The sequence below is a fragment of the Heptranchias perlo genome, chromosome 13 (assembly GCF_035084215.1).
Source record: "Heptranchias perlo isolate sHepPer1 chromosome 13, sHepPer1.hap1, whole genome shotgun sequence".
Taxonomy (NCBI): Eukaryota; Metazoa; Chordata; class Chondrichthyes; order Hexanchiformes; family Hexanchidae; genus Heptranchias; species Heptranchias perlo.
Genome location: NC_090337.1, coordinates 58136565 through 58266820, shown reverse-complemented (window position 1 = coordinate 58266820; position 130256 = coordinate 58136565). Strand labels below are relative to the sequence as shown.

The 130256-nt window shown below is 45.5% G+C and overlaps 1 protein-coding gene across 2 annotated transcripts; it reads left to right on the top strand.

Moving 5' to 3' along the window:
* The first annotated feature begins 11053 nt into the window (after positions 1-11053).
* LOC137331177 (complement C1q and tumor necrosis factor-related protein 9-like) lies at positions 11054-115249 on the top strand. 2 transcript variants are annotated; one of them, XM_067994773.1, is made up of 6 exons: positions 11054-11418; positions 100672-100814; positions 106745-107005; positions 111469-111549; positions 112754-112834; positions 113611-115249. In XM_067994773.1, exons 3-6 carry the CDS (start codon positions 106759-106761, stop codon positions 114636-114638), a joined length of 1437 nt encoding a protein of 478 aa, XP_067850874.1. In that variant the 5' UTR covers positions 11054-11418; positions 100672-100814; positions 106745-106758; the 3' UTR covers positions 114639-115249. The 2 variants fall into 2 exon arrangements, with proteins under 2 accessions (XP_067850874.1, XP_067850875.1); XM_067994774.1 differs by lacking the exon at positions 11054-11418 and adding an exon at positions 31599-31931.
* Positions 115250-130256: the final 15007 nt, after the last annotated feature.

Sequence of the window (130256 nt, the reverse complement as noted above, 5' to 3'; positions counted from 1 at the left end):
GAGTGGGTATGAGGGGTGATGTGACAGAGTAGTGTTGGCAGTGCCGAAGGAGATGTGGGGTGGGGGCAGTGATGTGGCAGACGGAGTGTAGGGGAAAGACTACGTGTACTCACTGTGGCTGACCTACTGAGGTCATTGGACCGCCTCCTGCACTGTGTGCAGGTGGGCGATATGTTGGTGGCGCAGGTGACCCCCTCTGCCACCTCGAGCCAGGCCTTCCTGGTGCCGGGTGGAAGATCTCTGTCCTCCCCCTCCTCCTCACCCCATGTATTGATACCTGGAGTGAGGCATCATTAAACTGGGAGCAGCCTTCCCCCTGGGCTGCTCCATGCAGTCATCTTTGCTATTGGTTGCAGCATCTGTCAGTGGAGGACTGCCCCTTTAAATAGAGCTCCTCCAGCTGACAGATCTTACTGTGCCTGTGCAGGCCGCCCGAAGCGCAGATCAGCAGCGGGGAACCCGGAGGAGCAGGTAAGTGGATCCAATTAGTGGTTTGCCTGCTACGATCGCGCGGGAAACCCACTAATTTCACCGGGCGCTTTACCCACGCGCCCTCTAGCCCATCCGCCGAGAACCCGCAGCCCTGCTAAAATCGGGCCCTGTATCAGGGTTTTCGTAACTCCAGCTGTTGCCACACTGGGCTGAGTGTTTTAGGTTTTATACAACCTAGGTTAGAGAAAACATGCAACACATGAACAAGAATTTACACTCTGTAAGCCCTTAATTGTTCACCTAGACTGTCAGAATTCATAGATTTAATTAATCAGAATATCTTCCAACTGAGGAAAGAGATAATTAAATGCCAGTTGAAAAGTGATCTTCCATAAAAGGAGAGATAAAAGGAAACAAGGAAGTGTGGGATGGAGTGATCTGTGACCCTCCCCCATTAGAGGAAAAGCAGGACCCAAATCTTAAGTCAGAGAATTGCAAAAGAAGTCTGCCATGGATAGCTACATCCAACCTATCACTAACCACAGGTGAATGAGCTTAGATTGCCATGAACTGCCGTGGTAGCCAAAAACACTGTACCACCTCCTACTTTAACTCTGCTCAAAACTGTGGAAATTCTTCCCTCCCTCAGCATCTTCTTCCTCCTACAATCTACAGGCTTTGTAAACCTGAGTTTGGTGTCACCTAAATACCACTTCTTAACTTACATCCTCCTCTCTTCTGCTCTTGGTGGTGTCCTATGTTTTGGACCTTAATCTTTCACGGGTGTCCTGCATTCTGGGTCTTGGCCATGGGCCTGGCATCCTGCTCTAAAGACCTCAGCCCTTCACACTGATGTACTGTGCAATTGGTATTAGCCCCTTGACCTGGTGTACTATAATATGGACCATGATACTGCACTTTGAGCTATGGCCTTCACCCGGTGTGGGTCATATGGGCCTATGGCTCGATGTCCTACTTTATGGGCCTTGAACTTTCTCAAGCATTACAAACTCGTCACAGTGAAGTAGCCCCTCCTGGATTTGCAGACAGTGAAGTGTGGGTTCCACTGGGTAGGCGGTGGAGGCCACCTTTGGTGCCTGTTAAGCATGGCATCACTGCGGCGGTCATCTTGATCCTCCTCATAGCAGAGGAACAGGGGGGAGGCCTAAAGGAGATCTCAATTGCTCTTGCGACCCAGTCTGCAATATTAAACTTAAACAAAAAAAGTTTAAAGATACTTAAAAAAAACTTTCATAATATTTTAAGAGATTTGGCAGTAGGCCTTCCTTTGATTTATGCACTAGGATTGCATGAAAACAGGCAGATTCCTGGAGGAAAATCTAGGTTGTTTGTGACTGTCTAATCAACTAGTATTATCCCTGAGTCCAGTGAGATTTGGAAGATTAGACTTGATATATCCCCAGTTACTTCACCTATTTCTTCTAATCCCCTGAATGGAAACTGTTTAGGCTGGAGACTTGCCAGGTTTTAACCCCATTATTTACTCTGTACAATGTTTCATCTTTGTTAAAAGATTTTCCACAATCAAAATCTAATTTGTGGGAATTCGCCAAAACAAAATTTTAATTTCCAAGAAAGTAACATTCCTGAAAGCTAAATGGCACTGAGTGGGGCTGCCCTGTCTGTCTCTTGGGTGGACACTGTTTTTTGAGCACCTCCTTTTTATTCTTGATGTAAATGGGGCAGAAAAGGTCTGGATTTTAATTTTTTTTTGTGCTGACACATTTTGAGAGACCGATTTGAACTGTTCCTATGTTTGCAAAACCACCAGAGCACCTGAATGTTGAGGTAACACAACACTAAATATTTACCTCCATATAATTTTCAAAAAATATAATCCCCAAGTCACAACTTTGTAACCAGCTCGAGCCCCACCTTGTGTCTGTGTTGCAAGTGAAAGTCCCCGTATCCGGAGACAGTGGAACAGAAAGACACGAGGTGCAATATAGTTAGTGTCATTTAAAGGACCATCCCCAGCCAAAATGGATAAATATCACATTCCTCAATGTTTATTAATTTTTCATTGGGAAATTCCCAATTTATTCCTGATCAGTTTTTACTGATTTTTACCCAAATATTGACAGACTTGCTAATTCCATTATTCCCTGCAATCTCCCAGTTTCTGTTCCCCTTGGTGCAAGTGTCTCTTTCAGTGGTAAAAATCGGTCATTTTGTGAGAGGGAGTGTGGTAGGTTTCGTTCAGTCTCTCACGTCTTCCCCCCAGCTCATCATCAAAAGATATTAAAATATGTGTAATCTAAAACATAAACCCAGTAAAAACACCAAGGGGTGAAATTCTCCTCAATCAGAAATTCAATGAAAAGGTGGATGAGTATAAAATGGGAAATCCTGTTTTGGATTTTTCTGGTAGACTTAACAGAATGAATTTCAGTTTGTGTGTGAATCATGGTACAAAATGACCGATTTTTACCACGGAAGTGTAACCCTTCTGTTTTATCATCTGAATTTAATTTTTAAAAAAATATATAAAACCTGAAAAAACAATGCACAGAAAATTAAAAACAAGTTACAGCAATAGCCGCAAATCGAAGGAGAGAAGAATGACCCTATGAGGGCATAGCAATTGTCTGCTGGTAATAATGGGAAGCTGATAGAATCACTCATGGGTCCTAATTATCTCATGAATATCATGAACCACAGTGAGTGTGCAGTTTTGGGTAATTCATTATAGAAAGGACATTAAAGGCACAGAGAACATACAGCGTAGTTTTTTTTAAGTATCTTTAAACTTTTTTTGTTTAAGTTTAATATTGCAGACTGGGTCGCAAGAACAAGAGCAATTGAGATCTCCTTTAGGCCTCCCCCCTGTTCCTCTGCTATGAGGAGGATCAAGATGACCGCCGCAGGGATGATATCAGGAATGGGGAACTATAGTTATGAGGAGACTTGAGATACTGGGACTATTTTCACTGGAGCAGAGAAGCATAAGAAGAGATTTAAAGAGATTTTTAGATTTGAGAGAATAAGGAAAGACTATTTCCTTTGGTTGGGGAGTCAGCGACAAGGGATGGTCAATTTAAAATGATCACAAAGAGAGACAAGGAGAGAGGTTAGGAAAACTTTCTTTATACACATAGTTGCCAGAGCATGGAATGCTTTGCCAGAGGGAACGGTCGATAAGGTGAACAGTGTACACATAGTAAAAATGAGTGAGACCGCACGCTTCAGAGTAAATCACCTTTGTTATGACACAGGAAGATAAGAATAAATACCATTTAAAAAACAGGCCCCATGGACTGATATTTACGGAGAGATTGTACTTACATTGGCTATAGATGGTGAGCACTTCAGACAGATACAGTTGGTACGGAGAAATGATTTGCTTTAGCAGGTATCAGAATCTGAAATAAAACGTTGGAATTCACACCTCTGTCTGGGTTGCGTTCTCACAGTTCCAGTACGTGCGCTGAAATTACTGTCATAAACTTTCATTTCTCTTTATGTTTTGCACAATAAACCAATTCACTCAGATGTAGCAGGTGCTATGTACTGAAAACGCCTACACCCCCACGTAATGTATTCTTAACATCAAAGTAACATTCAATATATTGAGACTTCTCAGTACCACAGATTTTAGTCAGCAATCAAAATGGGAAACTTGAGTCACTGTGTGACGTTTTTCCTTCCCTACCACCGCTGGTCTCTCTCATGGTTACATGAAATGACCTATATAACATACATCTATTGTGCTGGCAACTCTTGAGCCTACATTGAACCTTAATTTATTAATAGATGTGCATCCTTCCTATAACCCTACATGATTTCCTGAACATATTTTCTCCTATTTTTTGCTCTTCCTCTCCTGAAGATGCAGGAGTAAATTTTCCCATTAGTAATGCTCAATTTTTGGGTATAAATTTTTTTTACTGATTACAAAATATGTTATGCCAGATCACACACCTGCTGATACCCCTGCACCAGAATCTACTTACCTCCATTTGTCAAAGAAGCAGAACCTTCAATAACTTTGTCAGAAGCGCAATGGCATTTGTTTTGGACTTTGACTATCAAGTGAATTTATTTAACAATAGACGACAAGCAAATAAATGCAGTAATATATAACATGTATATATTTATGGCATCAATTATAATATCTAGCCCCTCAAACAAAAATCGACAAATGGCACTGAGTATCGCATTACTGATCCTCTTGCCTTGAAGCTGAATGATGCACCCTTCTCTAATGCTGCTAAATTGGTAGGTAGAGAACGTGCATCCTTGAACATCCATCCATCAAACTCCTTGGTGTATGTTGAAACCCGCACTGTCCCAGATTTCTTCTGAGCAACCACAAGGGGAAGAAGCCCATTTGTTGCTGAATTTCCGAATGATTCCCTTCTCTTCCATTTCATTTAAGGCTTGTCTATTTTGTTGGTTAATAGCTGGTTGTCAGTAAGTGCGACTCTGGTGTAGCAGCCTGAACAGTCTGTTACCCTTCACACAAAGCTTTTGGCATGTTCACAATTCAACTTATCCTTGGAAAATAAGTCTCAGTATCTAAACATCCAAATCTCCCAGATCTGCACATGGGCTCACATCAGCAATTTTCTTATTGCAAAAAAAACCCCATATATATAACACCTTTAACATAGGAACATGTCTCAAGGCAGTTTACAGAGGTGTGATCAGACGAAAATTGATGCCGAGACAAAGAAGGAGATATTAAGAGGGGTGACTTAAAGCTTGGTCAAAGAGGGGTTTTAAGGAGGGTCTTAAAATACAAGAGAGAGATGGAGAGATGGAGGGGCTCAGGGAGTGAATTACTAAGCGTGGTGCCTAGAAAGCTGAAGACATATCCACCAGTGGTGGGTAAAGGGAAGGGGGCTGCACAAGAGGCCAGAACTGGAGGAATGGAGAATTCTGGGGGAGGTTTGTAGGGCTGGAGGAGGTTACAGAGATAGGAAAGGGCAAGGTCACAAAGGGATTTAAACATTAGCATTTTAAATTGGAGGCGTTGGGGGACCAGGAGTCAATGTAGGAGTGTAGGTCAGCAAGGACAGGGGTGATGGATGAGCAGGACTTGGTGCTGGATAGGGAACAGGTGGCAGAAGTTTGGATGAGCCGAAGATAATGGAGAGCATTGGAATAGTTGAGCCTGGTGGAGACAAAGGCATGCATGTAGGGTATCAGTAGCAGATGGGCTGAGGAAGGTGAGGAGGCAGGCAATGTTACGGAGGTGGATGGAGGAGATATGGGGCAGCATTTTAGCACCCGCCAGCGGGTGCGTTCCTGGCGGGGGGGCCCCAAAAATCGTGAAATCCCGGAGCGGAGCCCGCCTCGAACCCGCGCACTTCCGAGTTCCCCGCTGACGCGCTGGCGTGCGTGCGCAGACCCCGCTGGTGGGATTCCCGCAGGCAATTAAAGCCAGCGGGATGCCAATTGAAACTATTTATTTAGGTATTTCAGGTCATTAACTGACCTGATCAAGGGATTATGTGAGGAGGGGTGGGATTTTAGAGCAAACTGGGACTGTTTCCCACACTGGGGGAAACACTCCCAGTTCAAATGGACCTGTTGCAGCTGTCAGCCTGTGGCAGCTGCAAAGGTCCATTTGACGGGTGGGGGGGGGAGACCCTCACTCATTGCAGGAGGCCACTCTGTCACTTGGGACAAAGATTGGCCTCCACCACCCTCCTCCTGACAATCAAAGTCACCAACTTGCACACTTACCCCGGTGTCCAGACATATGTACCTACCTTGCGGACCCCCTCAGATGTACATCTTCCGGATGGGGGCTGCCGTAGCTGCAGTCATGACCTCCTCGGAGGGCGAACAGCATCACCAGCCTCGCCATCCACGCCGTCCACCTCTGACACGTGGAGCTCCACAACAGAGTGCTGTGACACATCCACCTGCACAGCAAGAGGGAGGGCTACCGCAGAGAGAGATGCGTCGCAGAGGGCACTACCCTCGCCACAGGGTCCACAGACCGAGGCTCAGCTTCCTGGACCTCTCTGAGCAGCAGTGCACATGGAGGCTCAGAGTCACTCGACATGTAGTCGTGGACATCTGCAGCCTCCTTCATGCCAAGCTGCTCCCGGCTGGCCCGAGCACCATCTTCTTACCTGTCGCTGTCAAAGTCACCACTGCCCTCAACAACCTCTCCTCCGCATCCTTCCAGGGTGCAACCGGGGACATCGCCGACGTCTCTCAGCCGTCTGCACAAAAGAGCCCTGCAAATACACCTACACCCACTCTGCAGTGACACAATTGGGTGGCATCAGTTGTGGGTCTTCATAGTGATCCTCAGGAAAGGGCATTATTGCACAGACCAGACAAGATTCGCGAAGACTTGGCAGTAGTGGTGCCAGTATAATATGTGATGTGAGTTGGTCAGAAATTCAATAGAAGTAAAAACCATGAAAAACCCTCAAACACCCTTGTGCATCCCCTTCATGCTCACGACACGTTTGCCTTACGCTGCCTACTGCACATATGTGATGCATGCCCTGTGGCTGCAGCACAGGTAGTGGCAGGTTGAGTGAGGCTGGCCGTGAAAGAGATGCATGAGAGGGTGAGTACAAGATAGAGCCATGAGATTGTATGAGGATTGGGTTGAGTGGTAGTGGCGGGATGAGTACTGGCGAGGTGAGTAGGTGCAGGTACGATGAGGATGAGGTTTGAGTGGGTATGAGGGGTGATGTGACAGAGTAGTGTTGGCAGTGCAGAAGGAGATGTGGGTTGGGGGCGGTGATGTGGCAGACGGAGTGTAGGGGACAGAGTAAGTGTACTCACTTTGGCTGACCTACTGAGGTCATTGGAGCGCCTCCTGCACTGTATGCAGGTGGGCGATATGTTGGTGGTGCTGGTGACCTCCTCTGCCACCTCGAGCCAGGCCTTCCTGGTGGCAGAGGCAGGCCGCTTCCTCCCGCCCGCCGGGAGGAAGATCTCTGTCCTCCCCCTCCTCCTCACCCTATGTATTGATACCTGGAGTGAGGCATCATTAAACTGGGAGCAGCCTTCCCCCTGGGCTGCTCCATGCTGTAATTTTTTCTGACTGTTGCAGCATCTGTCAGTGGCTGACTGCCCCTTTAAATAGAGCTCCTCCAGCTGACAGATCTTACTGCGCATGCGCAGATCAGCAGTGGGGAACCCGGAGGAGCAGGTAAGTGGATCCATTTAGTGGATTGTATGCTACAATCGCGCGGGGAGCTGACTAATTTCACTGGGCGCGATAGCCCCCCTGCCAAGAACCCGCAGCTCTGCTAACATCGGGCCCATGGGGTCAGAAGCTCAGCTTGCGGTCGAACAGGATGTCAAGATTTAAAACAGTCTGCTTCAAACAGTGACGGTGGCCTGGGAGGGGAATGGAACCCGTGGCAAGGGTACAGAGTTTGTGGTGGGGACCGAAGACAATGGCTTTGGTCTTTCCAATGTTTAACTGGAGGAAATATCAGCTTATCCAAGACTGGATGATCTGACATCACAGAAGCGGTTAAGGGGTCAAATCAGGTGGTGGAGAGGTAAAGCTGGGTGTAGTTAGCATACATGTGGCAGCTGACCCCATGTTTTTTGATGTTGTCGCCAAGAATCAGCATGTCGATGAGGGAGAGAAATGGGACAAGGATAGATCCCTGGGAACTCCTTAAGTAATGGTGAGGGACAGGAAGAGAAGCTATTGCTGGAGATATTCTGGCTACAATTAGATGGGAAAGAGTGGAATCAATCGCAGGCAGTCTCACTAGGCAGGACAATGGAGGAGAGGCTTTGGAGGAGGATGGCATGGTCGACTGTGTCAAAGGCTGCAGAGAGGTCGAGGAGGACAAGGAGCGATGGTGCACTATGGTGACGGTCACAGTCTGAGAGGATGTAATTTTTTACTTTGATTAGGGCTGTTTCAATGATGTGGCGGGGTGGAAGAGATTCAAACGGGTGGAGTTGCAGGAAAAATGGGCATGGATTTGGGAGGTGACAAAGCATTCAAGAACTTTGGAGGGGAAAGCTAGGCTGGAAATGGGGTGCTAGTGCAGTGCAAGATTAATGTTTTTTCTAATAAGTTGACCAACCTCACTGGGACCCACTAGTCACTGCACAAAGAAGCCACTGCTCTTCCTACAATAATATTCCCATTGACAGTCCCGGATGTGGTTGCCTTAGCCCCATACTAAATGCTCTCTTCAGTGTCACAATGTTACTGTTTGCTGGGGTTTTACAGCTCCGATTCTCTCTGGGCTTTCCTTATCCCTTCATCTGGTTAGGTTTGTCAGACCCAGGCACTCTAAGATGCTGGCTGTGGGCTTGCACTGGGACTGCCCTCCGATTGAAGGGTCTAAGAGAGTCTGGCAAAAAGGTAAAGGTGACCCTTAAGTTTGGTTAAAACCATTTTTCAAGTGCATCACTGGATCTTTGGGGGCTTGGGGCCCTTTAGCTACTGCTCGCCAACAGCTGCCAGAAGGCCCCAAAGCTGGCGGCCAGACTTGCAGCTATGGTCCATGTTTCCCAGCACAAAACCATGCCAGGAGTGGGTCTGCACCATAGGTGCAACCAGGTCATGTTAACAGCCCTTCCCCCCCAGATTTAGGCACAGCTTGGCCTGAACGGAACAAGAGGACTAGGAAAATTGGACCTATAGTTTTTACCCAGAAGCATACTGTTCCTCAAATTTGAAAAGTCAATGGCGCCGATATTTCCCTGCAGGTGGGGAGGGAGATTGGGGGTGGGGGGCGGGGGAGGTGTAGAAGCTGGGGAAGAACCTCAATTAAATTTTTTGAATCTATTTCCTGGCCAACAGCCAGCCAGATTGAGAGGCTGGCCTTGCTGTTGGGCGGGAAGGCCTGCGGCACCAGGCCGCCACGAGGGAGCAGAGAGGAAGGAAGGAGAGAGAACATGGGTCGGGGGGGGACATCGGAGGGGGGAGGCCTGGGAAGAAGATCATGGGTCGGGGAGGACATCGGATCGCGGTGAGGGGGTTTCGATCACGGGGGGCGGGAGGCGGCAGATCGCGGGGAGAGAAGCAGGTTTGCTTAAGGGGCTGGGGGGAAACACTCCAGCTCCTCCTGGCACACAAGCAGTGCTGGAAAGGCACTTACCTGCTGGATCTGGCCATTCTCGCCTCCCTTCAGCTGCCGGGTTTCCCGAGCCCTGAGAAAGCCGGCCCCCAGCCATTAAATTCAAAACTGTGCTAAAATTTGAGGCACGCAGTCGCATTAAAATATTTAAATGATGGACCCACCTCTGGAGAGCAGGTTAGTCGTCCGCCTCCCCAACCCAGCACTGTTAAAACCTGAAGTGGGGCGGGTTGGAGTCGGGTTTCCCATTTTTGAATTTTTAACCCTTGCCCGTCCTGGGGGGGTTAAAATCCCCCCCAATATATCTGTCCACTTTAGTTGCCATAGGACTTCAAATCCTCCACAAGAATGCAATTTCCTGTCTTCTAACGGGCTCGTGCTCGCAATGAAATATCTGGAGCTCATCCACATTAAAATTAGCATTACCATGGAAATGTGTATGGGACCTCCAAAGATAATCTGGTCCGCTGTAGCCCTGGGCTCTCCAGCCTTTGCTGTCTCAACACCACCGGACTTACCTTGTTGACAGCCAGGCAGCCTCTGGGCTGCCCGCTATTTTTGCTCCAGCCCAAAACTGGCGAGCTGCATCGGGATGTCTCTTTGGGGCAATGAATTCGTTGGTTCTATTTAAATGAGGTCCGGGCCTCGAAATGACTCCAAGCTCTTAGTACAAGCATGGGCGGGTGGCGAGCATGCTCCGCCTGGTCAGCTGCCCGAGAATTAAAATCTAGCCCAATATACCCCTTTGGAAACTTTAAACCAGAGGAGGAAGGGAAGATCGGTTGTGAAGTTGCAGAATCAGGCGAAGTCGCTTGCTTCAAATCTCTCCGTATGCTGTTAATCGCTTCCTGTGCACGACCAGGGTTTCGAGTCACAAAATTTGAAGAAATTCAGAGAAAACTCGGAAACCCTGAGAGTGAAATTCAACTTAGGTTGGGGTGCAAAATCGGCGGTAGCTGATTGGCTGTCCATTTGCATTCAAGTAAGTCGGCAGGGGTGGGGGGGGGGTGGTTTCAGCAGGGTCTCGCAGGCAGGGACAACTGGGGGGCAGCAGAGGCTAGACCTTCCTTGTGGAGACCAGAGGAGCAATCCTGCTCCTCCTGGCTCCACTAAGGAAAGTTTAACACTTACCTTACAGGAGCAGGTTTCACTAAGCAGGTGGCCATAGTGTGTGCCCCTCCTCAGTTGGCGGTTAAAATGCCATCAGGGTCCGAATGACATCATAGGTCACTGATATGCAAGTATGAAATGAGGCTGCTGCTCAATCAGATGGGCGCCTCAAAGAAGGCTCAGTTAGGTAGACAGGGATCAAACAGGAATGGGGTGGTAAGTTTTTGGAGGTGATTTAAACTGCGTGGCTACCCCATTCCCGCCGGCTGGGGTTGGTTAAATTCACCCCTTCAGTGTTAAATACAGCAGGTTGACATCTGTTGAATAAGCCACTATTTTCTGAGCTGACAGGTTCTGGGCTCTGTTATTACCCATTGTTTCTGCTGTTTGCTCGATCTCCACCAGCTGACTTCCTGTTGCTGTGGTTTACGGGCCATACAGCTTGTGCGTTTCCGTGATCAATTTCCCACTTGAAGCTTTATTGTCACACGATAGTTTACAGAGAGGAATTTGGTTTTAATTCTCTTTTTCTCCAGGGCCTTAGTGTGTGCCAACACATAGGCTTCGATATTGACCACCCCCACAATGAGCGGGGATTAAAAATAAAAACATGGGGAACACGTCCCCAACCTGCTGTTTACGTTTTTACAGAGGCAGGTTTCGAGGTGTCCCGCCATGGAGAGGCAGGACACTTTATTAACATATTTCAATCAGGCTCCCACAGTGCAAATGGGATTCGGTTTAAATTTTACAGCTGCTGTGCGGATTTTCCAGGGGTTGAGAAACCCGGCAGTGAAAGGGAGTTGGGAGTTCCCGGTTCCACAAGGTGAGTGCTTTTTACAGTGCCCCTCTCTCTCCCCCAACCTCTCCAAGCCCCAATGGCTGTCTCTCCCAGCCATGATCGCAGCTGATCTGACCACCCCAAAAAAAGCCCCAAATGCTGCCCTTCCCCCCTCCTGACAGCCGGGGATCGTCCCTAAATGTTCCCGGCGTGGCCTCCTGCCACTGGTTTTCCCACCAGGCAGCCAGCCAGGCTGTAAATTTGGCCAACAGCCGGGCAGGAAACGGAAGAAAAAAATGTTAATGTGGTTCTGCTGTTAAATTTGACAGGACCTCCGCGTCCCCGGCCTTGTCAGGCTCTTAGGCCGTTTTCAGCCTCCTCCGCACCCTCCCCGTCTCCCCGTAAATATCGGGGCCACAGAGTTGCAGCCAAAATAAGAGGGGTGAATAATCGGGGTGCAATGCAACTTCGGCAGGGGTGTATAATGGTTGGTAGCAGAGCCGCCGACCATTATACGCGCTGTCCTATTTTCCTTTTCATTGATCTGCTACCGCCCATTTTGCGCCCTTGCTGGAGTTGAATTTCACCCCCAGTAATTCTGGAGGGGTGGAGGAGGAGAAGGAGAGGGAGTGCTGACATGTCTGTCTCTCTTGTCTTCTTTGAGGGAGGGTGAAGAACTGAACTCTCTTTGCTTGACAGTGAGTTCAGATAGCTGTGATTTCATTATTTTGTTGCTTTGCTGTCAACACACAGGACTGAGGTGATGGCAACGTTAAACAAATATTTTGTTTCTGTCTTCACAGTAGAAGACACAAAAAACATACCAGAAACAGTCGGGTCTAATGAGAGTGAGGAATTTAAAGTAGTTAATATTAGTAAAGAAAAAGTACTGGAGAAATCAATGGGACTAAAAGCAGACAAATCCCCTGGACCTGATGGCCTACATCCTAGGGTTCTAAAAGAAGTGGCTGCAGCGATAGTGGATGCATTGGTTGTGATCTTCCAAAATTCCTTAGATTCTAGAATGGTCCCAGTGGATTGGAAGGTAGCAAATGTAACACTGTTATTCAAGGAAGGAGGAAGAGAGAAAACAGGGAACGACAGGCCAGTTAGCCTGACATCAGTAGTCAGGAAAATGCTGGAATCTATTATTAAGGATGTGGTAACAGGGCACTTAGGAAATCATAATATGATGAGACACAGTCAACGTGGTTTTATGAAAGGGAAATCATGTTTGACAAATCTAGTGGAGTGTTTTTGAGGATGTAACTAGCAGGGTAGATAAAGGGGAACCAGTGAATGTAGTATATTTGGATTTTCAAGTCATTCGATAAGATGTTACACAAAAGGTTGTTGCACAAGATAAGGGCTCATGGGGTTGGGGGTAATATACTAGCATGGATAGAGGATTGATTAACAGACAGAAAACAGAGAGTAGGAATAAACGGGTCATTTTCAGGTTGGCAGGTTGTAACTAGTGGGGTGCCACAAGGATCAGTGTTTGGGCCTCAGCTATTTACAATCTATATTGATGACTTAGATGAAGGGACCGAGTGTAATGTATCCAAGTTTGCTGACGATACAAAGCTAGGCTGGAAAGTAAGCTGTGAGGAGGATACGAAAAGTTTGCAAAAGGATATAGACAGGTTAAGTGAGTGGGCAAGAAGGTGGCACATGGAGTTTAATGTGGGGAAATGTGAGGTTAGCCACTTTGAACATAAGAAATAGAAGCAGGAGTGGGCCATATGGCCTCTCGAGCCTGCTCCGCCATTCAATAAGATCATAGCTGATGTTCTAACTCAACTCCACTTTCCTGCCTGATCCCCATATCCCTTGACTCCCCTAGAGTCCAAAAATCCATCGATCCCAGTCTTGAATATACTCAACAAATGAGCATCCACAGCCCTCTGGGGTACAGAATTCCAAATATTCACAACCGTCTGAGTGAAGAAATTTCTTCTCATCTCAGTCCTAAATGTCCGACCCCCTATCCTGAGACTATGTCCCCTAGTTCCAGACTCTCCAGCCAGGGGAAACATTACCTTATCAAGCCTTCTTAGCATCTTTTATGTTTCATTGGGATCACCTCTCATTCTTCTAAACTCCAGAGACTATAGGCCCATGCTACTCAATCTTTCCTGATAGGACAACCCTCTCATCCCAGGAATCAATCTAGTGAACCTTCGTTGCACCGCCTCTAAGGCAAGTATATCTTTCCTTAGGTAAGGAGACCAAAACTGTACACAGTACTCCAGGTGTGGTCTCACCAAAGCCCTATACAATTGCAGCAATACTTCCTTATTCTTGTACTCCAACCCCCTTACAATAAAGGCCAACAGACCATTTGCCTTCCTAATTGGAAGGAAGAATAGAAAAACAGAGTATTTTTTAAAATGGTGAGAAACTATTAAATGTTTGTGTTCAGAAGGATTTGGGTGTCCTTGTACATGAAACACAGAAAGTTGACATGCAGGTACAGCAACCAATAGGAAGGCAAATGGTATGTTGGCCTTTATTACAAAGGGGTTGGAGTACAAGAGTAAGGAAGTCTTGCTGCAGTTGTACAGGGCTTTGGTGCAACCACATCCGGAGTACTGTGTAGTTTTGGTCTCCTTACCTAAGGAAGGATATACTTGCTTTAGATGCGGTGCAACAAAAGTTCACTAGATTGATTCCTGGGATGAGAGGGTTGTCCTATGAGGAGAGATTGAGTGGAATGGACCTATAGTCTCTGGAGTTTAGAAGAATGGGGTGATCTCATTGAAACATACAAGATTCTGAGAGGGCTCGACAGGGTAGATGCTGAGAGGCTGTTCCCCCTGGCTGGATAGTCTAGAACTAGGGGGTATAGTCTCAGGATAAGGGGTCAGACATTGAGGACTGAGATGAGGAGGAATTTCTTCACTTAGAGGGTTGTGAATCTTTGGAATTCTCAACCCCAGATGGCTGTGGATGCTCAGTCATTGAGTATATTCAAGAATGAGATTGATAGATTTTTGTATACTAAGGGAATCAAGGAACAAGGGGATCTGGCAGGAAAATGGAGTTAAGGTCAAAGAACAGCCACAATCTTATTGAATGGTGGAGCAGTCTCGCAGGACCGTATGGCCTACTCCTGCTCCTATTTCTTGTGTTCTTATATTCTTAACACCTCTGTGATTTATTACCTAGCCATCTAGGACAAACAATGCTGCCGTTACAGGGGCTGAAGGACATGGCATCCTTATTTTGGAGTGGTTATGCCAACTATTACCTGGGTTTTATGGCTCATGGTATATTTCAAAAGGAGAGCTGGGGGAGCATTTGCTTTTGTTGAATCTGCCATGGCTCGAGATCAGAGCTGCTCTTGGTACCTGATTTAAACAAGTGAAAGGGAAAAGCGTAGAGCAGCGGAAAGAAAGTGTACTTTAGGCACGACAGATAAAATAAAAACTAGAAGGCATAAGGCGATTAACCCATAAGAACAAAAGAACATAAGAAATAGGAGCAGGAGTAGGCCAATCGGCCCCTCGAGCCTGCTCCGCCATTCAATAAGATCATGGCTGATCTGATCCTAACCTCAAATCTAAATTCATGTCCAATTTCCTGCCCGCACCCCGTAACCCCTAATTCCCTTTACTTCTAGGAAACTGTCTATTTCTGTTTTAAATTTATTTAATGATGTAGCTTCCACAGCTTCCTGGGGCAGCAAATTCCACAGACCTACTACCCTCTGAGTGAAGAAGTTTCTCCTCATCTCAGTTTTGAAAGAGCAGCCCCTTATTCTAAGATTATGCCCCCTAGTTCTAGTTTCACCCATCCTTGGGAACATCCTTACCGCATCCACCCGATCAAGCCCCTTCACAATCTTATATGTTTCAATAAGATCGCCTCTCATTCTTCTGAACTCCAATGAGTAGAGTCCCAATCCACTCAACCTCTCCTCATATGTCCGCCCCCTCATCCCCAGGATTAACCGAGTCAACATTCTTTGTACTGCCTCGAGAGCAAGTATGTCTTTTCTTAAGTATGGACACCAAAACTGTAAGCAGTATTCCAGGTGCGCTCTCACCAATACCTTATATAACTGCAGCAATACCTCCCTGTTTTTATATTCTACCCCCGAGCAATAAAAGCCAACATTCCGTTGGCCTTCTTGATCACCTGCTGCACCTGCATACTAACTTTTTGATTTTCTTGCACTAGGACCCCCAGATCCCTTTGTACTGCAGTACTTTCCAGTTTCTCGCCATTAAGATAATAACTTGCTCTCTGATTTTTCCTGCCAAAGTGCATAACCTCACATTTTCCAATATTGTATTGCATCTGCCAAATCTCCGCCCACTCACCCAGCCTGTCTATATCCCCTTGTAGGTTTTTTATGTTCTCCTCACTCTCTACTTTCCCTCCCATCTTTGTATCATCTGCAAACTTTGAAATGCTACAATCGGTCCCCTCCTCCAAATCGTTAATATAGATTGTAAAGAGTTGGGGACCCAGCGCTGACCCCTGCGGAACACCACTGGCTACTGGTTGCCAGTCCGAGAATGAACCATTTATCCCAACTCTCTGCTTCCTGTTAGATAACCAATCCTCCACCCATGCCAGAATATTACCCCCAATCCAGTGATTCTTTATCTTGAGCAATAATCTTTTATGTGGCACCTTGTCGAATGCCTTCTGGAAGTCTAAATACACTACGTCCACTGGTTCCCCTTTATCCACCCTGTACGTTATGTCCTCAAAGCACTCAAGCAAATTTGTCAGACATGACTTCCCCTTCGTAAAGCCATGCTGACTTTGTCCTATTAAATTATGTTTATCCAAATGTTCCGCTTCTGTCTCCTTAATAATAGACTCCAAAATTTTACCCACCACAGATGTTAGGCTAACTGGTCTATAATTTCCAGCCTTCTGCCTACTACCCTTTTTAAACAAGGGTGTTACATTAGCAGTTTTCCAATCTGCCAGGACCTTTGCCGAGTCCAGAGAATTTTGGAAAATTATTACCAAAGCATCCACAATCCCTACTGCCACTTCCCTCAAGACCCTAGGACGTAAGCCATCAGGTCCAGGGGATTTATCCGCCTTAAGTCCCATTAATTTACTGAGTACCAATTCCTCAGTGATTTTAATCGTATTTAGCTCCTCCCCCCCTAGAGCCCCCTCTTTGTCGAGTGTTGGGATATTCTTAGTGTCCTCTACCGTAAAGACTGAAACAAAATATTTGTTCAGCATTTTTGCCATCTCCATGTTTCCCACCATTAATTTCCCGGTCTCATCCTCTAAGGGACCTACGTTTGCCTTAGCCACCCTTTTTCTTTATATATAACTATAGAAACTCTTGCTATCTGTTTTTATATTTTTTGCTAATTTATTTTCATAATCTATCTTCCCTTTCTTAATCCATCCTTTAGTTACTTTTTGCTGTCTTTTGAAGACTTCCCAATCTTCTATCCTCCCACTAAGTTTGGCTACCATATATGTCCTTGTTTTTAGTCGGAGACTACCCTTAATTTCTTTACTTAGCCACGGATGGCTGTCATTTCTTTTACACCCTTTTTTCCTCAGTGGAATATATTTTTTTGAAAGTTGTAAAATAACTCGTTAAATAAACACCACTGTTCATGTACCGTCTTACCCTTTAATCTATTTTCCCAGTCCACTTTAATCAATTCCGCTCTCATACCATCATAGTCTCCTTTATTCAAGCTCAGCACACTTGTTTGAGAACCAACCTTCTCACCCTCTAATTGGTTGTGGAATGTAACCATGTTATGGTCACTCATTCCAAGGGGATCCTTAACTAGGACATTATTAATTAATCCTGGCTCATTACACAGGACCAAGTCCAAGGTTGCTTGCCTCTTTGTAGGATCAGTTACATACTGCTCAAGAAATCCATCCCTAATACACTCAATAAACTCTTCCTCAAGGCTGCCCTGCCCAATTTGATTTGTCCAGTTAATATGAAGTTAAAATCCCCCATAATTATAGCTGTTCCCTTATTACATGCCCCGACTATTTCATGATTAATACTTCTTCCAGCAGAGTTGCAACTATTAGGAGGCCTATATACTACGCCCACTAGTGTTTTTCCCCTTATTATTCCTTATCTCTACCCAAACTGTTTCATTATCCTGATCCTTTGTCCCAATATCATTTCTCAGTATTACAGTGATTCCTTCCTTTATTAACATAGCCACCCCACCTCCCCTTCCTTCCTGCCTGTCCTTCCTAATTGTTAAATACCCTGGCATATTTAATTCCCAGTCGTTGTCACCCTGCAGCCATGTTTCTGTAATGGCCACAAGATCATACCCATACGTAGTTATTTGTGCCGTTAACTCGTCCATTTTGTTACGAATGCTACGTGCGTTCAGATAAAGAACTTTCAAATATGTTTTGTGACACTTAGTTCCTGCTTTTTCCTTTTTTAACACTTTACCTTTTACTCCATACCTTCTGTCCCTTCCTGACGCACTTTCCTCTGTCTCCCTGCTCAGGTTCCTAACCCCCTGCCACAGCTTTGGTGCTGGGTTAATCGCCTTACGCCTTCTGGTTTTTATTTTATCTGTCGTGCCTAAAGTACACTTTCTTTCCGCTGCTCTATGATTTTCCCTTTCACTTGTTCTTGAACAACTGTTTGTACTATTTGTATTGTAGATTTCCCCTGGGTTTTCCCCTCTCTTGCTGCTCTCAACTTTATTCCCTTCTGACTACCCGCTCAGTTTCCCATCCCCCTGCCACTCTAGTTTAAATCTTCCCCAACAGCACTAGCAAACACCCCCGCGAGGACATTGGTCCCGGTCCTGCTCGGGTGTAACCCGTCACGCTTGTACAGGTCCCACCTTCCCCAGAACCGGTCCCAATGTACCAGCAATCTAAATTCCTCCCTCCTACACCATCCCTGCAGCCACGCATTCATCCTGTCTATTCTCCTGTTCCAATACTCACTAGCACGTGGCACCGGTAGTAATCCTGAAATCACTACCTTTGAAGTCCTGCTTTTTAATTTATCTCCTAACTCCTTAAATTCACCTTGCAGGACCCCATCCCTTTATTTACCTATGTCGTTGGTACCAACATGGACCACGACTACTGGCTGTTCACCCTCCCCCTCCAGAATGCCCTGCAGCCGCTCCGTGACATCCTTGACCCTAGCACCAGGGAGGCAACATACCATCCTGGAGTCATGTTTGCAGCCGCAGAAACGCCTATCTGTTCCCCTTACAATTGAATCCCCTATCACTATAGTCCTGCCACTCTTCTTCCTCCCCTCCTGTGCAGCAGAGCCACCCGTGGTGCCCTGAACCTAGTTCTTGCTGCTTTCCCCTGATAAGCCATCTCCCCCAACAGTATCTAAAGCAGAATATCTGTTTGAGAGGGGGATGGCCCCAGGGGACTCCTGCTCTACCTGCCTAGTCCTTTTACTCTGCCTGGCGGTCACCCATTTCCTTTCTGCCTGCGTACTCTTTACGTGCGGTGTGACCACCTCACTGAACATGCTATCCACGATAGTCTCAGCATCGCAGTTGCTCCACAGTGAATCCACCCGCAGCTCCAGCTCCGAAATGCGGTTCGCCAGTAGCTGCAGCTGGACACACTTCCTGCACACATGGTCGCCAGAGACACTGGTAGTGTCCATGACTTCCCACATAGTGCAGGAGGAGCATATCACGTGTGCGAGCTGTGCTGCCATGACTTGCCTTAGACTCTCAGACTCTCCTCCCGCTCTAGGTCTCTCCTTTTATACTGTGCTCACCTCTCGGACTCTCCTGCCTCACCTGTGACGTCGCACAGTAGTTGTCTCTTGTTGCAGGTCTGCTGCTGCTTTTATTCCCTAATCTCAGTCTTCAACTCTCAGGTCCACTGCCGCTCTGCGGAAAAAGTTCGGAAAAGCAAGGCAAAGCAGCACCTCCTTCCCCCACTTCACCGAACTCCCACACTTAACAAACTCTCCGTTCACACTGTGTTGTCTGCGCACCGTGCTGTCGCAGCATCAAAGCTGTGGCAGGGGGTTGGGAACCTGAGCAGGGAGACAGAGGAAAGCGTGTCAGGAAGGGACAGAAGGTATGGAGTAAAAGGTAAAGTGTTAAAAAAGGAAAAAGCAGGAACTAAGTGTCACAAAACATATTTGAAAGTTCTTTATCTGAACGCACGTAGCATTCGTAACAAAATGGACGAGTTAACGGCACAAATAACTACGTATGGGTATGATCTTGTGGCCATTACAGAAACATGGCTGCAGGGTGACAACGACTGGGAATTAAATATGCCAGGGTATTTAACAATCAGGAAGGACAGGCAGGAAGGAAGGGGAGGTGGGGTGGCTATGTTAATAAAGGAAGGAATCACTGTAATACTGAGAAATTATATTGGGACAAAGGATCAGGACAATGAAACAGTTTGGGTAGAGATAAGGAATAATAAGGGGAAAAACACTAGTGGGCGTAGTATATAGGCCTCCTAATAGTTGCAACTCTGCTGGAAGAAGTATTAATCATGAAATAGTCGGGGCATGTAATAAGGGAACAGCTATAATTATGGGGGATTTTAACTTCATATTAACTGGACAAATCAAATTGGGCAGGGCAGCCTTGAGGAAGAGTTTATTGAGTGTATTAGGGATGGATTTCTTGAGCAGTATGTAACTGATCCTACAAGGGGGCAGGCAACCTTGGACTTGGTCCTGTGTAATGAGCCAGGATTAATTAATTATGTCCTAGTTAAGGATCCCCTTGGAATGAGTGACCATAACATGGTTACATTCCATATCCAATTAGAGGGTGAGAAGGTTGGTTCTCAAACAAGCGAGCTGAGCTTGAATAAAGGAGACTATGATGGTATGAGAGCGGAATTGATTAAAGTGGACTGGGAAAATAGATTAAAGGGTAAGACAGTACATGAACAGTGGTGTTTATTTGACGAGTTATTTTACAACTTTCAAAAAAAATATATTCCACTGAGGAAAAAAGGGTGTAAAAGAAATGACAGCCATCCGTGGCTAAGTAAAGAAATTAAGGGTAGTCTCCGACTAAAAACAAGGACATATATGGTAGCCAAACTTAGTGGGAGGATAGAAGATTGGGAAGTCTTCAAAAGACAGCAAAAAGTAACTAAAGGATGGATTAAGAAAGGGAAGATAGATTATGAAAATAAATTAGCAAAAAATATAAAAACAGATAGCAAGAGTTTCTATAGTTATATAAAAAGAAAAAGGGTGGCTAAGGCAAACGTAGGTCCCTTAGAGGATGAGACCGGGAAATTAATGGTGGGAAACATGGAGATGGCAAAAATGCTGAACAAACATTTTGTTTCAGTCTTTACGGTAGGGGACACTAAGAATATCCCAACACTGGACAAACAGGGAGCTCTAGGGGGGAGGAGCTAAATACGATTAAAATCACTGAGGAATTGGTAATCAGTAAATTAATGGGACTCAAGGTGGATAAATCCCCTGGACCTGATGGCTTACATCCTAGGGTCTTGAGGGAAGTGGCAGTAGGTATTGTGGATGCTTTGATAATAATTTTCCAAAATTCTCTGGACTCATCAAAGGTCCCAGCAGATTGGAAAACTGCTAATGTAACACCCTTATTTAAAAAGGGTAGTAGGCAGAAGGCTGGAAATTATAGACCAGTTAGCCTAACATCTGTGGTGGATAAAATTTTGGAGTCTATTATTAAGGAGACAGTAGCGGAACATTTGGATAAACATAATTTAATAGGACAAAGTCAGCATGGCTTTATGAAGAGGAAGTCATGTCTGACAAATTTGCTTGAGTTCTTTGAGGACATAACGTACAGGGTGGATAAAGGGGAACCAGTGGAAGTAGTGTATTCAGACTTCCAGAAGGCATTCGACAAGGTGCCACATAAAAGATTATTGCTCAAGATAAAGAATCACTGGATTGGGGGTAATATTCTGGCATGGGTGGAGGATTGGTTATCTAACAGGAAGCAGAGAGTTGGGATAAATGGTTCAGTCTCGGACTGGCAACCAGTAGCCAGTGGTGTTCCGCAGGGGTCAGCGCTGGGTCCCCAACTCTTTACAATCTATATTAACGATTTGGAGGAGGGGACAGAGTGAAACATATCAAAGTTTGCAGATGATACAAAGATGAGAGGGAAAGTAGAGAGTGAGGAGGACATAAAAAACCTACAAGGGGATATAGACAGGCTGGGTGAGTGGGCGGAGATTTGGCAGATGCAATACAATATTGGAAAATGTGAGGTTATGCACTTTGGCATGAAAAATCAGAGAGCAAGTTATTATCTTAATGGCGAGAAACTGGAAAGTATTGCAGTACAAAGGGATCTGGGGTTCCTCGTGCAAGAAAATCAAAAAGTTAGTATGCAGGTGAAGCAGGTGATCAAGAAGGCCAATGGAATGTTGGCTTTTATTGCTAGGGGGATAGAATATAAAAACAGGGAGGTATTGCTGCAGTTATATAAGGTATTGGTGAGAGCGCACCTGGAATACTGCTTACAGTTTTGGTGTCCATACTTAAGAAAAGACATACTTGCTCTCGAGGCAGTACAAAGAAGGTTGACTCGGTTAATCCCGGGGATGAGGAGGCGGACATATGAGGAGAGGTTGAGTAGATTGGGACTCTACTCATTGGAGTTCAGAAGAATGAGAGGCGATCTTATTGAAACATATAAGATTGTGAAGGGGCTTGATCGGGTGGATGCGGTAAGGATGTTCCCAAGGATGGGTGAAACTAGAACTAGGGGGCATAATCTTAGAATAAGGGGCTGCTCTTTCAAAACTGAGATGAGGAGAAACTTCTTCACTCAGAGGGTAGTAGGTCTGTGGAATTTGCTGCCCCAGGAAGCTGTGGAAGCTACATCATTAAATAAATTTAAAACAGAAATAGACAGTTTCCTAGAAGTAAAGGGAATTAGGGGTTACGGGGAGCGGGCAGGAAATTGGACATGAATTTAGATTTGAGGTTAGGATCAGATCAGCCATGATCTTATTGAATGGCGGAGCAGGCTCGAGGGGCCAATTGGCCTACTCCTGCTCCTATTTCTTATGTTCTTATGTTCTTAATGCTGCCACTCAAACTTACATCCTCCAATCTCAAGGGATGGGTGGGGTCCTTCTATAGAGGTCTCGCTTGTAGAACATGGAGCATACCGAACTCTGCAAACACTGTATGGCCTGCTTCATTCTCCTCCCACTTTTCCTCCTTCAAACTTGGGAAGGTGTGTTAAACTGGAATTCATAAAACTTCCTATTCACAGTGCAGAGTATCAAAGATGCCAAGTGCTAATCTCAGCCCACACATCTGGCAAACTGGACAAGGACATCTGGGTTCGTGCAGCTCGTATGGGCAATCTGGCATGCCTAGGCAATGATTTGCTGTTTCTTCCATATTTTGTTGGGCATTGGATTATTTGACAGAACCTTGACATTATGGCCATTTGAGACAAAGGTGACCAATATGTCGCCCAGATGTTGAAATTGAGTGCTGTCTGGTTTAACAAATCACCTGCTGTGTGATGTGCCCATTTTTGTTTGTGTCTCTTCAACATTTCCTTTAGGCCACTAAATTTGTTAAAGAAACTCTGAAACCTGAATCTAACTGTAATCTCTCTCTGAATCAACTACGGGATAACAAAGCAGCTCCCAATGACTGTATAACAAAGCCAGATGGACCAGTAGGCCCCAGGCTCCGTCCCCAGACTGTGCAGATGTATTGCTCCCAGATGGGGTGGCAGTAGGATTACTACAATTGGGCTCAATGCCCCAGGAGCATCACATCTCCAGTACTCAGACCCTGGCTCACCTGCAATACTTATTCCTCACATCAGCTGCAATATTCAGGGCCTGCCTTGCCTTAAGTACTCAGGCCCTGACTCGGTTCCAGTCCTCAGGGTCTAACAGTTTGAAGAATGGACATAGGAACGTCAATTGATGCGGTGATGTGTTATGTAAATGTACTCATGTATTCAGTAGACGTAGATAGGGCGTGCTGATGTGCATCACGTTAGGGAGGCGTAATTAACCCTATAAAGATGTGGCGCAACAGAGCTTAGGCTAGCATGAGCAGTCAAGACGAAATGCTTACGACAACCGATGAGGTGCACGTGAGTTACTTTCGGTACCAGTTTCATGAGCACTGCATGTAATGGGTTATATTAATGATTTGAAGAATGAAAGATATTAATTAGACGTCTCAGTATTTCCTTATCTTCAAACTTGTATTTTTTTTTCATTCATTCATGGGATGTGGGCGATGCTGGCAAGGCCAGCATTTATTGCCCATCCCTCATTGCCCTTGAGAAGGTGATAGTGAACCGCCTTCTTGAACCACTGCAGTTCGTGTGGTGAAGGTTCTCGCACAGTGCTGTTAGGTAGGGAGTTCCAGGATTTTGACCCAGCGATGATGAAGGAATGGCGATATATTTACAAGTCAGGATGGTGTGTGACTTGGAGGGGAACGTGCAGATGGTGTTGTTCCCATGCACCTGCTGCCCTTGTCCTTCTAGGTGGTAGAGGTCGTGGGATTGGGAGGTGCTGTCAAAGAAGCCTTGGCAAGTTGCTGCAGTGCATCCTGTAGATGGTGCACACTGCAGCCACAGTGCGCTGATGATGGAGGGAGTGAATATTTAAGGTAGTGGATTGAGTGCCAATCAAGTAGGCTGCTTTGTCCTGGATGGTGTCTAGCTTCTTGAGTGTTGTTGGAGCTGTATTCCATCACACTCCTGACTTATGCCTTGTAGATGGTGGAAAGGCTTTGGGGAGTCAGGAGGTGAGTCACTCGCCACAGAATACCCAGCCTCTGACCTGCTCTTGTAGCCACAGTATTTATGCGGCTAGTCCAGTTAAGTTTCTGGTCAATGGTGACCCTCGGGATGTTGTTGATGGGGGATATGGCGATGGTAATGCCGTTGAATGTCAAGGGGAGGTGGTTAGACTCTCTCTTGTTGGAGATAACAATTGTAAACAATTTTACAACACTAAGTTATAGTCCAACGATTTTATTTGAAATTTACAAGCTTTCGGAGGCTTCCTCCTTCCTCAGGTAAATGTCAGGAACTCCTCGAAGCCTACGCATTTATAAATCACAGAACAATACATGGTGATGACAGATAGTCTTTGCAACTGCCCGTTGCCAAGGCAATCACAGTGTTCAGACAGAGAGGTGTTACCTACAGAGCCCCTGAATATACAGTGAACAAAAAAAAACAAACAGAGAAAAAAAGAGAGAGAGAGGCAGAAACATCCGGAAGGCAGAGAAAGCCAGCAAATGACCCGTTATATTAAAAACAGATAGCTTTTGTTCGCTGGTGGGGTTACGTGTAGCGTGACATGAACCCAAGATCCCGGTTGAGGCCGTCCTCATGGGTGCGGAACTTGGCTATCAATTTCTGCTCGACGATTTTGCGTTGTCGTGTGTCTCGAAGGCCGCCTTGGAGTGCGCTTACCCAAAGGTCGGTGGCTGAATGTCCCTGACTGCTGAAGTGTTCCCCGACTGGGAGGGAACCCTCCTGTCTGGCGATTGTTGCACGGTGTCCGTTCATCCGTTGTCGCAGCGTCTGCATGGTCTCGCCAATGTACCATGCTCTGGGGCATCCTTTCCTGCAACGTATGAGGGAGACAACGTTGGCCGAGTCACAGGAGTATGAACCATGTACCTGGTGAGTGGTGTCCTCTCGTGTGATGGTGGTATCTGTGTCGATGATCTGGCATGTCTTGCAGAGGTTACCGTGGCAGGGTTGTATGGTGTCGTGGACGCTGTTCTCCTGAAAGCTGGGTAATTTGCTGCGAACAATAGTCTGTTTGAGGTTGGGTGGCTGTTTAAAGGCGAGTAGTGGAGGGTGTGGGGATGGCCATAGCGAGGTGTTCGTCGTCACTGATGACATGTTGAAGGCTGCGGAGAACATGGCGTAGTTTCTCCGCTCCGGGGAAGTACTGGACGACGAAGGGTACTCTGTTGGTTGCGTCCCGTGTTAGTCTTCTGAGGAGGTCTATGCGATTTTTTTGCTGTGGCCCGTCGGAACTGTCGATCGATGAGTCGAGCGTCATATCCCGTTCTTACTAGGGCGTCTTTCAGCGTCTGTAGGTGTCCATCGCGTTCCTCCTCGTCTGAGCAGACCCTGTGTATTCGCAGGGCCTGGCCATAGGGGATGGCCTCTTTGACGTGGTTAGGGTGGAAGCTGGAAAAGTGGAGCATCGTGAGGTTGTCCGTGGGTTTGCGGTAGAGTGAGGTGCCCGTCTTTGATGGAGATTCGTGTGTCCAAGAAAGAAACTGATTCTGAGGAGTAGTCCATGGTGAGCTTAGAGAGTCATAGAGTCATACAGCACGGATAGAGGCCCTTCGGCTCATCGTGTCCGCGCCGGCCATCAGCCCTGTCTACTCTAATCCCATATTCCAGCATTTGGTCCGTAGCCTTGTATGCTATGGCATTTCAAGTGCTCATCCAAATGCTTCTTGAATGTTGTGAGGGTTCCTGCCTCCACAACCCTTTCAGGCAGTGAGTTCCAGACTCCAGCCACCCTCTGGGTGAAAAAGTTCTTTCTCAAATCCCCTCTAAACCTCCCGCCTTTTACCTTGAATCTATGTCCCCTTGTTATAGAACCCTCAACGAAGGGAAAAAGCTCCTTAGTATCCATCCTATCTGTGCCCCTCATAATTTTGTACACCTCAATCATGTCCCCCCTCAGCCTCCTCTGCTCCAAGGAAAACAAACCCAATCTTCCCAGTCTCTCTTCATAGCTGAAGCGCTCCAGCCCTGGTAACATCCTGGTGAATCTCCTCTGCACCCTCTCCAAAGCGATCACATCCTTCCTGTAGTGTGGCGACCAGAACTGCACACAGTACTCCAGCTGTGGCCTACTCCTCAGAATCAGTTTCTTTCTTGGACACACGAATACCCAGCTTTCAGGAGAACAGCGTCCACGACACCACACAACCCTGCCACGGTAACCTCTGCAAGACATGCCAGATCATCGACACAGATACCACCATCACACGAGAGGACACCACCCGCCAGGTGCATGGTTCATACTCCTGTGACTCGGCCAACGTTGTCTCCCTCATACGTTGCAGGAAAGGATGCCCCAGAGCATGGTACATTGGCGAGACCATGAAGACGCTGCGACAACGGATGAACGGACACCGCGCAACAATCGCCAGACAGGAGGGTTCCCTCCCAGTCGGGGAACACTTCAGCAGTCAGGGACATTCAGCCACCGACCTTTGGGTAAGCGTACTCCAAGGCGGCCTTCGAGACACACGACAACGCAAAATCGTCGAGCAGAAATTGATAGCCAAGTTCCGCACTCATGAGGACGGCCTCAACTGGGGTCTTGGGTTCATGTCACGCTACACGTAACCCCACCAGCGAACAAAAGCTATCTGTTTTTAATATAACGGGTCATTTGCTGACTTTCTCTGCCTTCCGGATGTTTCTGCCTCTCTTTTTTTTTCTGTTTGTTTTTTTTTGTTGACTGTATATTCGGGGGCTCTGTAGGTAACACCTCTCTGTCTGAACACTGTGATTGCCTCAACGGGCAGTTGCAAAGACTATCTGTAATCACCATGTATTGTTCTGTGATTTATAAATGCATAGGCTTCGAGGAGTTCCTTACATTTACCTGAGGAAGGAGGAAGCCTCCGAAAGCTTGTAAATTTCAAATAAAATCGTTGGACTGTAACTTGGTGTTGTAAAATTGTTTACAATTGTCAACCCCAGTCCATCACCGGCATCTCCACAACATTGTTGGAGATGGTCATTGCCTGGTACTAGTCTGGCGCAAATGTTACTCAGGGTGAGGATTGAGGGTTAATTGTTATGAAGGGTAAGGATAAATGACTATCCCATAAATCCAACAAGGGCCTGACTCAGTTCTAATACTCCATCTGTTTCTTTACAGTTGGATGCTGCAATGAGGGCAATGTTGGGATCTGACTGGATGCATGAATCAAGCTGGGGTGAATGGCCTTCCTCCGTAATTGTCTAGTGATATGTATATGCACATTAAATACAGTGGAATACATACGGTAGCATAGTGGTTATGTTACTGGGCTAGTAATCCAGAGGCCTGGACTAAAATCCAGAGTCATGAGTTCAAATCCCGCCACGGCAGCTGGCGAATTTAAATTCAGTTAATTAATTAAATTCAATTAATTAAATAAAAAAATCTGGAATTAAAATACTAGTATCAGTAATGATGGCCATGAAACTACCGGATTGTCGTAAAAACCCATCTGGTTCACTAATGTCCTTTAGGGAAGGAAGCCTGCCGCCCTTACCCGGTCTGGCCTATATATGACTCCAGATCCACAGCAATGTGGTTGATTCTTAATTGCCCTCTGAAATGGCCTAGCAAGCCACTCAGTTGTAAAATCTCGCTACGAAAAGTCATAATAAGAATAAAACCGGACGGACCACCCAGCATCGGACCACTAGGCACCGGACACGACAACGGCAAAACACCAAGCCCAGTCGACCCTGCAAGGTCCTCCTTACTAACATCTGGGGACTTGTGCCAAAATTGGGAGAGCTGTCCCACAGACTAGTCAAGCAACAGCCTGACATAGCCATACTCACAGAATCATATCTTTCAGCCAACGTCCCAGACTCTTCCATCACCGTCCCTGGGTATGTCCTGTCCCACCGGCAGGACAGACCCACCAGAGGTGGCGGTACAGTGATATACAGTCAGGAGGGAGTGGCCCTGGGAGTCCTCAACATTGACTCTGGACCCCATGAAATCTCATGGCATCAGGTCAAACATGGGCAAGGAAACCTCCTGCTGATTACCACCGACCGTCCTCCCTCAGCTGATGAATCAGTCCTCCTCCATGTTGAACACCACTTGGAGGAAGCACTGAGGGTAGCAAGGGCACAAAATGTACTCTGGGTGGGGGACTTCAATGTCCATCACCAAGAGTGGCTCGGTAGCACCACTACTGACCGAGCTGGCCGAGTCCTGAAGGACATAGCTGCTAGACTGGGCCTGCGGCAGGTGGTGAGCGAACCAACACGAGGGAAAAACTCACTTGACCTCGTCCTCACCAATCTACCTGTCGCAAATGCATCTGTCCATGACAGTATTGGTAGGAGTGACCACCACACAGTCCTCGTGGAGATGAAATCCCGTCTTCGCACTGAGGACACCATCCAACGTGTTGTGTGGCACTACCACCGTGCTAAATGGGATAGATTCAGAACAGATCTAGCAGCTCAAAACTGGGCATCCATGAGGCGCTGTGGGCCATTAGCAGCAGCAGAATTGTATTCCAGCACAATCTGTAACCTCATGGCCCGGCATATTCCTCACTCTACCATTACCAACAAGCCAGGGGATCAACCCTGGTTCAATGAGGAGTGTAGAAGAGCATGCCAGGAGCAGCACCAGGCGTACCTAAAAATGAGGTGCCAACCTGGTGAAGCTACAACTCAGGACTACATGCATGCTAAACAGCGGAAGCAACATGCTATAGACAGAGCTAAGCGATTCCACAACCAACGGATCAGATCAAAGCTCTGCAGTCCTGCCACATCCAGTCGTGAATGGTGGTGGACAATTAAACAACTAACGGGAGGAGGAGGCTCTGCAAACATCCCCATTCTCAATGATGGCGGAGTCCAGCACGTGAGTGCAAAAGACAAGGCTGAAGCGTTTGCAACCATCTTCAGCCAGAAGTGCCGAGTGGATAATCCATCTCAGCCTCCTCCCGATATACCCACCATCACGGAAGCCAGTCTTCGGCCAATTCGATTCACTCCACGTGATATCAAGAAACGGCTGAGTGCACTGGATACAGCAAAGGCTATGGGCCCTGACAACATCCCAGCTGTAGTGCTGAAGACTTGTGCTCCAGAACTAGCTGCGCCTCTAGCCAAGCTGTTCCAGTACAGCTACAACACTGGCATCCACCCGACAATGTGGAAAATTGCCCAGGTATGTCCTGTCCACAAAAAGCAGGACAAATCCAATCTGGCCAATTACCGCCCCATCAGTCTACTCTCAATCATCAGCAAAGTGATGGAAGGTGTCGTCGACAGTGCTATCAAGCGGCACTTACTCACCAATAACCTGCTCACCGATGCTCAGTTTGGGTTCCGCCAGGACCACTCGGCTCCAGACCTCATTACAGCCTTGGTCCAAACATGGACAAAAGAGCTGAATTCCAGAGGTGAGGTGAGAGTGACTGCCCTTGACATCAAGGCAGCATTTGACCGAGTGTGGCACCAAGGAGCCCTAGTAAAATTGAAGTCAATGGGAATCAGGGGGAAAACTCTCCAGTGGCTGGAGTCATACCTAGCACAAAGGAAGATGGTAGTGGTTGTTGGAGGCCAATCATCTCAGCCCCAGGGCATTGCTGCAGGAGTTCCTCAGGGCAGTGTCCTAGGCCCAACCATCTTCAGCTGCTTCATCAATGACCTTCCCTCCATCATAAGGTCAGAAATGGGGATGTTCGCTGATGACTGCACAGTGTTCAGTTCCATTCGCAACCCCTCAGATAATGAAGCAGTCCGAGCCCGCATGCAGCAAGACCTGGACAACATCCAGGCTTGGGCTGATAAGTGGCAAGTAACATTCGCGCCAGATAAGTGCCAGGCAATGACCATCTCCAACAAGAGAGAGTCTAACCACCTCCCCTTGACATTCAACGGCATTACCATCGCCGAATCCCCCACCATCAACATCCTGGGGGTCACCATTGACCAGAAACTTAACTGGACCAGCCATATAAATACTGTGGCTACAAGAGCAGCTCAGAGGCTGGGTATTCTGCGGCGAGTGACTCACCTCCTGACTCCCCAAAGCCTTTCCACCATCTACAAGGCACAAGTCAGGAGTGTGATGGAATACTCTCCACTTGCCTGGATGAGTGCAGCTCCAACAACACTCAAGAAGCTCGACACCATCCAAGATAAAGCAGCCCGCTTGATTGGCACCCCATCCACCACCCTAAACATTCACTCCCTTCACCACCGGCGCACTGTGGCTGCAGTGTGCACCATCCACAGGATGCACTGCAGCAACTCGCCAAGGCTTCTTCGACAGCACCTCCCAAACCCGCGACCTCTACCACCTAGAAGGACAAGGGCAGCAGGCGCATGGGAACAACACCACCTGCACGTTCCCCTCCAAGTCACACACCATCCCGACTTGGAAATATATCGCCGTTCCTTCATCGCCGCTGGGTCAAAATCCTGGAACTCGCTTCCTAACAGCACTGTGGGAGAACCGTCACCACACGGACTGCAGCGGTTCAAGAAGGCGGCTCATCACCACCTTCTCGAGGGCAATTAGGGATGGGCAATAAATGCCGGCCTTGCCAGCGACGCCCACATCCCGTGAACGGATAAAAAAAAAATACAGGACAAGTTGAGTGCCCCAAGTGCAAAGTACATGGGCGATTATTGTAGAACGGAAATCCTTAGTCTGACTCAGACTTTCTTAAAATGATTTCTTCTTTCTCCTCATTTCTGTGTCGAAGTTGGTCAAGCAGCAACATGAGCTGTGAAGTGTCAGTCAGGCACAGAATATGACACCTTTATCTTTGTCCTGGTCGGTGACCGTATATCGGAACTCCTGTCCTATGCTGTCTATCTGCAGACTGAGCGGAAACTCACAGCTCTATAGATTCAAAAAAAAAACACCACAGCGGTCATTTTCAGTCTTTGCACTCTTACCTCGCTCACCCCACCTGCTGCGAGCACGTACCGGAAATATGGTCCCATGCGGCGGCGGCGGCGGCGCGCGATTTTCTGGCCGTTTAAATTAACTGTCGGTCAGAATCGCGCGCGCGACACAGGTGTCGGAATTTCGGACGAGCGCTCGCGCCGGGGGAGACTCCTTTTTTTTTTGGGGTAAATTGTAGTTTTATTGGAAAAAAATATACAACTTGGAATGGATTTCAGGCATGTTTGTGCCAAAGCAGATTTGGGAAAGAACTAAGTGGCTAAACAAAATTTTGAAAGAGCACAGTAAGAAAACAAGAATGCTTCTTGTATGGAACAGCAAATACAAAAAGGTTTAGTGTACGAGTACCTGGATGATACACCAGTTTTGCTATGGTGCAATGCTGAGAAATTTTAAGCTTTCTGTCTTTACTCAATGCAGAGTGATAACTCTGCATTTAAACAGCAATGCAATACATGCTGATACTGTCAGCCATTTCCTCACAGCAGCATACCCAGTTGATCCCTCGTCAAACCACAAGTCCTTATGTAGCTTTGAATGTGTAGAAGAGCTTGGATGCACTTCAAGATAAAGCCACATGCAACTTTTATTACATCAATAGTCTTCTCAAATGCAAAAGAAAACACAATGACAAGAAGACCGGGGGAGACTCCCCATCGGGAATGTGAAGCCAGAATTAGGCACTGGGAGAGACTGTCAAGAATGTAAAAGAAAGCATAAAGGGCATACGGTGCCAAGCGCCAGCGTTTCGCGGGTTCCGACCCTGTTATCAGTGCTGGCTGACGACAACTAGCGCTTCTCTCCCGAGGTCGCCCCCCGCCCCGAGAAGTCCACATTATGCTTGCAGATATGTGTGGAGTTGGACTCTTGTGCCCTGTAAGGAGTTTGTGTGCAGCAGACTGGTAAGTGAAAAATTCTTCCCACTGTGTGCGTTAATTTGGTCTATATTGCTCTGCAAATCACAAAAAAGGGAAGTGAGTAATCTTTGAACCTAGCGAGTAACCTTTGACCCTGATGGGGCTATATTAAATTTGATTGCAATGTAAAGATATTGGGTGCAATTTTCAACATTCACCCATGTGGGGACGGTGGGTGGAGTGATTGCACTGACCACGTGATACCAATAGCATGAGGCCTGAACCGTTTCCAAGTTCAGGCTCATTTGGGCTCAATGAGGGCTAGTGGGTTGACCCTGGGGAGGGATTCTGGTGGCTCTATAATGGAACCGAGCTGGAAAAATATTGTAAAAGGGGGTGGGTGACTCTGCAAAGCACTCTAGAGAGAGGGAGGGCGCATTGTGTGACAAGCAACAGGGCATATTATTTATGCGGGACCAGTCCTCCAGGCCCCACAAAAATACACAGAAAAACTTTAGTGGCTGTTTTGTGAGTGAACGCCTGTGGTCCCTTTAAGGACCACTGGTTAGGCTGTCGAAGGCCTAGAACCAACGGGTGAATGTGCACGGCGAACACTCCACCCATTAATACTGAATATCACAAATGGGCATCTACAAATGGAGTAGTACCCTGATTTGTGTAGTCAAGTAGGCTCTTGGCTGTTTTGGGTGGGGGTGTTGGCCTCCAATTTGTGAGCTTGCCTGGGCATCAGGCCACTGTGGTGAACAATTTCAACTGCTGGCCGCTCCATTTTCCAGCATGAATGGTCTGGTCAGCAGTTGAAAATCACTCTCTGTAAAGATACTGCAAAGTAAGGACTTTCTAAATAGCATTGCTTGGTAACCTTTTTCTGAATATTATTCTTTAACCCTCTAACCCAATACAGCTGATTTATTTAATAGTGGTGAATCTATAAAAATATACTTCAAGAAATGTTAGCATTTCAGTGGGTAAATACAGTGCCTACAGTAGAAATGAAAGAAATAACTTGCATTTGTATAGCACCTTTATCATCCCAAACTGCTTCACAGCCAATGAATTACTTTTGAAGTAAAGGGCTCGATTTTTCCAGTGAAGTAGCTGGTGTATTGGGAGCAGGGGGACTCTGAAAACCGCGGAAATCCCGAGTGAGTTCGGAACCTGGCTCCAACCCGCAGATTTCTGGGTTCCCCACTGACACGTCTGGGTGCACGTGCGCCTCCCGAATGCGGGAGTCCCACTGGCAATTAAAGCCGGTGAGATGATAGTTAAGAGACTTATTTAGATACTTGAAGTACTTCATTTTGTCCACATTAAGGCAGGAGTTCGATTTTTAAACATCCTCAGCGTGTTTCCCGTGCTGTGGTAAACACTCCATGTTCCACCACACGTGTTCCATGTTCCACGTTCCACACACGTCCAGCAGCCAGTTGGACATTAAATGTTTGTTTGATAGATGGGGATAAAAGGTGAGTTCTTGTTGCGGGGCACTCAGTTCTTTCGCACAAACGTTTGGCTTCAAGATCTTTGTGCTTTCACTGAAAATTCTTACTTTTCACTCACAATTTTTCTGTTCGCACATCTTTAACAACTTTTCGGACCCCCTCAAACTCATACCATCAGGATGGGGGCTGCTATGGCTGCATTTGCCACAACATCCGAGGACGAGCAACATCACCAGCCTCGCCAGGCACGGTGTGCACTTCCGCCACTTGTAGCTCCACAACACAGCGCTGCGCCACAGGCACCTGCACAAGAGCACAGAGGGCAACAACAAAGAGAGCGACGTTGCAGGAGGCACTACTCTTGCCACAGGGTCTACAGACCAAGGCTCAGCTTCCTGGACCTCTCTAAGGAGCAGTGTAAACGGAGGCTCAGAGTGAGTCACCAGGTAGTTGCAGACATCTGCAGCCTCCTTCATGCTGAGCTGCTGCCGCCTGGGCTGAGCAGCATCTTATTACCCGTCGCAGTCAAAGTCACCACTGCCCTCAACTTCTTCGCCTCCTGATCATTCCAGGGTATTGCCGGAGTCTCTCAGTCGTCTGCACACAAGTGCATAAGGCAGGTCACCGACGGCTTGTTTCGCAGAGCCTCGCAATACGTCAACTTCCACACAGACGACCTCAGCCAGACGGAGAGGGCAGTGGGATTCCACTCTGTGGCTGGCTTCCCACGCTTGCAGGGTGCAATCGATTGCACCCATTTGGCAATACAAGCACCTCTACACGAACGAGGACTATACATCAACAGAAAGGGGTATCATTCCATCAACACTCAGGTTGTTTGTGACCATCGCAAAAGATTCCTTCATGTGTGCGCCAGATTCCCTGGCAGCTGCCAGGATTCCTTCATTCTGAGGAAATCCAACATCCCGCCCCTCTTCCACGCACCGAACACCATTAAGGGCTGGATCCTTGGGGACAAGGGATACCCCCTGCACACGTGGCTCATGACACCTCTGAGGAACCCCATCATCGAGCAACAGGGTCGATATAACGACAGCCACGTTGCCACCAGGTCTACAGTTGAGTATGCAATAGGGGTGCTCAAGATGCGATTTAGGTGCCTTGATCATTCTGGGAAGCGCTTCAATACGCACCAGACAGTGGGACGCATTATAGTAATGTGTTGTGCCCTGCACAACATGGCACAACAGAGAGGGATGCCGCTTGAAGAGGCCCCATCCACATCTGCCACCCACATTGAGGAGGAGAGGAACCCATGGGCAGGGGCATTTTTTAATTCGTTTATGGGATGTAGGCGTCGCTGGCAAGGCCAGCATTTATTGCCCATCCCTTATTGCCCTCGAGAAGGTGGTGATGAGCCGCCTTCTTCAACCGCTGCAGTCCGTTTGTTGAAGGTTCTCCCACAATGCTGTTAGGTAGGGAGTTCCAGGATTTTGTGCTGGTGGTGAAGGGAGTGAATGTTTAGGGTGGTGGATGGGGTGCCAATCAAGCGGGTTGCTTTGTCCAGGATGGTGTCGAGCTTCTTAAGTGTTGTTGGAGCTGCACTCATCCAGGCAAGTGGAGAGTATTCCATCACATTCCTGACTTGTGCCTTGTAGATGGTGGAAAGGCTTTGGGGAGTCAGGAGGTGAGTCAGTCGCCACAGAATACTCAGCCTCTGACCTCTTGTAGCCACAGTATTTATATGGCTGGTCCAGTTAAGTTTTTGATCAATGGTGACCTCCAGGATGTTGATGGTGGGGGATTCGGGGTAAAGCCTTTGAATGTCAAGGGGATGTGGTTAGACTCTCTCTTGTTGGAGATGGTCATTGCCTGGCACTTGTCTGGCGTGAATGTTACTTGCCACTTATCAGGCCAAGCCTTGATGTTGTCCAGGTCTGGCTGCATGCGGGCACAGACTACTTCATTTTCTGGGGGGCTGCAAATGGAACTGAACACTGTGCAATCATCAACGAGCATCCCCATTTCTGACCTTATGATGGAGGGAAGGTCATTGAGAAGCAGCTGAAGATGGTTGGGCCTAGGACACTGCCCTGAGGAACTCCTGCAGCAATGTCCTGGGGCTGAGATGATTGGCCTCCAACAACCACTACCATCTTCCTTTGTACTAGGTATGACTCAAGCCACTGGAGAGTTTTCCTCTGATTCCAATTGACTTCAATTTTACAAGGGCCCCTTGGTGCTACACTCGGTCAAATGCTGCCTTGATGTCAAGGGCAGTCACTCTCACCTCACCTCTGGAATTCAGCTCTTTTGCCCATGTTTGGACCAAGGCTGCAATGAGGTCTGGAGCTGAGTGGTCCTGGCAGTATCCAAACTGAGCATCGGTGAGCAGGTTATTGGTGAGTAAGTGCCGCTTGATAGCACTGTCGGCGACACCTTCCATCACTTTGCTGATGATTGAGAGTAGCTGATGGGGCGGTAATTGGCCGGATTGGATTTGTCCTGATTTTTGTGGACGGGACATACCTGGGCAATTTTCCACATTGTCGGGTAGATGCCAGTGTTGTAGCTGTACTGGAACAGTTTGGCTAGAGGCACGGCTAGTTCTGGAACACAAGTCTTCAGCACTACAGCCGGGATGTTGTCAGGGCCCATAGCCTTTGCTGTATCCAGTGCACTTCGCCGTTTCTTGAAATCATGTGGAGTGAATTGAATTGGCCAAAGACTGCCTTCTGTCGTGGTGGGGATATCGGAAGGAGGCCGAGATGGATCATCCACTCGGCACTTCTGGCTGAAGATGGTTGCAAATGCTTCAGCCTTGTCTTTTGCACTCACATGCTGGACTCTGCCATCATTGAGGATGGGGATGTTCACGGAGCCTCATCCTCCCGTTAGTTGTTTAATTGTCCACCACCATTCACGACTGGATGTGGCAGGACTGCAGAGCTTTGATCTGATCCGTTGGTTATGGAATCACTTAGGTCTGTCTATAGCATGTTGCTTCTGCTGTTTAGCATGCATGTAGTCCTGTAGCTGCACCAGGTTGGCACCTGATTTTTTTTATACGCCTGGTGCTGCTCCTGGCATGCTCTTCTACACTCCTCATTGTACCAGGGTTGATCCCCTGGCTTGTTGGTAATGGTAGAGTGAGGAATATGCTGGGCCATGAGGTTACAGATTATGCTGGAATACAGTTCTGCTGCTGATGATGGCCCACAGTGCCTCATGGATGCCCAGTTTTGAGCTGCCAGATCTGTTCTGAATCTATCCCATTTAGCACGGTGGTAGTGCCACACAACACGTCCTCAGTGTGAAGACGGGACTTTGTTTCCACAAGGACTGTGTCACTCCTACCAATGCTGTCATGGACAGATGCATCTACGACAGGTAGATTGGTGAGGACGAGGTCAAGTAGAATCTTCCCTCGTGTTGGTTCGCTGCCGCAGGCCCAGTCTGGCAGCTATGTCCTTCAGCCAGCTGGGTCAGTAGTGGTGCTACCAGTCCACTCTTGGTGACGGACATTGAAGTCCCCCACCCAGAGTACATTCTGTGCCCTTGCTACTCTCAGTGATTCCACCAAGTGGTGCTCAACATGGAGGAGGACTGATTCATCAGCTGAGGGAGGGCGGTAGGTGGTAATCAGTAGGAGGTTTCCTTGCCCATGTTTGACCTGATGCCATGAGATTTCATGAGGTCTGGAAGGAATGTTGAGGACTTCCAGGGCCACTCCCTCCTGACTGTATATCACTGTACCACCGCCACCTCTGGTGGGTCTGTTCTGCCGGTGGGACAGGACATACCTAGGGCTGGTAATGGAAGAGTCCGATGTGTGATGCGTTGGAAGGCTACTTCTAAAGTATCTGTCAGCCTGTTTAAGGCGGCAGAATGTTGTTCACCCTGAGTCCGAGCGGCCATTGTCAGGGCCCGAATGGACTCATTTGTGAGCCGTGCTCGAAGCTCAAATTATTGTCTCCATCGCAGACATTCCCGCACTTACCTGTGACACTATCTCAGACTGTTGCTCACATCCCTGTGACAGCATCTCAGAGATTCCCTCCTGTACCTGTGCCACCATTCCACTAATGCAGGAGTTGGACTCCTCCATCCCTCGGCACTACCTCGCAAATGTGCTGCTGTCACTCGATCGTTCTCCTTTTAAAGGATGGCCCCTGGGATTCAGCATCTGCGTCCAGCTGAGCAGAGCCTGGAGAGGAGTGCTCCCACCAACGCAGACACTCCACAGCTGCCCCTGCCACCAGTGTCTGCTCGAGCTCACTTGGGTGTGGTGACTCGCCAGGTGTCAACCCAACTAACTGACTACTAGGACCCACCGAGGTGTGAGTATCTGCGCTGATGGATGGCTCGCTAAGATGTGATGGTGCACCCTCAGGCCGGCAAGTCCTCTGAGGAATCGCCCTCTGCCATCACTGCGGTCGTTGAAGGCCTTCTAAGAGAACAGAAGGCAATATTAAGCATCATCACAGATATGTCATGTTGCAATGAGCATACTGAGGTGCTGAAGATGGCAAGCATTGTTAACATTCATATTGTGTGTGATGAATGTTAAAGTTGTGTCACCAGACGTTTGTGGGGTGCCAGTCTCTGCCGTCCCCGACAGACAGGCACTCGAGGGTGCGGCTGATCTCCAGTGCCTCCTGCTCTGCGACTGTGAGGACCACTACTTGTTGTGACCCCCCCCCTCCCTCCTGTCCTCGCCCTCTCGTATGCATTTTGCGCTCTCTTCTAGAAGGAGAGAAAGAACAGACATCTGAGTGAGTGATGAAGTGGCCAACCGATGAATGCATTGCTTTGGGTGTGGCTGACCGTGAAAGAGGTGCATCAGAAGGTGAGTATGAGACAGAGCCATCACATTGGATGAGGATTGGGGTGAGTGGTTGTGGGGAGGTGAGATAGTGCAGGTAAGTTGAGGATGAGCCATAAGTGGGTGTGAGGAGTGATGTGATGGAGTAGTCTTGGCAGTACAGAATGAGTTGGGGGGAGGGGTGGTGTGATGTGCACCACGGAATGTAGGAGAATCGGTAAGTGTACTCACTTTGGCTGACCTAGTTAGGTCATTGAAACACTTCCTGCACTGGATCCAGGTGCGGGAGATGTTGCTGCTGCTGGTCACTTCATCTGCCACCTCGAGCCAGGCCTTCTTGGGGGCAGAGGCAGGACACTTCCTCCCGTCCGTGGGGTAAAACACTTCCCTCCTCCTTCTCACCCTGTCCAGTAGCACCTGGAATGAGGCATCGTTGAACCTTGGAGCAGCCTTGCCCCTGTGCTGCTCCATTGTGGTTTGTGGGCCTTTGCTCCAGCAAAAGCCTTTGGAGCAATGGCCCTTTAAATAGAGCTCCTCCAGCTGACAGCCTGTGATACGGGTGCGCAGTCCGCCCACTGCGCAGCTTTCAGACGTCAAATCCGGAAGCCACGTTAAGTGGCACCAATTCAATTGCGATTGCATGGGAAACGGACATTTCTTATTGGTCGGGTTACCCACACACTCATTCACCACCACCCACCCCATAGCTCCCATCCCGCCTCCATTGTAATATCGGGGCCATAGTCACTGTTGTTATGGGCAAACAGGCCGGTCAATCTTCACATAGCAAGGTCCCATGAACAGCAATGAGATCAATGAATTGTTAATCTGTTGGTGGTTTTGGTTGAGGGAAGAATGTTAATTGAGCCACCAGGCGAACTCTCCTGTTTTTCTTCAATAAAGTGCTACAGGATCTATTGCATCCACCTTACCGAGTCATGGTTTCACATCTCTTCCAAAAGATGGCACCTGTGCTAGTGCAGCGCTCCCTCAGTACTGGACTAAAGTGTCAGCCTCGATTATGGGCTTAAGTCCTGGAGTGGGGCTTGAAGCCACTACATTCTAACTGAGAGGTGATTACTGAGTCAAGGCTGGCAACTTAAATCACACACAACAACATTTTCCAGGTTCAATTCCTAAACTAACTGCAGCATTTCATACTGACAGTCTGGGTTTACTAAGTTGTGTCTGAGAGTCAGGGGGTAATTTTAAATGTCAAGAACGGGTGGGTTGAGGGCGGGTGGGCAGTAAAGATGGTTGGCTTCTGGAGCAGGACCGCATCCTGGCTCCAATGTGTCCACTTCCGGGTTTAACCCAGGTGCATTTGGATACATGTGCGTAACAGAAACCTGGAAATCTTGTCCCCACTTAAAACTGGCATAATGCTGGACCACCCCCCCATATTGCTGCAAAGCATTCTATAGCAAATGACAGCTCCAGCAACTTCTGCACAGTCCCCACAGAACAGAGGCATTCTGACACATAACTCCATCGATACTTTGAGGAATGATCTGGGACTGTACACCTTGATGGTTGAGTATCAGTAGGGGGTTCTGGATCTCCTGCAGTGCAGCCCTCCGAGCCTGGGTTGCCTCCTCCTCCAAAATATAAATGATAAAGGTGGGAATGCCCCATGGAGATAAATAAATTTGCAGCCCTTGCCTTCATTTTAGGGAAGTTTTCCAAGCAAGAAACAGTCTGAAAGACACTTCCAAACGAAGCTAGGAGCTGCCAAAATAAAGAGCAAAAACAATTTGATGAAAGAACAATCCAAAGTTATGAGGCTCTATCTAACAGCACAGTGAAACACAATAATTCACCTTTAAGATCCCAGTATCAGCTTTCCTCAGCTGCTGGTCAAAGTTACTCCTGTTTTATAGTAACATAAGATAGATCAGCATAACTGGTGGAATTTAGGACTGATGCTGTCATCCTGATCTAAACCCATCATTTGAATGGGTGCACCTTAGCTGAATTTACACCCTCCCTCACCTCCAGTGGAAATTAGGGCATAACTCAAATAAGGTGTTAATCCGTCAGATTCTCTCTCCTCCCCAAATTCTACCCCATCCAGATAAATCCTTTGGGGCCAATTTTCAAAGGGCGGCGGGATGGCAGCGGAGGTGGGGGGGTGATTTGCGGGCGCCAAACCCAGAAGGCAACGAGGCGGGTTGCGATCGCAACCCTAATGAGGCCAATTGAAGCCTCTTCCAGGTTTGGCGCCTGGCAGCCACCCTGATTGACAGGCTGGCTGCCGACAGGAACTACAACTCCAAGCGGGGGCTGGGCGGAGAGAAAGAGAGGCCTCATTGGCCATTGCAAGAGAGAATGGTTGCGGGGGGGGGAGACAAAGATCGGAGTGGGTGGGGGGACATTGGAGCGACATGGTCCGGGGGGGGGGGAGCAGACATCAGACATCAGAGCAGGGGGTTGCAGATGATATCGTTTGAAAGGTAGCTTTATTTATTTTTTTACATTGTGAAATGTTATTTTATTTCATTTAATTACTTTATTTTTCATTGAGCCGGCTTGCATCAGACGCCATGGGAAAGCTGCCCAGGTAAGTTTTTAAAATTGTTTTAAGTGGCCAATATGTAAGAGATAAAGTATCTTAAGTACCTCCAATGAGGTACATTTGCTTGTTTAAATATCGTCCCGCCAGATTCAATTGCCGACGGGACTTCGGAGTTTGGGAATCGTGCGCACATCCAGATGTGTCTGTGTGAAACTTGGAAGTCAGCGGGTTGGAGCCGGGATTCGTCCCCGCTCTGAATTTTTGCGATTTTTTTCTTTGCGCCCACCTCGCACCCGGATTTGCATTTGAAAATTGAGCCCTTTGTATTTATGCTCTGCCAAACAATCTGAATTTCGGGGCCTAATGGTTTACCAACAGCTCGAGTAAGACTAACTGGTCTATCATTTTCTATAATTATCCCCATCTTTTTTGAAGAGGGGACTCGCATTTGTCACCCTCCAGCCATCTGGGAACAATTTTCCTTTCCAGGGAATTTTGGAAGATTTGAACCAAAGCCTCCGATATTTCATCCCTAGCTTTTCTCAGGATACTCTGGTCCCAGGTAACACTTAAAGGAAGCTTCTGATTAGACGTAGTCAGAAAAGCACACAGTAATATCAATTTTGAAGTAATCATATTTAGCACACCAGGAGATATTATTCTGTTTTAATGAAGTTGATATTTCCTTAGCCACTTCAAACCTGCAAGAAAAACTGTGTTGCGAGATGAGGAATGGGAGCTGTGTGTTTGGATGCTAATGCTGAGGATAGTGGGAATGGTGGGAAGTCTGGGCTAGGCAGGGGAGACCATGTTAAACGGTTGCCTTCTTCCCCTGTTGCCTTCCACGACCTTCCTTTTCTGTGTCATGCAGAGCAAAATTGTGGAGTGTGCAGTACACATCACTAATCTAGCCATTCGAACAATTGACAGATTCAAAGCACTTCCAGCATGCCTCCGTCTCAAACAGCAGCATGCCCACCTGGCCAGCCATCAAATGGGGTTGGGTGCAGCGCCTGCTCCATCACTTGCTCCGTTTTGTGCCTCTATATTGGATTTCCTTTCACTTCATTTTTGCCTGCTACTTCTTTCCCAAAAACTAGGATTTTTAAAAGAATGGAAGAACAGAGATTTAGGAGTGCAAATATCTTTTGAAGATGGGAATGCAGGAAGCACCGTTTTTAAAAAAAAATCAAATAGGACTTTGTTGCATTTTATATGTAGGATTTATACATAGTGGCATTGAATACAAAAGCAAAGAAGTAATGTTGAATTTGTATTAAACATTGACTAGGCCACAGTTGGAGTATTAAGTGCAGCTTTGGACACTCCATTATAGGAAGGTTTTTGAAGTCATGGAAAGGATATAGTGAAGATTCAGTAGAAAGATACCAGGAGTGAAGGGTGATAGTCATAGAGCAAGGCTTGAAAAACTGGGGCTTTTTTGACTAGAACAGAGAAGGTTCAGGGAGGATCTAATAATGGTTTCAAAATCATGAAAGATTTGAGAGGGTAAATAGTGAGAAAATCTTTCCACTGTTTGGTGAATTGGTAACAAGGGGCCATAGACTGAAAATTATCAACAGTAGAACGAAGGGGGAAATTGAAGAAATATGTTGACATGGAGGGTTACTAGAACGTGGAATACTTTGCCACAAGTGACTATTGAGGCAGCGACTACATAATTTTAAACAGAATTGGATATTTATTTGAAAAGAAAGAGGGGACTCACATTTGTCAAAGCCTCTCCCTTATCTACAAGGCTGAATTCAGGAGCATGATGGAATACTCACCAGTTGCCTGGGTGGGTGCAGCTGCAACAACGCTCAAGATGTTTGACACAGTCCAGGTCAGAACAGTTCGCTTGATTGGTGTCACTGCCACTGGACTCAATATCCACCCCATCCACCGTGGCTAGCTGTATTTATGATCTATAGGATACGCTGCAGCAACACATCAAGGTTGCTTCAACTGCCAATCATCTCAACCCCAGGGCATTGCTGCAGGAGTTCCTCAGGGCAGTGTCCTCGTCCCAACCATCCTCAGCTGCTTCATCAATGACCTTCCCTCCATCATAAGGTCAGAAATGGTGATGTTCGCTGATGATTGCACACTGTTCAGTTGCATTCGCAACCCCTCAGATAATGAAGCAGTCCGTGCCCGCATGCAGCAAGACCTGGACAACATCCAGGCTTGGGCTGATAAGTGGCAAGTAACATTCGCGCCAGACAAGTGCCAGGCAATGACCATCTCCAACAAGAGACAGTCTAACCACCTCTCCTTGACATTCAACGGCATTACCATCGCCAAATCCCCCACCATCAATATCCTGGGGGGTCACCATTGACCAGAAACTTAACTGGACCAGCCACATAAATACTGTGTTATAAGAGCAGGTCAGAGGCTGGGTATTCTGCGGTGAGTGACTCCCCTCCTGACTCCCCAAAGCCTTTCCACCATCTACAAGGTACAAGTCAGGAGTGTGATGGAATACTCTCCACTTGCCTCGATGAGTGCAGCTCCAACAACACTCAAGAAGCACGACACCATCCAGGACAAAGCAGTCCGCTTGATTGGCACCCCATCCACCACCCTAAAAATTCACTCTCATCACCACCGGCGCACTGTGGCTGCAGTGTGTACCATCCACAGGATGCACTGCAGCAACTCGCCAAGGCTTCTTTGACAGCACCTCCCAAACCCGCGACCTCTACCACCTAGAAGGAAAGGGCAGCAGGCACATGGGAACAACACCACCTGCACGTTCCCCTCCAAGTCACACACCATCCCGACTTGGAAATATATCGCCGTTCCTTCATCGTTGCTGGGTCAAAATCCTGGAACTCCCTTCCTAACAGCACTGTGGGAGAACCTTCACCACACGGACTGCAGCGGTTCAAGAAGGTGGCTCACCACCATCTTCTCTAGGGCAATTACGGATGGGCAATAAATGCTGGCCTCGCCAGCGATGCCCACAACCCATGAACGAATAAAAAAAAAACTTCCCAGCCCCACCCTCTGATTTCTGTCATCAAAAAGGACAAATAGTAGTATGGGAAGACCATCAAGTTCCCCTCCACGTTATACACCATCCTGACTTGGGCATATGTTGCTGTTCCTTCATCATTGCAGAATCTGTATCCTGGAATTCCCTACCTAATACCGCTGTCGGAGTACCAACAGCATAAAGACTGCAGCAGTTCAAGAAGGAGGGCCACTGTCACATTGTCAGGGAAATTAGGGATAGGTGAAAAATATGGGCTTGCCAGCATGTCCCATGCTGGCTGAGGAAATCCAATTCCATATTCTAGCAGCCCTGGTTATCTTCTATAGATGGGCGAGAGCATGTGATATTCAGCTGGCAGAGCCAGGAAATTGTGTAGACATCTAAATCATGCTGTCAGGACTTTGTCTCCATATGAAAATTAAGGCCCTGCCTCTTTCAGTCCCATCACACATCACACTTACAACTGAAAATTTCTGTGATGCACTAAATGGGCAGAGATCTGGGTAAGAGATCTGCCTCTTTTACGGATCAGTTACACACACTTAACGCCTGACAATTGGGTATAACTGATCAGAAAATCTATTGCCTTACAAGATGATCCATTCAGTTCAGTCAGAGTCCTTCATAAGAACTCTCTATTGGAAAGCAAGGCTCTGATTTTCATTCCCCCCCCCCACCACCTCCCCTCTCTGCTTGTGTGCTGCTCAGGAGGGCACTCTGCCTGACCTGACCTGAATCCAGGTACTGGACGTGACCCCAATAATTCATCCGGTGTAAGCCCGCCCCTTTGCAAGACCTTGCACATGTAAACAGGAGAGGAGGTCCAGCCGCTGCTGCAGGCCTTTCCAAAAACCCCAGCTCCACTCCTCGTTGGATGGAAAAGACTTGCCTCTCGATGGTGCCTAGGCCCCGTTCAGATCCTCCATGTGCAAGCACTCCATGGGGATTCCCCAGGAAATCCCTGTGCAACTTAAAGGGAGCGGAGACCTGGCATCACAGATCTTCATCCCCTTTGTGCCTTGGAACTGAGCATTGGCTGCCCTGTACAAGTGACAGTTCCAGTGGGACTGGGTTCGTGAATGCCACAGTTCAAGTCCCCTGAAAACAAATCCCAGAGACACCTGAAACCTTTCCATCAGTGGAGGCTCTTCATTCATTTTGGTATTAATATCAAATTTATTTTGTTGTTGGGTGGTAGAAGAGTAACAAATGGCATTATGATTAAATACACAGTAGTCTTGTCACTCTGACCCTTTTGTTCAAACACAGCCCAGGCTGCTGGGTTGAAAGCTTTGTCTGCCTTGTGGTTGTAGTTTTCGTTGTGAAATGAGTTTATGGCAGTGTCCTTCAGGTTTCCAGTGGGTGTGGACCCACTGCCAAAAAGTGCCTTTACTTTGGTCTTAGGTTGGTTATCTCAGGCCACAAGAATGGCTGATATGGGAAATGGAAACATCAGATTGACGTGAGAAAAATGACGCATCGCTTTCCTGGTGTTTCCCATTCGGAGTCAGATTGGGATTCACCAAGCTCTTTAAATGGTTATGGTCTTACATGAATGGGGCCACATTTTCCTCTGTTCAAAAAAAAGGGGAGGGGGGAGATGGCCATTTTTCATGTAAATTACAACCTGTGAGGAAAATCAATGGAACATGTAGATTTGAAAAGTGTGATTCCGGATAATGTCATTTCATTATCGTTAACAAACAATAAAAGTCAATCACAATTCTCCTGTAATAATGGGCCTTTAATGCTTTAACTAATCAGCCCTCTAAACTCAAGGGAATACAAGCCAAGTTTATGCAACCTGTCCTCAAATTTAACCATTTAAGCCCTGGTATCCTTCTGGTGACTCTGCGCTACCCCCTCCAAGGCCAATATATCTTTCCTGAGGTTTGGTGTCCAAAACTAAACACAGTACTCCAGATGAGGGCTGACCATGGCTTTGTACAACTAAAGCCGAACTGTGATTGATTATCGGGGGGGTTAGATCTCAAACTTGTATGTTTGATTATCGGGGGTTAGATCGTAAACTCGTGTGTTTGATTATCAGAAGGGTTAGATTCCAAACTCATGACCCTGACTCTCGGGAGCATTGAGAGGGCTAGATTTTCATTGCAGTGTGCTCACCCCATATACAGACATTGTAACAATGTTGTTTAGAAATCATTTGGGCTTAGAATCAAAACAAATTGGCAAAAACCTTTTAAGCAATGTTTTTCTGGCAAAAAAGTGGAATTAAGTCAAAAGAGTGAGTTTTTAGTTTGGAAATCTGGCCCATTGACACAAGTTAGGAGCCTCAGGTGGATGGAACAGAGCCACATGAAGTGTACTTGATCAAAGAGACAAGACCTTCCCCTCATCCACCTCTGTAATCTGTAAACCCAGTAGGAAAGTCGATTGGAAAAAAAATTGGACTATGATAGATAGGATTGTCTATGAGATTTTAAAAAAGGACTGTGATAACGCTTGAGTAGAAGCCGAGGATATAAGTGTCACCCATTAACGCTGGAATCTGAGCCTGTGGGGCTGGGCGCAGTTGCAATCGACACTTCAGTACAGCCAGAAGCTTTATGTGTTTCAAGTGAGATTTTGTAGATATCATGTTAAGGTAAAACAAAACACTTCAATCACAAGGAGAGGTTTCGAATGCAAGCTTCATCTGATGTAAACAGGATTAGTCATCCAGCTGACTGACATTGCACAACCTGCCAATAGAGTTTCAAAATAAGAAGCATATCATTTCCACACCTTTATTGAATCTGCACAGAAAGGCAAAAGGACAACAAACACAAAGGCATGGGGGAATCATTAACAAAGGGCACAACAATGCAAATAAAATGACATAGTGGAGATGGACAATACATTACCTAGAAATGTAATATCAAATTAGTTTAACCTGTAAAGTGTAATTGTGATCGGTTTGATTGAGGAAGAAGTGAAGGGAGAGGCTGTATCTGAATCATCGTTACCACTAACAGATAGAATGAAGTGAAACTAGGGCACACTTTGGATACGCTGCCTCTGATGCAGATGTCAGAAATAGGTCTGTTTTTTTCTGGAGTGAGCTGCTGGACATTTGCTGCTGTTCTGCTCCAAAAGATGATGGACACACATTAGATAACACACAGTCACAATGGGGCCAAAATTCCTGTCTTCCCAAGTTCAGCAAAAAGATGTGAGTAAAAAGTGACAAAATCTGTGGGGAAAGCGTTAGTGGAATGCCTGTCCATATTTGGTGATTCTCAGGATTCCTACTGCTTCAAAAATGGATTCACGAACCAAGTTGAAAATGCTTAAAGAAGTAGAACAAAATCATTTATTTATAAAGCATTTCACAGAAATGTAATTGGATATAAATGAATGCTGAGCCAAAGAAACCTATATTAGGAGGGGTAACCAAAAGCTTGGTCAAAGAACTGGATTTTAAGGAGGGAATTCCAGAGCATGGGGCCTAGATGGCTGAAGGTACAGCCGCTGATGTTGGGCAAAGAGAGGGGGGTTGCACAGGAGGCTAGAGTGTGTGGAACGGTGTGTTTGTGGGAGAATTGTAGGGCTAGAGGAGGTTATAGAGATAGGGAGGAGTAAGGCCATAAAGGGATTTCAACATGAGGATAAGAATTTTAAATTGGAAACGCTGGAAGACCAGGAGCCAATATAGGTCGGCAAGTACAAGAGTGATAGATGAGTGGGACTTGGTGCAGGTTAGGATGCAGGCAACGTAGTTTTGGATGAGCTGAAGTTCAGAGTGGAGAATGGGAGGCTGGCCAGGATAGCTTTAGAATAGTCGAATCTGGAGGTGACAAAGGCATGGATGAGAGTTTTGGCAGCAGATGGACTGAGACGGGTGGAGGCGGGTGATGTTACGGAGGTGCAATTAGGCGGTCTTTATTATGGAGAGGATATGGGGTTGGAAGCTCAGCTTGGGGTCAAATATGATGCCGATGTTGCGAACAGTCTGGTTCAACCAGAGACAGTGGCCGGGGGAGGGGGATGGGATCAGCAATAAGGGTACAGAATTTGTGGTGAGGGCCAAAGATGATGGCTTTGGTTTACCCAGTGTCTAGCTAGGAAAGCTGTTTTATGCTTGTTGCGGGCTTGTGAAAAGTCAAATAAGGAAACACAATTACGGTATTAGACGCTCTTCAAAATGTGAGTGTTTAAATGCAGGCTGGACCTTGAGTGAGTCAATGAAGATTTATAGGTATTGGCACAGCAGTCAGAGAGGATATAGTACAGAGTGGTTTTCTGTCCTACAGCACAGGTGAGAGGGCAATTGCTGAGTTTCTCTAAGTGGAGGGGGAGGATTTGGAGAAAGGGCAACCTGGAAGCAACAGAGTGTAGAAGATGACGGACTTACATCAAGATCTACCCTGAGCAGTAGTTCTATCACAGGCGCCTGGGCGTGACAGAGAATATGGGGCTCAATGAGGCTCAGTGGCAGGAAGTACTGAGGTGGATGACTGGTGCTTTCCAGCAGCAGCCTTGGTGGACTGAGGTGGCCCTCCTCTTTGCGCTGCAGATGCACTTGCTGCATACTGTGTTTCCTGTGCTTCTGGAAGGTTGAGCTGGCCCAGCCTGTTTTCTTCCATGTGTGCAGGCATCTAAGGGGCTGGCGGGGAGGCACACATGCCCTAAGAGATAGCATCATTATGGATGCGCACCTGCCAAGCTACTAGTTCCGGGCTCTGGCTCTGCTTGGTCACTGATCGGTGGGAAAACAGACCCATTGGTGTCAATTTAAGCCTTTAACCCTTTCCATTTCGGTGCCCACGGCATCTATGGAAGCAGTCACAGTTGCCAAGCCAGAAACCATGACTGTCGTTAGGCTCTCTGTTGGGAGGGCCTCTGCTTCAGATCATCAGTGAGTTGATATATGCTTTAGGGTTGACTGCATGGCTATACATACGTCTATCATGGTGCCGCAGATGCAAATAGTGGACTCCTCCAAAAAAGCCACTATCTGCAGCACATTCTGTGACATCATCTCCACTGTCTATATATATGTTTGATGCTCTTCCAGCATCCTCTTTTAAATGCTGGACACCTGGGATCTGCGTCCCTCCAAGGAGAGCTGGCTCCTTACCCTCCTATCAGCCACAGCCGCCTTCTTATCTTCTACCCTCAGCTGCTCCTGGTCACCTGTGTTATATGCGTCGCCCTACGATTTCTCCTCGGGCTCATTAAATAATCCGAGGGAGATTAGTCAATGAGTCTGATGGAAGGTCATAGGGTAAGCAGAGGGTAAATGAGCAGCTGAATGACTTTTGTATTTTCAGTGCATGGTATGTCCTTAAGCAGTCATAATGTATTGTGATGACAGATATCATGTGCTGCAGGAGCTGAAGGTACACAAGATGAATGTTAGGACCAACCTGCAGATGGCAATTCCTCTCCCACTGCTTCTCCTGTATAGCTGCCCAGGAATTCCAGGATTTCCATCTTGTATGGAGTGAGAGCCCAGAGCCTCAGGGTCCCACTACCTGTTGTCTGGTACTGGTTATGGGCAACTTCCTCCTTTTAGAAGAAAGCATATGGTGTGAAGGCTCTGTACGTGGCATCATTTAGAATGGCACACAGGTGGCAGTAATCATTCTTTAATGGGTATGATACTAGGTGTGGGAAATGTAGTACTACATAAGCTTCAGTATACTTTAATGTTAAACTGAAGGAACACTTGCAGGAGAAGAAAGGGAGTGTGAAGGGTCTCATGGTATTTTGTGCTCATTTATGGTAAGTTATAGATGGTGTTTAACACAGTAGAGGGCAAGTTGACTGCAAATATGAAATGTGCTTCTTATAGTGCAATGTTACAGGTCTGACTGGCTCCTGTTACCTTGTCTGCCTTAGTAATGTTATTGAATTACTTCCATTGCTAAGTTCTTTGGTTAGCCTCCTTGCCTCACTGCCAAAAAACTATTCCCTCCTTTCTCTTATTTGGGACAATAAAACCTTTATACAGCAGTCTTTAAACTTGGGGGCTTTTAGTCCTGCTGGCATGCCCTCAGACATGCTTCTTCCGGTCTCAGTTTGTGATAGTTCCTACTCAAAATGGCTGCCAAGTCCCTTTTAAGTTGTTAAAGCCAGGTAATTATATACATATGTCTTATAGGATTTACTGCACATATGCTGCTGGATTTACTGCATATGCATTTTTGGCTTTACTATATATACATTGTGAATTTAATGTGTGTTGCATTTACTTTATATGCATTTTTTGGTTTATATAAATGGGTTTACTCTATGCATTGTTGAGTTTACTGCATTTGTGTTGCTGGGGCACTATATATTCATTGTTTGATTATATGTCATCAAAGACCCAGGAGTTCATCAGGGAAGCATCTTCGGCTGTTTCATTAGTGACCTTCCCTCCACCATAAGGTGAAGGGTGGACTGTTAACATCATTGTGGGGGCACCATCACCACAAAGTTTGCAGTGGTTCAAGGAAAAGGCTCACCACACCCACCACCTTCTCAGGGCAACTAGGAATGGGTAATAAATGCAACCTTGTCAGCATTGTCTACATCCTGAAAACAAATAATAAATACGTGTTGCTGAGTTTACTGTATATTAATTGTTGAGTTTGCTATATATGGGTTTTACTGTATTTGCATTGTCACATTTACTAATGTGTTGAGTTTACTGTATATACATTACTGAACCAGAGCATCTCTAGCAATGGCTTCTCTTCCCACCTCTTGCGCTTACCAGAGTGCCTCAAGGATTCATCTACACACTGTTCCTTGACATCAGCTTCCACAGGTACTCTGATGACATCCAGCTCCACCTTTTCACCACCTCTCTTGACCCCTCCTACCTCTATTCCATCCAACTGATTGTCCAATATCCAGTCCTGGATATGGTGTAATTTTTGGCCCCTAACACAAATTTTGTACCCTCACCACCTACTCTATCTCCCTCCCTGGCCATCGTCTCAGACTGAACCCGACCATTTGCACTATTTGACCTCAAGCTGACCTTCCAACAACATTTCAACTCCATCACAAAGATCACCTAATTCCACCCCCATAACATCACCTGACTCTGTCCCTACCTCAGCCTTTATCGCCTCCCAACTTGATGACTTTAATATTCCCCTGGCTGGTTTCCCATCATTCACCCTTGATAACCTATCCTGCACTAACTCCTGCTCACCCATAAGCTCCTTTCCTCGCTGAACTATATTGGCTCTTATTCCTCCAATGTCTCAAATTTAAAATTCTTATCCTCATATTGAAATCCATTCATGACCTCACCCTTTCCTATCTCTGTAATGTCCTCCAGCACTTCAATGCCCCCCTGAGCTCTTTCTTCCTCTGACTTCAGCCTCTTCTGCATCTATCCACTCCCTTCGCCCCATCACTGAGTAGTTCGGTTTATCGCATAGGTGTTTTCACTCTCTTCTGAACAATGAAAGAATGGGCCTATAAGAAATAGCAAAAGCAAATTAATTCCATTGTATTTTTGTATTAATGCTTTATGGGTGAATTTTGCTCTGGTGCACTGAGAAACTCTGTGTGGCTCTGCCACCACGTGCTCCCTAGTTGAGGGAGTAGCACTGATTACTGGCTGGATGACTAGCAAGCTGCTGAAGGCCCACTACTTGCATCTGGACGAGTGGTATCGGTTCTTTGCTGTAGTCACCGTTGGTTCATTACTTTTCAGAGATATTTACTGCCACTTGCACAGGGCTAGCTGAGGGCACAGAACTGCCACTGATATGGTTACTGACCAGCAGCTGCTCTGTCTCGCCCTTCAGAACCCATTACTGTTGGGCACTGTGTGATTAGAGTGCTGCCCAGATGCTGCAGCTGCATTATGGGGAGGTCTCTGATTTAAATAATTATCCCACTCTAATGAACCTTGCGTATAGTTTATGAGTGGGCTCCCAGCATACTTTGTGATGCCCAGCCTAACTGACCATTTCAGCAGATGCCAGATGGTGTCCAGTACCTGTGGAGCATGTTCCTGGCAAGAATCATGGCCTTCAGGAGAGATGGGGAAGAAAATTTAAAAAAGAAAACCGTATTTAGTAGAGAGACAGGCTTCACATTTTTGAAAGTATGGGATACAAGGCTACAGTGCGAACAAGGAGAGCTGTGAGCATACAGCAGCTGGCTCAGGTACAGAGGTAATTACACTTGGATTAACTTACTCATAGGAGCCATGACCTTACTAATCAGCAGCTTGGTACCGGCCTGACCTGGCACCCTTGGTGGGGACCTCACCTGCCCAAAACACAAATTGGAAATTGGGGCATAAGCCAAATTTCCAGGGTGCATTCCTGGCAGCTGAAGTAACAAATTCAGAAAATTACCCCTGCTGTATTTTACGTCCTATTTTGAGCTGTAAATAAATACAAACTGACCTACTTAAAGTGGGATTAGTACAAACTACTGCTAAACTTTCTGATGAGTCGGGCTAGCTAATATCACAACCTTTGTACTACCTTTTAAATTACAGGACTGACATCAAGCCCAGCAGTGAGTCATGAGCATTGGCAATGTACCAGGTTCCATTTCAGGCACCTCAATATCAGCATCAAGTATACCCATATGAGGTTAGGTACCGCATGGGTTAGATATAGAGTAAAGCTCTCTCTACGCTGTCCCATCAAACACTCCTAGGTCAGGTACAACACCTGCTAGCTAAGGATTATGCTTCAACCCCAACTTGTGTGACATTTTTCCCAAACCAGCTAAACCATGCCTCTGAGTGAGTTTGCAAATTAGTGCTGAATTAGGGGCAGTTTTGTGCATGGACTAAAAGCTGTTTGACATAAGACCCTTACATCAGAGAGTGGAAACCTTCATCCCATTATTCAGAGCTGGATTTGAACACGGGTCCCAAACAAAAGGCTGGGGTCGAACGTATTGCACTAAACAGAGCAAAGGAGAAAGGATAGTATCTGACTCACTGTGCCACTCATTCCCAGAGTGTGAAAGGACAGTGTCTAACCCACTGTCCCCTCTTTACCAATTCGCCAATCAGTGGAAACAATATTTTACTCTTTACCCTCTCCAAACCTTTCATAATTTTGAAACCTTCTTTTAGATCCCTCCTTAAACCTCTCTGTTTCAGTGGAAAAAAATTCAATTTTTCCAGATTTTTCTTCATAGCTATACCCTCTCATTCCTGGTATCAACCTAGTGAATCTTTGTTGTATCCCATTCCATGGATTTAATACCCTTCCTGTAATAGAGTACCCAGAATTGCATGCAATACTCCAACTGTGGCCTAGCTTGTCTTATACAAATTAAACATTAGTTCCTTGGTTTTATATTCAATTCCCCAAGCAAAAAACCCAGAATCCCATTTATTTTGTATGGCCTTTATTGCTTGCACCCTTGAAGATCTATTTGAAATTTCAAAATATCTGCACCACATCTAAAATGGCCACAATGGAGACTGGAGATAGTCATTGAATCAACTGCCTCATCAGTCCTCCCAAGAGAGTGAAATACTGTGCTAATTCATCAGAGGGAAGGTTGGATAGTGGTGCTATATTGAACCCTTTATTTGGTCTTTAATTAATCGTAATAAGACTTCAGTATCTATCATGGATCATCTGTACAAGAGACAAGTGGCCAGTTATAGAGACTGTGGCTCCTCCTTCCGTCCTCTCCAACCTCATCCATCTAGCTGACCTCAACAATGACATAATTAACGATAGAGGTTCAGATCTATATTTGGACCGAATCTGCGCTAGGGTTACCATTAAACTGGTCAACATACCTGATCCTGCTGTACGGAATGTAATGTGAGAAATCACATGTAATAATGTTTATAACAGTACAATGGAGCCATCACTCCCAGGCCCCAGAAGCTGTTTTTTTTAAACGAGCTGCCAGCTAGCTTCCATCATTTAAATTAAACTGTTATCAAAATGTACAGAAACTGGTGACAAAGAAACACAAAAACAAGCAGCAAGAGCTATCAATTTCTTTTAAGAAATCTAGGACATAAGAGACTAATTTTACAGATCAAATGACATTCATTGAAAAACAAACAATAAACTTCTAAGTTTCTCTGGGTGAGAGGAGGGTGGAGGTTGGAGCAGAAAGCCAAGCGATGAAACACCTAATACTGTAACCGAAGGACCTACAAAGTGAGTTTGAACAGGTTCTAACAATCTAAATACCTCTCGATACTGGGATAATCAACACGTGGGAATACCGAAATAAAAGACAAACATCTATCACATTAGTCAGCGTCTGAAAGGGAAATGTGTGGAGAGCCTTCATCAGAACTGGCAGGAAATGGCCTGCAACAAATTGGCAATGAGTAAAATACAGAGAAATTATAATGAGCTGGTAACGACTGAAAACTCCACCTTCGACCAAATCCAACACAGTCTACACAGAAAGTACAGAATAGAGACCAACGGAGTGCACGGTAAGACAAGGATGTCTTCGTTCGAAGCTGCTACCTTAAAAGCATTAACAGCAGGTTTTAGAGCAACTTTAATGGTGCATTTATGGATTTGAATGAAAGCATCTTTTAGCACATTGGTTCCTCAACAGTTGTGGATTATACATTCAAAAAATGGGCAGCTGCTGACCACAATAGAGAGTCAAAGGTCAACTTTTCAACTAGTTGAAAAAGCTTTGATTTCCCACCCCACCACCGCCCCCCCCCCCCTCAATTTTCTACCTTCCTCTCCTGACAGTGCTAACTCCTAGCTATGATCCTAAAGGTACTGACTCCTGGATAGAGTCCGAATCTATGGGTACCTGAGGGCACAGACTCCTGGCTAGTGTTTGGCTTCATGGTATTTGCAAAGTGGCCATTCTTCATGTGTAAGCCTACATGGTGAATGTCAATAGGCTATTCTATTATGGCTGCTCATTGCCAAGTTGAATTTTGCTCTCTCAACACAGAAGTTACGGGAAAGTAATCAGGAGCAGGAACCCTGGCTGATATCTACCTCAAAGACTCTTGATCCTTTGAAAACATTCTTCTTCTAAATGCTGAGTCACAGGGATCTGGATCTCCGGCCTCATCAAATCAGGAGGGAGGAGAACCTGACCTTTTAGGTGCTTCCTACTCCTCGAGCAACATCTCTTCCAGCTGTTGCTCACCTGTGCTCTGTACATCACCCAGGCTGCTCCCTTCATATTGGCTGTCTAAGTCAGGCGAGATGGATGGATCTGTGCTGATGCTTGCCTGAGTCAGGTACAGCAGTGAAGTGCTGATTTGGTGCTGTCTGGAGGGTCCTCTGCAGTTTCTGGTTACATACCTAAGAAAAAAGAAAGAGAAAAATGTTAGGGAATGTCCTCAGAGGTAGTTCTTGAGTTAGTTGTTATTTGTTCCTGAAATGGGGGCGATGCTGGTAAAGCCATATTTACTGCACATCCCTAGTTGCATTGAAAAGGTGGTGAGCCTTCTCCTTGCACCACTGCCGTCCTTGTGATGATGCTTCCGCAATGGTGTTGAGAAGGGAATTCTAGGATACTGACCCAGTGACGATGCAGGAATGATGGTGATACATGTGTGACTTGGAGGGGAATTTCAAAGTTATGGTGTTTCCATGATATTACTGCTCATTTTCTGAAGCTCTCAGAAAAGCAAATATGCCAGTCATAAAGGCAATGATAGTAAAGGTACAGCTAAGGTGGGCAGGTCACTTAATCCAAATGCCTGATACTAAACTACCTAAGAAGGTACTCTACGGTGAGCTGAAGCTTGGTAAACGCTCTCGTGGTGGTCAGTTCAAAAAATATAAGGATTGCCTAAAGATGCAAAAAATATAAGGATTGCCTAAACAAAAAAAATGTGGCTTCTCAACTGACACATGGGAGCATAATACTTGTGACAGGAAAACGTGACAATAGATGATTCACGATGGTACGTCAAAGCTTGAAGCAAGTTTTATCCAGCTAGCCGATGAAAAGAGAGCCTAAAGGAAATCAAGGGGGCGAAATTGGGCTGTGTAGCGCCCGTTTTTGTAGAAGCCATGTGGACACCTAAGCCCCGAAAATGGCATACGAGATGTACGCGCACACTTCCAACGTGAAGTGCGCAGGACGCCATCTTGGTGAAGGGGATTGTGCGCGCACACCTAACGACCGCTGGCAGCATGTAGAGTGGGGAGATCAAGACGCGAATCAGCGTGCAACGCTGATTTGAAGTAGCCGGAGACATTTTGGAACTCCACGCTCCAGTCAATGCACTGTCCTAACCTCGCACAGCTGAACAGGACTTAAATGGCATGAAGGACTTCCCAACAGCGTTATTTAAAGGGATCGTGCAGGAGTTACAGATTAGTTGCTGGATTAATTATTCTGGCTGCTGGTGCAATTGTATGTGTTGTTGGAAGTTTCCTATACTTGGCTAAAGTTGCAATATACTATAGGGAGTGGTCTGGCTGGACTTGCAGTACTGTTGGTGGCATTTAAAATAGTGTGCTGGAAAAAGTTGCTTTCAGACATGGGTGGCCTGATAGGGCTTCTTGGAAATTGAACATGACTGGGAGAATGAAGAGAGGCCACGTAGAGCTTGACAAGCTGCTGGAAGAGAGAGGAGGAGGAGGAGGGGGAGCAGGGCACTCAGCAGGAGGCCATATCCAAGGACGGTCTTCAGGGACCTATTCTCTTACCTCAACTTCATCAGGCAGCTGAGGTTCACTAAAAGAGATTGTGACTGAAATTTGTCAACTGCTGCAGCCACAACTGCAGCCTCAGAGCAGGCAAGGACAGCATTGCCTGTGGCTGTCAAGGTAACTGTGGCGCTTAATTTTTATGGCTCTGGCTCCTTTCAGGCTGCTGCTGGAGATATAAACATCTCGCAGTTTGCAGTGAACTGTTGGCGGCATTTAAAATAGTGTGCTGGAAAAAGTTGCTTTCAGGGAGGTCACTGAGGCTCTGTACGCACTCAGACACAGATTCATCTCGTTCCCTCTTGCCAGGGCCAAGGAGCAGGAGTGAGCACGAGGGTCTGCTCGCATTGCAGGCTTCCCTGTGATGCAGGGTGTCATTGACTGCACGCATATTGCCATGCATGCTCCACATCTGAACTCGTCCATATTGATGAACAGAAAGGCATTCCACTCCCTCAATGTGCAGCTGGTATGTGACCACAAGCAGCACATCATGCAGGCCAGTGCCCGCTATCCTGGCAGCAGTCATGATTCCTTTGTGCTGTGGCAGTCCTTCGTGCCACCTATATTTCAACCAGCACGTCAAAGGCTGGCTACTGGGCGACAAGGGTTATCCTCTCATAAAATGGCTCATGACTTCGGTGTGGAATGCATGCACACGTGCATAGCAGGCATACAATGAGAGCCATACTGCCACACGGAACATCATAGAGCACACCATAGGCATCCTCAAGCAATGCTTCCGCTGCCTACACCGCTCTGGAGGAGCCCTGCAGTACTCAGCTGAGCTGGTATCAAGATTTGTCATTGTATGCTGCATGCTGAACCATCTCGCCATTATGAGGGGACAGCCTTTGCCACCGCCTATCCGGTGAGAACCTGAGCAACAGGCAGAGCAAGAGGCAGAAGAGGAGGAGGAGGAGGAGGAGGAAGAAGTGGAGGAGGAGGAAGTGCAGGAAAAGGCATGGAGGCTACAAGGTAGACGGGCCTTGTCTGCCAGGGCTCTTGGTGATCAGATTATTGATGAGTGATATCAGTAACCTCAACGACACCTCCCCATTTACCAACATCCCACACTCCTTACCTTTCCTCTCTCACATGACCTTCAAATCGTCCTCCTTATGATTAGACATTCCTTCCTCCCTCAGCTCATAGGAACATAGGAACAGGAGCAGGCCATTCAGCCCCTTGTGCCTGCTCCGCCATTTGATAAGATCATGGCTGATCTGTGATCTAACTCCATATACCTGCCTTTGGCCCATATCCCTTAATACCTTTGGTTACCAAAAAGCTATCTATCTCAGATTTAAATTTAGCAATTGGGCTAGTATCAATTGCCGTTTGCAGAAGAGAGTTCCAAACTTCTACCACCCTTTGTGTGTAGAAATGATTTCTAATCTTGCTCCTGAAAGGTCTGGCTCTAATTTTTAGACTGTGCCCCCAACTCCTTGAATCCCCAACCAGCGGAAATAGTTTCTCTCTATCTACCCTATCTGTTCCCCTGAATATCTTATAAACTTCGATTAGATCACCCCTTAACCTTCGAAACTCCAGAGAATACAACCCCAATTTGTGTATTCTCTCCTCGTAACTTAACTCTTGAAGTCCGGGTATCATTCTAGTAAACCTACGCTGCACTCCCTCCAAGGCCAATATGTCCTTCCGAAGGTGCGGTGCCCAGACTGCTCACAGGACTCCAGGTGCGGTCTAACCAGGGTTTTGTATAGCTGCAGCATAACTTCTGCTCCCTTGTACTCTAGTCCTCGAGATATAAAGGCCAGCATTCCATTAGCCTTCTTGATTATTTTCTGGACCTGTTCATGACACTTCAATGATCTATGTACCTGTACCCCTAGGTCCCTTTGGACATCCATTGTTTTTAACTTTTTACCATTTAGAAAGTACCCTGTTCTATCCTTTTTTGATCCAAAGTGGATGACCTCACATTTGCCAACATTGAATTCCATTTGCCACAGTTTTGCCCATTTACCTAATCTATCAATATCGCTTTGTAATTTTATGTTTTCATCCACACTGCTTACAATGCCACCAATTTTTGTGTCATCGGCAAACTTAGATATGAGACTTTCTATGCCTTCGTCTAAGTTGTTAATAAATATTGTGAATAATTGAGGCCCCAAGACAGATTCCTGCGGGACTCCATCAGTCACATCCTGCCAATGTGAGTACCTACTCATTATCCCTACTCTCTGTCACCTTTCGCTCAGCCAACTTCCTAACCAAGTCTGTACTTTTCCCTCGATTACATGGGCTTCTAACAGTCTCTTATGTGAGACCTTATCAAATGCCTTCTGGAAGTCCATATAAATAACATCCATTGACATTCCCCTGTCCACTATTTTAATCACCTCTTCAAAAAATTCAATCAGGTTTGTCAGGCACAACCTACCTTTCACAAATCCATGCTGGCTCTCCCTGATTAACTGAAAATTCTCGAGGTGTTCAGTCACCCTATCCTTAATTATAGACTCCAGCATTTTCCCCACAACAGATGTTAGGCTAACTGGTCTATAATTCCCTGGGTTCCCTCTCTCCCCTTTCTTAAAAAGCAGAGTGACGTGCAATTTTCTAATCTAGAGGGACAGTTCCTGAATCTAGAGAACTTTGAAAGATTATAGTTAGGGCATCTGCAATGTGCTCACCTACTTCCTTTAAAACTCTGGGATGGAAACCATCTGGTCCTGGGGATTTGTCACTCTTTAGTACTATTATTTTCTTCATTACTGTTGCTTTACTTATGTTAATTTTATCGAGTCCCTGGCCCTGATTCACTATTAGTTTTCTTGGGATTTCCGGCATGCTATCCTCTTTTTCGACTGTAAATACTGACGCAAAGTAATTGTTCAACATGTCCGCCATTTCCCCATTGTCAATGACAATATCCCCACTTTCAGTTTTTAAGGGGCCAACACTGCTCCTGACCACCCTATTTTTCCTAATGTAACTATAAAAGTTCTTCGTATTGGTTTTGATATCCCTTGCAAGTTTCTTTTCATACTCTCTTGTAGCTCTTACTATCTGTTTTGTGACCCTTTGTTGATCTTTGTATCTTTCCCATTCGCCAGGATCTGTGGCATTTTCTGCCTTTTTGTATGCCCTTTCCTTATGTCTTATACTGTCGCTTACCTCTTTAGTTGTCCATGGCTGTTTTTTTTTGGCAAGTAGAGTTCTTGCCCCTCAGGGGTATAAATTGATTCTGTATCACGTTAAATGTTTCTTTAAACATTTCCTACTGATCATCAGTCGTTTTACCCATTAACAGATTTGCCCAGTTTACTGTGGACAGTTTCTGTCTCATCCCATTGAAGTCGGCCTTACCCAAGTCTAGAATCTTAGCAGCTGATTCACTTTTTTCCCTTTCAAACACTACATTGAACTCGATCATGTTATGATCGCTATTGGATAGATGTTCTTTTTTTTTTATTCGTTCACGGGATGTGGGCGTCGCTGGCAAGGCCGGCATTTATTGCCCATCCCTAATTGCCCTCGAGAAGGTGGTGGTGAGCCGCCTTCTTGAACCGCTGCAGTCCGTGTGGTGACGGTTCTCCCACAGTGCTGTTAGGAAGGGAGTTCCAGGATTTTGACCCAGCGACAATGAAGGAATGGCGATATATTTCCAAGTTGGGATGGTGTGTGACTTGGAGGGGAACGTGCAGGTGGTGTTGTTCCCATGCGCCTGCTGCCCTTGTCCTTCTAGGTGGTAGAGGTCGCGGGTTTGGGAGGTGCTGTCGAAGAAGCCTTGGCGAGTTGCTGCAGTGCATCCTGTGGATGGTGCACACTGCAGCCACAGTGCGCCGGTGGTGAAGGGAGTGAATGTTTAGGGTGGTGGATGGGGTGCCAATCAAGCGGGCTGCTTTATCTTGGATGGTGTCGAGCTTCTTGAGTGTTGTTGGAGCTGCACTCATCCAGGCAAGTGGAGAGTATTCCATCACACTCCTGACTTGTGCCTTGTAGATGGTGGAAAGGCTTTGGGGAGTCAGGAGGTGAGTCACTCGCCGCAGAATACCCAGCCTCTGACCTGCTCTCGTAGCCACAGTATTTATATGGCTGGTCCAGTTAAGTTTCTGGTCAATGGTGACCCCCAGGATGTTGATGGTGGGGGATTCGGCGATGGTAATGCCGTTGAATGTAAAGGGGAGGTGGTTAGACTCTCTCTTGTTGGAGATGGTCATTGCCTGGCACTTATCTGGCGCGAATGTTACTTGCCACTTATCAGCCCAAGCCTGGATGTTGTCCAGGTCTTGCTGCATGCGGGCACGGACTGCTTCATTATCTGAGGGGTTGCGAATGGAACTGAACACTGTGCAGTCATCAGCGAACATCCCCATTTCTGACCTTATGATGGAGGGAAGGTCATTGATGAAGCAGCTGAAGATGGTTGGGCCTAGGACACTGCCCTGGGGAACTCCTGCAGCAATGTCCTGGGGCTGAGATGATTGGCCTCCAACAACCACTACCATCTTCCTTTGTACTAGGTATGACTCAAGCCACTGGAGAGTTTTCCTCTGATTCCCATTGACTTCAATTTTACTAGGGCTCCTTGGTGCCACACTCGGTCAAATGCTGCCTTGATGTCAAGGGCAGTCACTCTCACCTCACCTCTGGAATTCAGCTCTTTTGTCCATGTTTGGACCAAGGCTGTAATGAGGTCTGGAGCCGAGTGGTCCTGGCGGAACCCAAACTGAGCATCGGTGAGCAGGTTATTGGTGAGTAAGTGCCGCTTGATAGCACTGTCGACGACACCTTCCATCAGTTTGCTGATGATTGAGAGTAGACTGATGGGGCGGTAATTGGCCGGATTGGATTTGTCCTGCTTTTTGTGAACAGGACATACCTGGGCAATTTTCCACATTGTCGGGTAGATGCCAGTGTTGTAGCTGTACTGGAACAGCTTGGCTAGAGGCGCAGCTAGTTCTGGAGCACAAGTCTTCAGCACTACAGCTGGGATGTTGTCGGGGCCCATAGCCTTTGCTGTATCCAGTGCACTCAGCCGTTTCTTGATATCACGTGGAGTGAATCGAATTGTCCGAAGACTGGCTTCCGTGATGGTGGGGATATCGGGAGGAGGCTGAGATGGATTATCCACTCGGCACTTCTGGCTGAAGATGGTTGCAAACGCTTCAGCCTTGTCCTTTGTACTCACGTGCTGGACTCCACCATCATTGAGAATGGGGATGTTTGCAGAGCCTCCTCCTCCCGTTAGTTGTTTAATTGTCCACCACCATTCACGACTGGATGTGGCAGGACTGCAGAGCTTTGATCTGATCCGTTGGTTGTGGAATCGCTTAGCTCTGTCTATAGCATGTTGCTTCCGCTGTTTAGCATGCATGTAGTCCTGAGTTGTAGCTTCACCAGGTTGGCACCTCATTTTTAGGTATGCCTGGTGCTGCTCCTGGCATGCACTTCTACACTCCTCATTGAACCAGGGTTGATCCCCTGGCTTGTTGGTAATGGTAGAGTGAGGAATATGCCGGGCCATGAGGTTACAGATTGTGCTGGAATACAATTCTGCTGCTGCTGATGGCCCACAGCGCCTCATGGATGCCCAGTTTTGAGCTGCCAGATCTGTTCTGAATCTATCCCATTTAGCACGGTGGTAGTGCCACACAACACGTTGGATGGAGTCCTCAGTGCGAAGATGGGATTTCATCTCCACGAGGACTGTGCGGTGGTCACTCCTACCAATACTGTCATGGACAGATGCATTTGCGACAGGTAGATTGGTGAGGACGAGGTCAAGTAAGTTTTTCCCTCGTGTTGGTTCGCTCACCACCTGCCGCAGGCCCAGTCTAGCAGCTATGTCCTTCAGGACTCGGCCAGCTCGGTCAGTAGTGGTGCTACCGAGCCACTCTTGGTGATGGACATTGAAGTCCCCCACCCAGAGTACATTTTGTGCCCTTGCTACCCTCAGTGCTTCCTCCAAGTAGTGTTCAATATGGAGGAGGACTGATTCATCAGCTGAGGGAGGACGGTCGGTGGTAATCAGCAGGAGGTTTCCTTGCCCATGTTTGATCTGATGCCATGAGATTTCATGGGGTCCAGAGTCAATGTTGAGGACTCCCAGGGCCACTCCCTCCTGACTGTATATCACTGTACCGCCACCTCTGGTGGGTCTGTCCTGCCGGTGGGACAGGACATACCCAGGGATGGTGATGGAAGAGTCTGGGATGTTGGCTGAAAGATATGATTCTGTGAGTATGGCTATGTCAGGCTGTTGCTTGACTAGTCTGTGGGACAGCTCTCCCAATTTTGGCACAAGTCCCCAGATGTTAGTAAGGAGGACCTTGCAGGGTCGACTGGGCTTGGTGTTTTGCCGTTGTCGTGTCCGGTGCCGGGTGGTCCGTCCGGTTTTATTCTTATTATGACTTTTCGTAGCGAGATTTTACAACTGAGTGGCTTGCTAGGCCATTTCAGAGGGCAATTAAGAATCAACCACATTGCTGTGGGTCTGGAGTCACATATAGGCCAGACCGGGTAAGGGCGGCAGGCTTCCTTCCCTAAAGGACATTAGTGAACCAGATGGGTTTTTACAACAATCCGGTAGTTTCATGGCCATCATTACTGATACTAGTATTTTAATTCCAGATTTTTATTTAATTAATTGAATTTAATTAATTAATTAATTGAATTTAAATTTGCCAGCTGCCGTGGCGGGATTTGAACTCATGACTCTGGATTTTTGGTCCAGGCCTCTGGATTACTTGCCCAGTAACATAACCACTATGCTACCGTTCGCGTACAGTTAAGCCGTTAACTAAATCTGGTTCATTACTCATTACTAAATCTAGTATGGCTTGCTCCCTTGTTGCCTCGAGGACATACTGCTGTCGAAAACTATCCCAGACACACTCAAGAAATTCACTACCTTTCTGACAGTTGCTTGTCTGCTTTTCCCAATCTATGTGAAAGTTAAAGTCTCCCATTAAGACCATAGAATCATAGAATCATAGAAGTTACAACATGGAAACAGGCCCTTCGGCCCAACATGTCCATGTCGCCCAGTTTATACCACTAAGCTAGTCCCAATTGCCTGCACTTGGCCCATATCCCTCTATACCCATCTTACCCATGTAACTGTCCAAATGCTTTTTAAAAGACAAAATTGTACCCGCCTCTACTACTGCCTCTGGCAGCTTGTTCCAGACACTCACCACCCTTTGAGTGAAAAAATTGCCCCTCTGGACCCTTTTGTATCTCTCCCCTCTCACCTTAAATCTCTGCCCCCTCGTTATAGACTCCCCTACCTTTGGGAAAAGATTTTGACTATCGACCTTATCTATGCCCCTCATTATTTTATAGACTTCTATAAGATCACCCCTTAACCTCCTACTCTCCAGGGAAAAAAGTCCCAGTCTGTCTAACCTCTCCCTGTAAGTCAAACCATCAAGTCCCGGTAGCATCCTAGTAAATCTTTTCTGCACTCTTTCTAGTTTAATAATATCCTTTCTATAATAGGGTGACCAGAACTGTACACAGTACTCCAAGTGTGGCCTCACCAATGCCCTGTACAACTTCAACAAGACATCCCAACTCCTGCATTCAATGTTCTGACCAATGAAACCAAGCATGCCGAATGCCTTCTTCACCACCCTATCCACCTGTGACTCCACTTTCAAGGAGCTATGAATCTGTACTCCTAGATCTCTTTGTTCTATAACTCTCCCCAACGCCCTACCATTAACGGAGTAGGTCCTGGCCCGATTCGATCTACCAAAATGCATCACCTCACATTTATCTAAATTAAACTCCATCTGCCATTCATCGGCCCACTGGCCCAATTGATCAAGATCCCGTTGCAATCCCAGATAACCTTCTTCACTGTCCACAATGCCACCAATCTTGGTGTCATCTGCAAACTTACTAACCATGCCTCCTAAATTCTCATCCAAATCATTAATATAAATAACAAATAACAGCGGACCCAGCACCGATCCCTGAGGCACACCGCTGGACACTATGCCTTTCTTACACACTTGTCTAATCTCTGCATTTATACAATCTACCACTTCAGAGCTGCTGCCAGGGGTCCTATACACAATTCCTACTATAGTCTTAGATCCTTTCCTATTTCTCAATTCAACCCATAAGGTCTCTGTTGGCTGCTTACCTCTCATTATATCCTGCTTTATCATTGAAGTGATTTCATCTCTAAACATTAAGGCTACTCCTCCCCCTCTTCCATTTTCCCTATCTCTCCTGTCGACCTAATAACCCGGCATATTTGGTTTCCAATCCTGACCATCCTGCAGCCATGTCTCAGTAATAGCTATCATGTCATACCCTCCAATTTGAATCTGAACCTGTAGTTCATCTAATTTATTCCTTGTACTCTGTGCATTTGTATATCGAACTCTTAGTTGGGCCACACACCCTAGCCTGACCTTCAGCTTTGATGCTGGGTTAATCGCCTTATGCCTTCTAGTTTTCACTTTATCTGTAGTGCCTAAAATACAACTTCTTTCTGCTGCTCTACGCTTTTCCCTTTCACTTGTTCTTGAACAACTGTTTGTACTATTTGTATTGTAAATTTCCCCTGGGTCTTCCCCTCTCTTGCTGCTCTCAACTTTACTCCCTTCTGACTCCCCGCTCAGATTCCCATCTCCCACCACTCTAGTTTAAACCCTCCCCAACAGCACTAGCAAACACCCCCGCAAGGACATTGGTCGCGGTCCTGCTCGGGTGTAACCCGTCCCGCTTGTACAGGTCCCACCTTCCCCAGAACCGGTCCTAATGTCCTAGGAATCTAAATCCCTCCCTCCTACACCATCCCTGCAGCCACGCATTCATCCTGTCTATTTTCCTGTTCCTATACTCACTAGCACGTGGCACTGGTAGTAATCCTGAGATCACTACCTTTGAAATCCTGCTTTTTAATTTATCTCCTAACTCCTTAAATTCACCTTGCAGGACCTCATCCCTTTTTTTACCCATGTCGTTGGTACCGATATGGACCACGACTACTGGCTGTTCACCCTCCCCTTCCAGAATGTCCTGCAGCCACTCTGCAACATCCTTGACCCTAGCACCAGGGAGGCAACATACCATCCTGGAGTCACGTTTGCGGCCACAGAAACGCCTATCTGTTCCCCTTACAATTGAATCCCCTATCACTATAGCCCTGCCACTCTTCTTCTTCCCCTCCTGTGCAGCAGAGCCACCTGTGGTGCCACGAACTTGGCTCTTGCTACTTTCCCCCGATAAGCCATCTCCCCCAACGGTATCCAAAGCAGTATATCTGTTTGAGAGGGAGATGGCCCCGCGGGACTCCTGCTCTACCTGCCTAGTCCTTTTACTCTGCATGATGGTCACCCATTTCCTTTCTGCCTGCATAATCTTTACCTGCCACCTTACTGAACGTGCTATCCACGATAGTCTCAGCATCGCGGATGCTCCACAGTGAATGCTCATCGCAGAAATAAAACCCACCACTAAATGCAAACTCAAATCCATGTTTATAAACGAACACATGAAATTATGCAAACAAAATGATACTATTCACCCTCGAGCATTCCCTTAGTGCCTGTGTTCATGTGCCTTTACCTTTCCTAGTGCATCCCCAATGGCTGGAGCACGGGTAGTGGAAGGCTGCTGATCTTCAATTGAGGAGAGTGCAGATGACCTTGGAGAACGACGTCGAGCAGCTCTGGGCCTAGAGAGCCCGGCTTCAGACTGCACCATCTCAGCTTGGTCTGCAGCAGTCTGGCCCGGCTGGCTGACAGGTAACAGCAAGGGCACTGGTGGAGTGCCAGGGGTTGGAGCAGGAATGCTGTCATCATGAGAAAGGACAGCAGTTTCCTGTTCCATGGCACCACTGCCACTCTCCCGTGGTGGCACCTCAGCAATCCTGGTGATCTTCTGGAGAACAGATTGCTGGACTGCTATGTCGCCCTGGAAGCCCCTTTCAACAATGGAACCCACAGCCACGATAGCAGCAGTTTGAGGTTCCAAGGCAGCAGTCAGACTTTTGATGGCAGATGTTTGTACTGCAATGGAAGCTGTGACATCAGTCATCAAACGCTGTATCATGGTGGGTTCCACAGGTGTGCTGATGGAGGTGACAATCCATTCCATGTGGGAAAGGATTGGCTCCAAGCTCTGCGCAAAGCCCTGTGCCAAGTTGGAGCTGGACTCCTTCATGCCCCTTGACATTGTGCGCAGGCTGTCTGGCAGACTTTCAACTACACCAAGCATTTGGTTGTGTAGGCCAATCAGCCTTCTTCTGTAGCCTGGCCCATCGAAGTTATCATTTGACTCCTCGGCAGCAGTACTGTGCGACCTCGCCCTCTGGCGAGCTGGCACCAGCGATATCCGTTCCCCCCCTGCCCTGGCTGCTGCACACTTGTGCCCTATATCTCTCCACGTGCAGATCCCTCCTCTATCCTAGCCTCTAAACTACACGCAGAGTCAGTCTCTGAGCTGGTGGCTGCGAGTGTAAGATCAAGTGACGGTGTGTCTTCATCATCACTGTCGTCTTCCTCTGCCTCCTCTGACTGGGCAGGTTCCATTTCTTTGTAGCTGAAATGACAAAGGGACACGGATTGAGTTGTGGTGAGAGGAAAGTAGAAAATAAGACTTGGGTGCTTACACCATCTGCAGCACGTGAGTCAGAAAGGATTGTGGGATGAGGGAGAAGTGGGAAGCAAGAAGGAGGATTCGGTATGCAGAGACCCTCATACCTCTAGCATCGCCAGTGGCTATGGCCTCAGCGCTGGCCCTTCCAATGATGGCCAGCACTGTCTCCTCCAGGAGGGTTAGGACGTGTAGGTGTGCCTGTCCTCCTCCAGTTCTTTCCTGCTGACTATTGTTATGTGCCACCTTCTCCTGCAAGAAAGAGGGAAGTGTGTCAGTGAGTGTCCCTCAAGATGTTTGGGTGATGTGCCTGTCATGGTTGAATAGCTGCCAGTGTGTGTGACCTGTGAGTTGTGGGTGTGCGGCTTGCAATAGTGGTAATGTGTGAGGGTGAGATGAAGCATCTGATTTGAAGAGTTGAGTTCTGATTGAAAGAGTTTGTTGGTAGGTGGGTGAGGGGGGTATAGTGCATGGAGCAGTGGATGAGGCTAATGGTGCAGTTGGTAGAATATGCCACTTGAAAATTGAACTCACTCAACTTGACCACTTGTGTCAAATCATTGAGCTTCCTGCACTGCATCCATGTTCTTGGGCGCTATGCTTCTGGCATTGACCTCGCCCACTACTTCCTCCCATTACCTCTTGAGCGTACGTCTGGAGGGCCTCCTGCCCCCTGCAGATATAAGATGCCCTCTTTCTGTCCACCTCTTGCACCAAAACCTCCAGTGCATCATCCGAGAACCTCGCAGGTGCTGCCATTCTTCACTATAGTACAGCGCATGTAGCGCTGGCTGCATGCAGCATTCATTGAAATCATCAGGCAGCACAAGTATTACGTGCTGTCTGCATTGCAACAAACCGGCGCAGATCAAACATGCACCGCAATCCCAGCGCCCGTATCCAATATAACCCCCCAACCCTTTGATCAATCCGGTATCCGATATCCTGTCTGTGGGAAAACATTTTTAAGCCTGAAAATCACACTAAATTCAGAGATCTCAACGTCCTTGCTTGTGCATGTTACTACTATGCAGCAATAGAAAGAAATTTAAGTCCACATAGAGTGACCTGTCACCCCCTGTTAATAAGAGAATGTTTAAAATGTGGAAACTAGACTGTTGGGTAACTGGTTAACTGCAAACTGATAGAGAAACATAGAAAATTTACGGCACAGAAGGAGGACATTCGACCCATCGCGTCTGTGCTGGTTGAAATGGAGCGAATTGAAATGGCGATTTTAACTTTCACATAGATTGGACAAATCAAATTGGCAAAAATAGCCCTGAGGAGGAGTTCATAGAGTGTATTAGGGACTGTTTCTTAGACCAGTACGTTGGGGAACAGGCCATTTTGGATCTGGTAATGGGTAATGAAACAGGATTAATTAATGATCTCAAAGTGAAGGATCCCTTGGGAAGCAGTGATCATAACATGATAGAATTTCACATCCAGTTTGAGAGCGAGGATCTTGGGTCTGAAACTACTGTATTAAACTTAAATAAGGGCAATTATAAAGGAATGAGGGTGGAATTGGCTAAAGTGGACTGGGTAAACAGATTAGATGGTATGATGGTGGATAAGCAGTGGAAAACATTTAATAAGATCTTTTATGACTCGCAACAAAAATATATCCCTGTGAGGAGGAAAGACTCCACAAAAAGGGTGAACCAACCATGGCTAACGAAGGAAGTCAATAATGGTATCAGGTTAAAAGAAAAAGTATACAACATGGCAAAGATTACTGGTAAACCCGAAGATTGGGAAAACTTGAAAAACCAGCAAAGGATGACTAAAAAAATAATAAAGAGGGAGGAAATAGATTATGAGAGTAAGCTAGCAAGAAATATAAAAACTGACAGTAAAAGCTTCTACAAGTATATAAGAAGGAAGAGAGTAGCTAAAGTAAACATTGGCCCTTTAGAGGATGAGACTGGGGAAATAATAATGGAAAACAAGGAAATGGCAGAGGAATTGAACAGATGTTTTGTATCTGTCTTCACAGTAGAAGACACAAATAACATACCAATAATAGCAGAAAATCAAGGGGCAAAGGGGAGGGAGGAACTAAAAACAATCACTATCACTAGAGAAAAAGTACTAGGTAAACTAATGGGTCTAAAGGTTGACAAGTCCCCTGGACCTGATAGCTTGCATCCGAGAGTCTTGAAGGAAGTGGCTACAGAGATAGTGGATGCATTGGTTGCAATCTTCCAGAATTCACTAGATTCTGGAAAGGTCCCGGCGGATTGGAAAACCGCAAACGTAACACCCCTATTCAAGAAGGGAGTGAGACAGAAAGCAGATAACTATAGACCGGTTAGCTGAACATGTGTCATTGGGAAAATGCTAGAATCCATTATGAAGGAAGTAGTAGCAGGACATTTGGAGACTGATAATACAATCAAGGAGAGTCAACATGGTTTTATGAAGGGGAAATCATGTCTGACAAATTTATTAGAGTTCTTTGAGGAAGTAACGGGCAGGGTGGATAAAGGGGAACCAATGGATGCAGTATATTTGGATTTCCAAAAGGTGCCACATAAAAGATTACTGCACAAGATAAGAGCTCATGGTGTTGGGGGTAATATACTGGCATGGATAGAGGATTGGCTAACTAACAGAAAACAAAGAGTCGGGATAAAAGGGTCATTTTCAAAATGGCAATCTGTAACTAGTGGGGTGCCACAGGGATCATTGCTGGGACCTCAACTATTTACAATATATATCAGTGACTTGGATGAAGGAGCAGAGTGTCTTGTGGCCAAATTTGCTGATGATACAAAGATAGGTGGAAAAGCAAGTTGCGATGAGGACACAAAGTGTCGGCAAAGGGATATTGACAGGTTAAGCAAATGGGCAAAAAATTGGCAGATGGAATATAATGTGGGAAAATGTGAAGTCATCCACTTTGGGAGGAAAAATAAAAAAACAAAATATTATTTGAATGGAGAAATACTACAAAATGCTGAGGTACAGAGGGATCTGGGTGTCCTCGTACATGAAACACAAAAATTCAACATACAGGTGCAGCAGGTAATCTGGAAGGCAAACGGAATATTGGCCTTTATTTCTAGGGGGATGGAGTATAAAAGCAGGGAAATCATGCTACAACTGTACAGGGTGCTGGTGAGACCACACCTGGAGTACTGTGTACAGTTCTGGTGCCCTTATTTAAGGAAGGACATACTTGCATTGGAGGCAGTTCAGAGAAGGTTCACTAGGTTGATTCCGGGTATGAAAGGTTGTCCTATGAGGAAAGATTGAACAGGTTGGGTCGCTACTCATTGGAGTTTAGAAGAATGAGAGGAGATCTTATTGAAACATACAAGATTCTGAGGGGACTCGATAGGGTAGATGCTGAGAGGATGTTACCCCTCATGGGGGAATCTAAAACTAGGGGGCACAGTCTCAGAATAAGGGATCGCCCGTTTAAGATGGAAATGAGGAGGAATTTCTTCTTCCAGAGGGTCGTGAATCTTTGGAATTCTTCACCCCAAAAAGCTGTGGAGGCTGAGTCATTGAATATATTCAAGGCTGAGTTGGACAAATTTTTGATCAGCAAGGGAGTCAAAGAATATGGGGAAAGGGTGGGAAAGTGGAGTTGAGATAAAAATCAGATCAGCCATAATCTCATTAAATGGCGGAGCAGGCTCGAGGGGCTGAATGGCCTACTCCTGCTCCTATCTCTTATGGTCTTATCGAGCTACCCAGCCTAATCCCACTTTCCAGCTCTTGGTCCGTAGCCTTGTAGGTTATGGCACTTCAGATGCATATCCAAGTACTTCTTAAATGTGATAAGGGTTTCTACCTCTACCACCCTTTCAGGCAGTGAGTTCCAGACCCCCACCACCCTCTGGGTGAAAAATTCTTTCCTCAACTCCCCTCTAATCGCTCTACCAATTACTTGAAATCTATGCCCCCTGGTTATTGGACCCCTCTGCTGAGGGAAACAGGTCCTTCCTGTCCACTCTATCCAGGCCCCTCATAATTTTATACACTTCAATTAAATCACCCCTCAGCCTCCTCTGTTCCAAAGAAAACAACCCCAGCCTATCCAATCTTTCCTCATAGCTAAAATTCTCCAGTCCTGGCAACATCCTCGTAAATTTCCTCTGTACCCTCTCTCGTGCAATCACATATTTCCTGTAATGTGGTGACCAGAACTGTACGCAGTACTCAAGCTGTTGCCTAACTAGTGTTTTATACAGTTCTAGCATAACCTCCCTGCTCTTATATTCTATACTTTGGCTAATAAAGGAAAGTATCCCGTATGCCTTTTTAAGCACATTATCTACCTGTCCTGCTTCCTTCAGGGATCTGTGGACATGCACTCCTCGATCCCTCTCTTCCTCTACACCTCTTAGTCTCCTCCCATTTATGGTGTATTCCCTTGCCTTGTTTGCCCTCCCCAAATGCATTACCTCACACTTCTCCGGATTGAATTCCATTTACCACTTTTCTGCCGACCTGACCAGTCCATTGATATCTTCCTACTGTGCACTGCTTTCCTCCTCACTTTCAACCACACGGCCAATTTTTGTATCATCTGCAAACTTCTTAATCATGCCCCCTACACTTAAGTCTAAATCATTAAAATATACCACAAATTCATATATACCATGGCAACTGGGGAATTTAAATTCAATTAATTAAATTAAAAAATCTGGAATTAAAAAAAAACTACTATCTGTAATGGTGTCCATGAAACTACCGGATTGTTGTAAAAACTCATCTGGTTCACTAATGTCCTTTAGGGAAGGAAACCTGCCGTCCTTACCCGGTCTGGCCTATATGTGACTCCAGACCCACAGCAATGTGTTTGATTCTTAATTGCCCTCTGAAATGGCCCAGAAAGCCACTCAGTTGTAAAATCTCACTAAAAAAAGTCATAATAAGAATGAAACCGGATAGACCACCCAGCATTGGACCACTAGGCACCAGACACGACAAAGGCAAACCAAGCCCAGTTGACCTTGCAAAGTCCTCCTCGCTAACATCTGGAGACTTGTGCCAAAATTGGGAGAGCTATCCCACAGACTAGTCAAGCAACAGCCTGACATAGCCATACTTACAGAATCATACCTTTCAGCCAATGTCCCAGACTCTTCTATCACCACCCCTGGGTATGTCCCGTCCCACCGGCAGGACAGACCAACCAGAGGTGGCGGTACAGTGATATACAGTCAGGAGGGAGTAGCCCTGGGAGTCCTCAACGTTGACTCCGGATCCCATCTCTTGGCATCAGGTCAAACATGGGCAAGGAAACCTCCTGCTGATTACCACCTACCGCCCTCCCTCAGCTGATGAATCAGTCCTCCTCCATGTTGAACACCACTTGGAGGAAGCACGGAGGGTGGCAAGGGCACAGAATGTACTCTGGGTGGGGGACCTCAATGTCCGTCACCAAGAGTGGCTCGGTAGCACCACTACTGACCGAGCTGGCCGAGCCCTGTAGGACATAGCTGCCAGACTGGGCCTGCGGCAGGTGGTGAGCGAACCAACACGAGGGAAAAACCTACTTGACCTCGTCCTCACCAATCTACCTGTCGCAAATGCATCTGTCCATGACAGTATTGGTAGGAGTGACCACCGCACAGTCCTCGTGGAGATGAAGTCCCGTCTTCGTACTGAGGACACCATCCAACGTGTTGTGTGGCACCATCACTGTGCTAAATGGGATAGATTCAGAACAGATCTAGCAGCTCAAAACTGGGCATCCATGAGGCATTGTGGGCCATCAGCAGCAGCAGAATTGTATTCCAGCACAATCTGTAACCTCATGGCCCGGGATATTCCTCACTCTACCATTACTAACAAGCCAGGGGATCAACCCTGGTTCAATGAGGAGTGTAGAAGAGCATGCCAGGAGCAGCACCAGGCACACCTAAAAATGAGGTGCCAACCTGGTGAAGCTACAACTCAGGACTACATGCATGCTAAACAGCGGAAACAACATGCTATAGCCAGGGCTAAGCGATTCCACAACCAACGGATCAGATCAAAGCTCTGCAGTCCTGCCACATCCAGTTGTGAATGGTGGTGGACAATTAAACAATTAATAGTGGGAGGAGGCTCTGCAAACATCCCCATCCTCAATGATGGCCGAGTCCAGCACGTGAGTGCAAAAGACAAGGCTGAAGCGTTTGCAACCATCTTCAGCCAGAAGTGCCGAGTGGATGATCCATCGCGGCCTCCTCCCAATATCCCCACCATCACAGAAGCCAGTCTTCAGCCAATTCGATTCACTCCACGTAATATCAAGAAACGGCTGAGTACACTGGATACAGCAAAGGCTATGGGCCCCGACAACGTCCCGGCCATAGTGCTGAAGACTTGTGCTCCAGAACTAGCCGCGCCTCTAGCCAAACTGTTCCAGTACAGCTACAACACTGGCATCTACCCGACAATGTGGAAAATTGCCCAGGTATGTCCTGTCCATAAAAAGCACGAGAAATCCAATCCGGCCAATTACCGCCCCATCAGCCTACTCTCAATCATCAGCAAAGTGATGGAAGGTGTCGTCAACAGTGCTATCAAGCGGCACTTACTCACCGATGCTCAGTTTGGGTTTGGCCAGGACCACTCGGCTCCAGACCTCATTACAGCCTTGGTCCAAATGTGGGCAAATGAGCTGAATTCCAGAGGTGAGGTGAGAGTGACTGCCCTTGACATCAAGGCAGCATTTGACCGAATGTGGCACGCAGGGGCCCTTGTAAAATTGAAGTCAATGGGAATCGGGGAAAACTCTCCAGTGGCTGAAGTCATACCTAGCACAAAGGAAGATGGTAGTGGTTGTTGGAGGCCAATCATCTCAGCCTCAGGACATTGCTGCAGGAGTTCCTCAGGGCAGTGTCCCAGGCCCAACCATCTCAGCTACTTCATCAATGACCTTCCCTCCATCATGAGGTCAGAAATGGGGATGCTCGTTGATGATTGCACAGTGTTCAGTTCCATTCGTAATCCCTCAGATAATGAAGCAGTCCGTGCCCGCATGCAGCAAGACCTGGACAACATCCAGGCTTGGGCTGATAAGTGGCAAGTAACATTCGCACCAGACAAGTGGTGAGACTCTCTCCAACAAGAGAGAGTCTCACCACCTCCCCTTGACATTCAATGGCATTACCATCACCGAATTCCCCCACCGTCAACATCCTGGGGTTCACCATTGACCAGAAACTTAACTGGACCAGCCACATAAATACTGTGGCTGCAAGAGCAGGTCAGAGGCTGGGTGTTCTGCGGCGAATGACTCACCTCCTGACTCCCCAAAGCCTTTCCACCATCTACAAGGCACAAGTCAGGAGTGTGATGGAATACTCTCCACTTGCCTGGATGAGTGCAGCTCCAACAACACTCAAGAAGCTCGACACCATCCAGCACAAAGCAGCCCGCTTGATTGGCACTCCATCCACCACCCTAAACATTCACTCCCTTCACCACCGGCGCACTGTGGCTGCAGTGTGTACCATCCACAGAATGAACTGCAGCAACTCGCCAGCACTTCTTCGACAGCACCTCCCAAACCCGCGACCTCGACCACCTCGGACAATGACAGCAGGCACGTGGGAACAACACCACCTGCACGTTCCCTTCCAAGTCACACACTATCCCACCTTTGAAATATATCGCTGTTCCTTCATTGTAGCTGGGTCAAAATCCTGGAACTCCCTTCCTAACAGCACAGTGGGAGAACCTTCACCATACGGACTGCAGCGGTTCAAGAAGGCGGCTCACCACCACCTTCTCGAGGGCAATTAGGGATGGGCAATAAATGCTGGCGTCGCCAGCGACGCCCACATCCCATGAACAAATAATAAAAAAACCAGCAAGGGACCTAGTACTGAGCCCTGTGGAACCCCACTGGCAATCGCCTTCCAGTCACAAAAACACCCGTTGACCATTACCCTTTGCTTCCTGTCACTGAGCCAATTTTGGAGCCAATTTGGCACTTTCCCTTGTTTCCCATGGCCTTTTACTTTTTTGACCATTCTGCCAAGTGGGACCTGGTCAAAAGCCTTGCTAAAGTCAATGTAGACTACATCAAATGCACTGCCCTCATCGACCCTCATTGTTATCTCCTCAAAAAAATTCAATCAAGTTAGTCAGACGTGACCTTCCCTTGACAAATCCATGTTGACTGTCTTTTAGTAATCCGTGCCTTTCTAAATGACAGTTTATACTGTCCCTCAGAATTGATTCCAATAACTTGCCTACCACCGAGGTTAGACTGGCCTGTAATTACTAGGTCTATCCATTTCTCACTTTTTAAACAACGGTACAATGTTAGCAGTCCTCCAATCCTCTGGCACCATGCCTGTAGCCAGGGAGGATTTAAAAATGATGGTCAGAGCCTGCTCTATTCCCTCCCTTGCTTCTTTTAACAGTCTGGGATACATTTCATCCAGGCCTGGTGATTTATCTACTTTCAAAGTTGCTAAATCCTTTAATACTTCCTCTCTCACTATTTTTATCACATCCAATATTTCAAACTCCTCCTCCTTAACTACAATCTCTGCATTGTCCCCCTCTTTTGTGAAGACAGACGCAAAGTATTCATTAAGATTCATTGGGGAATAAAAGCAGCAGCAGACCTGCAACAAGAGACAACTACTGTGCGACGTCACAGGTGAGGCAGGAGAGTCCGAGAGGTGAGCAGAGTATAAAAGGGGAGACCTAGAGCGGGAGGAGAGCCTGAGAGTCTAAGGCAAGTCATGGCAGCAGAGCTCGCACCCGTGATATGCTCCTCCTGCACTATGTCCCTGGCGACCATGTGTGCAGGAAGTGTGTCCAGCTGCAGCTACTGGCTAACTGCATTTCGGAGCTGGAGGTGCGGGTGGATTCACTGTGGAGCATCCGCGATGCTGAGACTATCGTGGATAGCACGTTAAGTGAGGTGGTCACACCAGGTAAAGATTACGCAGGCAGAAAGGAAATGGGTGACCGCCAGGCAGAGTAAAAAGACTAGGCAGGTAGAGCAGGAGTCCCCTGGGGCCATCTCCCTCTCAAACAGATATTCTGCTTTGGATACTGTTGGGGGAGATGGCTTATCAGGGGAAAGCAGCAAGAGCCAGGTTCGGGGCACCACGGGTGGCTCTACTGCACAGGAGGGGAGGAAGAAGAGTGGCAGGGCTATAGTGATAGGGGATTCAATTGTAAGGGGAACAGATAGGCGTTTCTGCGGCCGCAAACGTGACTCCAGGATGGTATGTTGCCTCCCTGGTGCTAGGGTCAAGGATGTCACGGAGCGGCTGCAGGACATTCTGGAGGGGGAGGGTGAACAGCCAGTAGTCGTGGTCCATATTGGTACCAACGACATAGGTAAAAAAAGGGATGGGGTCCTGCAAGGTGAATTTAAGGAGTTAGGAGATAAATTAAAAAGCAGGACTTCAAAGGTAGTGATCTCAGGATTACGACCGGTGCCACGTGCTAGTGAGTATAGGAACAGGAGAAGAGATAGGATGAATGCGTGGCTGCAGGGATGGTGTAGGAGAGAGGGATTTAGATTCCTGGTTCATTGGGACCGGTTCTGGGGAAGGTGGGACCTGTACAAGCGTGACGGATTACACCCGAGCAGGACCGGGACCAATGTCCTCGCGGGGGTGTTTGCTAGTGCTGTTGGGGAAGGTTTAAACTAGAGTGGCAGGGGGATGGGAACCTGAGCGGGGAGTCAGAAGGGAATAAACTTGAGAGCAGCAAGAGAGGGGAAGACCCTGGGGAAATCTACAATACAAATAGTACAAACAGTTGCTCAAGAACAAGTGAAAGGCAAAAGCATAGAGCAGCGGAAAGAAAGTGTACTTTAGGCACGACAGATAAAATCAAAACTAGAAGGCGTAAGGCGATTAACACAGCATCAAAGCTGTGGCAGGGGGTTGGGAACCTGGGCAGGGAGACAGAGGAAAGCGTGTCAGGAAGGGACAGAAGATATGGAGTAAAAGGTAAAGTGTTAAAAAAGGAAAAAGCAGGAACTAAGTGTCACAAAACATATTTGAAAGTTCTTTATCTGAATGCACGTAGCATTCGTAACAAAATGGATGAGTTAACGGCACAAATAACTACGTATGGGTATGATCTTGTGGTCATTACAGAAACATGGCTGCAGGGTGACAACGACTGTTAAATACCCTGGCATATTTAATTCCCAATCAGGAAGGACAGGCAGGAAGGAAGGGGAGGTGGGGTGGCTATGTTAATAAACGAAGGAATCACTGTAATACTGAGAAATGATATTGGGACAAAGGATCAGGATAATGAAAGTTTGGGTAGAGATAAGGAATAATAAGTGGAAAAAAACACGAGTGGGCGTAGTATATAGGCCTCCTAATAGTTGCAACTCTGCTGGAAGAAGTATTAATCAGGAAATAGTTGGGGCATGTAATAAGGGAACAGCTATAATTATGGGGGATTTTAACGATCATATTAACTGGACAAATCAAATTGGGCAGGGCAGCCTTGAGGAAGAGCTTATTGAGTGTATTAGGGATGGATTTCTTGAGCAGTATGTAACTGATCCTACAAGGGGGCAAGCAACCTTGGACCTGGTCCTGTGTAATGAGCCAGGATTAATTAATAATGTCCTAGTTAAGGATCCCCTTGGAATGAGTGACCATAACATGGTTACATTCCATATCCAATTAGAGGGTGAGAAGGTTGGTTCTCAAACAAGCGTACTGAGCTTGAATAAAGGAGACTATGATGGTATGAGAGCGGAATTGATTAAAGTGGACTGGGAAAATAGATTAAAGGGTAAGACGGTACATGAGCAGTGGTGTTCATTCAAGGAGTTATTTTACAACTTTCAAAAAATATATATTCCACTGAGGAAAAAAGGGTGTAAAAGAAATGACAGCCATCCGTGGCTAAGTAAAGAAATTAAGGATAGTATCTGACTAAAAATAAGGACATATATGGTAGCCAAACTTAGTGGGAGGATAGAAGATTGGGAAGTCTTCAAAAGACAGCAAAAAGTAACTAAAGGATTGATTAAGAAAGGGAAGATAGATTATGAAAATAAATTAGCAAAAAATATAAAAACAGATAGCAAGAGTTTCTATAGTTATATAAAAAGAAAAAGGGTGGCTAAGGTAAACGTAGGTCCCTTAGAGGATGAGACCGGGAAATTAATGGTGGGAAACATGGAGATGGCAAAAATGCTGAACAAATATTTTGTTTCAGTCTTTACGGTAGAGCACACTAAGAATATCCCAACACTGGACAAACAGGGGGCTCTAGGGGGGGAGGAGCTAAATACGATTAAAATCACTCAGGAATTGGTACTCAGTAAATTAATAGGACTCAAGGCGGATAAATCCCCTGGACCTGATGGCTTACATCCTAGGGTCTTGAGGGAAGTGGCAGTCGGGATTGTGGATGCTCTGGTAATAATTTTCCAAAATTCTCTGGACTCGGCAAAGGTCCCGGCAGATTGGAAAACTGCTAATGTAACACCCTTATTTAAAAAGGGTAGTTGGCAGAAGGCTGGAAATTATAGACCAGTTAGCCTAACATCTGTGGTGGGTAAAATTTTGAAGTCTATTATTAAGGAAACAGTAGCGGAACATTTGGATAAACATAATTTAATAGGACAAAGTCAGCATGGCTTTACGAAGGGGAAGTCATGTCTGACAAATTTGCTTGAGTTCTTTGAGGACATAATGTACAGGGTGGATAAAGGGGAGCCAGTGGACGTAGTGTATTTAGACTTCCAGAAGGCATTCGACAAGGTGCCACATAAAAGATTATTGCTCAAGATAAAGAATCACTGGATTGGGGGTAATATTCTGGCATGGGTGGAGGATTGGTTATCTAACAGGAAGCAGAGAGTTGGGATAGATGATTCATTCTTGGACTGACAACCAGTGGCCAGGGGTGTTCCGCAGGGGTCGGTGCTGGGTCCCCAGCTCTTTACAATCTATATTAACGATTTGGAGGAGGGGACCGAGTGTAACATATCAAAGTTTGCAGATGATACAAAGATGGGAGGGAAAGTGGAGAGTGAGGAGGACATAAAAAACCTACAAGGGGATATAGACAGGCTGGGTGAGTGGGCGGAGATTTGGCAGATGCAATACAATATTGGAAAATGTGAGGTTATGCACTTTGGCAGGAAAAATCAGAGAGCAAGTTATTACCTTAATGGCGAGAAACTGGAAAGTACTGCAGTACAATGGGATCTGGGGGTCCTAGTGCAAGAAAATCAAAAAGTTAGTATGCAGGTGCAGCAGGTGATCAAGAAGGCCAACGGAATGTTGGCTTTTATTGCTAGGAGGATAGAATATAAAAACAGGGAGGTATTGCTGCAATTATATAAGGTATTGGTGAGACCGCACCTGGAATACTGCATACAGTTTTGGTGTCCATACTTAAGAAAAGACATACTTGCTCTCGAGGCAGTACAAAGAAGGTTCACTCGGTCAATCCCAGGGATGAGGGGGTGGACAGATGAGGAGAGGTTGAGTAGATTGGGACTCTACTCATTGGAGTTCAGAAGAATGAGAGGCGATCTTATTGAACATATAGGGCTCTATTTTAGCACCCGCTATCGGGTGCGTTCCTGGCGGGGGGGCTCCGAAAATCGGTGAATCCCGGCGCGGCACCGGAGCCCGCCCCGAACCCGAGCACTTCCGGGTTCCCCGCTGACGCGCCGGCGTGCGCGCGCAGCCCCCGCTGGTGGAAATCCCGCAGGCAATTAAAGCCAGCGGGATGCCACTTGACAGTATTTATTTAGGTATTTCAGGTCATTAACTGACCTGATTAAGGGATTATGTGGGATTTTAGAACAAAGCCGGACTGTTTCCCACACTGGGGGAAACACTCCCAGGTCAAATGGACGTGTTGCAGCTGTCAGCCTGTGGCAGCTGCAAAGGTCCATTTGACAGGTGCGGGGGGGGGAGACCCTCACCCATTGCAGGAGGCCACTCTGTCACTTGGGACAAAGTTTGGCCTCCACCACCCTCCTCCTGACAGTCAAAGTCACCAACCTGCACAATTACCCTGGGGTCCGGAGACATGTACCTACCTTGCGGACCCCCTCAGATGTACATGTTGCGGATGGTGGCCGCCGTAGCTGCAGTCATGACCTCCTCGGAGGGCGAACAGCATCACCAGCGTCGCCATCCACGCCGTCCACCTCTGACACGTGGAGGTCCACAACAGAGTGCTGTGACAAATCCACCTGCACAGCAGGAGGGAGGGCTACCGCAGAGAGACATGCGTCGCAGAGGGCACTACCCTCGCCACAGGGTCCACAGACCGAGGCTCAGCCTCCTGGATCTCTCTGAGCAGCAGTGCACACGGAGGCTCAGAGTCACTCGACATGTAGTCGTGGACATCTGCAGCCTCATTCATGCCGAGTTGCTCCTGGCTGGCCCGAGCACCATCTTCTTACCTGTCGCTGTCAAAGTCGCCACTGCCCTCAACAACTTCTCCTCCGCATCCTTCCAGGGTGCAACCAGGGACATCGCCGATGTCTCCCAGTCGTCTGCGCAGAAGAGCCCTGCAAATACACCTACACCCACTCTGCAGTGACACAATGGGTGGCATCAGTTGTGGGTCCTCATAGTGATCCTCAGGAGCGGGCATTATTGCACGAACCAGACAGGATTCGCGAAGACATGGCAGTAGTGGTGCCAATATAATATGTAATGTGAGTTGTTCAGAAATTCAATCGAAGTAACACCCATGACAAACCCTCAAACACCCTTGTGCATCCCCTTCATGCTCACGACACGTTTGCCTTACGCTGCCTACTGCACATATGTGATGCATGCCCTGTGGCTGCAGCACAGGTAGTGGCAGGTTGAGTGAGGCTGGCCGTGAGAGAGATGCACGAGAGGGTGAGTATGAGATAGAGCCATGAAATTGTATGAGGATTGGGTTGAGTGGTAGTGGCGGGATGAGTACTGGCGAGGTGAGTAGGTGCAGGTACGATGAGGATGAGGTTTGAGTGGGTATGAGGGGTGATGTGACAGAGTAGTGTTGGCAGTGCCGATGGAGATGTCGGGTGGGGTGGTGGGTGGGGGCAGTGATGTGGCAGACGGAGTGTAGGGGAAAGACTACGTGTACTCACTGTGGCTGACCTACTGAGGTCATTGGAGCGCCTCCTGCACTGTATGCAGGTGGGCGATATGTTGGTTGCACTGGTGACCTCCTGTGCCACCTCGAGCCAGGCCTTCTTGGTGGCAGAGGCAGGCCGTTTCCTCCCGCCCGCCGGGAGGAAGATCTCTGTCCTCCCCCTCCTCCTCACCCCGTGTATTGATACCTGGAGTGAGGCATCATTAAACTGGGAGCAGCCTTCCCCCTGGGCTGCTCCATGCTGTAATTTTTGTTATTGGTTGCAGCATCTGTCAGTGGAGGACTGCCCCTTTAAATAGAGCGCCTCCTGCTGACAGATCTTACAGCGCATGTGCAGCCCGCCCGCCGTGCAAATCAGCAGTGGGTAACCCGGAGGAGCAGGTAAGTGCATCCAATTAGTCAATTGTCTGCTACGATCGCGCGGGAAGCTGACTAATTTCACCGGGCGCGTTACCCACGCACCGGATAGCCCCCCTGCCGAGAACCCGCAGCCGTGCTAACATCGGGCCCATAAGATTGTGAAGGGGCTTGATTGGGTGGATGCGGTAAGGATGTTCCCAAGGATGGGTGAGACTAGAACTAGGGGGCATAATCTTAGAATAAGGGGCTGCTCTTTCAAAACTGAGATGAGGAGAAACTTCTTCACTCAGAGGGTAGTAGGTCTGTGGAATTTGCTGCCCCAGGAAGCTGTGGAAGCTACATCATTAAATAGATTTAAAACAGAAATAGACAGTTTCCTAGAAGTAAAGGGAATTAGGGGTTACGGGGTGCGGGCAGGAAATTGGACATGAATTTAGATTTGAGGTTAGGATCAGATCAGCCATGATCTTATTGAATGGCAGAGCAGGCTCGAGGGGCCGATTGGCCTACTCCTGCTCCTATTTCTTATGTTCTTATGTAACCATACCCACATCTTCCGCCTCCATACGTAGGTTACCTTTCTGATCTCTATTAACCCCTACTCTTAGTTGTCCTCTTGCTCTTTTTGTATTTATAAAACATTTTTGGGTTTTCCTTAATTTTACTTGCCAGTATTTTTTCATGCCCTCTCTTTGCTTTCTGAATTTCCTTTTTAATTTCACCCCTGCACTTTCTATACTCCTCTAGGCTTTCTGCAATATTGAGCTCTCGGTGTCTGACATACGCTTCCCTTTTTTGCCTTATCTTACCCTGTATGCTCCTTGTCATCCAGGGGGCTCTAGATTTGGCAGTCCCACCCTTTTTCTTTGTGGGAACATGTTTTCTCTGAACCTCTTGAATCTCCCCCTTGAATGCCTCCCACTGCTCTGACACTGATTTACCTTCAAGTAGCTGTTTCCAGTTCACTTTTGCTAAATCACTTCTCAGCTTAGTAAAATTGGCCTTTCCCCAATTTAGAACTTTTACTCCTGTTCTATCTTTGTCCCTTTCCATAACAATGCTAAATCTAACTGAATTATGATCACTACCACCAAAATGCTCTCCCACTGATACGCCTTCCACCTACCCATCTTCATTTCCGAAAACTAAATCCAGAACTACCCCACCCCTTGTTGGGCTTGCTACGTACTGGCTAAAAGGGTTCTCCTGAATGCAATTTTAGAATTCTACGCCCTCTATACCTTTTACACTGATTGTATCCCAATTAATATTAGTTGAAATCCCCTATTATTACTCCATTTTTGTTTGCACTTTTCCAAAATGTCTGACACATGTCCATCCCTAGTTGCCCTTGAGAAGGTGTTGGTGAGCCACCTTCTTGAACCGCTGCAGTCCATGTGGGGAAGGTACTCCCAGAATGCTGTTAGGTATGGAGTTCCAGGATTTTGACACAGTGACAAATAAGGACTGACAATATATGTTCAAGTCTGGATGGTATGTGACTTGGAGAGGAACGTGGAGGTGATGGTGTTCCCATGCACCTGCTGCCTATGTATTTTTAGGAGTGGAGGTTGCAGGTGGCATCATAGAAACCTTGGTGACTTGCTGCAGTGTATCCTGTAGAGAGTACACACTGCAGCCATGGTACGCCGGTGATGGAGGGAGCGGATTTTTTAAGCTTGTGGATGGGGTTACCAATCAAGCAGACTGGTTTGTCCTGGATGGTGGCGAGCTTCCTTACTATTGTTGAAGCTGCACCCATCCAGGCATGTGGAGAATATTCCATCACACTCCTGACTTGTGTTTTGTAGGTGGGGAGAGGCTTTGTATAGTCAGGAGGTGAGCCACTCGCCGCGGAATACCCAGCCTCTGACCTGCTCTAATATGTGGCTGGTCCAGTTGAGTCTCTGGTCAATGGTGACCCCCAGGACATTGATGGTGGGAGACTCAGTGATGGTAATGCCATTGAATATCAAGGCAAGGTGGTTAGGCTCTGTTGGAGATGGTCATTGCCTGGCACTTGTGTAGTACGAATGTTACTTGACACTTATCAGACCAAGCCTGAATGTTGTGAAGATCTTACTGCATGTGGGCATGTACTGCTTCATTATCTGAGGAATTGTGAATGGAGCTGAACACCGTGCATTCATCAGCGAACTGCCCCACTTCTGATCTTACAATGGAGTGAAGGTCATTGATGAAGCAGCTGAAGGTGGTCGGGCCAAGGACGCTGCCCTGAGGAACACCTGCAGCGACGTCCTGGGGCTGAGGTAATTGGCCTCCAACTATCTTCCATTGTGCCAGATATGACTCCAGCTACTGGAGAGTTTGCTCCCCTGATTCCTAATGACTTCAGTTTTATAAGATTCCTTGGTGCCACATTGGATCAATGCTGCCTTGACGTCAAGGGCAGTCACTCTCACCTCTGGAATTCAGTTCTTGTGTCCATGTTTGGACTAAGGTTTTAATGAGGTATGGTGTCGAGTGGTCCTGGCGGAACCCAAACTGAGCATTGGTGAGTAGGTTGTTGGTGAGTAACTGCCGGTTAATAGCACTCCTTCCATTACTGCTGATGTTTGGGAGTAGACTGATGGGCAGTTATGGATCGAGTTAGATTTGTCCTGCTTTTTGTGAACAGGACATTCCTGGGCAATTTTTCACATTATTAGGTGGATGCCAGTATTGTAGCTTAGCTAGGGATGCAGCTAGTTCTGGAATACAGCACTACAGCTGGGATGTTGTCAGGGCTTGTAGCCTTTGCTGCATCCAGTGCATTCAGCCGTTTCTTGATGTCACATGGAGTGAATCGAATTGGCTGATGACCGACATCTGTGATGGTGGAGATCTTGGAATGAGGGCGAGAAGGATCATCCACTCAGCACTTCCGGCTGATGATGATTGCAAATGCTTCAGCCTTGTCTTTTGCACTCACAGGCTAGGCTGCGCCGTTGTTGAGGATGGGGATGTTCCTGGAGCCTTCTCCTCCTATTAACTGTCCATCACCATTCACGACCGGATGTGGCAGGGTAGCAGAGCTTTGATCTGATCCATTGGTTGTGCAGCGGAAGTACTCTGTTCTTATCCAGGCCAAGCTTTGGCCAATTTTGGTGTCCACAACTTGGGAAAGATAGGCACAAACCAGAGAAAGATAGCCATAGCCTTGGTAAACTTTGTTACAATCTGGAGCAAAGTAGACACAGTCTCGGTAAAGATAGCCACAACCTGGACAAAGGTAATCGCTACCTACTGAAAGAAGGTCACATCGTTCACCTGACGAAGGAGGAAGCCTCCGAAAGCTTGTGAATTTAAAATAAAATTGCTGGACTATAACTTGGTGTTGTAAAATTGTTTACTACTGAAAGAAAGAACAGACTTGCATTTATATAGTACCTTTCACAACCTCGGGATATCCCAAAGTGCTTTACAGACAGTTAAGTATTTTTCATTTAATGGAGCACTGATGGAAATTGATTAGAGATAATGAAGATTACAAACAGGTAATGCTTTGTGATGGAGGGTGAAGTAACCATGACTGTAGCTGGCCTGTTTAAAAGCTCAGTATGAAGCAATGGCTCATGTTCTTGAATGTGACAGAGCCTGATTGATCCAAGCTGATCAATCACTGTACAGAAACCTTAGAGACCATTGATGGGCTTGACTTTATCTGGCCAGGTTTATAATTACATTTTGATTTTTGTTCTAATTCAATACCTTGGCCCACAGGGTGTGTTACTATTATTAAGCTCAGTGTTTACAGGCTTGGTATCTGACTACTTAACTTACAATTTAAAAAAAATTAATGTCTGGACTTTAAAGGGACATTGTCTTCAGTTAAAAATTGTTTGGCAAACTTTATTTGTTTATTTATAAACACACCACACAGCAATATAATCATCCACCTCCTGCACGTAACAGAAAGGTTCACGGTTCTCCCTCCCAAACAAGTTATGTTTCCCAGACACCTCATTCATAAACATAGGGCCCCTTTATGAATAATGAGCACCAACTTTTTAATTTGTTGGTCGGTTTAGAGGTGGAAGAACTGCCTTTACACTGTGAGTCCCTGTACTCAGTTTAGAATGAGTCCAACAACTGGCTAGTGTTGAGATCCTGGACTATGTGCTGTGCTCCTTAAACCACAGCCCAAGGGAGTCGACCTCTTCTGGACCTTAGAGGGTGAGATTAGGATCTGGGAGTCCAATTGAATGCTCATCCAGCTAAACGTGAGGGGTTTGGAATGTGTTTTATAGTCCAGTACATTATCTGTACTTACACTAGAGTTTGAGCACAGCTCATGTTAACGATGTAGAAAGTGGGATTGTTTTCTCTAGGTGATGTGGGACATCAATGAATAGAAAAACTTCCTGAGATTAAGGTAATCTCCTATAACATTTAAGGCATCAATGACCCAGTTAAAATAACAAGTATTCTTGTTAAATTGGTTCAAGTAACATGTGATATTGGACTCCCAAAAGCAGACTGTCCAGGCCAAACACAGGTTAAAAAAGACTCAGCAGAAGGTGGATCAGCCAAGAGCACAAAAATTATTTGAGGGAGATTTTCATTGGCTCTGCTGGGCAGAAATAGGGTGGTAGCGCCCTGAAAATCAAGGGACAAAATGTACCTCCCATTCCTACTCATACGGATGGAGCACTCGCCTATTTCAGACGGTAGGCCCTTTTAATATGCAAATTGGGATCCTATGACGTACAAAGGATCTCAATTGCCATTTTGGGAGACAACTGCCTGCATGTGCCTGCACATTTCACCCAGTTTTACCCAACACTACAGCTGAAGAGGACCAAAAATGGTAAGTTTAAAATTATTTTTGTGGGGCCAGGAGGAGCCCACGATCTTACCTCCACTAGACCTACATTGCTGCCTGTCGGGTCGGCCTCCAGACTGCCTGATGTTGCGCAGGCCCAAAGCCGGCTGCCCTATAGTTAAAATCTACCCCTTTACCTCCCAAAATACAGTAGTTTTATTGCTGGTTGTAAGAGTATTTGAGTAAAGGTTCTGGAAGTTTTTAATAAATAAGAGGGAACATATGAGGAAATTAGCATTCATATAGAAGATGTGCATGTATTTACAGACAATATACATGATCCAAACGTGAACTAGGCTGAGCTTTTGGCAAAGGCCTCAAATTTGTCACAGGTGGGATCCTCAGAAATTACTACGGAAATATTAGATTGGAATGGGGGATGAATGGACCCCTATGTTGGCTAGCCACATGTGGACTGTTCTAGTGAAGGGACCCAGGGTCTTAAGAGATCGAATGGGAGAGAATAGGTTAATTCATGTATAGGGTTGGCACGTCCTAAGCAGAGGCCTGAAGATTTAATAACTGTTACTTTACCCAGTAGGGCTGAACCATTCTATTGAAAGTTCAAGCCGGAAATGTCCAATGAATGAGTGCCTATTACAGACAGCTTGGTGCTAGTGGGGAGAGCAGTGCATCTATTTGCACACCAGTTACAGGTGCCTAAAAAAGTAGTCAGGAATATTATAGAAGGGTCAACTGAGAATTTTGATTGTTTTGCATATCTCAAAGTGCAACTCTTCCAAGAACTTTGATAAGTGAATGGGATTTTAATGTCTCCAACCTAGGGGGCTGAGATAGAGGAGCCAAATGTATGGGGGTGGGGCAAAGTCAGCTACTGGCTCTCTTTTCACAGTAAAGTTCCCCAGGCCAGTGGGATTCTCTTTTACAAGGTTGAGTTGGCTGACTTGAACACAATAGGTCCTTAAACCCTTACTTAAGAACATAAGAAATAGGAGGAAGAGTAGGCCGTACGGCCCCTCAAGGCTGCTCCACCATTTCATAGAATCGTAGAAAGTTACAGCACAGAAGGAGGCCGTTCAGCCCATCGTGTCTGCGCCGGCCGAAAAAGAGCTATCCAGTTTAATCCAACTTTCCATCACTTGGTCCATAGCCCTGTAGGTTACGGCACTTCAAGTGCACATCCAAGTACTTTTTAAATGAGTTGAGGGTTTCTGCCTCTACCACCCTTTCAGGCAGTGAGTTCCAGACCCCCACCACCCTCTGGATGAAAAAAATTCTCCTCAGCTCCCCTCTAATCCTTCTACCAATTTCTTTAAATCCACGCCCCCTGATCATTGACCCCTCTGCTGAGGGAAACTAGGCCCCTCAAAATTTTATACATCTCAATTAAATCTCCCCTCAGCCTCCTTTGTTTCAAAGAAAACAACCCCAGCTTATCCAATCTTTTCTCGTAGCTAATATTCTCCAGCCCTGGCAACATTCTCGTAAATCTTTTCTCTACCCTCTCTAGCAATCACATCATTCCTGTAATGTGGTGACCAGAACTGTACACAGTACTCAAGCTGTGGCCTAACTAGTGTTTTATACAGTTATAGCATAACCTCCCTGCTCTTATAGTCTATGCCTTGGCTAATAAAAGAAAGTATCCCGTATGCCTTTTTAACCACCTTATGTACCTGTCCTGCTACCTTCAGGGAACTGTGGACAAGGTCCACCTACACCTCTCAGTATCATCCCATTTATTGTGTATTCCCTTGCCTTGTTTGTCCTCCCCAAATGCATCACCGCACACTTCTCCAGATTGAAATCCATTTGCCACTTTTCTGCCTACCTGAGAAGTGCATTGATAGCTTCCTGTAGTCCACAGCTTTCCTCCTCACTATCAACCACATGGCAAATTCTTGTATCATCTGCAAACTTCTTGATCATGCCCCCACATTCAAGTCCAAATCATTAATATATACCACAAAAAGCAAGGGACCCAGTACTGAGCCCTGCGGAACCCCACTGGAAACAGCCTTCCAGTCACAAAAATACCCATTGACCATTACGCTTTGCTTCCTGCCATTGAGCCAATTTTGGATCCAACTTGCCACTTTCCCTTGGGCTTTTACTTTTTTAACCAGTCTGCCAAGTGGGACCTTGTCAAAAGCCTTGCTAAAATCCATGTAGACTACATCAAACACATTATCCTCATCGACCCTCCTTGTTACCGCCTCAAAAAATTAAATCAAGTTAGTCAGGCACGACCTTCCCTTAACAAATCCGTGCTGACTGTCCTTGATTACTCTGTGCCTTTCTAAATATCGATTTATGCTGTCCCTCAGAATTGATTCCAATAATTTGCCCACCACCGAGGTTAGACTGACTCGCCTAAAATTGCTCGGTCTATCCCTATCTCCCTTTTTAAACAACGGTACAATGTTAGCAGACCTCCAATCGTCTGGCACCATGTCTGTAGCCAGGGAGGTTTGGAAAACGATTGTCAGAGCCTCCGCTGTTTCCTCCCTTGCTTCTCTTAACAGCCTGGGATACATTTCATCCGGGCCTGGCGACTTTTCCACTTTCAAAGATGCTAAACCCCTTAATACTTCCTCTCTCACTATGTTTATCCCATCCAATATTTTGCACTCCTCCTCCTTAGCTATTATCTCTGCATCATCCCCCTCTTTTGTGAAGACAGATGCAAAGTATTCATTAAGAACCGTACCCACATCTTCTGCCTCCACACATAGGTTACCTTTTTGATTTCTAATAGGCCCTACTCTTTCCTTAGTTATTCTCTTGTTCTTTATGTATTTATAAAACATCTTTGGGTTTTCCTTGATTTTACTTGCCGGTATTTCTTCATGCCCTCTTTTTGCTTTCCTAATTTCCTTTTTAATTTCACCCCTACACTTTCTATACTCCTCTAGGCTTTCTGCAGTAATGAGCTCTCGGTATCTGACAGAAGCTTCCCTTTTTTGCCATATCTTACCCAGTATGCTCCTTGTCATTCAGGGGGCTCTAGATTTGGCAGTCCTACCCTTTTTTCTTTTTTAATAAGATCATGGCTGACCTTCAACCTCAACTCCACTTTCCCACCCGATCCCCATATCCCTTGATTCCCCTTGTTGAAAAGGTTTGAGGATGCATTGAAGAAAGCTATAAAAACAGAAAATGCTAGAAACACACAGCAGGTTCATCAGCGTCACAGGAGATAAAGGAGAGAAAAATCAGTTTTCCCAAACATCCCCTTGTCTAATCTCTCTTCAGATGCTGACAGACTCGCTTTACATTTTCTGCATTTTCCTTTTTTCTTTCAAACTACCAGCCTTGGCATTTTTCTCACTTTATTTAAAGAAAGTTAGCCTCCTTGAAATGTTGAGATTGACCCTTACAGTATAGATTGAAAGAGAGATTAAAAGGGACTATGAAAAATAGCTAGCATATAATATAAAAGGAAATGGTAAGGGCTTTTATAAGCTTGTAAAAGAATATTTAGAGAGGGTAGGATCACTCACTGATGAAGAGGGAAATCTCTGGAGGATGAAGTTATGAGAGATATTAAATTAATATTTTGCATCTTTTTACAATTGATTTGAGAATGTAGGTGTACTAGAGGAAGATATGGAACGGTTGTAAAGATAATTGTATAAAAGGAGTGGATTGTGAAAAAGATAAAAATACACAAAGAGGATAAATCTGGCTCCTGATGGCATGTAGTCAAGACAGTTGAAGGAAGTCAGAGGAGATGGCAAAGATTCTGATCACAACTTTTCAATCCTCCTTAGATATGCAAATTGTGCCATGGGACTGGAGCTCAGGCAATGTAATACCTCTGGTTCAAGAAGGAAGAGAGGATAAACCACTTCTTAGCCTTCTCTGCTCCAGTGGAAATCATCCCAGTATATCCAGTCTCTTCTCAGCATTGCCTACATTACCATAGTGACTACACTTCAAAAGCAATTCATTGGCACTTTGGGATGTCCTGAGGATGTGAAAGGTACTATATAAATGCAAATGATTTTTTCTTATAACTATAGTTTCCCATCCCTGGCGTCATCCTGGTGAATCTACGCTGTACACTCTCCATGGTTTTACTGTCCTCTTTGTAATGGGATGCTCACAATTTCACATAGCACTTTGGGGCATCCGAAGAACATGAAAAGTGCTATATAAATGCAAGTATTTTTGGTCTTTAGGGTTGCTACAGTTGGCCTCAGTAGCCTGGGCTACCCAGGGGGAAAAAAGCCAGTATTGCTGCGTCTAATTATTATCCAGGAACCTCAGATGGAATTGTAAGTGTGGATGTCAGGTGAGGTAAGAATTAGGCTCAACTGAGAACCCTCCACCACTGAATGCTCCTGGGGCAATTTTAACCATTGACTTCAATGGAAAATAAAATCGGCAGTGTGTAAAACGGACGGCCAATCCAATTTCGTCAGTTTCCCGCCGGGCGTGTTAGGTTAAAATTACCCCCTCAATGTTTGAGTTCCCTTATAACAAAGGGTCACTTGGGTGAGCTACCAAAGGGCATCTGGTTGATATGGATGTTGTTTCCTATCAAGAATCAGCACCTTCTTGAGAGTAGGATGCAAAATGGCTAAATAATTCAAATGTAAAGCAAGACCTCATTTTCAATTTGTGAACTATCCCCTCTCAATTCCTCATTAGAAGATTTAGCTCCCCTCATTTTTGCCTCTGTTGGTGGACTTTTTGCAACCCCCGCACAGTGATGGAACATTTCACTTGATGTCTGTGGATCCTAACATAGCCTGGTCAAGGCCTTCATATAATAACTAAACATAATTAGAGTGCTGTGTATTTTCAGCAACTGTCCCATCAGTTTAGATTAGTTAAGTTGGAAAAGGAACTGAACCACTGAGCAACTCTTTATCTCATACAAGCAAGTTACCCCCCATCTGATTTACAGTATACTTTAAGAATAGAAGGGTTATTAGGAACAGAAAAGTCTGTTAGGCCCAATAAGAATATTCATTTTGCAGAGCTCATCCCCAACTACCCACGTTCTCATTATATCGCTCAACCCCACCTTCTCACCATATCTCTCAACTCCACCTACCCACCTTCTCCCCATATACCCCTTAATTCTTTCTCTCTCCAGAAATGCATTCAGTTGTCTCAACCTCATTTATACCATCCACTTTAATCATTGCTGCTCCAGCAGGAGTTCTTCAGGGCCGTGTCCTCAGCCAAACCATCTTCAGCTGCTTCATCAGTGACCTTCCCTCCATTGTAAGGTCTGAAAAAGGGCTGTAAACTAACAATTCCAGTGTTCAGCTTCATCCACAACTCTTCTGATAACGTAGCCCATGCCAGCCTACAGTAGGACTGGGACAACATCCAGGCTTGGACTGACAAGTGGAAAGTAACATTCATGCTACATAAATGACAGATGATGACCATCTTCAACAAGAAAAGACCCAACCACCAAACCCTAACTTTCAATAGCACCACCATCACTGAGTACCCCACCATCAAGGCTGACAGGTGTCGGTCTTGGCTCAGTGGTAGGACACTTGCCTGTGATTCAGAATGTTGTGGGTTCAAGTCCCACTCCTGAGACCTGAACACATAATCTGGGCTGACACTTCAGTGCAGTATTGAGGGACCACTGCACTGTCGGAGGAGCTGTCAATCAGATGAGACGTTAAACCAAGGCCATGTCTGCCCTCTGAGGTGAATGTAAAAAATCCCATGGCACTATGTTGAAGAAGAGCAGGGGAGTTCTCCCCGGTGTCCTGACCCTCAACCAACATCGCTAAATGCAGAATATCTGGTCATTATCTCATTGCTGTTTGTGGGACCTTGCTGTGTGCAAATTGGCTGCTGTGTTTCCTACATTACAACAGTGACGACACTTCAAAACTACTTAATTGGCTGTCCTGAGGTCGTGAAACGCGTTAAATCAATGTAAGTTCTTTCTTTCATCAACATCTGGGGTCACCATTGACCAAAGATTAACTGGACCAGCCAGATCAACACAGTGGCTACAAGAGCAAGACAGAGGTTGTGTACTCTGCGATGAGTGACTCACCTCCTGACTCCTCAAAGCCTCTTCACATCTACAAGGCTCAAGTCAAGAATGAGATGTAATACTCTGCACTCGCCTGGATGGGTGTAGCCACAACAACACTCAAGGAACTAGACAACGCAGTTTACATGATTGGTGTCCGCCACTGAAATCATATCCACATTGACTGTAGTATGTACTAGCTACAGGATGCACTGCAACAACTTACCAAGATTGCTTTGACAGCACTTCCCAGCCATGTGGCCTCTACCACTGAGAAGGACAAAAGCAGCAGTATTACGGGACCACCATCACTTCCAAATTCCCCTTCAAATCACACAGCATCCTGACTTGGACAGATAAAGCCATCCGTTCATCATCACTAGGTCAAAATCCTGTAATTCCCTACCTAACATTAGCGTGGGAAGTCCATCACCTTTAAGAGGACATCTTCAAGAAGAAGGCCCACCAGCATCTTCTCTGGGGACTAGGGATGGATAATAAATGCAGCCTTGCCAATGTTGGCTACATCCCATGAGCAAATTAAAATAAAACATTTTTTACACCTACATGCTTCAGGAAACTTAATAAGCTCTTATATACTATTAATGTCCAGTTATCAGCATGCACCGTTCTTTCTGTGCTTACAAGTCTTCTGTTTCTTCAAAACCAAGTACGCAATATTGGCAAAATAACAAATATATGTGTAACCATACTCAAAGCTGCTATGCAATTTGAGTTGTTCATTTAAAAGTACTTGATATAAATTGTTTCTGATTTATATGATATAATGGCAATCATGCACAATGCAAGTATGTATGTTAAGGTGTCAGTCTTGACTCCGTGGCAGTCCACTTCCCTCTGAGTTACGAGGTTGAGAGTTCAAGTCTCATTCCAGAGAGTTGAGCATATAATCTAGGCTGACACTTCAGTGCTGTAGTGTCGGAGGTTCTGTCTTTCAGATGAGATGTTAAACCGAGGCCCCATCTGTCCTCTTGGGTGGACGTTAAAGATCTCTTGGCACTATTGGAAGAAGAGCAGGAAAGTTCTCCTGATATCCTGGCCAACATTTGTCCCTTAACCAACACCACCAAAAAGTTGATTGTCCGGTCATTGCTGTTTGAGCAAATCTGATGCTGTGTTTTCTACATTGCAACAGTGACTACACTTCAAAAGTAATTAATTGACTGACGTGATTTGGGGCGCCTTGAGGTTGTGAAAGGCACTATATAAATGCAAGTTCTTTCTTTCACTGTGCTATATTTGATGTGTTTATCCCATTAGGCCACTCTACTGCACAACACGTGCTCAGTCTCTTTTGTTTGGGACTCTTCTGTGTCACCAGTTTGGTGCACAGAGGAAGAAGCAGACAAAGGCAATCCATATTGAGGGAATGTGAACTGGGAACTGATAGATCTATCAGTGCCTCAGAGGTGAGAGAGGGTGCCGAACAGAGAGAAGCTTTTCCTTCTATCCTGTCTGGGAGTGTAAGGGTGAGATAGGTAGAGCCTCCCTAGATATGGATGCAGGATTTCAAGTCTTGGATAGATTTAGGCTTTATAGAGAGTTAAAAGTTACTATGGGGAAAAAAGTGTTTTACATGAAAGAGGAAACTGAGCTTGTTGGAGTCAACTATAGTGATGGAGGAGATGTGTGAATTCCAGGTAAGATCAGAAGAGATAACCCTACAGTTGGTAATATTTGTCAAAGTGAATAGTTTACACATTCATATTACATTCCACTGAACCGGACTATTCTAGCCCCATGTCAGCCAAACCAAAAGCCAGACCAGACTCTCTTAACCCCATGTCAGCCAAACCAGCAGTCAAACCAGACTATTCTAGCCCCATGTCAGCCAAACCAGCAGTCAAACCAGACTATTCTAGCCCCATGTCAGCCAAACCAGCAGTCAGACCAGACTATTTTAACCCCATGTCAGCCAAACGAACAGCCAGACCAGACGATTTTAGCCCCATGTCAGCCAGACCAGATGATTTTAGCCCCATGTCAGCCAGACCAGACTGTTTTAGCCCCATGTCAGCCAGACCAGACTGTTTTGACCCCATGTCAGCCAGACCAGACTGTTTTGGCCCCATGTCAGCCAGACCAGACTGTTTTGGCCCCATGTCAGCCAGACCAGACTGTTTTGGCCCCATGTCAGCCAGACCAGACTGTTTTGGCCCCATGTCAGCCAGACCAGACTGTTTTGGCCCCATGTCAGCCAGACCAGACTGTTTTGGCCCCATGTCAGCCAGACCAGACTGTTTTGACCCCATGTCAGCCAGACCAGACTATTTTGACCCCATGGCAGCCAGACCAGACTATATTAGCCCCATGTCAGCCAGACGTGCATCCAGGAGAGCTTTTTGAGCCAGCATGGAGAAAGTCCTACAAGAGAGGGGGCGGTACTGGACCTAATTCTAGGGAATGTGGTCGGCCAAGTGGAAGAAGTGCTAGTAGGTGAGCACTTTGGTGACAGTGACCATAATTTGGTGAGATTTAAGGTGGTCATGGAAAAGGACAGGGAGGGGCCGGAAATAAAGGTTCTAAATTGGGGGAAGGCCAATTTTAATAGGATAAGGCAGGATCTGGCCAAAATGGACTGGGATCAGCTGCTTGTAGGAAAATCCGCATCGGAGCAATGGGAGTCTTTCAGAAGGGAGATTGAGACCATACAATGGCAACATGTTCCCGTAAAGGTCAAGGGTGGTTCCAAGAACTCCAGGGAACCTTGGATGTCAGGGGATATACAAGAATGGATTAGGAAAAAAAGGAGGGCTTTTGGCAGATACAAAAGGCTAAAGACGGAGGAAGCCCTAGAGGAGTACAAAAAGTGCAGGGGGATACTTAAAAAAGAAATTAGGAGATCAAGGAGGGGCTATGAAATAACACTGGCGAGCAAAATAAAGGAAAATCCTAAGATGTTTTATAAGTATATTAAGGGTAAGAGGATGACTAGGGAAAAAATAGGGCCCATTAGGGACAAAAATGGCAATCTGTGTGTGGAGCCGGCAGATGTAGGAGGGGTTCTAAATGAATTTTTTGCATCTGTTTTCACTGTGGAGAAGGACGACGTAGACATAGAAATACGACAGGGGGACTGTGATATACTCGAACATATTAACATCGAGCGGGAGGAGGTATTGGCGGTTTTAGCAGGCCTAAAAATGGATAAATCCCCAGGCCCGGACGAAATGTATCCCAGGCTACTGTGTGAGGCAAAGGAGGAGATTGCGGGGGCTCTGACACATATATTCAGAACCTCTCTGGCCACAGGGGATGTGCCAGAGGACTGGAGAACCGCTAATGTAATACCATTATTCAAGAAGGGGAGTAGGGAAAAACCGGGGAACTACAGGCCAGTGAGCCTAACATCAGTGGTAGGAAAATTATTGGAAAAAATTCTGAAGGACAAAATTAGTCTCCACTTGGAGAAGCAAGGATTAATCAGGGATAGTCAACATGGCTTTGTCAAGGGAAGATCATGTCTGACTAATTTGATTGAATTTTTTGAGGGGGTGACCAGGCGTGTGGATGAGGGTAACGCAGTGGATGTGGTATACATGGATTTCAGTAAGGCCTTCGATAAAGTCCCCCACAGGAGACTGGTCAAGAAGGTACGAGCCCATGGAATCCAGGGTGCCTTGGCACTTTGGATACAAAACTGGCTTAGTGGCAGAAGGCAGAGGGTGATGGTCGAAGGTTGTTTTTGTGACTGGAAGCCTGTGGCCAGTGGGGTACCACAGGGATCGGTGCTGGGTCCCTTGCTGTTTGTGGTCTACATTAATGACTTGGATATGAATGTAAAAGGTATGATCAGTAAGTTCGCTGATGATACAAAAATTGGTAGGGTGGTAAATAGCGAGGAGGATAGCCTCAGTCTGCAGGACGATATAGATGGGTTGGTCAGATGGGCGGAACAGTGGCAAATGGAATTTAACCCGGAAAAGTGCGAGGTGATGCATTTTGGAGGGACTAACAAGGCAAGGGAATATACAATGAATGGGAGGACCCTAGGCAAGACAGAGGGTCAGAGGGATCTTGGTGTGCAAGTTCACAGATCCCTGAAGGCGGCGGAACAGGTAGATAAGGTGGTAAAGAAGGCATATGGGATACTTGCCTTTATTAGCCGAGGCATAGAATATAAGAGCAAGGAGGTTATGATGGAGCTGTATAAAACACTGGTTAGGCCACAGCTGGAGTACTGTGTGCAGTTCTGGGCGCCACAATACAGGAAGGATGTGATCGCTTTGGAGAGGGTGCAGAGGAGATTCACCAGGATGTTACCAGGGCTGGAGCGCTTCAGCTATGAAGAGAGACTGGGAAGATTGGGTTTGTTTTCCTTGGAGCAGAGGAGGCTGAGGGGGGACATGATTGAGGTGTACAAAATTATGAGGGGCACAGATAGGATGGATACTAAGGAGCTTTTTCCCTTCGTTGAGGGTTCTATAACAAGGGGACATAGATTCAAGGTAAAAGGCGGGAGGTTTAGAGGGGATTTGAGAAAGAACTTTTTCACCCAGAGGGTGGTTGGAGTCTGGAACTCACTGCCTGAAAGGGTTGTGGAGGCAGGAATCCTCACAACATTCAAGAAGCATTTGGATGAGCACTTGAAATGCCATAGCATACAAGGCTACGGACCAAATGCTGGAATATGGGATTAGAGTAGACAGGGCTGATGGCCGGCGCGGACACGATGGGCCGAAGGGCCTCTATCCGTGCTATATGACTCTATGACTCTATGACCGGACTATATTAGCCCCATGTCAGCCAGACCGGACTATATTAGCCCCATGTCAGCCAGACCGGACTATATTAGCCCCATGTCAGCCAGACCGGACTATATTAGCCCCATGTCAGCCAGACCGGACTATATTAGCCCCATGTCAGCCAGACCGGACTATATTAGCCCCATGTCAGCCAGACCGGACTGTATTAGCCCCATGTCAGCCAGACCGGACTGTATTAGCCCCATGTCAGCCAGACCGGACTGTATTCGCCCCATGTCAGCCAGACCGGACTGTATTAGCCCCATGTCAGCCAGACCGGACTGTATTAGCCCCATGTCAGCCAGACCGGACTGTATTAGCCCCATGTCAGCCAGACCGGACTGTATTAGCCCCATGTCAGCCAGACCGGACTATATTAGCCCCATGTCAGCCAGACCGGACTATTTTAGCCCCATGTCAGCCAGACCGGACTATTTTAGCCCCATGTCAGCCAGACCGGACTATTTCAGCCCCATGTCAGCCAGACCGGACTATTTTAGCCCCATGTCAGCCAGACCGGACTATTTTAACGCCATGTCAGCCAGACCGGACTCTTTTAACCCCATGTCAGCCAAACCAACAGCCAGACCGGACTCTTTCAACCCCATGTTTTTTTTTATTCGTTCATGGGATGTGGGCATCGCTGGCGAGGCCGGCATTTATTGCCCATCCCTAATTGCCCTTGAGAAGGTGGTGGTGAGCTGCCTTCTTGAACCGCTGCAGTCCTTGTGGTGACGGTTCTCCCACAGTGCTGTTAGGAAGGGAGTTCCAGGATTTTGACCCAGCGACGATGAAGGAACAGCAATATATTTCCAAGTCGGGATGGTGTGTGACTTGGAGGGGAACGTGCAGGTGGTGTTGTTCCCATGTGCCTGCTGCTCTTGTCCTTCTAGGTGGTAGAGGTCGCGGGTTTGAGAGGTGCTGTCGAAGAAGCCTTGGCGAGTTGCTGCAGTGCATCCTGTGGATGGTACACAATGCAGCCACAGTGCGCTGGTGGTGAAGGGAGTGAATGTTTAGGGTGGTGGATGGGGTGCCAATCAAGCGGGCTGCTTTATCTTGGATGGTGTCGAGCTTCTTGAGTGTTGTTGGAGCTGCACTCATCCAAGCAAGTGGAGAGTATTCCATCACACTCCTGACTTGTGCCTTGTAGATGGTGGAAAGGCTTTGGGGAGTCAGGAGGTGAGTCACTCGCCGCAGAATACTCAGCCTCTGACCTGCTCTCGTAGCCACAATATTTATATGGCTGGTCCAGTTAAGTTTCTGGTGAATGGTGACTACCAGGATGTTGATGGTGGGGGATTCGGCGATGGTAATGCCGTTGAATGTCAAGGGGAGGTGGTTAGACTCTCTCTTGTTGGAGATGGTCATTGCCTGGCACTTATCTGGCGCGAATGTTACTTGCCACTTATGAGCCCAAGCCTGGATGTTGTCCAGGTCTTGCTGCATGCGGGCTCGGACTGCTTCATTATTTGAGGGGTTGCGAATGGAACTGAACACTGTGCAGTCATCAGCGAACATCCCCATTTCTGACCTTATGTTGGAGGGAAGGTCATTAATGAAGCAGCTGAAGATGGTTGGGCCTAGGACACTGCCCTGAGGAACTCCTGCAGCAATGTCCTGGGGCTGAGATGATTGGCCTCCAACAACCACTACCATCTTCCTTTGCGCTAGGTATGACTCCAGCCACTGGAGAGTTTTCCCCCTGATTCCCATTGACTTCAATTTTACTCTGACTCCTTGGTGCCACACTCGGTCAAATTCTGCTTTGATGTCAAGGGCAGTCACTCTCACCTCACCTCTGGAATTCAGCTCTTTTGTCCATGTTTGGACCAAGGCTGTAATGAGGTCTGGAGCCAAGTGGTCCTGGCGGAACCCAAACTGAGCATCGGTGAGCAGGTTATTGGTGAGTAAGTGCCGCTTGATAGCACTGTCGACGACACCTTCCATCACTTTGCTGATGATTGAGAGTAGACTGATGGGGCAGTAATTGGCCGGATTGGATTTGTCCTTTTTGTGGACAGGACATACCTGGGCAATTTTCCACATTGTCGGGTAGATGCCAGCGTTGTAGCTGTACTGGAACAGCTTGGCTAGAGGCGCAGCTAGTTCTGGAGCACAAGTCTTCAGTACTATAGCTGGGATGTTGTCGGGGCCCATCGCCTTTGCTGTATCCAGTGCACTCAGCCGTTTCTTGATATCACGTGGAGTGAATCGAATTGGCTGAAGACTGGCTTCTGTGATGGTGGGGATATCGGGAGGAGGCAGAGATGGATCATCCACTCGGCACTTCTGGCTGAAGATGGTTGCAAACGCTTCAGCCTTGTCTTTTGCACTCACGTGCTGGACTCTGCCATCATTGAGGATGGGGATGTTTGCATAGCCTCCTCCTCCCGTTAGTTGTTTAATTGTCCACCACCATTCATGACTGGATGTGGCAGGACTGCAGAGCTTTGATCTGATCCGTTGGTTGTGGAATTGCTTAGCTCTGTCTATAGCATGTTGCTTCCGCTGTTTAGCATGCATGCAGTCCTGAGTTGTAGCTTCACCAGGTTGGCACCTCACTTTTAGGTACACCTGGTGCTGCTCCTGGCATGCTCTTCTATACTCCTCATTGAACCAGGGTTGATGTCAGCCAAAGCAACAGCCAGACCGGACTCTTTTAGCCCCATGTCAGCTAAATCAACATACTGTGCATATTGTATTTCAACAGCTAGATCATAAGACTCATCCATAGGAATAAGTTGTGCAGCAGTCTTCAGCTCAGTTACACTAACCTGCACAGCTGTAATGCTGCTATATCAGCCGCAGAAATAGGTGCATGGCATCAGGGGCGGTGTTAGCACTGTGCAACCTGTTTAATTGCACTGGGCCTGAGTCAGTCAGGGGCCCAGAGCAGATTCAGTGATGGTTGAAGTAAATCGATCTTGACTTTGTCGATCATTAGCAACTTCACACCTTTTTTTAGATTACCTATTGTAAACATGCTTTTTCACGATCGTACATATGCAGATTTAAAAATTAAGTAGGTAGTATTTAGTATCATTGTCTAGTAAAATGGGGACATGAACCGAACCTTTGCAGGGGGCCCCCACAAGACACATGCCGCCTGTGCATGGCATGTTCAGCGGGTGTGGTAGGATGTGCAACATGGTGGTATATAGGTCAATGGCCTTAATTCCCAAGACAGTTTTTTGATTTCTCCTCTTAATGTGCCACCTATGGTAAATGACTGCGACTATTCTGTACTTGTTGTATGACGGTAAGTACCGCTGTTTGTGTGAGGTTGCCTCCAAAAGCGTCTTACTGCGCCCCACACGCTGACTCCCCCCAGCACAGTGTTTGGCAAATTCCTCTAATCGTTGAGGTTACCATCCATTCATTGAGCCATGTTCATGTTACACCATAGCGTAGAGTCATGTCATGAAGGAAATTATATAAAATTAAATTACATTTTATATGTTTATTTAAAACTATAGATTTCTTGCATAAAACAACTCCCATGCTATATCTGTCTGTGACCAAATTAATAGTTGAATTGGTGAAATTAGGTGATACGATCCCCTGTGGGCAAATTGCATTTTACGAGGCTTTGGCCAGAAAGTGGATTATGCAAAGCTTAATAGCTAGTAATCTAACCCCCTGTGTATTTACAAAACAAAACAAATGACCATATCGGATATTTTATTTGTCACAATCTATTCTCCAGCATCAGGCAAAAGAATATGGAGTAATGGTGGAAATATGAACCCAATGAATATGATTATAAAGCATCATCTTTCTTCCTCAAATAAAAGTCCCAAAAAATACCCTAATTTTATTGTATCTAGGTCACGCTGAAGAATGTACTTGGAAACAATGACTAATTTGTGATGTTCACCTGGGAGAAAAGGTCTATAAAACCAAGCACTGTACAAACCGTTATCTCAGATCCAGCAGAAACTTTGAGTTCGGGGGATCTGCACCTCAACAGGTGAGGATACTTCATATTTAAAAACCCTCTATTCACTGAAGAATGTCGAGTTTAAATGCCATGTTGCATTCTTCATATGCTGTTGTTTTGCTTTGTATGACTATAAGACAAAAAATTAATATCATGACGAGGCTATAATTGATGTGGAATATAAAGAATTCATATTGATATCTGCACTTTGATATGTTGCTTTATATAATTCCTGCATCATGATCTATACGCTATTTCAAATCTTTGTAAGCATTCTTCCCTGTTTCATGCGCTGAAGCTTTGGGACATTCACCTACATATGTCAGCTTTTGGAGGTGATTCTCTGTAAATACTCATGTGGTGATTACTTGAGGTATTGCAAGCATGCTGAGGTTAGAAAAGTCTGTCAGAGTATGCAGAAGAACCTGTGCTGGCATCAATGATACCAAATACTACCTACTTAATCTTCAAACCCAACCCTTTAGGATATTTTGACAGTATCTCTGAATTACTGACACACTGTTAAAGTTTTTGCAAATTATTGACTCCCTGCCCAGAATTATCACACATCAGTGGTTTTCTTTGGACAGTTCTGGCTTATCACCAGTGGATGTGCAATATCGTGCCATATAATTATTCTCAGCAACAATTATGAAGTTAACTAAAATCACAAAGGCTTTACCGCTAATCCCTGACCTCAACATTTTACTGCGGTAAATATTACTGACTTTTAAGAGCCAGTAAAATTGGCAAATCTCACTATTTATAAAGAGCTAGTCATATAACAGGAGTCTTTAAAGAAGTCGTATCACCATCAGAGCTTGGAAAAATGTTAAAACACTAAAGGTAACTTTAACATCCAGTTTACTTATCTATTAATTTTTAAAACTAAACATTTGTGTAAATAAAGAATAAAGATCATTTGATTGGTAAAAGCAACTGAGATGGCACCAGCTGTACCGAGATTTGACCAATTGTACCAAGATGTCACCAGCTGAGATGGCACTAGTTCGGATGCCCCTACAGTGAATACCCTGCTGACACTCACAATCTAGGTTTTCACATCAATACTGGGCACTTGGATAAGGTTCCAGAAGCTGACTGGTTTCTATGGAAGAATCAGCACCTTGTGGGGAGGGGAAATTCAGAGAGAATTTTAAAAATATGAAGAATTGAGCCAGTGACTGAGTAGATTTTCTATAATCTCTTGATACTGAAATATAACAAACCCAGGTCAAAGAATTCAAAGAAAGGACTGGGGTCTGCTTCTTAAATTCCCTTAATAGCAAATTTAATCCCAATGGGAGATTTTCTCTGCTCATTATTTGTAGCAGCATCAAAAATGCATTCAGAAAGAGGGGGTATATGATTTTGTTACGTATTGTCAGCATGGTGATTCTTCCTCTGATGTTAGTGAAAGAACAATGAAAAAGTGTTACTATAGAATGAGTTAAACACATACATTGTCCCTCCCTCAGTTGTTAAATTTCTATTTGCTCCCCTCTTTAGGCACCACCCTGTGGTATATTCAGAACTAGCAAGAGTCGGAGGCAATTAGGTGGCTCTTAGCTGTCTTTGTTCTAACCCTTCCTTGTCTCAGTTGGTAGTACTCTCACTTCTGAGTCAGAAGCTTATGGGTTCACGTTCCACCCTATGGCATAATCTAGGCTGACTTTTCAGAGCAATACTGAGGATTGCTGCATTGTCAGAGGTGTCATCTTTCAGGTGGAGACCTTAAACTGATGCTACATCTGCCTTTCAGGTGGATGTAAAAGATCCCATGGCGCGATACGAAGAAGGGCAGAGCGTTCTCTGAATGTTCTGGCCAACTTTCCTGCCTCAACAAGTGCCACTAAAAAAAGATCAACTGGTCATTTATCTCATTTGTCGTTTGTGGGACTTAGCTGTGTGCTGCATTTGCGTACCAAAAAACAGTTATTGCATTTCAAAAGTCACTCATTGTACAGCGTGTTTCTGAAAGTTGTGATAAGGCACTGTATAAAAGGAAATCTTTCTTTCTGTCTCCCAGTGGTGAAGTCCCCTTCTTTGTTATGTACCTCCTTCAGACAACATAGCCAAAACTGTGCATTGACTTAGTGGCAAACTTGCAGATGAAACTTGCATTATTATTCTATTGAGCAGCATGTAGATACTACATGAATGGATGGATGGAGATTGGTATAAGGAGGGTACTATATGGGCAACAGAGGAAGAAGCCATTTTGACTTTCACCCCTTGCAGTAAGAGGTATCACATCACCTGACAAGCACTGCAATGACCATAAGACCATAAGAGATAGGAGCAGGGGTAGGCCATTCGGCCCCTTGAGACTGCTCTGCCATTTAATGAGATTATAGCTGATCTGATTTTTATCTCAACTCCACTTTCCCGCCCTTTCCCCATATCCTTTGACTCCCTTGCTGATCAAAAATTTGTCTAACTCAGCCTTGAATGTATTCAATGACTCAGCCTCCACAGCTTTTTGGGGTAAAAAATTCCAAAGATTCACGACCCTCGGAGAAGAAATTCCTCCTCATTTCCGTCTTAAACGGACGACCCCTTATTCTAAGACTATGCCCCCTAGTTTTAGATTCCCCCATGAGGGGTAACATCCTCTCAGCATCTACCCTATCGAGTCCCCTCAGAATCTTGTATGTTTCAATAAGATCTCCTCTCATTCTTCTAAACTCCAATGAGTATAGACCCAACCTGTTCAATCTTTCCTCATAAGACAACCCTTCCATACCCAGAATCAACCTAGTGAACCTTCTCTGAACTGCCTCCAATGCAAGTATGTCCTTCCTTAAATAAGGGCACCAGAACTGTACACAGTACTCCAGGTGTGGTCTCACCAGCACCCTGTACAGTTGTAGCATGACTTCCCTGCTTTTATACTCCATCCCCCTAGAAATAAAGGCCAATATTCCGTTTGCCTTCCAGATTACCTGCTGCACCTGTATGTTGACTTTTTGTGTTTCGTGTACGAGGACACCCAGATCCCTCTGTACCTCAGCATTTTGTAGTATTTCTCCATTCAGATAATATTTTGCTTTTTTATTTTTCCTCCCAAAGTGGATGACTTCACATTTTCCCACATTATATCCCATCTGCCAAATTTTTGCCCATTTGCTTAACCTGTCAATATCCCTTTGCCGACACTTTGTGTCCTCATCGCAACTTGCTTTTCCACCTATCTTTGTATCATCAGCAAATTTGGCCACAAGACACTCTGTTCCTTCATCCAAGTCATTGATATATATTGTAAATAGTTGAGGCCCCAGCAATGATCCCTGTGGCACCCCACTAGTTACAGATTGCCATTTTGAAAATGACCCTTTCATCCCAACTCATTGTTTTCTGTTAGTTAGCCAATCCTCTATCCATGCCAGTATATTATTCCCAACACCATGAGCTCTTATCTTGTGCAGTAATCTTTTATGTGGCACCTTTTGGAAATCCAAATATACTGCATCCATTGGTTCCCCTTTATCCACCCTGCCCGTTACTTCCTCAAAGAACTCTAATAAATTTGTCAGACATGATTTCCCCTTCATAAAACCATGTTGACTCTCCTTGATTGTATTATCAGTCTCCAAATGTCCTGCTACTACTTCCTTCATAATGGATTCTAGCATTTTCCCAATGACACATGTTCAGCTAACCGGTCTATAGTTATCTGCTTTCTGTCTCACTCCCTTCTTGAATAGGGGTGTTACGTTTGCGGTTTTCCAATCCATTGGGACCTTTCCAGAATCTAGTGAATTCTGGAAGATTGCAACCAATGCATCCACTATCTCTGTAGCCACTTCCTTCAAGACTCTCGGATGCAAGCTATCAGGTCCAGGGGACTTGTCAACCTTTAGACCCATTAGTTTACCTAGTACTTTTTCTCTAGTGATAGTGATTGTTTTTAGTTCCTCCCTCCCCTTTGCCCCTTGATTTTCTGCTATTATTGGTATGTTATTAGTGTCTTCTACTGTGAAGACAGATACAAAACATCTGTTCAATTCCTCTGCCATTTCCTTGTTTTCCATTATTATTTCCCTAGTCTCATCCTCTAAGGGACCAATGTTTACTTTAGCTACCCTCTTCCTTTTTATATACAGGTAGAAGCTTTTACTGTCAGTTTTTATATTTCTTGCTAGCTTACTCTCATATTTTATTTTCTCCCTCTTCATTATTCTTTTAGTCATCCTTTGCTGGTTTTTAAAATTTTCCCAATCTTTGGGTTTACCAGTAATCTTTGCCATGTTGTATACTTTTTCTTTTAACCTGATACCATCCTTGACTTCCTTAGTTAGCCATGGTTGGTTCACCCTTTTTGTGGAGTCTTTCCTCCTCACAGGGATATATTTTCGTTGCGAGTCATAAAAGATCTTATTAAATGTTTTCCACTGCTTATCCACCATCATACCATCTAATCTGTTTACCCAGTCCACTTTAGCCAATTCCACCCTCATTCCTTTATAATTGCCCTTATTTAAGTTTAATACAGTAGTTTCAGTCCCAAGATCCTCGCTCTCAAACTGGATGTGAAATTCTATCATGTCACGATCACTGCTTCCCAAGGGATCCTTCACTTTGAGATCATTAATTAATCCTGTTTCGTTACCCATTACCAGATCCAAAATGGCCTGTTCCCTGGTTGGTTCCCCAACATATTGGTCTAAGAAACAGTCCCTAATGCACTCTATGAACTCCTCCTCAGGGCTATTTTTGCCAATTTGATTTGTCCAATCTATGTGAAAGTTAAAATCGCCCATGATTATTGCATTACCTTTTTTACAAGCCCCTCTTATTTCCTGATTTATATTTTGCCCGACTGTGTAGCTACTGATAGGTGGCCTATATATTACTCCCACCAGTGATTTCTTTCCGTTGCTATTTCTTACCTCCACCCAAATTGATTCGACATCTTGATCTTCTGAGCCAAGATCATTTCTCACTATTATACCAATTTCATCCTTTATTAACAGAGCTACCCCACCACCTTTACCTTTTTTCCTATCCTTCCGAAATGTTAAATAAGCCTGAATATTTAGCAGTTACCAGTTATACTTTCAGCAGCGCTTTACTGGGAAACGAACCTGTTCCACGTATATTATAATTTGATACAGCTTCATGCTCCATCACTTGTTGGTTAAATGGGCCAGATTTTGATGGAGCGGGGCACTTTGTGGCGTGCCCCGTTAGTTAGATTTACAATTGCACGTTTAGGTTTTATTTTAAAATTTTTGCCCACAAAGTTGCTAGAGGTGCGAGCTGATAACGGGACGGCAAGGGAAGCAGCGCAGCATCTGGGACCTTGGTGAACAACGGGACAAACGGTATCTCCTTAACCAATGAGATTTAAGGATTGAAAAATAAATAGAGGAAGGACTGAGAAGCAGGGTGAATTAGAGTGGATGAATTCAATGTCAAATCAGGTACAGAAAGAGAAATAAAGAGAGGGAAAGAAAGATTGGATTAAGAGAGAGAGAGAAAAAAAAGAAAGGAAAAGTAAAAAAAAAATTTAAAATTTGACATTTTTAAAATCTCCTAAAACAATTCACAACCTGAAGGAATGAGACTCTACACTTATAATTGTTTCCTTTCTGGTCAAGAGAGGTTGATTGGCAGTCATTAACAATTATCACGTTGTTAAAGGGATATTTATGCTGATAATTACTGGATTTAACTTTCTGTGGCGCGTTTAATGGGCAATTAATGTGCAAATGCAGCAACTTCATGAAAATCACAGGGAGGTTAAGTGCGAGGTGCCATTTTCATGAAGCTAATGGCGGAGCAGCGCAAATTGACCAGCAACTTTTGGCAATTCGCAATTCACAGGGTATCTCTTCCTTGTCACAAGTTGCTGGCCAATTTGCGCATTAATAACTGTGTGTGTCGTTCAGACACTGTTATTTTTTCAGCAAAATCTGGCCCAACATGTTTCATTCTGAATGTTCCCCTCTCCACAGGAGCGGGAGTAAGAATGCTGAATGCAATCGCAGTGCTGGCTCTGCTCACGATTGCAGAAGGTACCTCTCAAAATGATACTATGGAACCGTCGATCCGCGGCATGCCTGATCCTCTTGTTGAGTACAACATGTGTCCCCTTCCAGACCAAGAGTATCCCTTCAGCACAGATATGGTCCCATCATACTGTGTCTGCATGCACTGTCGAGGGCCTAAAGGGGAGATAGGTCGTAAAGGAGACCGAGGAAATTCAGGACCACCAGGTACGCTTGTAAAAATTCTTGTTAAATCTGGAAGTTATTTATTAACAAATGTTATTCTTGATCAAGAGCATGTTTGGACAGCCTGTTTATTAGTTATGAGCTTATAAAACTGAATCAATCCCTGTAAAACTGAACCAGTCCAAGTAAAACTGCACCAAAGCCCATAAAACTGAATTGGTCCTTGTAAAGCTGAACCAGTCGGTATAAAACTGAACTGATTTGTGTACAAATAAACCAAATCCTATAAAACCAAACCAGTCCTTGTATAACTGAACCAAACCCCATAAAACTGAACCGGTCCCTGTAAAACTGAACTAGACTCTGTAAATCTGAATCAGCCCCTATAAAACTGCACCAATCCCTGTAAAATAGAACCTGTCAATGTAAAGCTGAGCCAGTTGCTGTAAAACTTAACCAGTCCCTATAAGGCAGAACCAATTTCCTGTCAAATGAGCTACAGGTATTTTCCAGGGTGAGTGAGATTTGGGCAGATGTCATGAGCATTGTATGGAGCTCCCTGGACAACTAGGAAATGTTATGAGGGAAGAATACCTCTAGTCAGTTATCGTCATTGATACCATACTTGTTATTTGTAGAAAAATTGTGAAAGCGCACTAACAAAATGCTTTTACAATTTCAGTAACATAGCGACCAGAGGAAATCTTTCCATTTTGAATTTTAATGACATAGCAGCACTTATTATTGGACTGCTTTGTTTCAGATTCAGCCACACACAAATTGAACTGATAATCTCATCACTACATTAACAGGGAAATATTTAAGTCTTTACCACAAGGGATATGGAATTCTTCCCTTATTAAAAAGTGTCTAATCATGTGAATGTGACCCCAGTCATAGATGTCAGCCATTCAATCAGCAACTGTCAAGATAGGACATAACTGACAGGATTTTTATTTATTTAGAAACTCAGGCCTGAAGCCCTAATTGCTGGTCACCAACATGATTGAAAAGTGTACGAAAGAAAATGAGGGAAATCAGGAAATAGTGGTTAGATGCTGTCAGCTATTTAGCAGAACTTTTAAATGCCTGTAGATTGTAAGAGGAAGGAATGACTGAGAGAGGCAAGCAGTTCCACAGGCTTGGAAAGATGAAAATGAACCATTTTGTCTTGTTTTTGCTCAGTAGTGGCTCCTTTAATTCAGTCGTAATACATAAGGAGTTGAAAAGCATCTGCATTTAGAATCATACCCCAGCCTAATTCGATACAAATGCATACCTTTATTATGGTTGTCTTTGAAGCTATTGGCTTGAAGGAGGAACCAAGCCATAAAATTCAAATAAAAATATACTGTGGGGTGAATTTGCATGGAGGTTCTCCTACAGAAACCCCGGAAAAACAGCATAAATGCCATTTGTTCCAATTTTCTGGCGTTTCCATGCCTCTTCCACCTAAGTTACAACAGATGAGCAGGAGAACTCCTGCGGAAATTCATCCACTATGGGATTTTTTCAATTATGTCTATGCCTGGCAGCACCTTTTGAAATTAGCTGACTGCTATTCAAATACATGAAGCCCTGACAACTGTTTTCTGGGAGATATAATTAGGCTGGACCGTTCACCTTTGAGAGTAAGTCTGGAATTTTTTAAGAGATTAATCACACCAGTTGGCTCATGTAAATGGTAAGAATTTAAGAAAAAAAATAACTGCATATATAAAAAATTAGTAATAAAGGGATAAAGAGGTGAATTTCTGCATTTACAGTTTTTCAGCAGTTTCCGTGGCACTTCTGCTCTGGCAGATGAGTAGGAGACTCCCAAGGAGAGAAATACACCCTCAAAACATTTAGTATTTTCCTTATTTTAAGGAGCTAGTCTTACCATCTGTGTATATATGTACATAATATGTGTGCTTGCTCAGCTGTTCAGTAAATTGGTTTGACAGTTAAAATCTATACCAAGTTCTGTTGTCGTAGTTACTCTGTCACATTCAAACACAAGAATAATTCTGTTGAAGTACAGGATAGATCCAATAGCTGAAGAAATTTGAAGAAAGGTTTTCTGTTCGTTATCCTGGGTACAATAACAAAATTGTACCTAGATATCAGACCTGGTGAGGATATTCCTGAGACTATATGGAGCTTAGACTCATCTGTGTAAGTGATCTAAATTATGGAAGCCAAAATATCTGGAGTAAGAAAGGCATTAAGATCCAAAAACATAACGAGAACGAGTTAGAGTAGTGCGATGAGTTTTGGCATAAATACAGTGAAGATGTAGAGAAGAGGAAAATTGTGTAGGGTAGTGTATTTGCAACTTAGGAGGAACAAGAGGTCAAGAGAGAAGACTTGGGAGGAGTACTGAGCACAGATAATGACTACTACATACACAGTGTCATGCAGGGGTATTTTGCCCTCTTTATTTAGACACCCTGGGGTAGAAATTCAATGGATCCTTTTGGGCAGGTGGCAGGGCGAACCTCCATTTGGTGCATTGCCCTGACATTGACTAAGTCCTAGGGGCAGGGTCATTAGAATATTTGGGGTGGGCATTCACAGCTGTGACAATGGAACAGAAACACTCATCCTGCTGAGGAGCTGGAAGTCAGAGTAGCAAGAAGGTTGAGTTCCAGGTGGAGTCGAAGAAAATGCTTCAGAAAATTTTAACCTCCAGTCAGGAGGCAAAGGGACAAGTTGGAAAAAGCAATCAATTCTGTGTTTAACTGCCATATGCCTTCTTCACTTTAAATCCCATTGGGCCAATCAGAGGTGCTCTGTGCAGACTATCAAAAGATATGCCCCCAAAGTAGCTGTTTGACATAACAGCGGCAGGCATAAGAAAGGTCTGTCTCTCCCCTCCAGAGAATGATATTGTGGCTTTTCATCAATGGGGCAAAATCCTGGTGGATCCATCCCAAATTGCATTCAAACTCACCTCCCCCATCCAGGATTAGTGGACTAGTAATCCAGAGGCCTCGACTAATAATCCAGAATAAATGAGTTAAAATCCCACCATGGTAGTCTGAGAATTTAATTCAGTTTTTAAAAAATCTGAAAATAAAAAGCTGGTACCAGTAAAACTGACCATGAAGCTGTCGGATTGTCATAAAAATCCAACTGGTTGACTGATGTCTGTTAGGGAAGGAAACCTATTATCCTTACAAATTCTGGCTTATATGTGACTCCAATCCCACACCAATGTTGTTGACTCTTAATTGCCCTCTGAAGTTTACTCACTTGTATCAAACTGCTACAGAGAATAACAAGAATAAAACCGACAGACGCCAGGTTCAAGAACCCTCCTGATTGAGCCAGTCCCTGCTAAACAACTCAAACTGGACTGACTCAAGTCACCTCAGAGCCTGAGGCTCAGAATTTAGTCTATGCACATTCCTAATGTCTCCAAGTGCCGACGGTATCATTTCAGGAATGGTTTTTGGGTACTTGACATTGCAGTGACTCTATTTTACATCTTCACAAAGTTCTAGAAACTGAAAAACAAACATGGTCTTTTGGGACATGATGCAATGGTGTGTTCATTTAATTAATGTCAGTTCAGTGCAGGCTACCCAAATATCAATTTACGTCGCTGTAACATTCCATTTGCCCACTGTGAGCTACCATTTGATTGTCTTCAGATACATAATTGTCCCTCCTATCAATCAAAAGGACTGTATAAAAATAAATTTCTAATTTCTTCAGTTGATGTAATAATGATTCATAAAGTGAATTAAAAAAACAAAAATCACTGTACTATCACAATTGTTACACTATTGTATTCATAGGATGTTATCAAGTAGAAGAGCCACAGGTTTTAACTGTATTTATTTATTTAGGCTTGCTCTTCATACAGACCAACATCCCACTTTATCTCAATTACTGCTCAGGTTACCACTTCGCACCATTGAACTGTAGTTCCTGATCCCTGGCCTTTGGTCCTTGTGCAATGTACTTTTACTGTGTCTGGAAGAAAATCTTCAGTTTGCATCAAGTGAGATGATAACATTAGAGTAAAGGATCAAGAATTTTGTATTATGGAATTCCATGAGATACTGGTTTGATGCCAAAGTGTTTTATTTTCACTGGAATTCTATATTATGGAAATTAAAGGGCCCATTTCAATTGTGTAAAATGGGAACAACTAGCAAATTGATTTGCGTCATTTGAATTATATATGATGCAAAGGGTTGTGATCCATTGGAATTTTCTATAATGGAAATGAATGGGAAGATATTTAGTCCATTTGGATTCTATGCAATGAGAGTGAATGGGTGGGGGTTTGGTCCATTGAGATTCTATGTAATACGAGTGAAGGGGTAGGGGTCTGGTCCATTGGGATTCTATACAATGGGATTGAATGGGAAAAGGTTTAGTCCCTTGGGATTCTATGTAATGAGAATAAGTGGGAGTGCTTTAATCTGCAGCAGTTGCATGTTTTAAGTTTTTAGGGCTGACAGGATTATCTTTTTCTGTATTTAGCAAACTGACACTTATGTTCTTGGCAGGAAGACCAGGCTTGAGTGGCATGAAAGGAGCCATGGGATCATCAGGACGCCGAGGTCCAAGGGGCTATAGAGGGATAAAAGGTTTGTGTTTATTATCTTTGCATATATGCAAAGGACAGAGTAATGAGGAATCATTATAATGAAATTGGTAAGTTGTATGCATTTGAGATTCATTATGATATGATCCAAAGAACTGCATAGTTAATGAGTCCAACAAAAGTGAATACTTATCTGTAGTTATTTGGATTTTTTCAACCCAAGTATCTATATTTTAATTTTGCTGTGAGAGGTGCATCCCACCTGATATAGAATGCCTCACATTTCTAAAATACATGTCTCAGGAACCAAACTGACTGACTGACTGAAATGAACAACATTCAACCAACATTCAATATCTCCCACAAATACTTTGTAGACAAAAGCAACACTCATTGCTGCACTAAACTATACAGACCAGAATGTCTTGGGTTGGCTGATTTCAGTTAAAGTGCTGCAATTAGCTGGGTTTCCACTTGTGATGGCTGTGTGGGGACCATTGCTGGAGAATGTTTATATATGGGCGTTGGATGAGGACAGAGTCAGGCGGGGTTTCAATGTCCTCCATAGTCGAATAGCCTGCCAACACCCCTGAAGAATGCCCACTTGAGTGAGGTACTGGTGAGCTGTCAGCCCGATTAAACTGTACTACTGCAAAAGTCAGCAAAATTCAGGAGGAGGGGAGGGGGAAAGAATGGTCAATGTATTGCCTATTGGAGGTGTTAACCTGAGACAAAAGGGGGGAAAATTGTTCTTCAGTGGTAGCGCAGTCCCTTTTACATTTCCATTGAAGTCAATGGAAAAGAAAACTTTCTTTTACCAGCCTGAGTAAAAGGAATCCATTCCATCTGTAACAAATTACTTTACAAAATCCCATATTTCACTTTTCTATTACCTGTATCACTCACAATGCAGTCAATGGGACTATGGATTTACAATTCATATTGACAAAGGGAACATTGATGATTCCTTACAAATGTAAGTTGGTAATTTGATTCTGGTCTTGCTTAAAACCCAAAACTCTGCTTTGGGTTTTAAGCAAAGGTGGTTAAAACCCATCAATGATTTATATTAGCCCATTCCAAGGGTATCACCTTAAAGCCTATTTATGCATCATTCTATATACAAGGCTTACATAATCCTTACCATTGTAATATATACCAGAGGTAAAATGACATCAGAAATCAAGACTTTTTTTGAGATTATGTTATGTTCAATTTGAGTTTATTTTGCTTGCTTTTAATTCCAGGGCAGAAAGGTGCTCGAGGACCAAGGGGCATGATGGGACTCAAAGGGAATCAAGGACGTAGGGGCTTTCGAGGCCTTAGAGGTAAGTCATTGAAGTGTTTAATTCATTCCCACTTGTCTTTTACTCTTGTTCTTACCTTACCCATGAAAAATAGGCACTTGGGCGAGGTGATGGAGGGCTGCCAGCTCCTGTGGAACTCAGGAAAGAGTCAGCATCTTCAGGAGAGAAAGTCCTTCCTGACTGTTAAACCAACCTATTATCTGAATAAAAACTCGACCTACACAAATAGATAACATTAACTTTACTTTTTATCTGGGTTGTGGGAATGTTCAGAGACTCATCTGTTTAGTGGGGCCGTTCCTCCAGGTTTTTGCCAATATTCCACAGAAGTTACAGCAGGAGATTGGGAGAACCCTAGTGGAAATTACTGGTGCATGTATATTGCACAAAGGCAGAAAGCATCTAAATGGCATTTATCAATGAAGAGCTGCATTTGTAGCACGAGTTGAAGATAGAGCCACAGTACTGTAACACTTTTACTCTGACCCATGGCCCCTTCAAGCACAGTTCCTCATTGGGAGTGAAGGATTAGTCAGATTTTATACTGGTGTAGAATGGCCCCTCATTCATGTACTAGCAGTCCTCCATTCTTTCCTGTTCTCTTTGAAATTTAAGCTCCGCAGCTGTAGTTAGTTGAAAATGTTTTGAATCCATTCTAATTACAATCAAGCAGCAGTCTCGACAAAATAATTTTCTTCTCTTTATAAAATTTATAGAAAGTAATCAATCAAAATCATTTTATGAACACATATGAAAATGTCGTCTATTGGCTAACTTTTCAATCTTTTTGATTTTAGGCCGAAGGGGTAACACAGGTGCTAATGGACGTCCAGGCCTTAAGGGAAGTATGGGTTTCCCTGGTCAATGTCCAGCTGACTGTAATACCAAAAATGGAAATAAAGGACAGAAAGGCGATACAGGCTTCCGTGGTCCAAAGGGGGACATGGGTGAACCTGGAATGGTTGGGCAACCCGGCAGCAAAGGTGAACCAGGAAGCAATGGACTGAAAGGAGAACAAGGAGTTAAAGGACCAAAAGGTGGCAAAGGGGAACAAGGTATCTGTGACTGTGTGGATGGAGCAAAAGGTGAACGTGGGAATGTTGGACCTGAAGGACCCCAGGGAGCCAAAGGAGATGTAGGGCCAATGGCTAAACAGGGAGAGCAGGGTGTGAAAGGAGATAAAGGTAAACAGGGCAATGAAGGTGAGGTAGGACCTCCTGGCCCATGTGTTCCTACCATCCAGTCTGCTTTCTCTGCTGGTCGAAGTGCTGAAGATGGCTTACCAAGTCCATATGTCCCAATACCATTCAACGTTGTCTTCTACAACATCCAAGGGCATTTCAAACCTGCAGTTGGAGTTTACATAGCCCCAACCAATGGGACATATATGTTCAGTTATCATTTGTCGATACTCGAAAGCCCTGTTAAAATGGGATTATTCAGAAACCGTCAATTAATTATCAGAACAGCTAACAAAGTTACCCAGGACCAGGCTTCCCAAACTGTGATATTGCACCTTGATGCAGGGGACAAAATATGGTTACAAGTAAAGGATTCTAATTTCAATGGCATGTATGCAGATCAGGATACTGACAGCACATTCAGCGGCTTTCTGCTTTATCCTGATTCCTGTCACCCAGTTACTTCCAGGACAAAGTTTCCAAGCTTTGGAGAAGGAAGTTCTGATTATTACAGTCCTGATTTTGGCAGTGAAAGCCCGACACCTCCTGTAGATGACGGTTCCGGCTCCGGCTCTGGCTCTGGCTCAAGTTCTGGTTTTGGTTCATTTGAGCCCAACTTTCCTTATGCCAGTGAAACCCCATGATAGGGGCAAGTACACTTTAAAACCCCCAGAACCCAAAGTCAAAAACACATGCCCACCAACTTCAAGCCTGTGATTATCTCTTGCAGTCACAATTTCAGCTGTAATCACCAATTAGGCTAACTAGTTCACAAAGGAAGCATCCAAAATATTGATTTAAATATATTGTAAAATCATGAGCCAAGGCTTGTAGTTCTTTGGTTATGTTATACTGCGAGCAGACTATTATTACCATTTGCTAACTAGGATTGAAAACATAGCATTTCTTTCTTTTCCCTCTGAACTCTGGCAACTTTAATTTCTCTCTCATACATAAGTTTGGGAACCTAAAGACAAGACATGTTTCAGGTATGCTGACTGATGTATTAACTGTTGGTTCCTTTGTTTGATTCCAGTCACTTGCTACTTTTGAAGCAGGCATTTTCCTCATTAACTGTGCAAATTTAGCTGTTAGATAAAGGTGTCAGTGGGTGAAATGAATTCTGGATCAAATGCTCTATCAAAATGTACCAACTCCAACATGTGGGTAGGAAATATGGTTCAGACACTGCTCAGCCTACCTAGGACATGTTTCTTTAAAAGAATGTACCAATTAGAATAAAATTCTGAAAATACACGCTTGTCGTTTCCTGTTTCTCTCAGTCAAACTAGCTCTGTCTTTTCACTTTTTAAACACATTAACATGGAAACTGCACCATGCGATGTTATCAAGCAAGTGCTGATTGTGTTAATTTCAAATTCCTCTGTTCGCTATTCTAATGGAGGAGTCGGAACACAGGAACGTACTGGACCCGAAAAGACCTATTTGGCCTATCTAGCCAAACCCAGATTTCAAAACAGAATACAATTGACTTTCTCACCAAATAACTGATGTTATCAGCCTCAATCACCTCTCTGAGCAGGCCATTCCAAACATTCACCACTCTATGTGAAGTAATTACACCTAATCTGTTACCTTCATCTTCGCTGAGATTCAACCCATCTCCTTCGTTATCATTCTTGGGGCCGTGATCGACAATTTCTCAGGGTCCAGCTTGTCGATTCCCTTAAGGATCTGATATAACTGAATAAGATCCCCTCTCAGCCTTCTCTTCTCTAGTGTAAACAAACTCAGTTCTGTAGTCTCTCCTTGTAGGTTAGATGTCCAATGCCAGGTAATAGTCGAGTAGCCCTTTGCTGCCCCTTTTCCACTGCCATGATGTCTTTCCTGTAATATGGTGACTAGAACTGCACACACTGCTCTAGATAGGGATGAACCAATGACCTGCATCGGCTTAATATCACATCCTGTGATTTGTGTTGTATGCGCGATACAACCCAAGATGGTATTGTGCACTGTGCAGATGGTTTCAACGGACTGCCCCCAACACCCGAGCTCCTCTACCTGTGCTGTATTCTGTAGACCAAAGTATTTTGTTAATAGCTCCAATCTGTATTCTCTTTCCCGATCCTCATCACTTTGCACTTGTCGACATTGAATCTCATTTCCATTTCTCAGCCCAACTTCCCAATCTATTTAAATCCAGGTTATTGTTCCCATACCCCATATTATTTCAATCACTGTTTTTAGTGCAGCCTGAATGTTATTTTTTTTAAATTATGATAGCACAGGTCACTGTTCCTTCAAGCAATGACTGTGCACTGTAGGAAAACTAACGGCCAAATTTTATTTTTGTTGCACAGACACAAGACCGCATCAGGCACTACGGGCCGCAGCACTAATGGATTTTGGAACTTGCAAACCAACAGTGTATTTTGATTGACATATTTTCCCATGCACTATGTACTAATAAACATCTCTCCTTCCATCTCCTCTCCTCTCCTTCCCTCAATTACTCTGCACCCTATACCTGCGCTCTCCTCTCCCCCATACATTTTTCTCCTCTCCTCTCCCCTGCCCTTTTCTCCTCTCGCTTGCCCTTTCCTCCCCTTTTCTCCTCTCAATTCTTCTCCTCCTTTCCCCTCTTGCCCATTCAAGAGGTTGCTGGGGTACAGTGCCATAACCAGCACCCTCTGGTACTTGGCCTTCTTTATGTGTGAGTCTCCACAAGGGTTATTGTCATTCATATAGAAACTGATCACAGTGCATTGGATGGGAGGAGTTACTGAGCCTGACAGTGTGAGGGAGCTGGATTAACATCAGTAGGGATGCAGTCAGCAACACAAGGTACTGGCTTTGATGAATTTCTGAGCCTAATAACTTGAGGGAACTGGATTAACAGTTATTTCATTTAGTTAAGTGCCAGCTGTGGCTCAGTGGTAGCACTCGTCTCTGAGTCAGAAAGGACATGGGTTCATAGTCCTACTCTAGAGACTTGAACATATAATCCAGGCTGACACTTCAGTGCAGTGCTGAATTAGTGCTGCACTGTTGGGGGTGCCGTCTTTCTGATGAGACATTAAACCAAGGTCCTGTCTGCCCCCATAGGTGGATGAAAAAGATCCCCGGCACTATTTTGAAGAAGTGGGGGGGAGTTCTCCCAATATCCTGGCAAATATTTACTCCTCAACCAACATCACTAAAACAGATTATCTGGTCATTATCTCATTGCTGTTTGTGGGAGCTTGCTGTGCGCATATTGGCTGCAGTATTTCCTATATTACAACAGTGACTGAACGTCAAAAAAAAATGTAATTCATTGGCTGCAAAGTGCTTTGGGATGTCCTGAGGTCGTGAAAGACCCTATATAAATGCAAGTTCATTCGTTCTTCTTTTCATTTCAACAGCTGTTTATAAACACAGAAAGAAAGATTTGGCTAACCTATTGTGGTGAGATATAGTGCCCCTTTAATGTGCTCATTGTGTCTGGTGATCCTGCTAATGCCGGCAGTGATGACCAAGGCAGTTGCAGATTACACGGATTACAGTTTGATGACATAAACTTGACTCACCAATGCCACTAAACCCTGAAGGGTTTGTTACTGTAGTTATTAACTGATACAAATCGTACAATGTTATTGACTGCAGTGACCCAAAGAGATGACAACTCCCGTATAAAATAAACCATTAGCCAAGCACTCCATACCACAATAACTCCCCTCCCCGATTCTAGAACAGTCGTTTCAATACTCCTGTTATGATGATTAGAATTTGCCTCCTGGAATACTTCTCTTACTTCTGTTTCTATTCTCCCTCCACGAGTCTCCAGCTTGATGGACCAGACCTAGTGGTGTTGCAACTTGTGGCTGGGTTCAGTCAAGTATCGGTGTAGCAGGAAATCTACAACCAGATTTATATGGGTGTGGTTGTATTTCTCAGAGAAATTAACTAAATCTGTATGGATTGGTGCAAAAGTTTGATGCACCAGGCGTTAAAAATCTACTGCTTGTACACATTTCCTAACACATTGGCACCTGCCAGTGCTCACACTCTCTTCCCTCTGAGTGCTGCTTCCTGTTTGTGATGCTTGCTCTCTTTCCTGCTAAATGTTGGTTCTTGCCAGTGTTCACTAACTCTCCACTCAGTGCTGGTTCCTGCTGGTGCTGCCCATGCTTTCCCCCACTGAATGCTGGTTCCTGCAGGTGCTGCTGGAACTCTCCCACTGAGTAGTGGTTCCTGCTGATGCTGCTTGAGCTCTTTCCAGCTGGAGGCTGCTTCCTGCTGGTGCAGCTTGTACTCCAGTTGAATGTTTCTTGCTGGTGCTCATTCTCTCTCCCACTGTGCTGGTTCCTGCTGGTGCTCACCTTTTCTGCTGAAGCCTGTGAATGTTCGTTCCCTGCCCTACTAAGTGCTAGTTTCTGCTCTCTCTTCCCACTACATTCCATATTTATTGTCAGCCGTGACTCAGTGGTAGCACTCTCGCTTCTGAGTTAGAAGGTTGTGGGTTCAAGTCCCACTGCAGAAACTTGAGCACAAAATCTAGGCTGACACTCCACCGCAGTACTGAGGGAGTGCTGCACTATCAGAGGTACCATCTTTCGGATGAGACGTTAAACCGAGGCCCCCTCTGCCCCATCAGGTAGACGTAAAAGATCCCATGGCACTATCAAAGATTAGTTAGTGAGTTCTCCCCGGTGTCCTGGCCATTTATCCCTCAACCAACGTAAAAGCAGATTATCTGGTCAATATCACATTGCTATTTGTAGGATCTTGGTGTGTGTGATTTGGCTGCCGCATATCCTACATTACAACAGTGACTGCACTTCAAAAGTACTTCATTGGCTGTAAATTGCTTTGGGACATCCTGAGGTTGAGAAAGGTGCAATATAAATGCAAATTCTTCCTTTCTTTCATGTTGCAAGATTCTCCAAATGACTAATGGCACCCATGAATGTGCAGTGACAAGCAACATAAGATCATGCATGTGAATGCCTGCTCCCCAGGTAATGACACCTTCATTTTAACATATCCTCCTTGCATAGGCTATTGGAAGGATAAGGCAGATTGGACAGATGTCTCCTAGGAGACTGAGGCTACCCTCTTTAGCTCCTGGATCATGGCACCATTAGGACAGCTATAATCAGCAGCTGAGTGAAGATATAATAAGGCCCATGCAGTCGCCATAAACATTGCATAGGCACCTTGAAGCAGCATTTCAGATGCCTGGACAGATCTGGGGGTGCCTTACTATACAGGCCCAGGATTGTCTCAATGATTATCACAGTCTGCTTCACTACCTTGCCATCCAGAGAGGCCTAATCACGGGGCAAATAGAGCAGAAGGTGGCCTCCCCGCAACCATGAGCAAGGAAAAATCCTAACTATGAGCCAGAAGATAGTGTGTTTAATCGCCTTTGCAGGCAAGAGCCTGTTGAAGCCAGAGAAGAGAACCCCTTGGAGATTGGAGCCCAAGGTTATCAAACAGTAATGAGTGCTCGTTGGAGATACTCCCACTGTGTGACGGACGTTGGACTGGGGGCTCTGTTGCAGAAGACCCTGATAGTGTCACATACTGGGCTGCAGTTAAGTTAAGCTATGTAGTCATGCATGAATGCACGGTTGTCACTGGTGGCCTCCTCCACAGTCATTGCCAGCCCTAATAGAATGTTTTGCATGGTGCAAAAATGACTGCATGAAATGTTGATGCTCAGATAGTAGCCTTCTGATGAAAGGTCCACACTTGAAACTTTAGCCTGTGTATTCTCTTTACTGATCCTGATTGACCCACTGTGTATTTTCAGCATTTTCCTGTTTTATTTCAGCCTTCTTTTAAATGTAGGCCCTGAGAGGTCCGAATCTAGGGCTCTGCAGCCGAGAAAGGACACAGACTGCCTCTCCGGCCAACAGATTCCTGCAAATAACACATGCTGCTGCTCACTCATGCTCTATGTTTCACCCAGTGCACCCTCCTCAAACTATCTATCTAAATCCCCAGGGCAGATAAACCTGTGCTGCTACTTGTGATGGGTGGTGTGACTCATGCTGAGGATTGTCAACCCTCTCAGATTATTCGGGAGTCTCCTGGAATGGGACATGAATCTCCCGAGCACTTCGCACTTTCTCGCCGCAACAACACTCCTCACTCCCCCGTTCCATGACGTCACTGACTGCCACCACAGAGAAGCCAGCAGCTCGGACACATAATCCGCGCCGCCATAAAGAGCCTGTCCCCACTTAGAGGTGACCAGAAATGGGACCGGCTGGTGGAGAAACAGCCAGTAGTCTGGTGGGGGTGGTGGGGGGAGAGAGGAGAAAGATGGGAAAGGTGCAGGGCTGGTTGAAAGAGTGAGCAGGGGATTGTGGCTCAGAGCAGGGGAGAGAGAGTGACAGCGGACTGGGGTTTGGGGAGAGGGACACAGGATTAGAGCATGGAGGCTCGGGAGAGAGAGAGACTGGGGGGACAGATGGAAACTGGGGGATGGGGGCTTGGGCGGGCGGGAGAGAGGGAGACTGGGAAGTAGGGGTTGCGGGATAGGGGCTCGGGAAGAGAGGGAGACTCGGGAATGGGATGGGTGTGGGGCTACATGGCTTCCATGTGTGGTGTCTCGAACAGAGCCAACCTCTTTTTGCCCACTTGCTATAGCAGCCACTCCACTGCTTATCAGTGAAAGAGGATGTACTGAGATGCCGTACAGCCATTATTCAGTTTGCAAGCAAAGGTTTCAGTCCAGTGATTTTCTACCTGGTCAACAAGAAAGACCTCCCTTTAGATAGCAGCTGAAGCTTTTTAAGACTTTTTAATCAGATTGTGAATGTACAGTCCAGATCTAACCACTCGCTGTGTAAAAAAGTTTTTCCTCATGTCACTTTTGGTTCTTTTGCCAATCACTTTAAATCTATGCCCTCTGGTTGTTGACCCTTCCGCCAATGGGAACAGTTTCTCTTTATCTACTCTGTCTAGATTCATTGGTAGTGCTGTATAACGAAGTACACACAGGCCAGTCACTGAGACACCAGCATCTTTCCCTCCTCTCTCAGTGCACCCATTCTCATAGAATAGAATCATAGAAAATTTACGGCGCAGAAGGAGGCCATTCGGCCCATTATGTCCGCACTGGCCAAAAATGAGCCACCAGCCTAATCCCACTTTCCAGCACTTGGTCCGTAGCCTTGTAGGTCACGGCACTTCAAATGCACATCCGGGTACTTTTTAAATGAGTTGAGGGTTTCTGCCTCCACCACCCTTTCAGGCAGTGAGTTCCAGACCTCTACCACCCTCTGGATCAAAATGAATTTCCTCAGCTCCCCTCTAATCCTTCTACCAATCACTTTAAATCAATGCCCTCTAGTTATTGACCTCTCTGCTAAGGGAAATAGGTCCCTCCTATCCACTCTATCTAGGCCCCTCATAATTTTGTACACCTCAATTAAATCACCCCTCAGTCTCCTCTGTTCTAAAGAAAACAACCCCAGCCTATCCAATCTTTCCTCATAGCTAAAATTCTCCAGTCCTGACAACATCCTCATAAATTTTCTCTGTACCCTCTCTAGTGCAATTACATCCTTCCTGTAATGTGGTGACCAGAACTGTATACAGTACCCAACTTGCCACTCTCCCTTGGATCCCATGGGCTTGTACTTTTTTGACCAGTCTGCCATTTGGGACATTGTCAAAAGCCTTGCTAAAATCCATGCACTACCCTCATCGACCTTGTTACCTCCTCAAAAAATTCAATCAAGTTAGTCAGACACGACCTTCCCTTAACAAATCCATGCTGACTGTCCTTGATTACTCCGTGCCTTTCTAAGTGAAGGTTTATCCTATCCCTCAGAATTGATTCCATTAATTTGCCCACCACCGAGGTTAGACTGACTGGCCTGTAATTACTCGGTCTATCCCTTGCTCCCTTTTTAAACATTTGTACAACGTTAGTAGTCCTCCAATCCTCTGGCACCATGCCTGTATCCAGTGAGGATTGGAAAATGATGGTCAGAGCCTCTGCTATTTCCTCCCTTGCTTCTTTTAACAGCCTGGGATACATTTCATCCGGCCCTGATGATGTATCTACTTTCAAAGATGCTAATCCCCTTGATATTTCCTCTCTCACTAAGTTTATCCCATCCAATATTTCACACTCCTCCTTAACTACAATGTTTGCATTGTCCCTCTTTTTGTGAGGACAGATGCAAAGTATTCATTAAGAACCATACCAACATCTTCTACCTCCTCGCATAGGTTACCTTTTTGGTCTCTAATAGGCCCTACTCTTTCCTTAGTTATCCTCTTGCTCTTAATGTATTTATAAAACATCTGGGTTTTCCTTGATTTTACTTGCCAATATTTTTTCATGCCCTCTCTTTGTTTTCCTAATTTCCTTTTTAATTTCACCCCTGCATTTTTTATATTCCTCTAGGCTTTCTGTAGTATAAAATTTTCCTGATAAGCTTTCCTTTTCTGCCTTATCTTACCCTGTATGCTCCTTGTCATCCAGGGGGCTCTAGATTTGGCACTCCCACCCTTTTTCCTTGTGGGAACATGTTTACTCTGCACCCCTTGACTCTTCCCCTTGAATGCCTCCCAGTGCTCTGACATTGATTTACCTTCAAGTAGCTGTTTCCAATCCACTTTTGCTAAATCACTTCTTAGCTTAATAAAATTGGCTTTCCCCAATTGAGAACTTTAACTCCCATTCCATCTTTGTCCTTTTCCATAACAATGCTAAAACTAACTGAATTATGATCACTACCACCAAAATGCTCTCCCACTGATACTCCTTCCACCTGCCCAGCCTCATTTCCTAAAACTAAATCCAGAACTGCCCCCTCTCTTGTTGGGCTTGCCAAGTATTGGCTAAAAAAGTTCTCCTGAATGCAATTTAAGAATTTTGCACCGTCTATACCCTTCACACTGTTTGTGTCCCAGTTAATATTAGGGTAGTTGAGATCCTCTACTATTACTGCCCTACTATTTTAGCACTTCTCAGAAATTTGCCTACATATTTGCTCTTCTATCTCCCTCTGACTGTTTGGGGGTCTATAGTACACTCCCTGTAGTGTGACTGCCCTTTTTTTGTTCCTTAGCTCAACCCATATGGCCTCATTTGATGAGCCTTCTAACATAACATCCCTCCTTATGGCTGTAATTGTTTCTTTAACCAAAATTGCCACCCCCCCTCCTTTTTTGTCCCTTTCTCTATCTCGTCTGAAAACCCTGTAGCCAGGAACATTGAGCTGCCATTCCTGCCCCTCTTTAACCCATGTTTCTGTAATAGCTAAGATATCGTACTGCCACGTGTCAATCTGTGCCCTCAGCTCATCTGTCTTACTCACTATATTCCTTTCATTGAGGTATATACCTTTGAGCACTGCCAAACTCCCTTGCTGTTTAGTTTCTAACCTTTGTTTCCTCTGTCCTTCCTAAGTCACTTAGTAATTTTCTGCCTTCTATCTCCAGTTCTGATTCTGTCCCATCTGAATCTACACTCAGGTTCCCATCCCCCTGCCAAGCTAGTTTGAGTCCTCCACAATAGCACGAGCAAACCTCCCTGCAAGGATATTGGAGATTACTACCTTTGAGGTCCTGCTTCTTACTCTCTTTCCTAACTCCTTAAAATCTTCCTGCAGGACCTCATCCCTCTTTCTACCTATGTCGTTGGTACCGATATGGACCACGACCTCTGGCTGTTCACCCTCCCCCTCTCAGGAGTGATGAACACGGACAGGCTTATCAACAGTAAACACACGGCAAGACTGTGGCCCAGAATTGAACTTTATATAGGTTGCAAGCTAACCATTTGATACTTTTTACATCAGTCCAGGTTCTGTTGCTTAGCCTCTGATAAAAGAGAATGTATTGCCCCAAGTGTAACCAAGTAAGTGCACACATTTGTGTACCTCTGCCAGTGTGCTCAGTCTGAACACGGAGTAGGATCTATTCTCATCAGCTCCATATCCTACTGCGTTTATCATAAACGAGATGTCATATACATCACACGGATGTCACCAGTGGTAAAAGGTTACGGTTATGAAAAAGAACTGGAGAAGTTGGGGTATTTTTAACTGAAGCTGAGAAGGTTGAGGGGTGACCTGATAGACATCTCCAGGATTATGAAGGGTTATAAGATAAACAGTGATAGATTGCTTTCATTGGACAGCGAGATGGTACAAATTTAAGATTGGTTGAGGGGAGAGAGAGCTCCTTTCCTTACAGAGCAGAGAAGCCCAGGAAAGACCGCTGCACTTCTTGCAGGTCTTCTTTAAAGCAATTAAAGGGGAGATTAGAAAAAATGTCTTTACAAAGAGGGTGATTAGAACGTGGAATTCTCCGCTACAAATTGTTGCTGAAGCAGAGTGCATAAATTCTTTTAAAAGAGAATCCGATAGTTTAAAAATATATATTAAAGGGTATGGGGAGCAAAAGGAGAGTTAAATTACATTTTAACAGCGTGGTAAATATTAATGACTGCCAAACAACCGCTCTGGCACTGAAAATTAACTTTTAAAAATGTGGAGTCTCGTTCCTCCCGATATTAATTGTTGTTGGGGACACTTAAAAAAATAATTAAATTTAAAATTGTTATTGTTTTACTTATTCTTTGTGACTCTTTTATCTCTGTCTTTTAATCTTATCCGCTCTTGATTTTGCTTTCTCTAACTAATTTTATAGAGAGTTTACTAATCTACGTGACACTTCCTGGTTCTTAGTTTGCTTGGCTTGTGAAGAATGCTTTCACTTCTGACTGCGTGGCTGGTCAAGGATACTTCAAGCTGATTGGTTGAGGGGAGCGAGAGCTCCTTTCCTCACTCTCACAGCTTAGAGAAGCCCAGGAAAGACTGCTGCACTTCTTGCAGGTCTCCATTAAAGCAAGTTGGCACCCAGGAACCCGCAAAAGATTTGTGGGTGAATTAGTTACTTATGTTCATTCACCGCTCAGTGTAATTTCCGGGCCAATAGGTTGCTCATCATGAAGAAAAACTCTCGTGCAGACCTGATGGGCAGAATTGCTTGTTTCTGTGCTAGAACATTCTATGATCCTATGGTTCATGCAGTTTATGGAATCATAGAACCACTGAGGTTTACGGCGCAGAAGTAGCCCTATTGGCCCCATGTGTCTGTGCCAACTCTGTGCTAGAGGAATCCAAAACTAATCCTACTGTCCCACTCTCTCCCTATCACCCTCTACCTTCCTCTGCTTCAAATAGTTATCCAATTTTCACCTTAAAAGATGCAATGGTCTCTGCCTCAACTATTCCCTGTGGCAAAGCATTCTATACTTCAACAACCCCCTGTGTAAAGAAATTTCTCCTAACCTCTCTCCTCTCTCTGTGACAATTTTGAATTAATCACTGACTCCCCAATTCCTGCAATTCATAGGAACAGGAGTAGGCCATTCAGCCCCTCCTGCCTGTTCTGCCATTCAATCAGATCATGGTTGATTCATATCTGAATTCCATCCACCTGTCTTGGCTCCATATCCCTTGGCTAGCAAAAATCAAGATCTCAGATTTAAAATTATTAATTGAGCTAGCTTTTTGTGGGAGAGAGTTCCACACTTTTACCACCATTTGTGTGAAGAAGTGTTTCCTAACTTCTCTCCTGAATGGCCTGGCTCTGATTTTAAGGTTATGTCCACTTGTCCTAGACTCCCCCACCAGCAGAAAAAGTTTCTCTCTCCATACCTTATCAATTCCTTTCAAAATCTTAAAAGCCTCAATTAAATCATCCCTTGACCTTCTATATTCCAGTGAATACAAGCCTAGTTTATATAATCTCTTCTCATAATCTAACCCTTGGAGCCCTGATAACATTCTGCTGAATCTGCGCTGCACTCCTTCCAAGACCAATATATCTTTTCTCAGGTGCGGCGCCCAGACTGTACACAGTACTCCAGATGTGGCCTAACCAGGGCTTTGTATAGCTGTAGCAAAACTTCCTCCCCTTTATATTCTAGGCTTTTAGTTATTAACCTTTTTGATTATTCTTTGTACCTGACTACTACATTTTAGTGATCTGTGTACATGGACCCCTAAATCTCTTTGGAACTCCACTGTTCCTAGCTTTTCACCATTTAAAAAATACTCAGATTTATCCTTTTTTGCTCCAAAACACATGACCTCACGCTTACCTGTGTTGAAATGCATCTGCCACAGTTTTGCCCACTCACTTAGTCATTTGATATATGCATTTAAAAAGTTATTAGCTAACAAAGCAAATTACATCCACCTGAGAGGGCAGACAGGGCCTCGGTTTAACATCTCATCCGAAATATGGTACCTCCGACAGTGCAGCACTCCCTCAGTAATGCACTGAAGTGCCTCTTTTGGTAATGTGTGTAAAAACACTGGTTCATCTGTCTCCCTTCCCCAATCTGGGGACATCAAGACCAATTCTATCAAAATCAGCACCCCAGCTGAGATCAGCTAACTCACCATGGAGCTGGAGTCAAACCTAGGACATTCATGGGCGTTATGTCTCACTGGCCCATCGAGGGATCCTTGTTAAAGGAATAGATAAATAGTCTGGGAGCATGATGATGTACAAAAGGGATTACCTGCAAATCTCTCCACCATACTGTCACTGATAAATACACTCTAATGAGATTTATATGTGCATCTTAGACAGAAAATCCATGTAAAGCAACACCGTAACTCTAAGATCTGAAATTCTGACCTAAATTATTGTTTCGAAAATTTGTTAAGAGGTGAGAAGGAGCTTCTCTCATCAGGAAAACACTGGCCAAATTATTATTTTTAAATTGAATTAAAAATGTGGATGGGACAGTTATATTTTTGATAAGAGTATGAATAGTGATTCTAGCACTTTAATACTCAATCAGACACAGAAATATAACAAAAATATCAATCTTAACTGATCCTCATTGAAAAACAAAATCATTACAACTGAAGACAATAGGCTGGACTTTCAGGCATAAAGTGGGTATAACACTGGATCTCTGTTCATTTAGCACACCACATATATTTCTCGTTCTGGTTTTGGCAACTTGGGTGCAGGAAGTTCACTCCTGAAAGTGGCGCGAGTTTCATTTTAATTTGCTGATAGAATCCCAATTATGTCAATTAAATACCCATACTATTTTCCAGCATTCCCACTCTAATTCAATTTCCTGCCCATTAAAAGTGGATGCCCAGGGATGGGTAGGTTGAGAACTAGATATGGAAGTTGATTTCCCCTGCTTGAAGATTGCTACAGCACGTTCTGAGCATGTCTGAATCTTTTACTTGCTTTTTTTATTATTCTTTTTTTCTATTTTCACTGAGGTGATTGGAAGACATGATGACAATTGTTATGGCACAGCCGTTATTTGTCAATGACAACAATAGCGGGACAATTGTTTTCCCTGGGGGAGTCCCCTTGCATTTCTGTTTTTTTTTGAAGGAAGAGCAGTAGAACCAACGGAGAGATACAAGGCAGTTCAGGCTGCAGCAGAGGCATTTGGCGCTCACCAGTCAGTACCCTTGCATTTACAGACCGAGGCGCACGTACCTCGATATGTCAGAGCAGCAAAGCTTGTGAAGGCTGTGATTCTTAAATTGTACCATATGTTGCAAAGTGCAGCCAAATCCATCCATAGACATGGCAAGCAAGATGTTACAGCTTCAGATGTGACACCAAATGGTAATCAATGTCTCATTTATTAAAAGTTAAATCCAACATGTAAAGGTATCAAATATTAGACAACAAAGATCAAAATAATATTACCCCATTGGATCTCTGAGCAAAGTTTGTAATTAAGTTGGCAACGTGGTCATTTCAAGTTTTCCGACAGTGAGCTAGTCTTCTGATAGTCAGGTATTCTTCTGACAGCTGTGTCGCCTTCAGACAGCTTCTTTGGACAGCTGGGAGGTCTTCACCGATTCCTCTGCCCTGAGCTGAAAAGATGTTGGGTTTTTATGTCCTCCCTGGCAGGAACCTCACACCATAAATGGAACAACACTCATAAGATCCTTATAGATTAACAAAGTTGTTTTTCAAAGAATTCAAGATGGTCAGCTTGATTTAACATTACTCATCTAACCACAAGACCCTTTGCAAGGTTGTTTTTCAAGATGGCCAGTTTGTTTGACCACACTCGCCTAGCTATCTTGACGTTCTGGTTCTGACGAAAGGTCACCGACCCGAAGCGTTAACTCTGTTTCTCTTTCCACAGATGCTGCTTGACCAGCATTTTCTGTTTTTTTTTCAGATTTCCAGCAGCTGCAGTATTTTACTTTTCATTTATCTCGTCATTGTCCTGGTCTTACTGCTATCTTTCGATTATTGTTCCGCTTTTTGGGTCATTGTTCATCTTTCACCACATAGCTGCCTTGCCTCACAATGAGGGTAACAAGAGTCAGTCACTAGTCAAAGGTTAGCAGTTTACAATTCAGCAAAATAAGCCGCACACTCAGCAAAAGACGCAGCACAGCCTGCAGAGCATGATGGTTAGTAGCATTAAGAAAAAGATGTCAATTTTTCCCTTTTTCCAATATTCTTACAACGGCCAGTAGCTGTGAAGGTCGCAACAGTCCTTAACTTCTATGCCTCCAGATCGTTTCAGTCAATCCACAGTACATAGATGTATGAATGCCCTATGATGGATGCCTTGTTTGATCAAACAAGTAACTTTATATCTTTGCCCATGGACAATCGGCACCAGCATGAGAGGGGTGAGAAATTTTACAGATTGGCAAGATTCCCAAAGGTCCAGACACTTATAGATTGTACCCATTTACAAGCTACAATCTCCATTGCACAACGCCACTATCTACATGAATTGTAAAGAATTCCACTCTCTGAATGTTCAGCTTGTTTGCGACAATCAACACCAAGTTGCGCAAGGCAGTGCTCGCATCCCAGACATCTGCCGTTGTCCCTTTATTTTAATGCAGTCCAACATCCCACCAATATTTGACCCAAAAAAGCAAGTATGTAGGAAATGCCTTCGGCTGCTCAAGCTCGAGCTCAGAGTTTCTGAGCTTGAGAAGCAGCTGTAATCACTGCAGGGCATATGGGAGGCTCACAATTTCCTGGATTGTACGTTCCAGGAGGTGGTCACCTGACAGCCACAGAGAGCTCAGAACAGTAAGTGGGCGCCCATCTGGCAGGGTAGGAAGAGAAGGGCAGTGCAGGAATCCTTCGGGAGTGTGGCACTCACTAACTGGTTTTCAGTATTGAATACCAGTGAGGGTGATGACACCTCGAAAGAGTGCAGTCCAGAACATGGCAACGTGGGGCAAAGGATTGCACAGTGGGGCACAGCGAAGTTTAGAAATGCAGTTGTTGTAGGGGATTCAATAGTCAGGGGGATAAACAGGTGTTTCTGCAACTGCCGATGTGAATCCCTCATGGTGTGCTGCCTCCCTGGTGCCAGGGTAAAAGACATCATTGAGAGGGTGCAGAACATATTGAGAGGGGCCAAAGTCAGAATCTATTTGGTTAGAATTAAGGAACAATATAGGAGCTATTATGCTACTGGGGGTATACTATAGGCCACCAAATAGTGGGAAGGAGATATAGGAGTTAACTTGCAGGCAAATTACAGAAAGATGCAAGAACAATAGAGTAATGATAATGGGGGACTTCAATTATCCCACTCTAGACTGGGATAGTAACAGTGTAAAGGGCAAAGAGGGGGAGGAATTCCTGAAATGTGTATAAGAGAACTTTCTTGATCAGTGTGTTTCCAGCCCATCAAGGAAGGAAGCAATACTGGATCTAATTCTGGGGAATGAAGAAGGCAAGTGGAGCATATTTCATTGGGGGAGCATTTGGGGAACAGTGATCATAATGTCATCAGGTTTAGAAGAGTTATGGAAAAGGACAAGGAACAATCAAGTGTAAAAATATTTAACTGGAGGAGGGCTAATTTCAGTGAGTTAAAAAGGGATCTGGCCCAGGTGGATTGGAATCAAAAATTGGTAGGCAAAACAGTAATTGAACAATGGGAAGCCTTCAAGGAGGAGACGATTCAGGCGCAGAATAGACACATTCCCATGAGGGGGAAAGGAATGGAAAGCTAGAGCTCCTTGGATAACTAAATATATAGAGATTAAAATTAAACAGAAAAAGGAGGCTTATTACAAATGTAAGATTCATAATACAGTAGAGAACCAAGCTGAATACAGAAATTACAGAGCAGATCTATAAAAAGGGAATATGAGGGGGCAAAGAGAGAGTATGAGAATAGATTAGTAGCTAACACAAAAGGGAACCCAAAAGTCTTTTAGAAACATATAAATAATAAAAGGATGGTTAAAGGAAGGGTGGGGCCCATTAGGGACCAAAAATAAATCTTCTTGTGG

What these genes read in the sequence shown, in the direction of transcription:
- LOC137331177 (XM_067994773.1), top strand. Translation starts at nt 106,759, where the DNA reads ATGCTGAATGCAATCGCAGTGCTGGCTCTGCTCACGATTGCAGAAGGT. An exon ending in AGGAAATTCAGGACCACCAG is followed by an intron (nt 107,006 to 111,468) that starts GTACGCTTGTAA and finishes TGTTCTTGGCAG; the next exon opens with GAAGACCAGGCTTGAGTGGC. An exon ending in GGGCTTTCGAGGCCTTAGAG is followed by an intron (nt 112,835 to 113,610) that starts GTAAGTCATTGA and finishes TTTTGATTTTAG; the next exon opens with GCCGAAGGGGTAACACAGGT.